This window comes from Lepidochelys kempii, chromosome 1 (genome assembly GCF_965140265.1).
Source record: "Lepidochelys kempii isolate rLepKem1 chromosome 1, rLepKem1.hap2, whole genome shotgun sequence".
Taxonomy (NCBI): domain Eukaryota; kingdom Metazoa; phylum Chordata; order Testudines; family Cheloniidae; genus Lepidochelys; species Lepidochelys kempii.
In genome coordinates this window covers 209,063,086-209,203,688 of record NC_133256.1, presented here as the reverse complement: position 1 = coordinate 209,203,688, position 140,603 = coordinate 209,063,086, and the positions used below count along the sequence as shown (strand labels likewise).

At 48.5% G+C, this 140,603-nt stretch overlaps 5 protein-coding genes and 1 non-coding gene across 17 annotated transcripts; 5 read left to right on the top strand and 1 right to left on the bottom strand.

Moving 5' to 3' along the window:
• Nucleotides 1-15,604: 15,604 nt before the first annotated feature.
• Nucleotides 15,605-19,892, bottom strand: LOC140897986 (protein Wnt-4-like). Its single transcript, XM_073311344.1, has 5 exons — nucleotides 19,828-19,892; nucleotides 19,271-19,509; nucleotides 17,408-17,539; nucleotides 16,946-17,088; nucleotides 15,605-16,072 (listed from the first exon to the last, which is right to left on the bottom strand). Exons 1-5 carry the CDS (start codon nucleotides 19,890-19,892, stop codon nucleotides 15,605-15,607), a joined length of 1,047 nt encoding a protein of 348 aa, XP_073167445.1.
• A 15,231-nt stretch (nucleotides 19,893-35,123) lies between these two features.
• Nucleotides 35,124-36,393, top strand: LPAR5 (lysophosphatidic acid receptor 5). The gene has a single exon (XM_073329100.1). The coding sequence runs from the start codon at nucleotides 35,124-35,126 to the stop codon at nucleotides 36,243-36,245; it is 1,122 nt and encodes a 373-aa protein (XP_073185201.1). The 3' UTR covers nucleotides 36,246-36,393.
• A 43,215-nt stretch (nucleotides 36,394-79,608) lies between these two features.
• On the top strand, nucleotides 79,609-105,273 carry CHD4 (chromodomain helicase DNA binding protein 4). Of its 6 annotated transcripts, none has more exons than XM_073311329.1 (40): nucleotides 79,612-79,715; nucleotides 81,075-81,226; nucleotides 84,306-84,433; nucleotides 84,645-84,836; nucleotides 85,156-85,274; nucleotides 85,683-85,924; nucleotides 85,999-86,126; nucleotides 86,302-86,437; nucleotides 86,969-87,150; nucleotides 87,315-87,554; nucleotides 88,757-88,960; nucleotides 89,061-89,266; nucleotides 89,699-89,830; nucleotides 90,105-90,201; nucleotides 90,715-90,906; nucleotides 91,006-91,206; nucleotides 92,474-92,611; nucleotides 95,467-95,588; nucleotides 95,718-95,891; nucleotides 96,178-96,319; nucleotides 96,677-96,808; nucleotides 96,910-97,027; nucleotides 97,270-97,394; nucleotides 97,735-97,972; nucleotides 98,813-98,985; nucleotides 99,163-99,346; nucleotides 99,450-99,536; nucleotides 99,702-99,790; nucleotides 99,875-100,008; nucleotides 100,322-100,466; nucleotides 100,711-100,876; nucleotides 101,271-101,380; nucleotides 101,756-101,870; nucleotides 102,106-102,183; nucleotides 102,296-102,433; nucleotides 102,529-102,637; nucleotides 102,926-103,058; nucleotides 104,074-104,269; nucleotides 104,407-104,582; nucleotides 104,751-105,273. In XM_073311329.1, exons 2-40 carry the CDS (start codon nucleotides 81,130-81,132, stop codon nucleotides 104,766-104,768), a joined length of 5,736 nt encoding a protein of 1,911 aa, XP_073167430.1. In that variant the 5' UTR covers nucleotides 79,612-79,715; nucleotides 81,075-81,129; the 3' UTR covers nucleotides 104,769-105,273. The 6 variants fall into 6 exon arrangements, with proteins under 6 accessions (XP_073167440.1, XP_073167430.1, XP_073167420.1 ...); XM_073311319.1 differs by having other exon boundaries at nucleotides 79,613-79,715; nucleotides 101,747-101,870; XM_073311310.1 differs by having other exon boundaries at nucleotides 79,614-79,715; nucleotides 99,166-99,346; nucleotides 101,744-101,870.
• LOC140905648 (small Cajal body-specific RNA 11) lies at nucleotides 100,904-101,046 on the top strand. Its single transcript, XR_012156894.1, has one exon.
• A 1,552-nt stretch (nucleotides 105,274-106,825) lies between the features above and the next one.
• NOP2 (NOP2 nucleolar protein) lies at nucleotides 106,826-117,287 on the top strand. Of its 4 annotated transcripts, none has more exons than XM_073311278.1 (17): nucleotides 106,826-106,900; nucleotides 107,474-107,592; nucleotides 107,752-107,797; nucleotides 108,316-108,419; nucleotides 110,016-110,290; nucleotides 110,619-110,662; nucleotides 111,361-111,515; nucleotides 111,902-112,101; nucleotides 114,134-114,223; nucleotides 114,303-114,390; nucleotides 114,492-114,632; nucleotides 114,886-115,025; nucleotides 115,255-115,344; nucleotides 116,038-116,160; nucleotides 116,262-116,359; nucleotides 116,469-116,599; nucleotides 116,749-117,287. In XM_073311278.1, exons 2-17 carry the CDS (start codon nucleotides 107,487-107,489, stop codon nucleotides 116,982-116,984), a joined length of 2,067 nt encoding a protein of 688 aa, XP_073167379.1. In that variant the 5' UTR covers nucleotides 106,826-106,900; nucleotides 107,474-107,486; the 3' UTR covers nucleotides 116,985-117,287. The 4 variants fall into 4 exon arrangements, with proteins under 4 accessions (XP_073167379.1, XP_073167368.1, XP_073167359.1 ...); XM_073311267.1 differs by having other exon boundaries at nucleotides 106,869-107,005; XM_073311258.1 differs by having other exon boundaries at nucleotides 106,875-106,981.
• A 5,375-nt stretch (nucleotides 117,288-122,662) lies between these two features.
• On the top strand, nucleotides 122,663-139,108 carry IFFO1 (intermediate filament family orphan 1). 4 transcript variants are annotated; one of them, XM_073311246.1, is made up of 9 exons: nucleotides 122,663-123,633; nucleotides 131,242-131,302; nucleotides 131,388-131,483; nucleotides 131,848-131,988; nucleotides 132,921-133,081; nucleotides 134,139-134,259; nucleotides 135,229-135,321; nucleotides 135,584-135,714; nucleotides 138,317-139,108. In XM_073311246.1, exons 1-9 carry the CDS (start codon nucleotides 122,903-122,905, stop codon nucleotides 138,417-138,419), a joined length of 1,638 nt encoding a protein of 545 aa, XP_073167347.1. In that variant the 5' UTR covers nucleotides 122,663-122,902; the 3' UTR covers nucleotides 138,420-139,108. The 4 variants fall into 4 exon arrangements, with proteins under 4 accessions (XP_073167347.1, XP_073167333.1, XP_073167330.1 ...); XM_073311232.1 differs by having other exon boundaries at nucleotides 132,897-133,081; XM_073311229.1 differs by having other exon boundaries at nucleotides 132,897-133,081; nucleotides 135,226-135,321.
• The last annotated feature ends 1,495 nt before the right edge of the window (nucleotides 139,109-140,603 follow it).

Here is a 140,603-nt window from a genome sequence, read left to right as displayed (position 1 = left end):
AACACCTGATGAAGAAAGCCCCCATTTGATGTCTTTCTGGACCCTTCTGGTCAGATCTAGATGGCTGTGAATGCCATGTGACTTTTCTCTGGTGCTAGAAGCATACCAGAGACGTCTACATAAAGTGCTAGAGAGACTCGAGGGGGTTCATGTAATTGCAGATGACACCTTAGTGTTTGGTTGTGGAGACTCCCTTGAAGAGATTAATGATGATCATGTACTGCTTTATAGTATGTGTGATAGACCCAGGCCAGTTGGGTACAGCAGAGTAGCCTTATTGGGATCCAGGAAGTGGATTCACCCGCCCACTGCTAAAGGATCCCCCCCAGCCTAAGGGTGGGGGGGTGTCACAGGACCTGGAAAACCAAATAATTACGGGGGGACAACTAATGAACAACAGGGACAGGAATGTGGTCAAATGGTCAAACGAAGGGAACCGGACAGGGACACCGAGCAGAGGACCCCAGACAGCGCCCACCGCTCCTCAAAGGCGTCAAGGGAGTCAGTGGACGCCGCCCAGAGGAACTCTGCCCGGAGGCGTGAACGGATGGAGGATCAGAAATAGGCCCCACAGTCACAGGAGACTCCATCAGCCAACCTCCTCACCCTGGTTTTATAGATGGCCACTTTAGCCAGGGCCAGGAGGAGGTTGACCAGGAGGTCCTGCGACTTAGTGGGGCCATGGACAGGGAGTGCATAGATAAGGAAGTGAGGGGAAAAGTGCAACCAAAATCTTAACAAAATATTCGTGAGGAGCCAGAATAAGGGCTGCAGCCTGGCGCAGCAGAAGGCAGATATATTGGCCACTGGATTAACAGTTTTCTGTCCCCTGACTGACCAGAGCAGGGGCTGCTCCACGCTAATGAGAACACCTGACTCCAATTAATCTGCAAAGAGTCAGGTGAGGCCATTAAGCTAATGTGACCACCTGACTTTAATTAAGGCCCCTCTGATACTATAAATGGGGAAGAGAGGGCCAGCCCTCTGTGGAGATAGAGGTGGTTAGGGACTATTTAGAAAAGCTGGACGTGCACAAGTCCATGGGGCCGGACGAGTTGCATCCGAGAGTGCTGAAGGAATTGGCGGCTGTGATTGCAGAGCCATTGGCCATTATCTTTGAAAACTCGTGGCGAACGGGGGAAGTCCCGGATGACTGGAAAAAGGCTAATGTAGTGCCTATCTTTAAAAAAGGGAAGAAGGAGGATCCTGGGAACTACAGGCCAGTCAGCCTCACCTCAGTCCCTGGAAAAATCATGGAGCAGGTCCTCAAAGAATCAATCCTGAAGCACTTGCATGAGAGGAAAGTGATCAGGAACAGCCAGCATGGATTCACCAAGGGTAGGTCATGCCTGACTAATCTAATCGCCTTTTATGATGAGATTACTGGTTCTGTGGATGAAGGGAAAGAAGTGGATGTATTGTTTCTTGACTTTAGCAAAGCTTTTGACACAGTCTCCCACAGTATTCTTGTCAGCAAGTTAAGGAAGTATGGGCTGGATGAATGCACTATAAGGTGGGTAGAAAGCTGGCTAGATTGTCGGGCTCAACGGGTAGTGATCAATGGCTCCATGTCTAGTTGGCAGCCGGTATCAAGTGGAGTGCCCCAAGGGTCGGTCCTGGGGCCGGTTTTGTTCAATATCTTCATAAATGATCTGGAGGATGGTGTGGATTGCACTCTCAGCAAATTTGCGGATGATACTAAACTGGGAGGAGTGGTAGATATGCTGGAGGGGAGGGATAGGATACAGAAGGACCTAGACAAATTGGAGGATTGGGCCAAAAGAAATCTGATGAGGTTCAATAAGGATAAGTGCAGGGTCCTGCACTTAGGACGGAAGAACCCAATGCACAGCTACAGACTAGGGACCGAATGGCTAGGCAGCAGTTCTGCGGAAAAGGACCTAGGGGTGACAGTGGACGAGAAGCTGGATATAAGTCAGCAGTGTGCCCTTGTTGCCAAAAAGGCCAATGGCATTTTGGGATGTATAAGTAGGGGCATAGCGAGCAGATCGAGGGACGTGATCGTTCCCCTCTATTCGACATTGGTGAGGCCTCATCTGGAGTACTGTGTCCAGTTTTGGGCCCCACACTTCAAGAAGGATGTGGATAAATTGGAGAGAGTCCAGCGAAGGGCAACAAAAATGATTAGGGGACTGGAACACATGAGTTATGAGGAGAGGCTGAGGGAGCTGGGATTGTTTAGCCTGCAGAAGAGAAGAATGAGGGGGGATTTGATGGCTGCTTTCAACTACCTGAAAGGGGGTTCCAAAGAGGATGGCTCTAGACTGTTCTCAATGGTAGCAGATGACAGAACGAGGAGTAATGGTCTCAAGTTGCAGTGGGGGAGGTTTAGACTGGATATTAGGAAAAACTTTTTCACTAAGAGGGTGGTGAAACACTGGAATGCGTTACCTAGGGAGGTGGTAGAATCTCCTTCCTTAGAGGTTTTTAAGGTCAGGCTTGACAAAGCCCTGGCTGGGATGATTTAACTGGGAATTGGTCCTGCTTCGAGCAGGGGGTTGGACTAGATGACCTTCTGGGGTCCCTTCCAACCCTGATATTCTATGATTCTATGATTCTATAAAAGGGCTCACTCCAGTCAGGCAGAAGAGAGCTTGGGAGCCAGAGGAGAGGAAGTGCGGCTGAAGGGCTGGTTAATGAAGACACCCTCAAGTCATTGTAAGGGAGCCCTTATTAGGGTCCCTGGGCCGGAACCCGGAGTAGAGGGCGGGCCTGGGTTCCCCCCAACAGGGACACCTCCTGGGAGGGGAAGACAGGCCCCTGCGTGACTGGAGGCTAAACTGTTCGGGAATAAGCCCATAGGGACAACAGAGACTGTGGGAATTCTCTCACCAACCTCCTCGCTGGCTTATGATGAAAAGTGCTCAGTAGACTGTAATCCTGGCCCTAGAGAGAGAAGGGCTACGTGGAGGGTCACAGTGAGCCTCTGAGGCTAGCATAAACTGCCTAGAAGCACGGGACCCACGGGGACAAGGACAGAGCTCTGCCACATATGTCAGTGAATCTCAGACTGAGTGAGGAAAAAAATAAGATCATACCTGTCAGCTATGTTGTATATCAGACACCTTCTAACAGCACAGGGATTAAGCTCAAGCCCTGAGAAGGTCCAAGCCATGTGGGGCATTCCTTCTCCACAAATGTGCAAGACATACAGCAATTTGTAGGATTTGTTAATTCATAAATGCATAGAGAGTTTAAGGTCAAAAGGGACCATTAGTTCATCCAGTCTGACATTCTGTCACAAAAGTCATAGAAATGCGGGATTGGAAGGGCCCCAAAGAGACCATCTAGTCCCTCCAATTCTCCCCTCCCCCAACCAAAGCAGGATTAGGTACACCTAGATCACTCCTGACAGGTGTTAATGTGTCACAGGTCAGAAAATTTCACCCAGTAACCCCTTTATTGAGCCCTATAACTTGTATTTGATTAAAGTCTATCTTCCAGAAAAGCATCCAGCCCTGATCTGAAAACAATAAGAGATGGAGAATCCACCATTGCTCTTGATAGTTTGTTCCAGTGGTTAATCAACCTCACTGTTAAAAAACGGTGCCTTATTTCTCATTTGAAATTGTGGCTTCAATTGCCAGCCATTGGTTCTTGTCCTGCTTTTCTCTGCTAGATTTAAGAGCTCTACAGTACCAGGTATTTTCTTCCCATAAAGGTACTGGACTTATACACTGTAATCAAGTCCTCTCTTAATCTTCTTTTGGCTCAACTAAACAGATTAAGCTCTTTAAATTTCTCACTCTAAGGCATTTTCTTAAGCCCTTGAGTCAGTTTTGTGGCTCTTCTCTGCACACCCTCCAGTTTTTCAACAACCTTTTTAAAATTTTGGCATCAGAACTGGATGCACTGTTCCAGAATCGGTCTCACCAATGCTGTATATGGAGGTCAAATCATATACGTCCAAGGATTGCATTAGCCTTTTCTACCACAGCATCACAATGGGAGCTTGTCTGAGTTCTTTGTTGCTACTGTCCAGGCTACAGTCCCTCATTCCGTAGGTATGGCCTGCATTCATTATTCCTACGTGTCTGAACACACTGTTTTGTTTGAAAGGGCACCCAGTTTACCTAAAATATTATGTAAAATTGTGAAGGAACTTGTAACTATTCTATGTGATGCTAGCGAGTGAGCATTGGAAGCAATTTTATGATAAGATGATCAGCCTGGAGCATTTGTATAGTGGGAAATCAAGCCTACCTTTTGACGGTTGATGAGTATTTGGATTACTGGGAAATAAATTCCCTTATATACAACAGCAGCCTCTGTCATTGAATGCTGCAAAGCTCAGTTTGCCTGGCATGGAATTTCAGGGCTCTTGTAATAGATAATGGACCTCAGTTTGCATGTTGGGAATTTGAACATTTCCCATCCTCTCCCTATGACAGCCAGTCTAATGGCAAAGCAGAAGCATCTGTCAAGATTTCCAAGAAACTACTAGAAAAGACAAACTGGGATAGTGAAGATCCATGGACAACTCTACTGGGCTGGAGAAATACAGCAACAGAAAGCATGGGTGCATGGACAGCAGCCCATTATAGCATCTCATATCCTGCAGACCCCGGACTCCACTGCTCACAGCAAATAAGCTTTTGAAGCCAGTAGTGGTGGAAAAGGTGACAGACCAAGTTAAAGAGCAGTGACAACAAGCCAAATACTACTATAGCTAAAAGACAAAGAGCTCCCTGAGCTCCATATACAACAGCTAGTCAGAGTATAATGAGTTCCTAATCAGAGAGACAAGAGGTGGAGGACTGGGACATGTATGCAAAGAGTAGCAAACATCATACATGATGATAGTATAAAAACAATTCCACCATTGCAGCTGTTGTTTCCTGAGATCAGCCAAGGAGCAGCTGATCTCTTGGAATGACTTAAGTGAGTCCACATGGACGCAGCTACAAGCAACCCTCATGATTTGTCATTATGGTGATGCCAGAAAATCTAACAGCACAGAATTTTCCTGCAAGCAAACAGAAAGAGAGGGAAAGAGACTCAAAATATCATCACTTAGAATGGAAGAACAATAAAGTTGCCGAATAAATTCAAAGACTAATTTAAATGAGTGTTTCTTTTATGGGAAGAGAGATGTTACAAGTGTGCTATATGTCTGTATATCTGGAAATAGTTAATAAAAATGTGCCAGTAGATGGTGCTTAAAAATCTGTACTATTGGTGAGGCCCATGGGCTGTTGAACGGCTGGATCACCTCTAAAGCCAGCATGTCCTTGACCTCTTTCTCCAGATTCTGAGCAGTTTTCCCAGTGACTCTGATTGGGGACACCTGATGGGAGGATTCGCTCCCATCTCAGGGAAGAGATCCACCAAGGGGTCTTCCCCTTCTCCTCCCAGCCATCCCTTACCAGGTCCAGGGACTCTCTTCCCAAACAGCAGCTTGAAAAGGAAGAACACTGTGGATTCCTGGGGCACTTCCCTGTACCGCAGGTGGGGCAGGTACTTGTCCCAGTCCTGCGGATGCTGATTCATAAAAGTCCTCCGCATCATCCTCAGGGTCCCATAAAATCTCTCCACCAGCCTGTTGGACTGAGGGTGATCTGCAGAGGCCCAGGTGGGCCAGACCCCACATTTCTCCCACAAGCCCCAGAGCAGGGCTGACATGAAACTGGACTCCTCGTCTGTAAGGACCTTGCTGGGGACCCCCACTCTGCTGAAGATGGTCAGCAGCGCATCTGCCATGGTGTCTGCCTCGGCAGAGGACAGAGCTGCCACCTCTGGGTAGCAGGTGGTGAAATCCATCACCACCAGGATGTATTTCTTCCCCGACCGGGTCGCCTTGCTGAGGGGCACTTGTCCATAGCCACCTTCTGGAAAGTTTCCTTTATGATAGGCAGGGGTCTCAAGGGAGCTTCACCCTTATCCCGGGCCTTCCCCACCCTCTGGCAGGGGTCGCAGACTCTGGGCCAGTAAAAGCTCTGCAGCAGCTGCTGCCAGGGGCGCTGGATCCCCTGGTGTCCCGAGAGAGGGACATCGTGGGCCAGGGACGACAGCCTGCGGCGATACTTCTGGGGCACCACCAGCTGCCTCCTGATTCCCCACAGTTCTACTTCCCCTTGGGGAGCCCATTCCCAGTCCAGGAATCCCTTCTCCCACAGGAATCTTTCCCTGCAGCCTTTCCCAAGGCTGTCTGCAGCGCTGTGACCAGCAAGTTCCCTCAGCTACTCCAAGGAGGGATCCTTCTGCAGCTCGGTCTGGAATTCAGCTTCTGGGGAAGGGAGTGGGACCTGTTCCCTCTCGCTGGCTGGGCCTGGGGTCACAGCCCCGCTGAGCCCTGTCCCTGGTAGCTCCCTCCCTGCTGTGGGATCACTTCCCAGCAGCACGTCTGGACAAGGCAAACCTGGTTGGCAGCTGACCTGCCCTGCCTGTGTCCCCCCTCACTCAGCTGGGGTCTCAGCTCCCACCATGCTCAGCGCTGCCCTTGCTGTCCCAGTGGGGGCAGGCAGCGAGCTCACTGCTTTAGTCACAGCATCAGAGCCAGCATGAGCCCCCTCTCTGGTGTGCAGGGGGGCAGGGAGCATCTCTCCCTCCCACTCAGCCCAAGGGGTCTGGTTACAGGCAGGCAGGTATCCTGAGCCTAGAAGCTCCTCCCCACTGCCAGCCAGGTCATTTGCATTTCCACTGACAATTTCAGTCTCCCCTGATTGGTTCCCTGGATTCAAATTCAAATCCTTGGCCATTACAGGAGCAGGGCCTGGATCCTGTCCCAAATAGACACAGTCATTCCCTAACAGGACCTCACAGCCGATATCTTGGAGAACCCCAACTACCAGCCAGCCTGACTCCTCCTGTGTCTGCACAGGGATCTGGGCCATAGGCAGGGCAAAAGGCTGCATACCTGGGACCTTCACCCAGGTCACACAGCCCTGCAGCATCTGGTGGGGCTGCACCACCTGAGGCCTGACAAGGGTTCTCTCTGTCACAGAATCTTGCCACCCCAGGAATGTCTCCCCATTGCCCATCACCTTCCGCTCCCACTGTGGGTCCGAGGGGCCTGAGCCCAGGAGAGTCCATGCAGACATATAAGGCTGGATGGGGTGGTGGAAGCCTGTCCACCACCCCACCCATCTGGCTGATGGCATTTATGGCCTTGGGACCCAGCCAAGGGAGCTAGATACCAGGCTTTTCTGCAGGGTCCCCTTTGTTCAAATCGCCAGCCTGCTCAAAGGCAGTGAGGTGGGCATCCACATCCCTCACCTTATTAACCAGGGGCAGCAATTTAGTATCAAAGTTCCCTGCAGAACTGGCACCCCAGGGTATATCCCCACTCACCCCAAGAAGTCTCCTATGTCTCTTCACTCCACCATCACCAGTTCATGTTGCTGCTGCTTCCCTTGCAGCTCTCTCTTGGGCTCTCGTTGTCTCTCATGGTCCTCTCGCTCCTTCTCACTGTCCTCCAGCTCTCTCAGACTCAGCTCCAATCCCATCGTGAAGATCCCCATCGGGTTGGGGACAGGAGTCTTGGGATGCCTGGCTACCACTCCAGCTGCTCCCATATCCTCTTGTAGCCCCATTTGGGTTAGGAATCTGCTCCTTAGAGTGGTCATTGTCCTCCAGCTGCACAATTAACTGTGCTTTGGTGAACTTTCCAAAGCGTAACCCTCTCTTTTTGCACAGGTTTACAATGTCCTTCTTAAGGAGATGGTGATAGGCCATCACTTCGCTGTTCCCAATTTGTTGTGGACTCACAGGCCTGCATGCTCTCAGCTCCCCACGGTTTCCAGGAAGAACCCCTACCGTGCCAGCCCTTCTCCAAGTCACCACTTCTCTCCCAGAGTTAAGCCGCAGACTCCTCCGCCCCTGGGACCACTCACTGCAGTCCCCAGGGGGACTCTGTTACTGCAACAGTCCTTCTCACTGGTCACACACTCCTAGGGGTTAAGCATAGCTCCTCCACCCCCCGAAACCGCTCCTCTCTGAGTCTTCAGCACACCAGTTCCTCATTAATCTCCCTTCGTTTTACTGCTCCCCAGTCATTTACTGCAGGAAGCGCCATCCACGGGGTGCAGTACGTCCCACTGCTACCACCAGTTGTCACAGAGTGTGGGGGAGTCAGGGCCCTGCACCCCCCACTTCCTGCGATTCACTGTGACTCTCAACCAGCCAATAAAACAGAAGGTTTATTAGACGACAGGAACACAGTCTAAAACAGAGCTTATAGGTACAGAAGACAGGACCCCTCAGTCAGATCCATCTTGGGGAGTAGAGAGCCCAGAACCCAGTGTTGGGCCTCCCTCCGTTTCCCCAACCAGCTCCAAACTGCAACCCCCTCCAGCCCTGACTCTGGCCTTTGTCTCTCCCCCGCCCCGGGCAAGGAGACCACCTGATGTCTTTGTTCTCCAACACCTTCAGTTGGCACCTTGCAGGGGAGGGGCCCAGACCATCAGTTGCCAGGAGACAAGGTGTCGGCCATTCTCCATGCAGACCCCTGCACATCCCTGCCCTCTAGGGCTCTGCAACAATCACACACCCTTATCCAACCACCTAAATACTTAAGAAATGCATAGGGGAAACTGAGTATTCAGAGAAAACATTAAGAAGATTCCCACTTCATCACACAAGGTCAAGCTAACCAGCCTCTTGTTACCTCAGTCATCTCATTTACCCTTTATTGATACTTCACATTTTTCCTGTCCTCTGACACTTCCCTAATATTCTAGATTTGTTAAATACCATTATCAATGGCAGAATGAACACCTCAATACTTCAAAATTCTTTTAAAACTCTTGGGTGAAAATTATCAAGTCCTGCAGTTAAAATTATTTATATTTATCTGCTGCTTTCCTCATACTTACTGTCAGAATATAAAGTATTTTGTTATCACTGCAAGCTATGAATGTCATCCAGCTTCTTTCCAAAAACAGAAGTATTTATTGAACATTTCAGCTTTTTCTGCATCATTGACCATTTAGACCACCCCTTTCTAGTAATAGGTCTATACCATTGCTAGGATTTCTTTTCTTCGTGATATATGTTCTTCATTGTCTTTAATCCTACTGGCCATAGATTTTTCACTGGTATGTTTAGCTTCCATAAGAACAGCCATCCTGGGTCAGACCAAAGGTCCATCTAGCCCAGTATTTTGTCTTCCAACAGTGGCCAGTGCCAGGTGACTGAGAGGGAATGGAACAGAAAATCAACAAGTGATCTATCCCCTGTCGCCCATTCCCAGCTTCTGGCAAACAGAGGCTAGGGACACCATCCCTGCCCATCCTGGCTAATTGCCATTGCTGGACCTATCCTCCATGAATTTATCTAGTTCTTTTTTGAACCCTGTTATAGTCTTGGCCTTTACAACATCCTCTGGCAAGGAGTTCCACAGGTTGACTGTGTGCTGTGTTGTGTGTCACCACAGCTGACAATAAGCAGTTCTCCAAGATCTAATTCCTGTATCTTCAAATAAACAAAACTAGCAAGAACTGCAGTAGTGCCACCTGATAATGCTCTTCATTGTAGAAATTCCCCTTCACATGTTGATAAATATACACTAAACAAACCCCCACATACATATTACACATACAAACACTGCACACATGCCTGCAACTTGTACAAACACGCAGAACTTCTGGACTATGAGCCAGTGCAGCACTCTCCACTTATCCCTTAAAGAACCAGCAGGAAACTACAGATCCCAGAAATTGATTTGCTGTTCCTTTCTCTGTTTCTTTCTCTGCAATAGCCTCTTAGCTCTGGAAAGGGATGAGGCTCTGGTGATTCTCTGCTATGCAATGCTGGAGGGCATCTGCCTATCATCAGCCATTACCCAGGCTTGGAAGCGAATGGAGGCAAGGACCCTTGGTTTTGGGGATTCGGTAAGAATCACTATCTAGCCTCTGTGGCAACATTCCCTAATCCCTCTTGGCAGTTCTTCCTGACTGTAGCATCTGGTACAGGAGTATATGAGAACTCCACAAATAGACAGTGCTCTGGCTCTGCTCTCTACAGTCCCTCTTGGTGGAAGAGGCTGGGGCTGGAGTGGCTAGATTATAAATTAGTTGGGACCTACACACAGAGTCTGGTCCAAGAGCATAGGATGCCCTTGAGACCAGCTCTCTGTCTCCCCATGCCCTCCCTCCCTGCCCCACTCAGTCCACCACAGCCCCTTCACCTTGCAGTTGTCTTCCTCTCTAGGTGTGTGATAGTCTTGGAAGGCACCACATGGATCTGTGCCCTGACTGTGCCTTCTGCTCACTGAAGAGGGAGCAGTGCCATGGGGCGTCAGATTTGAGACGTGTTCACTGTGATGCTGGCACCTTCACTACCTACATCAACCCTGAGATCTCTGCCCAGTATCAAGCTGTGGGCAATAAGGTACAGACCTGGCTCTGCGGCAGGCTTTTGGATTAAGCACAACTGGGGCATTGCAGTAGGGAAGCTCACCTATCTCTAATCCTCCCCTCTGTTTTCAGGTTGGTTCCCTGGAGGCAATGGGGTATTATGGGATGGAGGTGTACGGAGGGCTGCGTGCACATTATTGGTGTGGCCGCCTGGCCACACATGGCTGTGATGACCCCCGTGTGATCCTTTGGCTGCAAGTGGAATATGCTTTCTTCCAAGGAGGAGACTTCCCAAACAAAGTAAGTGCTGAACTCCACTGTCCCCTCATCCCTCCTCCTCACCTCTATTTTCTCTCTAATGTTTCACTCCTCTCTCCCCAGATCTGTGACTCAGACAGAGTTCAGCACCCTAATTACTGTGCATTCAAGAGCCACCAATGCCTACAGCGCAGCCTCAGCAGCCAGAAGGTGAGGACCAGCCCCACTCCCCAGGGATCTGCCCCGCTCCACACTGACCATTCACTGTCCAGAATGGCAGCCCTCCCAACTCCAGTTTCCCCATCTCCTGGCTCTTTCCTGCCCCAGGATTTTCCCCTCCTGCAGGACTTGAATTGGGGGTATGTGTGGTGGTACTCTCCTAAGCTTTACCCACTTGGGTTTCCAAAAGGAGATGCCACTTGCAGTAGACAGTGCAGATGTTCAAAACATGATCAGACATCCTCTGCTGAACTCTTCAGGCTTGACTCCTCAATGGGATTTGGTTATACCTAGAACCAGGCACATACCATGTGCCTTGGACTCATGTGATAAAATTAAAATTTAAATGTCTATCAAAAAGTTTTTCTATTCTTTATGATTTTGACGAAAAATCTGAGTGTAATCGATGCAATGGTGCCAGTGGGGAGAAAGCAGCAGAGGAAAGTGCACCAACCACTAAGGCCAAGGAGAAATCCACCTGACCCCATGTCAAGACTGAATCCCCACTCTGTCACTCCAAGTACAGAAGGAGGGAACCTGCAAGGATTCTAAAAAATAATACTGGCCACTCCAGGCTTGTATTAATCTCCCAAGATTACATCTTTTCTCTGATATTGGCTTAGTAAAATTGGCTTGGTCAGGAAAATGCCACATCTGGTTTCCACCTTAGGGCTCTGAACAGCCGATGGGCATACTCGGGTGTTAGCCCCATCCTAATTCTGGCCTTTTGTTTAAAAAGTTCATACTTGTTCATGTGTTCTTTAGGCATTTTAGCTGCTACCTCTGCTAAGGGTCCACTGAGCTGCGGCCTCAGTTCCACCATATACTGGTCTATAGGGGTGTTGTATCCAAGGCAGGCCCTTTTGAAATTTTCTAAGAAGGCCTCTGTATCATCGCCTACCTTGTGTGTGGGGAATTTTTTGGAATGGGGAGCAGCACCTGGAGAAGGACTGTTAGGGTTACTTGGTGGATCCAGCTTAGTCTTTTCCAACTCTCAGCGCTTCAGCTCCATTTCCGCCTCCGAGTGCTTCATTTCCAAGCGCTTCTCCTCTCTCCTCTCCTCCACTTCCAAGCACTTTGCCTCCGCTTCCACCTCCAAACACTTGTCCTCCTCTTCCAAGCGCTTCATCTCTAGGAAGAAATTCCTTTCTGCCTCAGTTAGAACTCAGCCTGAGTTAAAGGCATCCCTCCATCCTGGCACCTGGATCTTGGGTTGGGGAGGGCTGACCCTTCCCTCCTGGGAAGTTCCTGGTCCCCCATCCTTTCCCTGCATTTCTGTCATGGAGCTGGATGTCTGGGCTTGATTTGGGTCTTTCTTCTCCGTGGCGTGCCGCTTTGGGGAGACTAGTTTCTCTAGGGTTTCAGTGCCTGACCTCAACCTCATGCACAGGCTGCCCTACTCTAGCCTAACTATTTTGTTGCCACAAAGCTAGAAAAGAAAAAAAACAACTGCTTGTTGGACTCCCTGGCTCCTTTGGTGTGCCTGTTCCCCCTCAGGCAGCAAAGAAAAGAAAAGAAGCGGAGGGGAGAGGGGGCGGGAGGAGATTCCCTGGCTTTCAAACAGCCAAAAGGAAAAATGTGTCCTTTTAAAATCCTGAGGTCTGTGCTTCTGGTTCAGAATGATCCCACTGCTCTACCACCATGTCAAGGCTGAATCCCCACTCTGTCACTCTGAGTGCAGAAGGCGGGGGCCTGCAAGGATTCTAAAAATCAATACTTGCCACTCCAGGCTTGTATTAAACTCCCACGGTTACAGCTTTTCTCTGACCTTAGCTTGGTAAACGCTGCCACCACCCAAATGCAAAAAAAACCCTTTGAACCCAGGAAGGAGCATTTGGGAATTCCTCCCTGTGGGGTACCCTCAAGCCCTTTTACCACTCCCCTCTGGGGAAGAGCTGAGAAAGAAAACAAAGGAAATTAGCTGTGGTTACCAGCTAATTAAACAACATGTGCACAAACCTCTCAGGACACCAAAAATCCAATCCTGTTCTTAAAAAAGGTAAATTTTATTAAAAACAAAAAGAAAGAAAATACATCTGGAACTTAGGCTTTTGCTCGCTTTTAAAAGAGCAATTCCAAAAATCAAGCACCCAAAATAGCTTTCTTGGGGGTTCAGTTTAAAGGTTACGAGTAAACAAAAGCATCTGAGGTTAGCACAGAGGAGATCCACAATCCAAAATAAAGAATAAACCTGATCGAATTTATCTAAACGTTCCCTATCCAAATGATTCCTTCTAGGTATGGAAGATAGTTTTGAACCAGGCATGAAAAATTTACACAGCATTGCTGCTCTGTCCCTGCAGCCCAGAGAACAGACAAAGGGGAAGTTTCTTTTCCCATTTTAAAAAGTTCTAGCCTTCCCATGGGCTCTTTTGGTCATTTGCCCACTTTTTTTTTCTTTACCTGTAGGACTTTTTAACCCTTTATAGGTAAAGCAATTAAAGAACAGCTACCAAGAGGGATTTTACAGCTAACAGGCTGGCTGGATGTCCATCAAAGGGAGCTATCCCACCACTTTATTATCTCACCCCATATCCACCACCACAGTTGACTAGCCCCTCCCCCGCAGGCTCCACTCCTTCTCTAAGACCTTTGGCTTCACAGACTTGGGGCAGAAAAGTTGGGTCTCTTCCAAGCACCGTGCACTAGGGGCACAAACTGAAAGGTCAAATTTTGCACAGTAGATTATGCAAAATTCCATAAATTGATCCTCCTCCTTTCTTCTTCACAGCTGTAATTAGATGTAAAACAGATACCTTGTCACACTAATATCCTGGGACTGACATTGCTAACAGATATTACCTCACCCACCTTGTCTCTCAGATAGCAGTGCTGACATTTTAAATCGGCATAATTGGACATGTGAGTTAGCACCCACTGAAATAAACATGGCAGGTTAAGCCTCTCAGAGCCCTTGTTTCAAGCTGTCTGCAGATTCAGGCAGATGTCATGAGTTCATATTTTGAAGGTTTTCTTCACAACCATCAGGACTAGAAACTTCTGTCATAAATTTGTAGAGTTTAAGGCAGAAGGGACCATTAGACCATCTAGTCTGACCTCGTGTATATCTCAGGCCCTTAACCTTCAAAAAGTTATTTTTAATGAAATCTGAAATTATGGAGAACAAAATGGGAGCAAAATAAATAACTCCTAGGTCACCAACCTAGTGCAGCCCAGCCACATCTTCCATCGCCCCTCGGCCACCTTTGACTGGTTCTCCCCAACCAGGATCTCCGCCTTGCAGTGACCTAGGGACAGGACCCTCTCTTCCAGGCCCTCCATTGGCCAAGGGACAGGCTCTCATACTTGCAGGGCTCATGTTACCGGGAGGCAGCGCCTTTCACTCCCAGGACTCCCTTTGGCTGGCGCTTGGGTCCCTTGACTCTAGAGTGGGGGAGAGAGGGGTCTGCACCAGTCTCTGGGGATAAGGTTGTCTCTCTCTCTCTCTCTGTCTGCTCAGGTGCTTCGTCACGGTTGCCGCAGGAATGAGACATATCAAGTGCTGAGTGAAGAGAAAGGCGAGGAGGAGGTGCTGCTCTGGAGCCAGAAATTCTTCCGCTTGACTGAGGGATGAGTGGAGGAGAGAGGACAGAGGGAGACCCCAGGGAGGAAGGCAAAAGGGGGCATAGGGCACTGAATGGACCCTGTGGAGGCAGAGAGATGAGGAGAAACTTGATAGGACCTGAAGCAACTTTTCTCAACCTCTGTCTGTCTCTCTGGTGCCCACCCCTGCTTTCATCCAAGAGCCACAGTCTCCTCTCTGCTCCATACAGCAGTGTGAATGACAGCACCCCAGAATTCACTGGGGAATCCCTGGCTTTGGCGTTTCATTTGACACCAACCCCGGCACTGTACAGTTTCACCTGTCCCCCAGGTGCCTCCAAGGCTCAGCAGCTGGGAAAAGAGACTCCAGCAACAGAAGCAGCATCAGCCCTGGGGTGATCCATTTGGAGTCTCCGCCAGTTTCCAGGTTCCTGTCTGATGGCCCTTGCCCAAAGCCCACAATGTCTTTTACCCTCAGGCCTCCTGCCATGGGCACCACCAGTGGGTTGTTTCCTATATATTATGTTTTGTTTTATAAAGAGCCTGTTCAGCCCACGCACTTCACTTTCTCTGTTCTTTTAGCTGCTGTTCTTTTCTGAACCACATGGATCCTTTCCCTAGTACTCCTTCCTCCACAGTAGCTTTGTCAGCAGTGTCTCTTGCACTCTCACTGGTTCCCCTTGCGCATTCACACATTCACCAATGACCCTCATTTAACTGCATACAAAGGGCACTGGAGCCTGGAGCCTTCAGAATGGACTCTGAGCGCAGTCTCCCCCACCCCAGTGCACAGAAGTTCCCACCTGAAGGGCCGCTGGGTGCAGCGCCCAGGGTTTCACACATACAGTAGCTAACACTCACATCTTTTGCTAATACAATAATTTTATTCCTAATATTTTAAGGGTTTATTTGACTCTGTGTTCAACCCCATGTCCCCCCTCTCCCCACACACAAAAAATACAGAGAATGCCATCACAGGCAAGTAAACCCAAATCCCTTGAGTCACATCCCAGACAAACCGCTCTGTAACAGGGGAACAACCTCTGTGCAGCCCCACCAGAGATACCTCCTCTGGAGCAATCAGCTCCTTCTTCATCAGGGTGGTAAAGGGTGTTCCTTCCCCACACACGCTTTGTATATTCCTCTCTGGAGCTCTCAGTCCCTCTCTCAGAGTCATCCCCTCCCCGTGTCTTCCCCAAGGTTCCCCTGCCTCTGGCTGCTAGCACACGTGCCCACCACTTGCTCCCTGCCCCCGGCTCAGCTCCCCGTCACCGGCAGGTGTGCACCTCCACAAAGTGGCGGCACTGCTTGCACTTGACTGAGCAGCACCAGCGGAATTTGCAGCTGCATCTCTCCACCACCTCGGCCTGGGCCGTGCGGAAGCCTCGCCCGCAGCACAGCAGCTCGCAGCCATCCACAGCCTGGGACGTCCGGTTGCACTGGCGTCCAGAGGTGCCAAAGACCCCACTGTGGGGGTCCCAGTCACAGAAGTCTGGGCTGGCCACTAAGTAGACCAGGTCGTGGGCTGTGTAGGGTTTGAAGCGGGAGCTCTTGGGGACCAGGAGCTTACGGGACCCAACCCGTTTGGGATGCACCTCTGTGGCCCCCTCAAATTTCTCTTTCAGGACATTTCCCACCTTGCGGAATGGGGGCATCACCTTCCAGCAGGTGCGGACCTCGCAGGAACCTGACACTCCATGACACTTGCACTCTACCGTCATGTGGGACAGGATGGCCTGGCAAGCAGAAAGTGTGTCAGCAGGAGATGGAGGGCCTCACGCAGCCCACCAGAGGGAGCCAGGGAGAAGTAGACCTAAGCCTGCAGTGGAGCTTCTCCTTACCACCCAGGGGTGCTGCATGTGGGGAGCGTGACCCAGAGAGTCAGGGAAAAGGAGGTCTGGGGAACAGGGATCTCTCTAAGGTGTGTGACAGGGAACAGAGAATGAACCAAGGCTGCTCACTGGAATATGAAATACAAGTAACTGATCCACTCATCAACTGAAGGGATCCACTATGGGGGGAAAGAACTGCCCAGAACTACAGTGATCCCTTTGCAGAGGGATATGAGCAGGCCTTCTCAAAAATGAGAAAGGGATCCACTCTGAGGTAGTAGGAGAAGAGATCTACTCCACCACAAAGGAAAGGAACAAGATCCACTGTGAGCCAGAGGGAGGGTCAGGGACCAACTCAGGAGGCAGTGGCTGGGGAAACTGATCCATTCATTCAAAAGAGGTGAAGGGATGGGGAATCCCCTGAAGGCAGAGTGAGGGAAATGGATTCACTTTAAGAAAGAGGCAGAGGAAGGGGAATCCACTTCTAGACTGTAACAGGGAAAGAAAGCTGCTCTGAGAGAAGTGGAGCTGAGGAGTTGGGATCTACTCCAAGGTATATAAGGAACAGGCTCTGCTCTGAGGCCGAGCAATGATAGACTCTGAAGGAAAGGCAGGGAATTGGATCCAATCAGAAGGGAAGGGCTCTCCTCAGAGGTAATCAGTTTGCGGGTGCCACTCTAATCTGCACGAAGGGAGTGGGGGATGGGTCAGGCTCTGGCCCCCAATGAGGGGCCCAGACATCTGGGTATGTTCCCCAGCACATGGTACCAACCTTACCTTCCTACCAGCCTCATTGTTGTGCAGGTTCATGAGTGCTCGGCTGGAGGAGATACCACGGCTCCGCTCAGGGTTATCCACAAAGGCTTGAGAAAAGGCAATACCATAGGACAGGTTGTCAGAGCAGCCTGACCACTGGAATCCTGGGGAAGAGAGAGAGTCCATGAGGCAGAGAGGCTGCTGCAGGTGTGGGGGCAGATCCAGAGGTGTTCAGGCTTCCCAAGCAGAGAAAAGAAGAGCACTCCGCTGATCTCTCCCTGGCCCCACCCTCCCTATACTCTTTTCATCCCAGGGGCATGCAGGGGCAGCACTCTCCATCCCCATTTATTTCTCCGTTCTCCTCTGCACCGTCCCCTACCCAGGGATATGTAGCTAGCTTTGTTGTCTGCTCCCGTTCATCCTTCCAGTTCTTCCCATGCCAATGGGGGGCTTCTTTCTCCAGCATTAACCACCTTCTGTTACCTTCTGGGCTGACTCCACGGATCTTGCGATCACATCCACACTTCTCCAGCTCCCCACGGCTGCAGGCCCGGGTCACAGCAAATGCCACTCCCGCTGATGAGATGGCATGAATGAAAGCAGACTCTCGTGTACCTGCAGAAGAGACAGAAGCAGCCTTTGGAAGAAACAATTTCTTCAAGATTTGTCTAAGGAATTTCTCCTTCAGTTCATTTGTGGAGAGAGGCAACATTGCAGTTTCATCTGCATTAGACACAGGGAGGCAGCCTGACATGCAAGGGCTATGTGATAATGCTGTGTCACTCACAGAAAGGAGTTGTTCAAACAGAGATCCTGCTGGGTAAATCATTAAGGGGAGTTTTGCTACATCCTCAGAGGTCTTGGATCCCATAGCAGGGAGAGGATAGCCCCTCCTGGGAGCGCACCAGGGAGATCCCACATGGCATGCATGCAGCTATCTCATGTCTCCAACAGGGAGGAAAGGGGATGGAAGTCTCAGAAGGAATTTTGGGGGGGGGAGAACCAGAGAGCATGCAGTGAGATTGAGGGGGTCAGTGAGCCTGGAGAGTCATCCCTCCAAGTGAAGGGCCTGAAGCCTCATTTCTCAGGACTAAAGAAGGGCAGATAACTAATTTTTTGGTTTGCTGGCAGTTCTGAAGAAAAAATAAATAAAAAGGTTTGGGTCAAACTGAAACAGTAACATATTTTTGGAGAATCAAATTAGGGAAAAATCATTTTGGGTCAAACAAAACATTTTGTTTCATTTTTGGAAATTTTAAACCTTTTTAAAAAAGCAAAGAAAATGAAGGGCTCTGTTCACAAACAAGGAGTAGGCGGTGCCCCCCCTGATAACCTTTAGCTCAGCAGTTGGGGCACTTATCTGTGGGAGGGAGAAAGGAAGGCTCCCAGGTGCGTGCTCAAACTATTCTGGGGTGGAGCTGTCTGAGATCTCCTACTAGAGCTGTTCCACTGTGTATAAAATACTTAAATATTCATTGAGCCACAGTGAGAGACAATGAGAATGACTCTTTCACCCAGTGGTTAGGCCCCCCAACCTGAGAAGTAGGACATCTGCTTCCAGTCCCTGTGCTAATAAATTTTTTATTTGCAATTATATAATTTATATTTTAATAATTATTATAATTATCCACAGTAGAACACCTTCAACAGGAAAGATTGAGCGAGCCCCACATCAGAATACCCTGGTGATTAGGATACTTTTGTGGTAAGGACAGCTGGGGTCAAGTCCCTGCTCCTGAGCAGGCTTTTGAACCTGGGTCTTCTACATTCCAGGTGACTACCCTCACCACTGGGTGAAAAGGTTGGGGGGGAGAGGGAACACCTCCTCCTCCTGTTTTGTGAAGGGTACCTAAATCCCCTTGTAAAGCTAGCCCAGAATAGTGAAGTATTTTCTTTTCCTTTTTTGTTTCAGCTGAAACAATTCACCAAAATCAATACAAAATCACTATATCTTTCAGTTGACCTGAATCTACTTTCCAAACACAAGCACATTCCCCTTGGGTTTGGTGAGCATTAGGTTTAATAGTATGCATGACCATTAGGATGCATAGTCTAGGTGAACATTAGGAGCAGTGTCTGATTGACCATTAGGGGTAGACTTAGGGAGAGGTTTAGCCAGAATACTAGTGTTAGTTATAGCATGTGTATATAGTTTAGTGTTCTACTTACTCTTAGAATTAAGATAAGCATGGTAAGGTTAGGGTTTGGTTTGGGGCTAGGGTGAAGTTTTAAAAGTTAGGTTTACTGTGAGCATTAGGGTGGCGTTTGGACATGAGCCAAGAAGTTGGGCACTGATGGCAAATGTTCCATGCACTGCCCAGATCTGCCTAACTCTTGACCTCTGACCTTGTATGGCAACCTTGCCAAAGACCTGTAGCCCCTGCAGAGTGGAGCAATTCCATCGGCGGTTGTGAAACTGGTGCTGACACTCCTCTATGGCCAGCTCTGCTCCATGCTTCACTGAGTCCATGGCTTCCGCTTGCCGCTGGCAGATCCGCACCTGCTCCTCCGCCAGGCCCTTCAAGCCCTCACAGGCACTGGAATCTTGCAGAGTCCCTCGCAGGGAAGGCTGCTTTGCCAAGTACCTGCGGAGAGGGGTAGAGGGAGTTAGCCACACTCAGAGATGAGCTATGGACACACTAATCGCTCAAAGGGAGAAATACCCCTTCATAGCCTCACTCTTAGAAGAGCCCATAAGGATACTCTCAGACTCCCTCTCCCCGTGTGATCACACTTCCATCCACCCCAGGGGATCCCCCAGCCTCTCTCTTTGGGGTGCTGAGGTCTCCCACAGCTCCCCTTTCCTGTGAGATCTGCCTATCATCTCTTTTGTGGGGATTAGGGTCCTTCACCCTCCCTAGGGACCGTTAGGTAAGGCAAACTCCAGCCCACACCATACTTACAGCCAGGTCACAGCAAGGATGTGCTGCACTGAAATCAGCACAACATACAGCTGGACAATCTCCATCTTCTTCCTGGAGAGATCTTAGCCACAGCCCCTCTGCCTTAGCTGCACAAACGCCTTTCCCTCCTCCCCAGCGCCTGGTGCCACAGAGTCACTCCCAGGGCAGTCCCAGGCCAGCACTGTGGAGAGCAAGTACCCCCACCCTCCACAACAAGCACAAGCTGTCTCAGGGTGCCTGTCAGCACAGGAGCCCTGGGGGACGAAGAAATCTCCCAGGTTAGCACTGTAGGGGCATTTACAGCACCACTGTCCTCTAGGGACTGTGAGACATAACTGGAGGGTCAGGGACAGGGGCTCCACGACAGCTCTCCCAGAAAGGGGGCTCACATGGTGGAGTCCAACGTGAACAGCAAGCAGCCCCTGCACCCACAATTCCACATGCAGAGTCTTTAAGTCCACTCCTCGGATGAATGCTTTATACTCTCGCCCTCTTTCCCCTGCAAATCACGCTGCCCAGAAGCCAGCAGGGGAGCAGAGTGAGACCCTATTGGTAACTAATAGGCTCCTCTATGCAGTGAAGTCCCAGTGGCACCAATTTGCTGTTACGTGGTGATTCAGTTCTCCGGCATCTTTTTCTGCCACCAGTCCCTTTGGGAAGCCGGGGCGAGTCCCAGTGCTAGTTCCCAAGAGTGGCACACAAAGAGAGCTGGTGCGGGTCTGGGCCTCCTTCACCTCCCAGCTGCCTTTCTTGGTGACTTTCTCTTGTCTGGCTCCTCCGGGCTAGAGATTCCTCTTTTCTGTCCTGCAACCCTCATGGCTACAGCAAACACACACAGCTCAGGCTGCTGCTTTCTGGCTCTCTTAACTCTTTCCCTGGCAGCTCTCCTCCCCGCCTTCCCTCCGCCAGACTGAGGTAAAGGGACAGCCCTGGAAATGGGGTGGGGGGTAATACCTCTCCCTGGGTGGGCTATTTGTGAAAACTGACATGGTCTAGGTTGGTAAATATACCCCCCCCCCAAAAAAAAAACAAAAACCCTGCACTGTGGAACCTCTGAGGGATTAGGCATATTTAACCTTTGTGAGCTGGGAGCAGGAACATCCCGAGAGAAAGTTTTTTCCCCTAAACAGGACTGGGAAACGTCCACCCTCCTGTAGGCTAAGGAAGGTTTAATTCCTCATGTAGTTAGTTACAACTGGCTACACCTCTGGCTGTGGCTCAGGACTCATGTCACACATATGAGGTAGTCTTTGCATAGTCTTTACTGAAATTGCCTGCCATACAAACAGGGCTGGATACTGCTCTGTACTATGGGTCCCTCTTTCAGCCCCCCCCCCCCCCTCAACTTTCACGTCTCCATCTCTCTGTCTCTTCTTCCCTCCTCCCAATCTTGGTTTTATCTGTTCTGAGACTGAACTCCAAGGCCAAAGGCATGTTGGGATCTGCAGCTCCAGGGTGTAACCTCCAGCACTCCCCCAGCAAGCTGGTCTTACCTGCTGCCGACTCAGCCAGGGGGCGGGGAGATGAAGAAATGCAGGTGGTTATGCTGCTTTCCCTAGTGAGCTGAGGGTCCATGATACAGCTCAGAGGTATAGCTTGGTGCTTCCTGACCCTGCCTGGGACAGCACACGAATGGAAGCTCATGGGCTGAAGTGTCAGAAAATCAGAGAGGTGGGTAAAACTTTCCAACAGGGACAGCAGAGAACTATATGCCAAAATTAGGGACCCACAAAGATCCCACAACCTGGAATGCACATGGTGGGGCATGGGCTGCTATGCTCAGCTAGGACAACTGTGTGGGGAGGGTTGTTCCCACAGAGGGGTTAAAGACTCTGACTGCCCTGTAATGGGGGAAGTGCAGATTCCTCCCCAGTTTGTCTCTCTCTCTCTCTCTCTCCAAGCCTTTAGTGGGGCTGGATTCTCGATGGTAATTCAAAAGACACTAAAAGTAGTAAGAACAAAGATCCCAGCAACAAGGAAGCAGGAAAGGGGGTTTGGCTCAAAAAGGCAAGCACTAAAATGAAATTGGGTGAGATCAGTGGCTGGGCGGCCATTGTATCCTTGCAGGATTTATGAGCAGCAGAGACATATATCCCCGGAGTGTCACCCACTGAATCAGGAGGCAGTGACAGCCAAACAAGGGCCATACAGAATGAGAAAAACAAACACAAGAAAGAACATGCAACAGGCAGAGGAGCTGGGCAGAACAGCAGAGAAAGGGTCCAGGCAGTGATGAGCCCGCAGGGGCTTGGAATAGCTTCACAGTCCCAGAAGGGGTGCTCTCACTAAAGCAGGAGGCAGTGACAGACTCGTTGGGGAGAAAGCATAGGGCTCAGAGTGTGGCAAAGAGGAGTGTCTCCGTGGTCCCAACAGCCTCCCCAAGGTGAAGGGCTCAGATACAACAGGAAATGAGACCACAGTGTTAAAAGGCACCAGAGATATTACAGAGGCTATGGAAAGAGGCAGAAAGCTCTCCTACTCTCCTTTGAATCCACCATTCTCAGGCTTCCTGCTACCCCTGAATTTTCACCCTCCAAGCATTGCACAGAGTCTCACATCCTGCAACTGATTCAGCCTAGTGCCGGTTTGGTGTGCAATTAGTGACAAACAGACCCATGCTGTGGGGTTAGTGGGACGGATGCCAGCTGTTCTTTCCTCCTCTTCAGTCCCAATCCTCACACTGTCTGCATCGCTCCCTCTGGCCCTTCTCCCGCTGCAACAGTTCCATTCCAGGGATACACAGCTGGCTTTGCTCTCCAGGGGTTTCATTCTTTAGTGCCATGATTAGTGGGAGCCCAGTGCACTGACAGGAGTCTCTGAGCCCTTGTGCAGCAATTGCTGGGTAATGATTAATTTCTTCTCCATCTCACTTCCTACTCATTTGTCACTCTCATCTGCTGTAGCTGGGAATATCCAAGGACAGGTGACTTTTTTTTTCCCATTGACCATGAATGACTTGGGGTGGGGGGAGTGAGGAGAAGCAATGGGTCAAAAGTGAATGTGTCCTTATGTTTCCAGAGTCCCCACGTTTCAGGGAATCTGCTGCTGCAATCTGAGGGAGTTACTTACATTTCACAACTGTTTTCGCTTCTGCTTTCATAGAAGTGTGGCTCGGCAGGCATATCACCTGCAGACAGCAAAGTCCATTTGCTGAGGCCAACCCAGCAGGGCAACAGGAAGAAGATAGAATGAGAAGGGGAAATGAAGGAGAGAGGGAGAGAAAAACAGCAAGTAATGAAGAGAGCGTTAAGCAGCCACATGCAGAGAGTTAGGGGGAAGTAGTGCCTCTGTGTGCAGTTCTGGTCACCGGTGTTCACTAAAGAGCTATTCACTCTGGAACAGGTGCAGCAAAGAGCTACCAGAATGATCAGGGAAACGAAGCACCTAATCTTATGAGAGAAGACTGGCAGAGCTTGGCTTGTTTCAGACTTCATTTTGTTAGTCTAGAGGAGATAAGATTTCTCTCTGTAAATACATATTAGGGGTGTAAAGGAAGGGAGAAAAGCTATGTAAGCTAAACAGACAACGCTAGCACAAGAACAAGTGGGTATAAAGTGGCCTTGAATACATTCAGGTTGGAAATCAGAAGAAGGTTTCTAACCACCAGAGGAGTGAGGTTTTGGAAAAGCCTCTCAATAGGAAGAAAGGGGGAAGAAACCTAACTGGTTTTAAAATGGATCTTGATACATTTAGGAATGGGATTATATGACAGATTTGCCTGTAACAGCAGAGTACTGGACTCAGTGACCCAGCAGGTCCCTTCTAGTCCTACACTGGATGGGAGGTGCAGGGACTAGTTTCCTATCTGCCTTTCTACATCCGCTTTGTTTCTGCTCTGCTTTCAGTTTTGATTGCTTAATTGAAGTCTCCACAGTGGCTGTGGTCATCAGGACAAGGGCATTCACCTGCTTCCAGCTCTGCTCGGAGAAAGGTAAGGAGACAGGAAGCGAATTTTTGGGTAACAGACACAAGCAATCCTCTGAACATGTGACCAAAACCTGCCCTTTGGGCCTATAAATACGGTGTGCTTCCCTCTGGTGCTTTAGGGCAATGATTCTTAACCAGGGGGTGTGTGTCATCTCACCGAGATATTTGCCTAGTTTTACAACAGGCTACATAAAAAGCACTAGCCAAGTCAGTACAAACTAAATTTTCATACAGATAATGACTTGTTTATACTGTTCTATAGACTGAACTGTAAGTACAATATTCTATATTCTAATGGATTTATTTTATAATTATATGGTAAAAATGAGAGAGTCAGCAATTTTTCAGTACTAGTGTGCTGTGACTCTTTTGTATTTTTATGCCTGATTTTGTAAGCAAGGAGGTTTTTTTTAAGTGAGGTGAAACTTGGGGGTACGCAAAACAAATCAGATTCCTGAAAGGGTATAGTAGTCTGGAAAGGTTGAGAGCCACTGATTTAGAGAATTAGAAATGAAAATGGGAATCTCGGCTTTCATGTCAAATACAGATGTTGAGGCCTTTGAGTTACAAAAAACATTGATAATGGGGGTGTCAAGGCTGAAGTTCATCAAATAACCTAAAGACTCAGAAACCAGGTGGCCTGTGCTGTACATTCGGTCAGGCAAGATGATCTGGTGGTCCATTCTGAATTTAAACTCTATGACTCTAAAAAGTCTAAATCCACAATTTATTTGACTTTAAAATAATGAGATAATTTAAAATAATCTCATGGGTCTTTTGGAGGCTGATTCAGGGTCTTTTAACTCCTGGGTTTGGAAATATTAGATCAGCCTTGGTGAAAAACCACATACACAGCTCACTGCACAAGGCATTCTCAGGGACAGCGTGGTATAAAGAGACCTTATTGAAACTGAGTGTGGGAGCATGGATTGCTGCACCTTTTGCGGTGGGGAGATACTGCATTTTCTCCAAGAGACTTTACTTTTTTCCTTTCATTTGTTTTCCTTCCTCTAAGATAAAAGTAGCTTGTTTTGTTCCTGGCACTGTGTGTTGGTGGACATGAGTGTGTCAGAAGGTGCATGCAGTGTGTATAGACAGATAACTCCTCTGTAAGCCCTATTTTCACAAGCGAAGCGGGGTTGGTGTGGTCAGAGTTTTGATAGACCATTCTGCAGGGATAGCTGTGGGTGAATCAGAAGGGTGTATGCTCCTCCAAGAGTCAGTACTGATCCCAGTGTCTCACTATGAGGCCAGAGATTACTAGGCAGTTGAAAATGTCTGTCAAGCTAAAACAGATACCTTCACCCTTTGTGGTCCTTAAATACCCTCTGCTAGCCTGGTCAAATACAGGCTTAGGTTGATTCCATTTTGCCTTCCTGTGCTTTGAATGGGTTATGGGATGCTCCTTCACTCCCTGTTTTAGACTTGTGCTGTGTTGCTGTTAAACAGCTACTTTGTCATACCCCAGAGACACCGGCATGTCAGGGGTGGGCAAGGTGATTCTGGATTACTCTTTGTCTTTTTTCACTGGTGGTGGTAGCGTAAGGCTCTGTTAATTAAATGTTAAGTGCTTTGGGATCCTCAAGTGAAAGCAGCCACTTACATTATTGATGATCACCATCTTTCTTTGTCATGTGGCCTCTGCACATTCACACTTAGAAATCCACTCAAAGTGAATAGACCAGTGGTACCTTCTGGAACTCTTGTCCATTGGGGAGCCTGTTCACCCCTTCCCGCACGGCTCTGCGCAGGCAAGGGTATAAAATGGGGCTGCATGCTCCATATGCTGCCATTCCTTTCAACTGCAGACCTGGAGCCTCTGCCCCATTCTGTCATTGACTTTGTTGATTATTCTGCTGATTTTTGTTGAAAATGTCTTTGAAATGAGTTACTACATATTTGAGGTTAGCGTATAGTTATTAAGTAAAATTTTAGACAGCTGCAGGGAATACATGAAATTCTCTTTGAGCCCATACCTGTGACTTAATTTCCAGCAGGATACATAATAACAGACCCCATAGTGAAGTGATCCAAGTTCCAATGCTATGCATCTCATCCATGGGTCTTTCCTACTAAAGATACACGTTTGGTGCCCAGCATGCTTTGGTGAGGCAAACACCCCATCTCAGTGGTCTGCATATCAGTCCTCTTCTCCAAGGGCAAGTAGGTGAGACAGAGCCAGCAACAGGAGGTACTAGCAGCTAAGTTGATTCACAATGGGGAATTTCCAGCATTGCAGTTCCTTGCCCCCTAATGGAATTCCCAGGCCCAATCTAGACATCCAGGCTTGCTTTACAATGATGGGGAGAGTTAGGTACCTAAGAACTGGATTCACAAAAGCCAGAAAGCTGAGCAGGGAGCAGCCTAGCCAATAGGAAATGCCAAGGGTGGAGCCACAGGCACCTACCTGTGGGCTGAAGGGAGGGGCCTATCTCTGCATGGGATTCACAGCCATGAGCCCTATCCTGGAATTAAGCCCCTAAGCCAGGTCAGTCCTCTTTCAAGAAGAAACTGAGGTGGCAATCACAGTGGTAGAGCCCCACTATGTAACTTTAGGCTGGTGGTTAGGGCACTCAGCCAGGAGATGGGAAACACAGAATGAATTCCTCCTTCTGCCTGGGCTGGAGCACAGGGATGCTGGAACAATTTGTGTAGTGGGGGTGCTGAGAGCCATTGAACCAAACTGTAAACCCTGTATATAGTGGAAACCACTTCAAGCCAGGGGGTGCTGCAGCGGTGGGCAAACTATGGCCCGTGGGCCAGATCCAGCCTGTGAGCCATTTTAAGAGGGCCCACCAGCTCCAGCCAGGGTGCCGGGTCAGGGTCCGCACCATGCAGCTCCCAAAGCAGCCTCATGGGCCCACTCCAGCACTAGCAGGGTTGAGGGATGCTCCAGGCATAGAAGCCAGAGAAGGAACATGCCACTGCTTCTGGGAGCCGCTTGAGATAAGCATTGCTCAGAGCCTGCACCCCGAGCCTCTCCCCAGCCCTGATCTCCCACATGCTCTCCAAACACCTCGATCCCAGCCCAAAGCACCCTCCTGCACCCCAAACCTCTCATCCCCAGCCCCACCCCAGAGCCCACACCCCCACCCCAGAGCCCTTGCCCCAATTTTGTGAGTGTTCATGGCCCGCCATATAATTTCCATTGCCCAGTGTGGCCCTCAGGCCAAAAAGTCTGCCCACCCATGCCCTAAACACTAGGCTAAAGGTTATAATGGAGGGCACCCCTACCTCCTCCTCTGTCCATTTTGTGTGGTTTAGATGTGATCAGACTATGATTACGGGATTGGGCCCCAAAGGCCAGATAGACAGGGCAGTGCCTAGTTTGTGAATCCTGCTAGGGTTTAGACATGTGTTAGATGCTGAGCTGCTGGGTAGTGGCAGGACGTAGGTACCTGTGTACGTGCCCAGATGCAGAAATTTTAGATGTCTTGGGGACTTCAGGGATCTGTAAGAGACCATCTTCTGCGCAGGGTTCCTTTCAGGATCTAAGAAACCAGGCCTGGGATCCCTGTCAACCCCTAACTCTGGATATAAGGCAAAAAAAAAAGCTGGTTCAGAACTAGTGACCATGTCCTGTCTGTGGTTCCAAAGGTCCTTCTGCTGAGAGAGGCACTCTGCTCCTCCCCCAGTTCCATCCCTTCCTCAGGGTTCAGCCCCAAAAACTCCTTCTAATCAGAATGAGCTGCATTCTATGAAACCGAGCTGAAACCTTCATGACCAAACATGAGTTGTCTCTAAAACAGTCTGTAGCAGACTGGATATTTCATAAACATGGGTGGCAAGGTTACAATACCAAATCCAAGAGATTCTAATGGACAGAAAACCTGGACAGTCAGTAATGGATAATTTCCTCCTGGACTGGGGAACAGGCCTCTTAATGCCTTTCACTAATTCCTCTAATACAGTAGTTTTCAATCTGTGGTCCATGGACCCCACAATTGTCCACAGACTAGGTCTAAGATTTCCAAAGAGGTTCACACCTCCATTTGAAATTGTTTAGGGATCCACAAATGAAATAAAAGTTTGAAAACCTCTGCTTTAATACCCAAGGGAGCTATGGAGAATCAGACAGGACAACCCATTGCACCGGCATGGACCAGACAATGGTGGTATTCTGACTTGCTGCAGGTCTACCATGGGAATCCTCTGTTCCTCCCAGTTTTGCTGGATTTACTAATTCAGAGGGAGAGACAGATTCAACATCCTTAGAGTCTCTCTGTCTTGCAGCTTGAGCTATGGGACTTCGTTGCTCAGCCCAAGTTCAGGAGATCCTGCTGAATTCCAAAAAATGTCTCACTGCCGAGAAGGTTTTGCTGTGGATGACCAATACTAACCTCTCTCCAACAGCAGGCCCAATGTTAGCAATCCTGTAATACATATTACATCTCAAATCACTGGAACTATCCATATCTTCAGCAAAGGTTCATCTTGCAATTATTTCAGCCCATCATCTAGACATGGACAACAAGAGTGTATTTAGTCACCCTATAGCATAGTACTTGCTAAACTTCCAATAGTAGGAAAGTTCTTGTCTGCAACTTCATTTTCTTATGACAGTAGAAGCCCTATTCCTAGATTATTTTTTTTCTCTCCCTATTCTCCTGGGGTGGCTCATGAAATAGACCTTGAAAAGAGTCAAGAACAGGAACTGAGAGGCAGAGCAAAGGGTCAGAGCTGGAGCAAGGAACCAGGAGTCAAGTCAAGGGTCAGAGCCAGAGTTAAAAATCAGGAGATAAGCCAAGGGTAAGTCAGGAACTGGAGGTCAGAGACAGAGTTGGGAGTCAAGCCAAGAGTCAGAGTCAGGAATTGATCCAAGGGTCGGAGCCAGGGCTAGTAGCCAGGGGTGGGGAGTAGAAGCAGGGATCTGGAACAAGGCAGGAGTGCAGAAACAGGACAGAAATCAGGAGGGAAGGCAGAGTCTGATTTAGCAGCCAGCCAAGGATACACCTAGTGGCTCAAACAACTTTTTTTGCCTCCTTCTGACTTAAATAGCGAGTCTGAGCCAATAGGAGAGGTCGGACAGCTTCTCCAATTGAGATCTTCATGGGTGGTGCTTATGGTGAGCTAGGGTCCACCAGCCCACATTCCCTACTGGTACTAGTGAGCTGCCAGGTCATAGCTGTGGTTTGAGGCCTGCCTGAAGACCCACAGACCTGGGTTTGAGACTCACGATCCCTCATAACACTCACCACTTAGGGTGCCCTCCAGTTGTCAGTGGGCTGGGTTTTCCAGGATGGTTCTTGTGGAAGGCCTTTACTAGGTCAGGGCATGGACATTTTCTGTGGGTTACCAGGAGCATTCCTCGGGACTGTAACCCTCCCAATCAAATAGTAGAGTTTACCCCATTTCATTCTTGCATCAAGGATATAATGGATGACGTATTTGTCATGGCCTTAAACACGTATTGATGGGGTTAGTGGGGACGGGCAGTTGAGAATGGTGAGAAAACGTGTCCTGTATATGGAGCTTTAGAAGCGATGTGAGAAACACTGGGTGGATTTGTAGGGATCAGGGCAGGAGGAGTTCAAAGGTAAGTGGATTGATTTGGCAGCAAATTCAGTCAGCGGTCAGGAAGTAGTAATCCAGTTTACAAGATGGCCTGTCTGCATACAGATGTTTGGCCAAAAGCCACACCATCTGACCTATGGAAAAAGTGGGCCGTCCTTGTCATTGACAGGCTGCATATTGCTTGTAGCTTCTTCTGGCCTCTAAGTGGGTTTTCAGATCATCTTGGTCCAATGGATCTGTTGCACCCAATCAAAAGCTGCAGGGTTGTGGGTAGTTCTTTGATAGAAACTAGTGTGGAACCCATAGTTTGGGGTGGAAAAAGGAGGGGGGCCTTTGTCTTGTAGATCCGCGTTTCTCAAACTGGGGTCTGCAGACCCCTGTGGGTCCGTGAGGGTAGTCTATGGGGTCTGTGGTCCCTGCTGATCAACTCTTCCCCCTCCCTCCCAGCGCTTCCTGCATGCTGGGGAACAGCTGTTGAGTGGTGTGCTGGGAGGGAGGGGGAGGAGCGGGGATGGGGTGCATTCGGAGGAGAGTGTGGAAAGAGGCAGGGAGGGGTGAGGCCTTGGGGGAAGGGTGGAGTGTGGGTGGGACTTGGGACTGAGTGGGGGGCTCGGAGAACTGCAAAAAATCTTAAAATCAAAATGGGGGGTCCTCAGGTTGCTAATGTTTGAGAACCGCTGTTGTAGACAATTGTTCCACGTTATAGTATGCAAACTCCACGTGGGATAGTAGTGAGTACCAGTCATCCTGGTGGTGGTTTATATAGCGCTGTAAGTACTGTTTCAAACTTTGGTTTGTTCTTTCTGTCTGACTGTTTGACTGGGGAGAAGTGGAGGAGAGAAAAGCAAGAATACCCAACATCCAGAGAACTTCATGCCAGAAGCAGGAGATAAATCGTGCACCATGATCAGAGATGATGCCCTCTGGGAGGCCATGGAGGCAGAAAACTTGATCCATCTAGAGCTGGGTGGTTTCCTGGGAGGAGGGCCGGCCAGTGCAGGGGATGAAGGGCAGTGAGGGGGGTGATGTGCTCTGAGTACATTGGGATGAATCGCCAATAGAAATTCATGAATCCCAGGAAGTGCCACAGTTCTCAGATGTTCTGTGTAGCTGCCTAGTCGAGGACTGCTTTCACCTGATGAGACTCCGTCTCGATACCCTCGGGGATAAGATGAACCCTAAAAATTCTATGGATGCCTGACCAAAACTACATTTCTTAAACTAAGGGTAGAGGTGATATTGGCATAGCCTTCCAAGGACAGAACAGACATGCATGGTATGTTGCTCAGCACTGTCTGGAAGTATGTTATCCAGATGTACCACCACATACTGGTCCAGAATATCCTAGAACACACTGTTAATAAAATGTTTGAAATCTGGCAGGGACATTGATTAAACCAAAAGGCACCACAAGGTATACAAAATGTCCATAGCATTTTTGAAAGACTATCTTCCACTCCTCCCCAGGTTATGTGCCCAGCAAAGGTCCAATTTTGTGTATATTCAGGCATCCCCCACGTGGTCCAATAATTTGGGAATTAGAGATGGGGTACCAGTTCCTAACAGTGACCTGATTCAATGCTTGGTAGTCCATGCAAAGTTGGAGGCTACTATCTTTCTTTTTAACAAAGAGGATTGGTGCCCAGTAGGTGAGGTAGACTTGCGAATAAAGCCCTTGGCGCAGTTCTCCTGCAGGCAGGTTCACAGGGCAGCCAATTCAAGTTCAGATATGGCATAAATGTAACCAACAGAGTGAACAGATTTTTTGCTCCTGGCTGCAGTTCACCTGGGCAGTCATCATCCCTATGCAGAAGTAGGGTGTCTTTATGTGTCTTTTTTTTTTTTTTTAAATAAATACAGTGGCAAAGTCACTGTACTAGAAAGATCAGTAGGTGAGTCTGTCAGACACCAGCTACTTCCGCTTGTGACCATCAGGGCTCTACTATGCGTGCTCTACTTCTTAGAGTCAAGCAGTGCTGCCAGCAGTGTTCTGAAGAGAAGCTGGCCTTTCATTCACTAGCATGAACTAGAAGATTATGGAGGGTCAGCCAAGAAATTCCCAGGATCGGGGAAAATGTGCGGGGGGTGAATGGAACTGAACTGCAGCATCTCTTGGTGCACTTGCACAGTGACCTCTACTAGGTCTGGAACAGGCTTGAGCCTTAAGAAAATCTGTAGGGTCTGGACTGCATCCAGATCAATAGTCATCCACTGGACCCAAGTTAATGAGAGCCTGCTGCAGAGAGATTGGAAGGGAGCACTCTAGAACACACAGCTCATCTGGTACTTGCAAACATGGTGTTGGTTGGTGGAATGCATGCTGAATGCTAGCTATGGCAAAGGCTTGACACTCAAGCACATTTTGTCAAGATGCTCGGGCCAGCACCCTTTACCAAGCCTGGGCTGGCTCATTTTCCTAGTTCTCTCTGATCTGGGATCCTCAAGGAGCAATCAGTGTTGCATGACCCGGTTCACTGCAGAAGACACACAGGTTAAAATGTTGCCGACACTCTCTTTACTTGGTGGTGAGTAGTCGGTAGGCCACATCAACTGGCATGGGCTCAACTTGCAGAGCAGGACCCAATAGCAGTGGGCATGGCTCCGATGCCACCTATCTTTCTTCCCGCTGTTCATGCAGCCAACTGTCAAGATTGATAAAGGCACCGGATCTGTCAGGGTCCCAACTTTAGCCTCCTTTAACCTGTCCAGCAGGCCCCTCTGGAAAAGCAACCACGCCTCATTCCACCACATGTCCAATGTGAGATGGCAGAAGTGTGCCGCACAGGAGGCGGCTGTGCCTAACCCCCTGTCAGAGCTTCTGCTCTGCAGATAGAGAGCACAATGTGGGTCCCCAAAGATGGTTGATAGTGCCTGCTGGATGAGTACATTTGTGGGCAAAGCAAGACCGATAGGCAGCACTAGTTCATGAAGCCTCAAAATTGGGAACAATCCCCACTGAAGTACTCTGGGAGGGGCATAACAGGTCCTGACTCAGGTCAGGATGTGGCCCATAGCGGGCCCAGGGTGCAATGTTCTCTGCACAGAGTTGATGGACTTGCCCCTGCAGTGCCTGATTCTCAGTGACCAGCTGTGCCATTTGCATCTGCATAGCTTGGTTGCCTATCTGGAGGCGGGACACCTATTCATAGAGCACCAGCACTCCTTGGGGAAGGGGGTGCTCTGCTGGGTCCATATCTGGCTGGGCCCAACTCGGAGGGGTTGGTGGGCTGAGCAAACTGTTGTAGACTAGAACATAGGCAATCAGGCCTCATGGTTTGAGCAATGGTGGTCATGCCTAGTGGCCAAAGCAGGAGTCAGAAGCCAGGAACTGGAGGTCAGTGATGGAGACAGATTTGGGAGTCAAGCCAAGTGTCAGAGCTGTAGTCAGAGTCCAGCATCGAGCCAAGGGTTGGAGCCGGAATCAGAGCCAGGAATCAAGCCACCGGTCAGAGCTGTGGTCAGTAGACAGCAGTTGGGGCTAAGAAGCAGGGATCTGGAACAAGGCAGGAGTGCAGGTACCAGGAACAGGACAGAAAGGCAGGAATCGGGAACAAGGCAGGGCTTGGGAGTCAGGTGAGAAGACAGTGTCCAATGTAGCAGCCAGCCAGGGATGTACATAGTTGCTCAGACAAATTTCTGTGCCTCCTTCTGGCTTAAATTGTGAGGCTGAGTCAGAGAGGCCCGGACATCCCCTCCAATTGGGAGCTATGTGGGCAATGCCTAAGGTGAACTAGAGTCCACCAGGCGACACTCCTTGCCAGTACCAGTGAGCTGCCTGGTGATAGCTGCAGGCTGAGGACTGGCTGGGGACCCATGTTTGAGACTTGTGATTCCCCACTACCTATGGTGGGATCTGTATAGACAAATGTTGAAGAAGAAAGAGAGGCTATTTACCTCACAATAATTGGATGCAGTTGTCCACATGGATCCCATGACCTGCCCTCCTTTCCCACTGATATGGAGTCCTTTAGTGAGATGTTCTGTAGGAACTGAGTGGTAGCAGGGGCTGCTGCACACTTTCCACCTTTGGGAGTGGGAACATATGCAAACTCAGCAGCTGCTGCTGGCCAAAAATATTCTGAGCTCATGAAAATGCAGCCCTTCAGTGGGATCTGTGTGGACAAAGCATCTTGAAGAATTCCCATTATTGTAAGGTGGAGAACCTGTGTTTATTTACCAATAAATGAATTTCCTTGATAGGAGCCTTTGCACATTCACATTAGCTGACCGCTTCCCCTCTTCCTGAGAGCCCTGTTGCTCCACCAGGATCTGAGGTTCAGGTGGGAAAGAACTGAGATGTTTGGGTCCCCTGTCCCTCTTATATTCTCATTTCCTGAATGTTGGAACCCCCAGGGGAAAGCGCACAGATGCCACAATAGGGATTGCTTGCAGAAGGTGCCATTGGTCTGCTGCACATGCACAACTGAGTTGTCTCATTTTGACCTGAGTGGTTAGCTGTTATTCAAGATCTTGTGGGCCATTCTGTTAGGAGGAGAAATTTGAAGATAGTCAGGTACTTTTTTGATAAAATCCTGTTAATTTACCGAGAACGTACAAAGTCCTGTTTTCCCTGACCACAGTAGGAATCAAACAGTAGGAGACCGTCTCTTTGCTCACAATTCCAAGCCTCTTTTTAGCTGGTGCTCTACCCAAAAGCGCGCTCTCATAGCTTTTTCTCATGTGCACGCTACAAGTACTTCTCTGTCTCTGAGGCTTCCTTGACACCTTTGTGTGCTTCTCTTGTGGTTTTTCTCCTCCTTCTCTCTCTCTCTCTCTCTCTCTCTCTCTCTCTCTGCTGCAATCAAAATAATCCCGCAAAATAATCTGTGTTCCAGACCTCTGGGGACCCCCTTGGCCTGCACAGGCTTTCAGGCAGTCTAGTCCTTGGTCAGTGGTTTTCATTGTTCCAGCTATCACCAGACAAAGGGGATATTAAATTGTTCCCTCATTTAGTCTGAATGGCAGGCGGCTAGCACACCCAACAGCTCCAGTGAGATGGTGTGTCTGCCAGGTCTCCTGCATAACAGTGTACAGGCTCATCTCGAAGAAATATAGTCTCTTCATGTCTGCATGCGGGGAGGATATGTGCATCAGTTTTTACCTTGTGGGTTTGTCTAGACTAGGGTAAACTGATAAATTTGTGTCTGGAACAAATGTTGATGGAGCACCTAGAATAGCATTTACAGTTGTGTTGATTAAAGTTAAAACAGGAGCACAAATTCTAATCTGGACAAACTTTTATCATTCTCTGAAGCTCAGGCTTGTTTTCACAGACATTCACTCAGAAATTGTTTATCATTCAACCTTACCTTAGACTTTGCCCTCCCTGCCTCCCCCGACCACCCTGCCCCATCCCCTTCTATTATCTTTCTGCTCCTTCTCTTACTTCCTCCATCCCTCTTTCTCCTCTCTTCTGTCTTCTGGAATACTTATTTCTCAGTCTATTTTATTTTTCTGTGTGTACTAAGGGCAGAAGCCAACACCCTGGAGCTTTTTCTCCCTTATAAATTAGACTCATCCTTCTTGATTTTTCACTCTGATCAGGAACTGTTGTCGTCCCACATCTGGCAAGAACCCGGCATTGCATCCACATCACCACAACTGCTGGAAAGAATCTGTGAAATGTAACCAGTGATTGACCTCCAAACCACCGATTCCAGGAGACGCATTGAAGAGCTGGTGACGGAATCTGCACAGAGAGAGACACCCATCCACTTCCAAGGGGTGGGGGGGGGGATGACCTGACCCCTGCTCCCCTGAGGGTAATGATCTTCCTCCACGCCCCTTAATGTGCCCCATTTGTCTATCAGTGGCCTGAACTACATCACTGAGACCCTTTACAGGTTCTGCCGGGCATGTCAAATGCCAGCATCTCTCAAAGTCTGGACCAATGCAAAGATTACAGCTCCAACCACCGGCTGCACCTGGTTGGGTACAGCCTGATCTTTGTGGCAGGTTTGATGCTCAATGCTGTGGCACTCTGGGTCTTCCTGCGCTACCTGCACCTCAAGTCTGTGGTGAGCATCTATATGTTCAACCTAGCAGTAAGTGACCTGCTCTTCACACTCTCGCTACCACTACGGCTCTCTTACTACTCCAGCCAGCACTGGCCATTTGGCAATTTCCTTTGCCAGGTGTCAGGTTCCCTCTTCCAGATCAACATGTATGGCAGCTGCCTCTTCCTCATGTGCATCAACCTGGACCGCTACATTGCCATTGTCCACCCACTCCGCTGGCGCCACCTTCGGCGGCCCAAGTTGGCCCGGCTGCTCTGCCTGGTGGTGTGGGTGCTTATCCTGGTGGGCTCTGTTCCAGCTGCTGGTGTCCACAGGTCAAGTTCCTGCATCAAAGGGAACCAGACCATCGCTCTGTGTTTTGAAAGCTTCAGTGATGGCCTGTGGCAGAAGCGCATCTTCCCACTGGTCATTCTGGCTGAAATCCTGGGCTTCCTCTTGCCACTGACCTCTGTGATGTACTGCTCAATTAGAATCTTCCAGAAGCTATGCCAGGCCAGTGGGACACAGAGCCTGCACCAGCAGAAGACTATCCGTCTGCTTGTGGTCAATCTGGTAATCTTCATCATCTGCTTTGTGCCCTACAACACAACTCTGGCAGTGTATGGGATGATAAAGGCCCACGTGATTCAGGCTGAGCCACCAGTTCGGGACTCCGTGCGCCAGGTGCTTATTGTCACAGTGCTGTTGGCCAGCATGAACTGCTCTCTGGACCCCCTAATTTACTACTTTAGCACTGAAGGTTTCCGGAACACCTTCAAGAAGCTCCGTCATGGCCAGGCATGGGACCCTGACACAGGGATGGCCAAGACTCAGGTCACAGAGGAGAAACCCTATAGAGCACACTCTAGTCTAGAAGTAAAGCGGTACCCAGTTCAAAACTTCATCCTCCCCAATGAGGACTTGCCACTGGCTCCCATCAAAATATTTTTGAATGGCCCAATTGAGGACTCTGAAATATAATCCTGGAAGGCATGGGGTTGCTGAGTTATAGGGTAGCCATAAGATGCCAGGAAGATTGTGGAAGTTGGCTAGAGTGTACCCTGATCAAACTGGAGAAGCTCAGTAGGGTGGTAAAGAAATGTGAGAAGCCATGTGAGGATGGTAAACTTGGTGATGCAAAAATAAATTATGAAAAATCTTTTACAACAAAATGAGAAATGGTGGATAGACGTTTCTAAAACACTATATTCTGCTATGGGAAACATACAGTGGGAAATATGTACCTAGAACAAACACGAACACACACACACACTCACTCACTCTCTGCTATTTTATTTTGTTCTTTTCTACATAGGTTCTTATACCATGCTCATCATTGCAGAATCTGAGTGCACACTTTGTTGTAGAGGTCTCTAGAACACCAGATAAGTTTTTGTAGTTTAGTGCTGATGTACCTAAAATACACATACTCCTAGGATGTATGCTTGATAAAGATGTGCTGAGGGTAAGATTTTTTTCAAAACTGGGAGCTAGATGCACAAAGGGACTTAGATCCTCTCTCTCTCCTCTCCCCCCCTCCCCCCGCCCCAACACAGTTGGAGGAGGGTGAGGGTGGTGGCGTCCCCTCTTATACAGTATAGCCCAGTGGTTAGAGCGCTTACCCAAAATGGGGGAGACCTGGATGTGGAGTAGGGACTTGAACATGTTTCCCAACTCCCAAGTAAGTGCCCTCATGGCTACAGTGAGTCCTTCTGAATCTACCCTGTTGAAGTTGTTCCACTAAAATATTAATGAGACCAGAGATAGCGTAAGACTGACTGACTCTATTGCTTAATGGTTAGCACACTCACCTGGGAGTCCTGGGTTCCAATCCCAGCTCCAGTGAATATTTAAATATTTGAGTGACATAGCCTAGTGTTTAGAGCACTCAGCTGGGAGGTGGGAACCCTGTATTCGAGTCCCCATTCCATATCAGACAAAGTACGAATTTGAACTCATGTCCCTGTATTTTGGATGAGTGCTCTAACCACTGGGCCATGGAGTATAAAATGACCACAGTTCATTAATGCACTTTGATTTAGTCCTCTTTGAAAAAGGAGTAAATCAAAGTACATTAACCTACTTTTAATGCGAGTCAGCACGGTCCACACAGATAGTTAGTCTGTGGCAGTCTAATGTGGGCTAGCTTCACCTCCCAGTTTGCTGTGAACTGAATAATTGTGTAGAGAAGCCCTTCATGAAAGAACATGCAGTCATTGCATATGTACATAGTGCATATAATGTGTGCACACACTCAGTATGTGCAATAGTTATACATTTACTCAGAACATACTTGAACCATTAATGGTTGTAAATGTATGCAGATGCCCGAGAGAGTGTGTGCTGGTTGTAGGTATACATAAAACCTAGTCAAAATGAGAACCAGGTTTGTTAAGTGTATGTATGTCTCCTCTTTTGAGGAGGTGATGTAAATACCAGCATGAAGAGACATACCCAGACTTGCTCTGATGGAGCTAGTATGCTGAAAGTTGAGAGTAGCCATAGCAGCATGATGGGCTAGCTGCCCCAAGATGTGCCTAGCAGCTCAGATGGGATTAGAATCATAGAATATCAGGTTTGGAAGGGACCTCAGGAGGTCATCTAGTCCAACCCCCTGCTCAAAGCAGGACCAATCCCCAATTTTTGCCCCAGATCCCTAAATGGCCCCCTCAAGGATTGAACTCACAACCCTGGGTTTAGCAGGCCAATGCTCAAACCACTGAGCTATCCCTCCCCCGATTGTACTCAGACAGCTAGCCCCTCCCACCACTTATGCCACCATGTCTATCTACACTTTGACTTTAGCACTCTAGCTCAACTAGAGCTAGTCTAGGTATGTTTCCTCAAGCTGGAATTTACACCCCCAGCTCAAAGTGTAGACATACCTGTAGGCCTCCGTACAGTACTCTGGCAGTGTAAAAGGCCCTTAATATTGTGTAACTATAATTTACACCCCACTTTAAGGTCCTTTTACACTGCCTGAGTGATGCAAAGTGGCCTTAGCGTAAATCAGAATCCGTCTGAGTGTAATGCATGCAAAAGTGTGTACTTATTCTAGGTCTACGTAAGACTCACTTACCAGAAGAATAGGTACTGGAATATACTGTGTGTGTGTAATGGTCATGGATGAATACTCACTGTACAATAGTTATTGATATATATGGAAACACAGAACGCATAATGGTCCTAGAAGTCCTTGGAACACAGAGGACATCAAATATTATCTCCCTATGAAGAATGACCTTAATGTTTTACATTGTATTGCTGCTCAACCCATTTAGCTAAATGATGATTGATTTTGATGCCTTGCAACAGGCAGAGCCCCGCTGTGGGGAGAAAGTGATGTCACGGAATCCTGTTATGGTGTAATATGTTTACTTGTACTATGACCATATTCTTATTTACAAGACCCCTGTAAACCTCAAACTGAGACAGACCTAGCTACACACAGGCAATGCCAGAAACTCCTGCTTAATCACTAGTGCCAGCCACCAGGAACAGCTACTGTCCTTGCACTACCACCAGTTTTCCTACCATCCCTTTCCCCTGTGGAAGAAGTCAGAAGAAGAGCAGAAGTAGGTCCACGCTTAGCAGATTCATGACACTGCTCTCTGCTGACCTACGGCTGCTCAGTAGAGTCATTACAGTATCTAGAATTTTTAAGAATGTTAAGATTGGGAATGTCCAAAGAGGGAGCTCAGAACAAACCCTAAACCCTTGAGCTGCTTCTAAACTAGCAAAGAAGCTCTTTTTACCTAAAACCAGACATGTAGCCACTGCCTTTGGGAACTCTGGGACAAAGCTGTTGTGAAGCAGGGGCATTGTATTGAATGGTTACAGAACTTGAGGCATCCTAACTCACCTCTCCGCTGACACCCCCCCAGGGAGCAGCTGCTCTTATTACAGCAGATTGTAGTTGCTGGGATGTGGATGCTGAACTTCTCCATGAAGAGAGACCTCTGTGCACCATGCCCAGAAGATACAGGCAGTTCCAGAGGGCATGTGTCCTTAGGACGCCATATACATCCTTCTCCTCCCAGCACGCACATCTGCAACAAACCCATCCTGGTCTAAGAAACATCTGCATCTGGAGAAGGTTTACTAGCGTTTGAAAGACACACTGACGGAGAAAAGGGCTAAGGGGAGATTAGGGTCTCCTCTGCTGTGTAATAGCCACCCTCCTCATAGGCTAGCTGGAGGCACGGCGGGAACACACACACACACACACACACTCTCTCTCTCTCTCTCTCGTTCGTTCGTTCGTTCGAAAGGGCATTACTCTTTTGTTCTGGATGTTATTGCAAACCCCAGTAATTCTGTAGTAGTTTGGATTGAGAGTGTCTCTGCCCTTGTATGTTGGTGTAATTAGCCCACCTGACCATTTCAGAGAAGTGGCTATTTTGGAGGGTTAAGTTAAATAACCTTGAAAGGGCTTTATGGGTGGGTTCAGTGCTGTGTTTAAGTACCATATAAAATATATTACTTCCCCTACATAAAGTCAGGAAATGCCAGTATCAAGGTTGCCTGTGCAACCTTAATTCAGCCCTCTTTTGCATATGCATTATGATACAGTCTTTTATTACATGATCACATAGATTTGTCCCCCGAACTCCCTGCCCCATTCAATGCACAGGGTGGAGAGTGCTTACTGAATGGGTAGCTATTCACTGTTTAATTTTATTCTTGTCATTCAGCGTGTGGCCCCATGTGTTCTGTACTGCCCAGGGCCCACCATCCAAACACTGCACTGAATGCAGACTTATTCATTTTCTCAGAGGCTTTTCTGTGTTGCTTTCACTAGTATTCTAGTGCTTCACAAATATTACTGTATTTGTCTTCTCAATTCCTCCAGAAAGTTTTCCACATAAGGAGATTTTAATTTAGGTTTTCTCCACTCCTTTTTTTAAATGAACTTACAGCTGCTAATTTAAAAATAAAAGTGACCAAATTTTAAAATTGTGCTAATTCCAAAAGCTGTGATTTGAAGAATTTACTAACATTTGTCAAAATGTATAATACTGCCTGCAAAGTGGGAAATTATCCCCATGTTGCATGGAACTGAAGCACAGAGAGAGTAAGGCTAAAACTGTCAAAAATATCAACTAATTTTGAGCGCACAATTTGAGACACCTAGGTCCTGATTTTTCAGAGTTCTTTTCTCTCATCTTTCAGTCAGCCAGCATCGCTGTAGCCAACTTTTCCCCTCTACTAATTTTCATCCCACCACCCCCCGTCCCCAGTCTCTTTTCTTTTAAGGACCTCAGAAGGGAGTGATGGGTGGAATAGTCCATCCCCTCATTATTTTGGCCACAAACTAGATCTAATTTCCAAAACCAGTTTTGGTTAATTTATTATCACTCCTGTATTACTCTTGTTTACCAGTAGTACCAGTAAAGCCCTTTTTGTTTAAATTAATTCAATCTTTCTATCTTCTTCTTACATATTTCTTAAACAATTTTATATTGTGATGGGTTAGGCCACCTGATGTACTGAGATTTCACCGAGCCTGCCTGCTCCATTAGCCTGGACTCCCTCTCCCTGTTTTGCTGAATCAGGCTTTCCAGCCTCTGGCAGCACACACACGCAGGGAGGGATGCACCAGCAGTAGAATCACACAGAGTCTGCAAACAGCTCTCTATGAGAAGACTCAGCTAGGAAATCACCCAGCACTCAAGTGCAGCCTCCCTCTGGAAAGTACACCCAAAATAATATTGTCTTGCACTGTAAAGAAATCTATACAACGTAAGCTCATAAATTTGGCCCCTCCCTCAACGTGGAGGAAGATATGCACAACTTCTCCCCCCCACCCCGCCCAGTTAAAAATTGTACAAACTGGGTTTAATAATAAACAAAACAAGTTTATTAACTATAGACAGCAGATTTGAAGTGATTATAAGGGATAGCAAACAGAACAAAGCAGATTACCAAGCAAATAAAACAAAACACACATCCTAAACTAAAGGTCTTAAAGAGACTGATTTCAAGAAGTAATTTCTCACCTTAAATGTTGACTTAGGCAGGATGCAGAATTTCTGAAGTTTAGAGTTCCAGTTATTTCTCTTTACAGATTAGACTCCTCTGTCTCAGTATGGACTCAGCCCTTACCTTGCCCACTGCTCAGTTCCTTTGTCTCTTCGGGTACTTTCAGCAGTCTTTCTTCTTGGACAGGAAGGCAATGGAGAAGAGTCCTGTTTGCCTTACTCCCCAGCCTTAAATAAGATTTACATAAGGTGAGAATCTTTTGTTTCCCAGTCTTGACCTCCCCCTCCTTTTAGTGGAAAATTACTAGAAGTCCAAGATGGTGTTTAGTACCAGGTGACACGACCACCTGACTTAGTAGTGTCACAGCTACATCTCAAGACGCCTCTCAGGAAGGAGAGAGATTAGTATCTTCAAAGTCTTATTGTTTCTTCCTAATGGCCTATCAAAGCTGATGGCCCATTTTGTTGCCCTTCTCTGTACTTTTTCCGGTTCTAATATATATATTTCAAGATATGATAAGAACTGCATGCAGTATTCAAGGTGTGGGTGTATCATGGATTCATATAGTGGCATTATGACATTTTCTGTATTTTTTAATGTATCCCTTTCCTAATGGTTCCTGACTTTCTGTTCGCTTTTTTGACTGCCACTGCACGCTGAACAGATGTTTTCAGAGAACTATCCACAATGACTCTGAGATCTTTCTTGAGTGGTAACAGCTAATTTAGTACTAGTCACTTTGTATGTATAGTTGAGTTTATTTTTCCAATGAGCATTACTTTGCATTTATCAACACTAAATTTTGTCTGCCATTTTCTTGCCCAGTAACCCAGTTGTGTGAGATCCCTTTGTAACTCTTTGCAGTCTGCTTTGGATTTAGCTCTCTTGAGCAGTTTTGTATCATCGGCAAACTTTGCCACATCACTGTTTATCCCTTTTTCCAGATCATTTATAAATATGTTGAACAGCAGTGGTCCCCAGTACAGATCCTCTCTCTACTGTGAAAACTGATGGTTTATTCCTACCCTTTGTTTCCTATCTATTAACCCAGGGGTGGCCAACCTGTGGCTCCGGAGCCACATGCGGCTCTTCAGAAGTTAATACGCGGCTCCTTGTACAGGCACCCACTCCGGGGCTGGAGCTACAGGCGCCAACTTTCCAATGTGTCAGGGGGTGCTCGCTGCTCAGCCCCTGGCTCTGCCCCTTCCCACCCCCTACCCTGAGCCTGCCATGCCCTCGGTCCTCCCCCAAGCCTCCTGTATGCCATGAAACAGCTGATCGAGAGGTGCGGGGAGGGAGGGGGAGGTGCTGATTGGTGGTGCTGCCGGTGGGTGAGAGGCGTTGGGAGCGGGGGGGAGTTGGGGGAGGGCTGCTGACATATTACTGTGGCTCTTTGGCAATGTACATTGGTAAATTCTGGCTCCTTCTCAGGCTCAGCTTGGCCAACCCTGTATTAACCAGTTACTGATTCGTGAAAGGACCTTCCCTATTATCCCATGACTCCTTACTTTGCATAAGAGCTTTTGGTGAGAAACCTCTTCAAAGGCTTTTTGAAAGTCCAAGTACACTGCATCCCCTGGATCACCTTTGTCCACATTTTTTGGCCCTCACAAAGAATTCTAGTAGATTATGTGGCATGATTTATTTCCTTTTACAAAAACCTGTTTTGACTTCCCCAGCATATTGTGTTCATCTATGTCCGATAATTCTGTGAATGTAAAGTGATACTGTTCTGATGTGCGAAGTGCATGTAAAACACTATCACAGGCATAAATGACTGTGCAAGGTGCATGGTAATGATGAATTAGGCCCCAGATGCCTACTCTATCCTGGGCAAAATTTTCAAAAGCACCTAAGTGAATTAGGAGCCTAAGTCCCCTTGACTTGCACTGAGTCTAAGGCTCCTGTTGCTTAAGTCACTTTAAGTGATTTCAGGGCTAAAATAAAGTCAGATTCAGAAAGGTACTTAGGAGCCTATCTGTCTCTTTAGACACTGAAGTCCAATATTTAGCCCCCATTAACACTCTCCAAACCACGGCTCAACTTCCATTTCACCCTGTAAGTATCTACATTTCCGTTGGTGGGTGTGTGCAAAGCTGCCTAAGTCCTAATGCCACTATACAGGTAATCATCTTCTTGGTGCTCTTACCCATGCTTAAGCCCCAGCAGAATTCTCAGACTAGGCGTTTTCCCCGTCTCTCCCCAGAGGGGCCTGAGCTAGTAGCCATGCTCTGCTCTCACCTAACCAACACAAAAGACAGCTGAGGCAAGCAGGACACATCTGTGTCCCCAGTAGTCCAGTGGTTAGGACACATCTGGGAGATGTAAGTTCAAATCATAGCTCTGCATGATTTGGAGCAAGGACTTGAACTCTAGTCTCCACATCCCAAGTGAGAGCAACCTCCAGGTTATTGGGTATTCTGGTTATGGCTTTCTCTCCTGCTGGAGCTGGTGCATTTCATACAAATAAATATTTATTGGCTCCAGGGTCTGAACCTGGGCTATCAAGTCAATTTCTTACTTTTTTCTCTCTATTTGGAAATGTGGTCCAATTACTTATTTACACAAAGTGAGAACAGCTCTAGAAGGAGAGACTGAGAAAACCCTCCACCTCCACCCCCACCACAGGATACCCAATAGCCCAATGGTTTGGGCATTCATCGCAGAGGTGGGTTCACATCCCTCCTACTCCAAATCAGGCAGCCCAGAGATGTGGTCTTGAGTCTCCTGCATTCTGGGGGAGTGCCCTAACTAATAGGCTACTGGCGCTAAATGGGACTCTCTCTTTGAGAAAGGGCTGCCTTGGCTTAGGTATCAAATTGGAGAATTGGGCCAAAAGAAATCTGATGAGGTTCAACAAGGACAAGTGTAGAGTCCTGCACTTAGGACGGAAGAATCGCATGCACTGCTGCAGACTAGGGACCGAATGGCTAAGTGGCAGTTCTGCAGAAAAGGACCTGGGGATTACAATGGACGAGAAGCTGGATATGAGTCAGCAGTGTGCCCTTGTTGCCCAGAAGGCTAATGGAATATTGGCCTGCACTAGTAGGAGCATTGCCAGCAGATCAAGGGAAGTGATTATTCCCCTCTATTTGGCACTGCTGAGTCCGCATCTGGAGTACTGTGTCCAGTTTTGGTTCCCCGACTACAGAAGGGATGTGGACAAATTGGAGAAAGTCCAGCAGAGGGCAACAAAAATGATCAGGGAGCTGGGGCACATGATTTATGAGGAGAGGCTGAGGAAACTGGGCTTATTTAGTCTGCAGAAGAGAAGAGTGAGGGAGGATTTGATAGTAGCCTTCAACTACCTGAAGGGGGTTCCAAAGAGGATGGAGCTAGGCTGTTCTCAGTGGTGGCAGATGACAGAACAAGAAGCAATGGTCTCAAGTTGCAGTGGGGGAGGTCTAGGTTGGATATTAGGAAACACTATATCGCTAGGAGGGTGGTGAAACACTGGAATGGGTTACCCAGGGAGGTGATGGAATCTCCATCCTTAGAGATTTTTAAGGCCCAGCTTGACAAATCCCTGGCTGGGATGGTTTAGTTCAGGGGTCTCAAACACGTGGCCCGCAGGCTGCATGTGGCCCACGGGGCTATTTCCTGCGGCCCACCAAGCAGCCCGCCCCCAGCCTACCTCCAGGCCGGGGGGGGCAAACTACAGCCCGCGGGCCGCATCCGGCCAGAGGGATTGCCCCCCGTGAGCCCCGCACCGCTCCCAGAAGCAGCTGGCACAACGGCCCTGCAGCCTGGGGAGTTGGGGGGGCAGAGGGCTCTGTGTGTTGCCATAGCTTCCAGGCACTGCCTCCCACATTTCCCATTGGCTGGGAAAGGGGAACCTGGAGGAGCGGCAAGGCAGCGCATGGAGCCCTGTGCCCTCTGCCCTCACCCCCCCTTCCCCTCCGGGCCACAGGGACATGGTTCCGGCTGCTTCCCGGAGCGGAGCGGCGGAGCAGCGCAGGGGCCAGGGCAGGCAGGCAGGCAGGGAGCCTGCCCTGGACCTGGTGTGTGCCGCTGCCACCCCAGATCCCTCACCCCTCCTGCACCCCAACCCCATGCTCTGAGCCCCCTGCCACACCCTGCACCCTGACCCCCTGCTGCACCCCGAACCTCTCCTGCACCCTTCACCCCAACCCCCTGCCCTGAGCCCCCTCCTGCACCCCGTTGGGGTGGGGACTTTGGGGAAGGGGTTGGAATGGAGGCAGGGAAGGGGTGGGAAGAGGTGGCGCAGGGGCGGGGCCTCATGGAAGGGGTGGAGTGGGGGCGGGGCCGGGGGCAGTGAGGCGGGGGGATGTCAGTGAGGCGGGGGGATGTCAGTGATGCGGCCCTCAGGACAAAGCACTCATCCTCATGTGGCCCTCGTGGTCATTTGAGTTTGAGACCCCTGGTTTAGTTGGTGTTGGTCCTGCTTTGAGCAGTGGTTTGGACTAGATGACCTCCTGATCTTCTATGATACTAATCTTCTATGATCTAACTCCAGGGGAGGGCTGACAGCTGAGAATCCTGAGCAGAGGGCGGTGCTGTCATGCACCCAACTGATGGGCTGGTGAAGGCCCAGATCAATGGGAGTTACGTGCCTAAGGACCTTTGTGAATCTGGGCCCAACATTCCCACCCCTTTCCTCTGCATTGCACTCCTAGCTATTTTAAGCAGCTCCCCGCTCAGCTTGCTGGCTTCTGAGAATCCCTTTCTTAGGTCCCTTACTCTCCCACACATGGTATGAGGGTCCCGGGGCCTGACTCAAGGCTGAGGATGAGGCAGGTGCCTACAGACTTTATGCATTGCAATGCCCAACTCCTTTGTGAATCAAACCCTTAGGTGCTTTTGAAAATGTTACCTTTTATCACCAATGGGGATGATCTCAATAGAAACTTACGCCCCCTATAAACCTACTGCAATACATGGGTCCTACACATTAACCTGGAAGAAAAAAAATCACAGTTTCAGAAAAAGCCCCAAATAAACTGAAATCTCAGTCCTGCAACTTGTTTTACGTAGGCAGACCCCTAAATTTGGCTCCCCAGAGGCAAAGGGATTCATCTGCATGGAACAAGCTGCAGCACTGGGGCTTAAAATTTTATTACAGAGATGTAGAATTTGGAAGCATCTTAACTGATGCATAGAATCCTGCATGGATACAAAATTTGTATCTGCATCTGATCTGCGAACAGGGTCCACGGATATAAAGCAGATATCCACAGATTTGCAGGGCTCTACTGATGCATGCTCAGACCTCATAAAACACGTCCGGGAACTTCATATTGGCAACAAGGATCATCCAGCCAACTTGACATTTTCATGTTGCCCACATAGTATTTTCAGACTCTGCAAAGTCACTTACTTAAAAAAATAAAAAGTAAGTTTCTAACCCTCATGGTTGTGGATTAACTTTCCAAATGTGAAGTGACTGTAAACTATGCTGTATTGTCTTCCTGAATGGGCAGGCAGCCTGAAACAATGAGAGGTGTGAACTCCCCATTCTTGCATTATTACTTTCATAAGAAGGTGAGTGCTAATTATGACCCTTTCTATGTCAGCATTAGGTATATTTAATTGATCATTTTAGCAAGCTGGGTTGTGGGAGAGATGGACAATGGAGACAAAGGAGAATGGGGAAGGAAGTAAAAGTGTGTGAGGAATCAGTAGTGATCCTAAAGGTGAGCTTATTTAAAATAAAGCTCACTGTTTTTGCTATATGCAATACATAAAAGTGTTCTTAATAGTAACTAAAGTCATATTCTACCCTTGATCTTTATACATGTCTTTCACTGACTGCAGTGGGAGATCACCTGTGGATTTGAGGAGAGTATGTGGTCCTAAAATTACACCCTGGTCCGTTGATCATGATTAAATATGGAATTGAATCCTCCTCACAGCATAAGTGTGACACCCTTGCACTATATACCCTCCAATAAAACTATTCAGCCATACAAACCAACCTATTCTACCATATGAGAGTGAAGTGTAGGGCCAATTATACTTATTATAATTATACTTATACCCAATAGAAACCCTACACCTGTAGTACTTCAAACAATTACTCCGGTACCCAGGAACCTCAACAAGAACAGAACAGAACTGGGTAGAGTCCTCCTGCTAATAAATATAGAAGACTCATCTTGGTGTCAACTCAGCCAAAGCAACTAACATGCCTCCACCCCAAAACGTTAGAGGATCCAAAATTATATTCAAGTGAAAGCATGATCCACTACAATGTATCATCTCTCCCCAGGCTCAACAACTCTAATCTCCTATAACAAACAACACAATACAAAACTGAAAAGTCCTCAGGATAGCAGACTAGCACCTAAAACACCAATATGAGTCATTGGGAAGAAAAAGATCAATAACAAAAACAAAATCGACCCTGCACAGAACTATCATGATAGCAGATACTTCACTACATTGCAATGTGCAAAGCTAAGGAAGATTTTCACCAACTACAGAATCAGTGACTATATGCTAGAAGTGGAAACTGGGAAATAACATAGCCCAAATCCAGAGGGGAACAACTGCAACCACCAGGTGACAGAAGTGAGTAAGACATACACTTTTTTGATCCCTCATATTTCAGAAAAAAGAACAGGAGTACTTGTGGCATCTTAGAGACTAACAAATGCATTAGAGCATAAGCTTTGGTGGGCTACAGCCCACTTCATCGGATGCATAGAAGTGGGCTGTAGCCCACGAAAGCTTATGCTCTAATAAATTTGTTAGTCTCTAAGATGCCACAAGTACTCCTGTTCTTTTTGCGGATACAGACTAACACGGCTGCTACTCTGAAACCTGTCATATTTCAGAGACTGGAGTGGAAAGTGACATAGCCAGATTCTCAGAAACAATCAGACTTAATTTCAAAGGGATGAGGTTCTTGAACCTGGGAGACAGACAGAAATGGTAGAGACAGCATCACTCTATAGAACAATCAGCCACTGTATCAGGAATGGATACTGATAACAAATGGGGACACAGGATCAAACCTGAAGAATAGTATGAGGCCTGGAACAGACAGTTCCCATCTTTGACAGACAACTGAGTGATCTGTCTATTACACTTTGTCAACACTACTTTATTGGCATGACAATAAAATATACCTAGAGCTACCTGAAAGTTTTCATTTAGACTTTATTTCAATGAAAAATTAATCTTGACCAAAATGAACTTTTTGAATAAAATGCAAATATTCCTCAAATTTCCATGTATTTATTTTTTTGGTGAAAATCTTGAACCCCAAAACTGAATATTTTTATTTAAAAAAAATGGCTTTGGTTTTAAAAAGAAGTGGAGAAACATTTTCATGGGAAACTTTGAAAAAGGTGGGGAAAAAAAGCTAAATTTCCTGTGGAAAACTAATGGGCATTTTTGACCATGTCCTCCATAGCCACACAGACAACACCCACAATTGCAAGAGAAAACAGACATTGATATCCCAGGAAATGAAGTGGGGGGGAGAAATGTTTTAAGGTTAATGTTTGTCTGTTTCTCCTTTTTCTGTCCTTCCCTGAAGAAGCTGTATGACGGGGACTACAACAGAGACAAAGGCAGACAGAGCAAGAAAGAGGTTTCCTGCATACAAACCTTCCTCATAAAGGGGCAGATCTTTGGCCTCTGTTCCCGATGCTGATGTAGGGGACTCCTCAAATTGTGAAAAACAAAGTGCAGTCAGCTCTAAATTACTGTCTTCCCACTTCCATATAGGGGCGTGTAATGAGGGAGAGGTCATCTCAGGACAGGAGGGGTTGGAATTGAAGTTTTCTGTGTTCTGGCCAATCTGGAGCCATTAGTAAGGGCTGCTGTAGGTTACATCAGGGTGTGTTTCAGCCCCTAGTATCTCCAAATTCAGGAAAGTAGTAAGGTAGCATAAGGCCACTTCTTCTCTTACCCTCTTCAAAAGTGACTTACAGCTCAGCAGACTGAGTATATAGCCCAGGTTTCAGAGTAGCAGCCATGTTAGTCTGTATTTGCAAAAAGAAAAGGAGTACTTGTGGCACCTTACAAACTAACCAATTTATTTGAGCATAAGCTTTCGTGAGCTACAGCTCACTTCATCGGGTGCATCCGATGAAGTGAGCTGTAGCTCATGAAAGCTTATGCTCAAATAAATTGGTTAGTCGCTAAGGTGCCACAAGTACTCCTTTTTTTTGAGTATAAAGCCCAGAATCCCTCACCTCCTTTATTCATAATGCCAAATCTTTTGTTGTTTATATCCTAAATTGAACAAATCTAGGGGAGTAGTGGTCTTCTCCTCCTCACCCTACCACCCCACACTGCAGTAGGATTTGGGGAACCCAAGCAGTTGCTTGGCTTTTGCATATTTGTGTGTGTCAATTCTGAGCTTTACAGGAGCAAAATGACCTCTAGTGGCCAAACGTGAACATAACCTGTTAAATGCTATTCTATTGCAGCACAGCCTTTCCTCCGGGCGTTGAATTGAGCCACGTTGCGATTGGTTGGCCACCAGTTTTTTGTTTTAAAGGCTTCCACCTTGTTCTCCATAATTTCAATTTGCATTAAAAGCAATTAAGTTTCTATCCCGTACGGGTGTGAAGAAACCTTCAAAGTGAACTAGCGCAACTGACGCAGTGATGGCTGTCTGGGTCTGCCATCTCAGTCCTGTCTCTTCTGCTCGCCTCAGCCTTCATCACAACCACCCTTGGTGATGAAAAACAGGCTCTTCATCCCAGTCTATGTATACACACACAGCTTCTCATCCTAGTCTCCACACCCAGCCAATACCAGTCTCTACTCCTCAGGCTTCTTGCCCAGCAAGAGCTAGTCTCCTCCTCTGAGTTTGTCTACCCTCCCCCACAACACAGCTGTCAATCCCAGACTCCTCATCCAGTCTGTCACCTACAGCTTTGTCTCAGTCTCCTTGCCTAGCTAGTCCCAGTTCCCCTTGAATTCCTTGTCTGATGTGTCTTCTCCATCTCACTAGCTCCTAGTTCCTCATTCACTCCTGTTCCCTCTCCAGCTCCTGGTCTCCATGCCCAGTCAGTCCAAGTCTTTGTCCACCCCTCAGCACCCAGTCCCCGTTTCTCCAGCTCCTTGTCCTCCCCCAGTAGTGTGACCAGATGTCCCATTTTATAGGTCCCCCATTTTGGGGGACTTTTTCTTATATAGGCGCCTATTTCCCCCCACCCCCTGTCCCGCTTTTTCACAGTAGCTATCTGGTCACCCTATCCCCCAGCCCAAACAGGTGGTTTTCAACTTCTCACTGCCTAGCAGGAGGAGTATTGAAAGCTCAATCACCCTGCCCAGTACCACAGCAGCCCTCCGGCAGCTGGGAGAAGCAACTCTAGAATAAGTCACAGAATTTAAGGCCAGAAGGGGCCACCAGATTATTTAGTCTGACTTGCTGTATATTACAAGACACCAACACCACCCAGCACCTTCACATTAAATCCACTATCCCTGGACTGCAGTATAGACAAAATCTTTGGAGATTTTATCTTGCAAATTCTAAGAAGTCCCTATGGAGCACATGTGATCTGGAATTCCAAGTGCTTAGAACCTGGCCAAAATTGGGTGCCTTTTCACAGGAACAGCAAACAACACATCCCTGACACCAGGGCAACCTCCCTGACAAACTTCAAGTCCCTAGGTGCTAGAGCTTCTCAACACAATAGTTGTAAGAATTTAACATGGCAAAATAGCACTTCCCTTAACCACCTTCTGAGACGCAACTAAACCATTTTTTTTTCTCAACCTTTTCACAAAAATTCAGCCCGAGGCACACAACTGGCATGGGAAATTTCAGCCAGAATGGTTTTAGTTTAATAAAGTTACAAGCAATTGAAACCAGGTTCTTATCACTGGAAATGTCAGGGAACCTTAATTATAGGTGGCACTACTGGCTCTGCCTATAAGAAGCATTGCCCCTGACGCACCCTGTGCTGGGCACCATGGACGTTTGAGCATCATCACTGTCAGGGGCGGCTCTACCAATTTTGCCGCCCCAAGCAGTCACCGCCGAATTGCCACCACCACAAGAGTGGCAGAGCATGCTGCCGCACCAGGAAGAGTGGCAGAGCTGCCACCGAATTGCCGCCATGGGACACGGACTGCCGCCCCATTCTGAATGCCGCCCCAACCATCTGCTTGGAAAGCTGGTGCCTGGAGCAGGCCCTGAGCACTGTCATGAACCTTGGGCAAATCTGGTAGCCTTTGGCGAGCTAATGTATGTTGACCATGGTCTGGACTCTCCAGTGTCAGTTATACGCTTCAGCACCAACTCAGAGCTTGGTGTATTGAGGACTGTATCAGAATTGCACACTGTCGCTTTAAGAGTATGTGGGTTGGTGAGGGCAGTCTTGGTGCTTAGATCTGCTTGCAGGCTAGGGGGTTCTGTAGCAAAGCATGCCATCACGTCAGAGTCACTCTGGAAAGATACAGTTTAAAAGCAGGTGGGGTGAGCTGTGCCTCGCTGCCTCATGGAGCAGTCTATTTTGGGGCTCTTGTGTGTTATTTTCTGAATTCTATCCTTCCAGTGAGAGTATTTATGTTTTTATCTAACTCGCCTGTGTGTATGCTGTGAACATGACACAGAGCTGACCAACAAGGGGGCTTTTGGCTTTGGACCACACAATCCAGAACTCCCTGGAGGACAATGGACTAGCGTGCCCTTACAAAACTATGCTGGCTGCAGCCACTGAGTCACTGATGCCAAATTGCACCCTCTATCCCCATAGGTTACTTTGGTTCAGATGGAATGGGAGGGCAGAAGGCTGGAAAGACAGTGTCAGAAATCCAACAGCAATACAAGGCATCTCATCTAAACCTCTCTAAATTGAGGTTCTAAGAGACCTAATCACTGCAGACAATATGCATTGCTCCCCTATGCCTCCTGCTGGGAAGACCTGCCGTCTGGGGTAATTCATCTAGCTCCACTGAAGTAGATCCCTTCCCCCATCAGCACTTAGTTCAAGTCATGTGCAAAAGCACAGATTCTGGAAGCCTCAAGGAGGAAATCTGTCCCCTTAAGACTCATGGCCCTGGGGGAATAGTGAATGCCAGTAAGGAAAACCTGGGACTTTTACTGCCAAAGCAAAGCCTTCTCCTGGGAGAGCAACTTCCCAAGTACCCTAAAACATGGTATGAAGCAGACCATTCCTTCAGATTTCACCAGTTGATCCCTACTCTTCCTTCCTAGGTTCCATTATCCTGAGTGGGGTGGCCTCCATATCATCTCAGTTCCCTTCTCAGACTGGGCTTGGCATGAAGACAGTGTCAGAGGTGCTGATAAACAGCCTCCTAAGAGCCTCTGGTGTAGATGTACTACCCTCCTGCTTATGCGACTGAGCAGGGCTAGATTGATGGGAAACTGCTCTTTCTACCCAGGGATTCCCCTTGTCTGCTGAGTCCTGCAAGGCTCAGTCTGGTTACTTTTCCTGTTTACCACGTCAGACTGCTGAGGTCAATGGTGAGATGTCAGACTACAGTGCCATCAACGTGCTGGTGGTGCTGTACTCTACATCTACTTCTCAGCGGGGGCTGAACATTGACATAGTTATTCAGGCTAAGTTCTCTTCCATCCTAGTACCTGAGGAAAATAGACTCAAGATCCTAGGCAAACTAGAGAGGATGCTGCTCAGCTGGGTTGAACAGTCAGAGAAGCCAGCAGGAATTGTGACCCTCCAAAGAAGACAGGATCAGACATGCCAAACCCATGAAAAAAAACGCAGAAATTGGGCTTGTTTTTGGCTTAATTGGCTTGTGAGTTGCTTGTTGGTTAGTTTTTTGGCCTGTAGCTTGTTGCTTGTTGCTTCTTTTTTTTTTGATCGGCTCCTGGCAAGCAGCGGCAAGGGGCTGGGGGAGAATCCAGAGTGCACAGCAGGCCCATCACAGTCCCAGACTGCACACCAGGGGGATCTAGTCACATAGAGTACTGGGGGGTCTTAGGGGCTGGCTTGTTTTGGCCTTGTTTTGAAATGGGATTAGCTTGATTTTTGTCTTATCATGAAAGTCAGGGTGCTTATTTACCGCATGAAAGTTGGCAACTGTGGACAGGATTGTTCTGGACTCGTCTCTGTTCAGGGACAGCTGGTTGGGGACAATGGCCAGAAACGCAAGAAGCCCTTGCCCTGGCTGCATGGGTACGCATCTAGTCAGAATGATCCAAATGTTCGGAATCTGAAATTAGATTTGCTTTTGTCCAAATCTGAAGGCCGTTTGGAAACTACCTGCCTTAGGTAGACAGACAGAAGCTTATCATACTTTCTGCAGCAGTCCAGTACCAAATACACCTGAAGTTCCTGACCTGGATATGCTAGAAGAGTGATACAGCTGGTTGGTCAGATGGAGATGGCATTTCTTATTGTTTCCAGCTGCTTCCATGGGCATCCAGGCTCCTCATTGCCAAGAAGAGTCGGAGCACTCATCAAAGCAGCTGGGAAGCACAGAGGAGCTAGTCTACCTGCCTCTACAAGAGGCCACTGGTGTACAAGTGCAAAGGAATTAGCTTGGAGGGGTCGGAGCTAATAGCAAGGCTGAAGCCAGCTTTGTGTGTATGCTTGAAGTTCCCTGGGGATGTTTTGTTTAATTTTATTTTAATTTTCAACTGTGAAGATATTGTAAAGAAGATGGAGGGACCAACCATAAAATTGTTCACAGCTGCTGCTCCCATGACATCACCGTCTCTGCCACAAGCAATGATCTGACAAACCCTCTACGGTTCATGAGACTGAGAACGTTAGCAAAATAACCTAGACATGGTTTGCCAACTGGGGCTGTTACCGGGGGAGTGCAGTTAGCTGAGTGTGGCACTGGTAGCTGAGCCATCAGCTACTCCTCTCCCACTGCTTATTCTAGGGCTGTGTGATGTTTGGAGGGATAGGCAAAATGAAGGGTGGGGGTGGGAAATGACCTCAGAAGTGAGTGTGAAGAGCAAAGCTGCCAGTTGTGTTCCTCTGACAACAGCCCTAACCAGTGACCTGTCTGTGGGTTGCTGGCTAAGACACTAGGTCTGACAAATCTAGATGATCCATTGGGCCCAGACTTGTGGCAGGGTGAGGGCCTGGGCATAAGCAGGAGCATTTATGGAGCTATAGTTACCCTGACTAGGGCTCATGGGGACAGGGGGAGCAGGGATGGGAGGGAGAGAGAGTAAAGAATGAGGGACAAGGTGGCAAGCCAGATGGCATTTCTATTCCCACAGGGATGATTCCCCAGTAATTCCCCTACCATATATGATTGGGTTTGGGAGACGAGTCCTATTTGGCAGTAACTACCTGATGCTCCCCCTCTTTGAAAGAGGGAGGATCAGTCTCAGCAGCTGAGCTTTCAGCCTCAGAATCTTTATATGTCTTCCAGGACTTTGGCTCTCTGCAACAGCTGTATGGCCAGTCACAAGAGTTGAAAATTCATGATGGAGCCATTTAAACATGAGATTGGCTTAAAAATCATATGATTTTTTTTTTAGGAAAGATTAAATCATACTTTTTGATTTTGTCTTCTGATTTTTAAACTCCCCCTGCCCACACCCTGTGAGAACAAATTTATGAGTAAGGCAATTTTGGCCCCAGCTGAAGGGACTCTGTCTAGAAAATCCAACCAAGATCAGGGCCCCATTACACTAGAGATGGTAAAAACATAGTAAGAAAAGTCCTTGCACCAAAGAGTGTGCAGTTTAGAGCAAAGCATGGTGGTTGTGCGAGCTGGAACTAGGACCCATCAAACTCTCATATTAGGACCACCAAGCATCCATTAGGTGGGAACAGCTTTTAATCTCTATTGGGCTGTACTCAATTGACTTACACCAAATTGGTGATCTACTGGTGTAAGTCATTAGCAATGTCCTGAAGCAGCCAGTCTTAAAAAATCAGTAATGTTACAGCTTCAGGAATTAGGCCTGCTTTCTGGAAAGAAGTTTATTAAATGAAATTCTGACCTTTTTTGGAGCTTACACAGGCAGGGTCTTCTGGTCTCTGGACGCAGAGTTAAAATCTCTCTCACACTACTCTGTCTTCCCCAAACACACTTTACAATTACATGTTCCTTCAATCATGTGTCTTAAAGGAGCTGCTCCCATTAATCAAAATGCAAACAGTAAAAATACAACAATAAAACAAATCTTAATGCAATATCAAGAATAACTTTTAATTTACAGTATAAAATAACTTCAACAATGATTCCAGGGTCCTCAACCTACCTTTAATGACAGGTTTCAGAGTAGCAGCCGTCAGCAGAATAGTCTGTATTCGCAAAAAGAAAAGGAGTACTTGTGGCACCTTAGAGACTAACCAATTTATTTGAGCATAACCTACCTTTATGAGCCTTATGTCCATCCTGTGCACTGAATGAGGCAGGGATCAGATGGAAAAAATAGCATGTGATCATGTAATTAAAGACTGTATCATAATGCATATGTATAAAGGGACCCACACAACCTTTATTCTGGCATTTCCTAACTGAGAATGCTTGACTTTGCAATTTCTATGTTCTTTTAACATAGTTTTTTGTATGTAATTTCCTAGATATCTTTTTAAGCAAACTGAAAAATGGAATTTCTGTCACGTGGCATCATATTGACACCCACATGATTCACTGGCAAGGTCAGAACCTTTAGATCCACCACACAAACCTCTGCCACATGAGTTAATGGAGCAACTGATAGTGGTAGGTTGTCGCCCTCTATATGGACCACACTAGAGAGGGATCAGACACACACTTTACTGGTGGGTTTCACAGATATTTGCTGACAGCAGAGGAATGGTGAGACTCAGGAATTTTCCAGGCTTAGGAGTGGAATGTGTGCTTGTGATCACAGACACTTCTGCCTGTCCTACCAAATCTTGGACCTTTCTGCCTTGTCCCCTTTAACCTGTCCCTGTCTCTTCCTTATCCCAGTCCCAGTTCCTTGCCTACCCAGTCCCAGTCTCCAGGCTTCTCCTTGAATCCCAGTTTCCCCCCTTGCAGCTCCTAGTGGGTGCCACTACTCTCTCCCTTCTCTGTTGCCCCAGTAGTCTCCTCTCATGCCCCCACTTCCCCATTCCACAGCATCTTCTACCAGTCTCCTTCCTGCCCCACTCCTTGTCACAGTCTTTGTCCAGCTCATCCCAGTTCTCCACTGAACCCTAGCTCCTCACTAAATCTGTCTGCCCTCTACACCCTGTTACCCCTCTTGCTGGTTTCTAGTCCCAGTCTCTCAGGGAGGTAGAGTACCCACGCCCATGGGAGAGGCTCTCCCGTCGGTGTAGATAGCATCGTTACTAAGCGCTAAAGTGGGTGCCACTACAGTGCTGTAAGTGTAGACATGCCCTTAGACTCACAGACTTTAAGGCCATGTCTACACTACAAAATTAAGTTGACCTAACTTACTTTGACATACAGCCACCGTAGTAATTATATTGCTTGTGCGTGTCCACACTACGCTCCTTGTGTCTGTGATGCATGTCCTCACTAAGAGTGCTTGTGTCAATGTAAAGTGCAGTGCACCATGGATAGCTATCCCACTGTGCAACTCGTCCCCATCCAGTGCAGGGTGTTTGACTGGGAGTATGGGTTCAACTTCCCATAATGCAGTTTTCTGCACCCCATAATTGCATCTGCACCCCACAATATTTCACACCTCTTTTCAAAATCGTTCTCACTGTCCGCCATCTCTAACAGAAGCATGGAGTCCACAGAGTTCTGCACCTTTGTGATGAGCATTACAAGCATGGGCAGCCTGATCCTGCAGTATTTGTAGAGCTGCAAGAAGAGACGTGGGGACATGATGATTCCTTGGAGTCTTAGATTGCTGTGGCGCATAGAAAGAAACAATTCAAGGTTGTTGGCAGCATTCATGGAGCAGCAACAGATGGTGAAGCACCAGTTCGAGGCACAAGAAGCAAGCACTGACTGGGGAGACCATATTGTCATGCAGGTTTGGGATGATGAGCAGTTGCTGCAGAACTCTTGGATGCTCACGGCCACATTCTTGGTTCTGTGTGCAGAGCTCACCCCAGTCCTCCAGCACAGACACACCAAAATGCAATCCACATGGACAATGGAGAAGCAAGTGGCAATCACTCTGTGGAAACTTGCAATGACCGATTGCTACCGATCAGTCAGGAATCAATTTGGAGTTGGGAAATCCACTGCAGGGACTGTTGTAATTCCTGTGTACAGGGCCATTAATCACCTCCTGCTGTGCAGTACTGTGACTCTGGGAAATGTGCAGGACATAGCAGATGGTTTTGCAGCAATGGGGTTCCCAAACTGGAGTGGGGTAAAAAACGGGACGCATATCCCCATTTTGGCACCAGACCACCTTGCCAGAGACAGGGCAAGTGCTGGTGGACCACCAAGGGCAGGGCCGGCTCCAGGCACCAGCGAAGGAAGCAGGTGACTGGGGTGGCCAAGAGAAAGGGGTGGCACTCCGTCCGTGATTGGGGCGGCACGTCCGAGTCTTTGGCAGCAATTCGGCAGTGAGCCCTACATTCCCTCCCTTCCTCTTTGGCGACACTTTAGCGGCAGCTCAATCGGGTGTTTCTTTTTTTTTTCTTCGCCGCTTGGGGCAGCAAAAAAGCTGGAGCCAGCCCTGACCAAGGGACACTTTACTGACATCGGTGTGGGCTGGTCAGGGAAGGTGAATGACGAGCGCATCTTTAAGAACACAGGACTGTACAGAAAGCTGCAACCAGTGATTTTCTTTCCCAACCAGCGGAGTATTTGGCTCAGGGAGGCTGTGAAAGATCATTTTTATAGTGAGTCAGAGTAGTGTATGTTGCTGTAGTGTGCTCTATCTGGCCTCGCTCTTTTGCTGCCCTGCATGAACCCTTTGGTGAGTGCTCTGTGTGTGTGCAGTAATATAACATTGCCAATGCACATATTAATACTGTTTGTGAACAATGTCATCACCACCCAGCATATGTTGTGATCTAATAAAGATGAATTATGTTTCCAAAACCAGACCTTTATTCCATAACAATGCAAACGATTAAAAACTTAATACAACTTAATAAATTAAGGGAAAAGAACTTACAAAGGGGAAAGAACAGTCATTTCCATTTCAGATACACATATACCTTTCAGGTCTTTCAGGTCAGTGTATGTGTGTCTGTGAATGTTTTTAATGTCCCTAGTGGTAGGGGTAGTGCAGTGGCCTCTGATGCCACATGAAATGTTGATGGCAGGAGGTAAGGAGATCCTGATACACAGTTCTCAATGGGCTTCAGAGGGAGGTGAGCATGGGATTGTTGAACCTGCAGGTCTACCAGAATCTGCAGCATGTCTGTCTGTTTCCTTGTCCTGCGCCTTTCTCCTCTCCGCTCTATCTCCGTCCATGTTGTCTGCCAGAGTGATCCTCCAGGGCCTGTGCCCATTATTTGAAGCACTGAAGCCTTGCAGGATCTCTAGGAACATGTCATCCTCAGTCCTCTTCCTTCTTCTCCTTATCTGGCTCAGTTGTTCCAATGGTGTGGATGGAGAGACCCTCAAGGCCACATTTGCAGCTGCTGAAGATACAATACACAGAGGTGCCATTGTCAGTGTATTATTGAGATAAATTGAAACGTAAGGATACTGAACTAACGCCCCTTGATCCACGCAAGTTGTAAGCATGACATTCTCACTTCTCCTTGGGATCTACACAGAATGGCAGCAGTCATAGCACTAGCCATGGTGTGTATGGCCCTAGGTTGGGGGAAAATTGGGTAAAATGAGGGGTGATAGTTTATGGGCATGAGTATATGTGCCTAGGGCAACTGAACTGAACACTGGCACCATTTTCTAGAGGCCGTGGTGATTTTAGCCGATATCTCACTTCTGAGGTTAACAGCAACTGAAAGGGAACAGCTCCTGCAGGCGTCTGGCTGATGCCCGGAATCATATGTTGCTAGGCTGTGTGCTGCAATGGTTCCCGCTGAAGTAATCGCTGAGTGGCGTGGAAAACTGTCCTACACCATAGGCACTGACTCCGTGGGTGCTCCAGGGCTGGAAAAAACATAATGGTTGCTTAGCACCCATCGGCAGCCCCCCTGACCCCCAGTCAGTGCCTCCTTCTCCCCCACAGCGCCTCCCGCCTGCTGACAGCCCTGCCAATCAGCTCCTCCCCCTTCCTCTCAGCACTTCCCACCTGCCGCAATCAGCTGTTCTGCAGCGTGCGGGAGGAGTGAGGGCAGGGTGCACTCAGGTGAGGGGGCGGGAAGAGGCAGGGCAGGGGTGGAGCAGGGATGGGAAGAGGTAGGGCAGTGGTGGGGACTTGGGGGAAGGGGCAGAGTGGGAGCAGGGCCTGGGGCTGAGCAGGGGTCGATCACCCCCTAGCAACTAAGAAAGACGGCACCTATGCCTAGCACAGCCGAAGACATAAGGAACCCTCCCCAGACACCTTCGGCAGAGGGCTGCAGACTACCTGCAGGAAAGTTTCATCGATATTTCTACAAAGGATTCATGGGACATCCTGGTGCATGTAAACAGAGTATTCTGCGGGGACCTGAGTTGCGAACCGTGTGAGCTGCAAACAGAGGAGAAGCAAAAAGAGGGAGTTTGAGGAGCTACCGTGAATGCTGCATTAGCAGGGCTGTGCTGTGAGCTGGTGGGGTGAATATCTGAGTGTCTGTCTGCTGCGACCATTTGTTTGACTGGTGCTAGTTGCAGGGACTGTTTGTTTGTTTGTTTGTTTGAAAAGTGCGAATTGGGAGTGCTTTGTTCCAGGTGGGTCTTGAGTGGTTGATTGGATGGAAAGCTTTGAGAAGGGGCAACTGCTTCGAACCAGCAGCCTTATAAAAAACCAGCCAGTTGGGAAGTGCGTGCTCTGCGAACAGAGGAGAAGCAAACAGAGGGCATTTGCCTGAGGGGAGTTCCCACAGAGTTTTTGCCTTTCAGGCTTCTGTGAGCAGTAAATACAACATCTGAAGAGGCTCTTAGAAGGAAGACAATATAGAGAGTGAGCGACCAGCTGTTGTGACTTGCACAGGATGTGCCGTGTTTGTCTTTCTCCTAGAGGATAAAAGCGACTTTGTCTGTACAAAGTGCAAGCTGGTCTCCATATTGGAAGAGAAGGTTATAGGACTAGAGACCCAAGTATCAAACCTGCATTGCATTAGAGAAAATGAAGACTTTCTGGATAGAAGTCAGCATTTGGTACTGAAGGCACAGCATGCTGAAGAACCAGAGAGGACAGTGCAGAATGGGGAAGAAAATTGGCAGCATATGACCTCCAGAAGAAGAAACAGGAGAACCTATGTACCCCCAGTACAGATAGAGGTAAGAAACTGTTTTCAGGCTCTCTGCACATAGAATCATAGAATATCAGGGTTGGAAGGGACCCCAGAAGGTCATCTAGTCCAACCCCCTGCTCAAAGCAGGACCAATTCCCAATTAAATCATCCCAGCCAGGGCTTTGTCAAGCCTGACCTTAAAAACTTCTAAGGAAGGAGATTCTACCACCTCCCTAGGTAACACATTCCAGTGTTTCACCACCCTCTTAGTGAAAAAGTTTTTCCTAAAATCCAATCTAAACCTCCCCCACTGCAACTTGAGACCATTACTCCTCGTTCTGTCATCTGCTACCATTGAGAACAGTCTAGAGCCATCCTCTTTGGAACCCCCTTCAGGTAGTTGAAAGCAGCTATCAAATCCCCCCTCATTCTTCTCTTCTGCAGGCTAAACAATCCCAGCTCCCTCAGCCTCTCCTCATAACTCATGTGTTCCAGTCCCCTAATCATTTTTGTTGCCCTTCGCTGGACTCTCTCCAATTTATCCACATCCTTCTTGAAGTGTGGGGCCCAAAACTGGACACAGTACTCCAGATGAGGCCTCACCAATGTCGAATAGAGAGGAACGATCACGTCCCTCGATCTGCTCGCTATGCCCCTACTTATACATCCCAAAATGCCATTGGCCTTCTTGGCAACAAGGGCACACTGCTGACTCATATCCAGCTTCTCGTCCACTGTCACCCCTAGGTCCTTTTCCGCAGAACTGCTGCCTAGCCATTCGGTCCCTAGTCTGTAGCTGTGCATTGGATTCTTCCGTCCTAAGTGCAGGACCCTGCACTTATCCTTGTTGAACCTCATCAGATTTCTTTTGGCCCAATCCTCCAATTTGTCTAGGTCCTTCTGTATCCTATCCCTCCCCTCCAGCATATCTACCACTCCTCCCAGTTTAGTATCATCCGCAAATTTGCTGAGAGTGCAATCCACACCATCCTCCAGATCATTTATGAAGATATTGAACAAAACCGGCCCCAGGACCGACCCTTGGGGTACTCCACTTGATACCGGCTGCCAACTAGACATGGAGCCATTGATCACTACCCGTTGAGCCCGACAATCTAGCCAGCTTTCTACCCACCTTATAGTGCATTCATCCAGCCCATACTTCCTTAACTTGCTGACAAGAATACTGTGGGAGACCGTGTCAAAAGCTTTGCTAAAGTCAAGAAACAGTACATCCACTGCTTTCCCTTCATCCACAGAACCAGTAATCTCATCATAAAAGGCGATTAGATTAGTCAGGCATGACCTTCCCTTGGTGAATCCATGCTGGCTGTTCCTGATCACTTTCCTCTCATGCAAGTGCTTCAGGATTGATTCTTTGAGGACCTGCTCCATGATTTTTCCAGGGACTGAGGTGAGGTGAGGTACTATGTACTATGACAGAGAATGGTTTGGAAGAGTCACCTGAGGGAAGGGATCAGAAGGAGACCTCATCAACCGGAAGGCATGGGATGCATTGTCCTGCGTGGGGAGGTCTATGACCACCACTCCCAAGAGGAGGAGATGGGAGGTGGTGGTTGGGGACTCCCTCCTAAGGGGGACAGAGTGATCCATCTGCCATTCAGACCAGGAAACTTGAGGAGTGTGCTGCTTGCCTGGAGCTAGAATTCAGGATGTGATGGAGTGTCTGCCGAGACTGATCAAGCCCTCGGACCACCCCCTTCCTACTTCTCCATGTAGGCAGCAATGAATTGCCAAGAATGACCTTGAGCAGGTCACTGCAGACTATGTGGCTCTGGGAAGAAGGATAAAGGAGTCTGAGACACAAGTCGTGTTCTCATCCATCCTTTCTGTTGAAGGAAAAGGCCCAGGTAGGCACAGGTGCCCACTCCATGGTGCTCCCGGGCTGGAGCACCCACGGGGAAAACTTAGCAGGTGCGCCGCACCCACTGGCAGCCAAGCTCCCCCTCCTTGCCTCCTTCTCCCGCAACAAGCGTGCCACGTCCCCACTCCTTCCCCTCCCTCTCAGGGCTTCCCGCCCCTCCTCCTACCACCTAACAGTTGTTTGGCGGGGCTTAGGACTTTCTGAGGGGGACGGGGGAGGAGCAGGGACACGGCATGCTCAGGGGAGGAGGCGGAGAAGAGGCAGGGCAGGGCCTGGGACTTGGGGGAAAGGGGTGAAATGGGGGTGGGGTGAGGGTGGTGCGGGGGTGGGGGGGTCAAGCATCCACCGGGCAGAGGGGAAGTTGGCGCCTGTGCAGGTAGAGATCATCAAATGGTGGAATTAAAGGCATGGTTAGCAGGTGATGTCGGAGAGAGGGCTTTGGATTCTTCGACCATGGGATGTTGTTCCAGGAAGAAGGATTGCTAGGAAGAGATGGGATCCATCTAATGAAGAGAGGGAAGATCATCTTTGCAGGCATGCTTGCAAATCGAGTGAGGAGGGCTTTAAACTAGGTTTGCTGGGGGATGGAGACCTAAGCCCCAGCCAGCAACAGCAGGGACAGGGGAGCTGCTTGCGGGGAGGCTCACCTTGGGTGAGCAAGCAGCTCCACCTCCCTGCTGTCACTGGCAGAGGGGCAGTCAGGCAGTTCTGCAGGCACGCTGCCTCCATCTGCAGATGCTGTCCCCCGCAGCTCCCATTTGCCACAGTTCCCAGCCAATGGACTGGGAGCCATGAGTCAGCGCTCAGAGAGGGAGAGGGGATGGAGGCAGCAGGCAGAGCTGCCTGGCTGCGCCTCCACCAGCAACAGCAGATACAGGGAGCAGCTTGCAGGGAGCCACCATGGACCTCAAAATTTTTACTGTAGACACTTGTGTCTGTGTATGGACATGTTGCCGACCCCTGGGGAGGGGTATAAAATATTGCTCGAGCAGGCAGGGATGCGATCAGGAAGGCCAAAGCACAATTGGAGTTGCAGCTAGCAAGGGATGGGAAGGGTAACAAGAAGGGTTTCTACAGATATGTTAGCAACAAGAAGGAGGTCAGGGAAAGCGGGACCCTTACTGAATGGGAGAGGCAGCCTAGTGACAGACGATGTGGAAAAAGCTGAAGTACTCAATGCTTTTTTTGCCTCAGTCTTCACAGGCAAGGTCACTTCCCAGACTGCTGAACTGGGCAGCATGGTATGGGGAGGAGGTGAGCAGCCCTCAAAGAACAGGTTAAGACTATTTAGAAAAGTTGGACATGCACAAGTCCATGGGACCGGATGCAATGCATCCGAGGGTGCTGAGGGAGTTGGCTGATGTGATTGCAGAGTCACTGGCCATTATCTTTGAAAACTCGTGGCGATCAGGGAGGTCCCAGACGATTGGGAAAAGGCAAATATAGTGCCCATCTTTAAAAAAGGGAAGAAGGAGAATCTGGGGAACTACAGACTGGTCAGCCTTACCTCTGTCCCCAGAAAAATCATGGAGCAGGTCCTCAAGGAAACCATTTTGAAGCACTTGGAGGAGATGAAGGTGATCAGGAACAGTCAACATGGATTCACCAAGGGCAAGTCATGCCTGACCAACCTGATTGCCTTCTATGGTGAAATAACTGGCTCTGTGGATATGGGGAAAGCGGTGGACATGATATACCTTGACTTTAGCAAAGTTTTTGATGCGGTCTTCCACAGTATTCTTGCCAGCAAATTAAAGAAGTATGGATTGAATGAATGGACTATAAGGTGGACAGAAAGTTGTCTAGATCTTTGGGCTCAATGGATAGTAATCAACGGCTCCATGTCTAGTTGGCAGCAGGTATCAAGTGGAGTGCCCCAGGGGTCGGTCCTGGGGCCTGTTTTGTTCAACATCTTCATTAATGATCTGGATGATGGGATGGATTGCACCTTCAGCAAGTTCGCGGGTGACACTAAGCTGGGGGGAGAGGTAGATATGCTGAAGGGTAGGGACAGGGTCCAGAGTGACCTAGACAAATTGGAGGATTGGGCCAAAAGAAATCTGATGAGGTTCAACAAGGACAAGTGCAGAGTCCTGCACTTAGGATGGAAGAATCTCATGCACTGCTACAGGCTGGGGGCTAAGTGGCAGTTCTGCAGAAAAGGACCTGGGGATTACAGTGGATGAGAAGCTGGATATGAGACAACAGTGTCCTTGTTGCTAAGAAGGCTAACAACATAGTGGGCTGCATTAGTAGGAGCATTGTCAGCAGATCGAGGGAAGTGATTATTCCCCTCTATTTGGCACTGGTGAGGCCACATCTGGAGTATTGCGTCCAGTTTTGCCCTCCCCTTCCCCCCCCAAAAGGATGTGGACAAATGGGAGAGAGTCCAGGGGAGGGTAACGAACATGATTAGGGGGCTGGGGCACATGACTTGTGAGGAGACGCTGAGGAAACTGGGCTTATTTAGTCTTCAGAAGAGAAGAGTGAGAGGGGATTTGATAGCAGCCTTCAACTATCTGAAGGGGGTTCCAAAGAGGATGGAGCTCGGCTGTTCTCAGTAGTGGCAGATGACAGAACAAGGAGCAATGGTCTCAAGTTGCAGTGGGGGAGGTCTAGGTTGGATATTAGGAAACACTATTTCACTAGGAGGGTGGTGAAGCACTGGAATGGGTTACTTAGGGAGATGGTGGAATCGCCATCCTTAGAGGTGTTTAAGGCTCAGCTTGACAAAGCCCTGGCTGGGATGATTTAGTTGGTGTTGGTCCTGCTTTGAGCAGGGGTTGGACTAGATGACCTCCTGAGGTCTCTTCCAACCCTAATCTTTTACAATTCTATGACCTCTGCCTAACTCTAGTGGGCGATGAGAAACAGATAGCAACTCCACCTCTGTTGGTTGTTTCACTACCTCTTCTAGCATAAGTAAAAAAGAGTAAATCAATAGATATGTCCTGCTACTTTGGTGGTTCCATCCCTGTAATTTCAAAGCAAACAGCGTACTTACCGGACGTTCCTTCCCCAGCATCAGGCTCGCCCATGCTGGACTGTAGGGATTGGTTGCACTGCCCTGGAGTCAAAAACATGTCCTGGCTTGCTGCACAGCTGGATCCCATGGTCACCAGTCCCCAATACTCCTCCTTCTCCTCTTCCTCAGCCTACACCTTCTCTTGGCTTTTCACAGCAGAGGCCTCCAACTCGGGATCCTCCAAAGTATCCATGGGGCTCTTGAGAGCGGATCTCGGCCGAGGATGGCATGCAGCCCTTTGTAAATGCAGCGTGTCTGGGGATCCACACCAGATTGTTAGCGTTCCTTACCTTCTGATACGTCTACTGCAGCTCCTTGGCTTTCACGCGGCGCTGCTGCTGGTTTCTCTTGTAGTCCTTCTCCTCCATGTCGTGAGCAATCTGCTCGTAGATAACAAAGGGTATGTCTACACTACAAAATTAGGTTGATATTATAGAAATCGATTTTTAGAAATCGATTTTATACAGTCGATTGCGTATGTCCACACTGAGCGTATTAAGTCGGCGGAGTGCGTCCTCACTACCATCAACTTACGGTGTGGTGCACTGTGAGTAGCTATCCCACAGTCTCTGCCGCCCATTGGAATTCTGGGTTAAGCTCCCAATGCCTGATGGGGCAAAAACATTGTCGCGGGTGGTTTTGGGTACAGGTCGTCAGTTGCCCCTCCCTCTGTGAAAGCAATGGCAGACAATTGTTTCACACCTTTTTTCCGTGCGGTTGCCGTACTGCTTTCAGCAGACGGTGCAATAGGACTGCTAACTGTCGTCATCCACTGCTTCTGCTGCAACATTGCTCTGCTGCTATTGTCTCAATAGGGAATTTCTCCATGTTGTCTGCCATGGGCTCCTGGGTACGTGTGTTCTTCCTTGGGAAATGTGCGCAGTGCTAACTATCGTCCTCCACCACTTCCGCTGCAACTCTGCTCTCCTGCTCTCATGAATCCACCTCACAGGTCCTCTCGTCGTTCTCTATAAATATTTATTCTTGTGGCATCCGTCGTCAGCCACCGCTTCCGCTGCAACTCTGCTCTCCTGCAGACGCCATACCATGGCAAGCATGGAGCCCGCTCAGATCAGCACAGCAGTTATGAGCATTGTAAACACCTTGCGCATTATCCTGCAGTATGTGCAGAACCAGAACCTGCAAAAGCAGGCGAGGAGGTGACAGCAGCGTGGTGACAAGAGTGATGAGGACATGGACACAGACTTCTCTCAAAGTACGGGTCCCAGCAATTTGGACATCCTGGTGGCAATGGGGCAGGCTCATGCCGTGGAACGCCAATTCTGGGCTCAGGAAAAAAGCACTGGTGGGACCACATAGTGTTGCAGGTCTGGGATGATTCCCAGTGGCTGCAAAACTTTCGCATGCGTAAGGGCACTTTCATGGAACTTTGTGACTTGCTTTCCCATGCCCAGAAGTGCAAGAATACCAAGATGAGAGCAGCCCTCACAGTTCACAAGAGAGTGGCGATAGCCCTCTGGAAGCTTGCAACTCCAGACAGCTAACGGTCAGTCGGGAATCAATTTGGAGTGGGCTAATCTACTGTGGGAGCTGCTGTGATCCAAGTAGCCAACGCAATCACTATCAAGGGTAGTGACTCTGATTTGTGCAGGTCATAGTGGATGGCGTTGCTGCAGTGGGATTCCCTAACTGTGGTGGGGCAATAGATGGAACACATATCCCTATCTTGGGACCGGACCACCTTGGCAGCCAGTACATAAACCGTAAGGGGTACTTTTCAATGATGCTGCAAGATGTGGTGGATCACAAGAGATGTTTCACCGACATCAACGTGGGATGGCCAGGAAAGGTACATGACGCTCGCATCTTCAGGAACTCTGGTCTGTTTGAACACCTGCAGGAAGGGACTTACTTCCCAGACCAGAAAATAGCTGTTGGGGATGTTGAAATGCCTATAGTTATCCTTGGGGACCCAGCCTACACCTTAATGCCATGGCTCATGAAGCCATACACAGGCACCCTGGACAGTAGTAAGGAGCTGTTCATTTTTACGCTGAGCAAATGCAGAATGGTGGTAGAATGTGCCTTTGGACATTTAAAAGTGCGCTGGCGCAGTTTACTGACTTGGTTAGACCTCAGCGAAACCAATATTCCCATTATTATTACTGCTTGCTTTGCGCTCTACAAGAGTAAGGGGGAGACATTTGCAGCAGGGTGGGAGGTTGAGGCAAATTGCCTGGCCACTGATTATGTGCAGCCAGACACTAGGGCGATTAGAAGAGTACAGCAGGGCACGCTGTGCATCAGAGAAGCTTTGAAAACAAGTTTCATGACTGGCTAGGCTACAGTGTGACAGTTCTGTTTGTTTCTCCTTGATGAAAACCCACCCCCTTAGTTCACTCTACTTCCCTGTAAGACAACCGCCCTCCCCCCTTTGATCACCACTTGCAGAGGCAATAAAGTTATTGTTGTTTCAAAATCATGCATTCTTTATTAATTCATCACACAAGGAGGGGGATAACTGCCAAGTAGCCCGGGGGGGTGGGAGAGGAGGGAAGCATCGGGTGCAGTGGTGGATGAGGGGAGGAGGGAAGGACAAGGCCACACTGCACTTCAGAATGTATTGAATGCCAGCCTTCTGTTGCTTGGGCAGTCCTCTGGAGTAGAATGGTTGGGTGCCCAGAGCACTCCCTCCCCCCCCCCACGTTCTTGGGTGTCTGGGTGAGGAGGCTATGGAACTTGGGGAGGAGGACGGGCAGTTATGCAGGGGCTGTGCTTCTGCTGCCTTTCTTGCAGCTCCACCGGACGCCGGAACTTATCAGTTTGATCCCCCAGTAGCCTCAGCATTGCCTCCTGCCTCCTCTCATCATGCTGTCACCACCTCTCCTCTTGCTCCCGCAACCTCTCATTTTGCTCATCCCTCCTGTCCTCGCGTTCATTTTCTGCTTTCCTGGACTCTGCCATTGTTTGCCTCCACGCATTCTGCTGAGCGCTTTCAGTGAGGGAGGACTGCATGAGCTCAGAGAACATTTCATCACGAGTGCATTTTTTTCACCTTCTTATCTGCGCTATTATATTTACAAAGGTACACTCACCAGAGGTGCCTTCTCCAGCTTCATGGTCTGGGAGCCCGCCTTGGAAGGGTATTGGCTCCAAGGTGATAAACAATTCCTGGCTGTCGGGGAGAACAGTTTCTCCACTTGCCTCTTGTGCGCTATCCTCCTCCTCCTCCTCCTCCTCATCCCCCAAATCCTCATTCCTGTTGCGTGAGACTCCCCCCTTGCATGTGTCCATGGACCGGGGTGGGATAGTGGTAGGGGCACCCCCAAGAATTGCATGCAGCTCATCATAGAAGCGGCACGTCTGGGGCTCTGACCTGGAGCGGCCATTTGCCTCTGTGGTTTTTTCGTAGGCTTGCCTGAGCTATTTAATTTTCACGTGGCACTGCTGCAGTCCCTGTTATAGCCTCTGTCCATCATACCCTTGGAGATTTTTTCAAATATTTTGGCATTTTGTCTTTTGGAATGGAGTTCTGATAGCACAGATTCGTCTCCCCAAACAGCGATAAGATCCAGTACCTCGGTCCATGCTGGAGCTCTTTTACGATTCTGGGACTGCATGGTCACCTCTGCTGATGAGCTTGCCACAATGGACAAACAGGAAATGAAATTCAAAAGGTTCCCATGCTTTTCCTGTGTCCCTGGCTAGTGCATCTGAATTAAAAGTGCTGTCCAGAGCGGTCACAATGGAGCACTGTGGGATAGTTCCTGGAGGCCAATACTGTAGAATTGCATCCACACTACCCCAAATTCGACCCGGCGATGTCGATTTCAGCACTAATCCCCTCATCGGGGAGGAGTACAGAAATTTATTTTAAGAGCCCTTTAATTAGACAAAAATGGCTTCGTTGTGTGGACGGGTGCAGGGTTAAATCGATCGAACACTGCTAAATTCGACCTAAACTCGTAGTGTAGACCAGGGCAAAGTTTCTACAGCTGGATTGGAACTGAGCCTGCACAGCCTTTTCTCCCTACAGGCCCAAGCGATCCATCACCTCCTGTGTATTTCAGGCAGGAGCACATCTGCAGTGTGTAGCTGTTGTGGTCAGCTGGACAGCTGAGTGTGCTCTCGAGTTCCTAGGTGTGCTCTCCAAGCCAAGCAACCAAGAAATGGAATTTCAAAAATTGGTAGGGCTTTAAAGGGGAGGGACGGTTCCCTGCCCAGATGGCTGCTGTGCAGCAGAGTTCACGATGGTGACCAGAACGGTCAGGGTGGGGCATTGTGAGACATCTCCTAGAGGCCAATAACAGTTGATGTAAGAAACACAATGTCTACACTGACACTGCGCTGACCTTCTCTCTACACTGCTCATGGAGGTGGAGTTATTAAGTCATCATAGCAGGGCAGTTATGTCAAGGGGAATGCAATTTTGGGTTATGTCTACACTACGAAATTAGGTCAAATTTATAGAAGTAGTTTTTTTAGTAATCGGTTTTATATATTCGAGTGTGTGTGTCCCCACAGAAAATGCTCTAAGTGCATTAACTCGGCGGAGTGCTTCCACAGTACCGAGGCAAGCGTCGACTTCCGGAGTGTTGCACTGTGGGTAGCTATCCCACAGTTCTTGCAATCTCTGGAAATGAGATTCAAAAGTTCGCGGTTCTTTTCCTGTCTACCGGGCCAGTGCATCTGAGTTGAGAGTGCTATCCAGAGCGGTCACAATAGAGCACTCTGGGATAGCTCCTGGAGACCAATACCATCGAATTGTGTTCACAGTACCCCAAATTCGACCCGGCAAGGCCGATTTAAGCGCTAATCCACTTGTCAGGGGTGGAGTAAGGAAATCGATTTTAAGAGCCCTTTAAGTCGAAAAAAAGGGCTTCCTTGTGTGGACGGATGCAGGTTTACATCGATTTAATGCTGCTAAATTTGACCTAAAGTCCTAGAGTAGACCAGGGCTAATTGTGTCCACACTGCCATAGTTAGGTTGACATAAGCTGCCTTGCATCAACCTAACTCTGTAGTGTAGACCAGGTATAAGGCCAAAGGGCACCATCAAGATCATCGAGTCTGACCTGCACATCCAAGCCACCGAACCTAAGGAAAGAAGGAAACAAAATGTTTAGAAGCAGAGACATACTGACATGAACGGATAGTAAAGCTATATAGAAGCCAAGAAAGCAGATAGCAAGCATCTGAAAGGACTACAGTAACCCTGTAAAGAAGCACAAAAGCAATGACATGAGCAGAGACTAAATCTAAAGCAAAATTCCTATACAGAAATACAAGAATACTTATGTGAGCAGATAGTAAGACTGGAGTAATCTTTTCTAGCAGAAGCACAATAATAAAGATGTGAGCAGATAGTAAACTTCTAGTAAAGCTATAGTGACCCAGCAGACAGTACTTTCAACTATGCTGATGTGAGAAGACAAAATACTACAAGTAATAGCTAAATATAAGGGTTGCAGACCTTTTATAAGAAGGCAGGGGTGCTGAGCAAGTTATCGATGTATTGCAGTCAGAACAAAGTGCACCCATTGATCAGTGGTAAGAAATGGGGTCTGTGTCACACCTATGCAGGAGGAGTGTATGGAATTTATAGAAGATAAGCATATGATAAAGTGCTAGTAAGTCTAAACTATAACTTAGAGCTATCTAGAGCTTTTTTTTGTGAAGAACTTCACAATAAATTGAAATAAATTAATTAATCTATCCCAAAATCTAAGTGCCTTATAGAACGGATAAGGTTGAAATGTTATGGAGAAGGTGTGTATCAAATAAGCCATATCCCATCACTAAAAGGACAGAACCAAAAGGAAAGTCAGAGAGAAAGAAAAGGAGACAGAGAGTACAGAAAAAGAGAGACAAAGAGTGTGAAAGGGAGAGAGAGAGAGGACAGGCAGAAAGAGAAGATATGAAGACAGAGGGAAAAAGGGATATAAACAGATGGATGATGAACAGTGATGTAGCCTGGCCAGTATCGGAGGGTTTAGTGCTTGGAGTCAGACTCAGCCACTTAGGAAATATCTGAGCTAAGCTGACAAGGGTTCGGCCCACGGGGTCAGGCCTCTGCTGCTGTTATTATGGGATAGCAAGACCTTCTGGGGGGAGGGGAAGGAGAGAAGTATTATGGGATGGTGAGGCCTTCTGTGATGGGGGGAGGGACAGCAATAACTATTATGGGATAGCAAGGCCTTATGTGACCAGACGGGGGCAGGTGGGTGGCAGGGAGTATTATGGGATGGCAAGTCCTTCTGCAGCGGGGAGAGTATTATGGGATAATGATGCCCCGTAAGAAGGGGAAGTATTATGGGATGGCAAGGCCTTCTGCAGCTAGTGAGGTATATGTGTGCGAGAGGGAGTAATATTATGGGATGGCACAATTCTCAATGCATATGACACATGGGAGATTATTATGGGATGTCTCTCTGTACCTACTGCGGGTTGCCTCCCTTTGAAATATTATGGGATGTTGTGGACCGGAGGAGGGAAAGAATTATTATGGGATGTCAATGCAGATGGGCAGGCTATAGCCAGAGCCATGCTCCCTGGCTGTGCGTGTTGGGACCCTCTCTGAGCTGCTGCTGCCTGTCTCTCTCTTCCTGGTTTCATCCTTTCCCTGCCTCACCACTGTCCCTTTATTACAGCTGCCTGCTCCCATCCACCACAGGGCCCCTCTCCCCTGCTCTCCCTCCCGTTTCTCAACAGTCATAACCAATACAGCAGGCATGATATTACGGGATGGCTGCTCCACAGTGTGGGGGTGGGGGTGGTTGCTAAGGAACGTTTCCTGTGGGTGGCTATTATGGGATGGACTTGCCTTTGTGGACTATTATGGGATGTGCCTGGCTCTGCAGGGTGGAACTGCCCAGGAGAGTTGTTCAGGGACCTTAACAGTGCTTCTGGTAAGGGGGAGGGGAGAGAAATGGGAAAGAGAGGGAGACGTACATGCAAACACACTGACATATATTTGAGACACACACAGACAAGCAGATAGGCATAGAGAAAGAGACAGACAGTGTTGCCAGCTCAGCTGTTCAAAAATCATGGGTCAGGCCCCCAAAAGTCAGGAAACTAAAAAAAAAAGATAATTTTTGAGAGGGGAGAGGGGTATTTGTCTTTTGTTTTTGAGGCTTTAGGATGAACTGGGGTTGTGTTTTCAAGCTTTTCTCCACAACCATGAAGGCTAGAAACTTACCTAACCAAAAAAAACCCAAACAAACAAAAAACTGAGATTCTCACAATTTGTACCTATTTAGATTATTCCAGAAGCTGAGGCCTTAAGAAAAATGTCAAATATCACAAGACTTGCAATAAAATTGAGAGATCTGGAAACACCGAAAGGCAGAACTCTGTGTGTGTGTGTGTGTATGTGTGTATATATATATATATATATATATATACAAAGAGAGAGAGAGAAATATACACCCAAGGAGACACACAGGCAGGCTGTCTTTCCCCAAGTCTCATTTAGCAGCAGGACATGTTCAGTTGCTTCAGTTTATGCCATGGAGCATGAGAGCTTTTTGATAGTAGCCAGTTCCTTATGTTTCAGTGAAGGGTGTTACCCCACCATGCACCTGGTTTGTTATCACCAAAGGTGGGGCATGAGAAAAAACCCTCCAGACACCACTGTCTGTTGGAATCACTTACAAAACTCTGGCAGTTAGTGCCCTGACCTGTGAGCTGGGGCTGGCTCATCAGGAACAGCAGAAATCACTCAGAGTGGGAATGTGTAACCAGCATCCTGGGATTAACCAAAATGACAGGGGACCTTTAGTGCCCATGAGAGGTTAGAACTTCAGATTTACATCTCATCTAACAGACAGCACAGAGAAGTACTGGGGTCTGCAGCTCTGACTCCAATGGGAGCACATCCCCTACTGAGTCATCCATACCACTCCCTGCAACAAACTGTCCCTATAGTTCAAGCTGGATGTAGATTTCTTCATTTCTTGTCTTAATTTGTTGTGTATTGTTATCGATTATTTGTATTATTGTAGCACCTAGTAGATCCAGTAATGAACCGGGATCCTATTGTGCTAGGCACTGTACAATCACAAACTAAAAGACAGTGTCACTGTTAATCAGCTGTAAGAGGGGCTGCATTTCAATGTATGTCCTCAGTTTAGTATAGGACACAGAGGCAGGTAACACAGAGGCACCATCCTAGTGGTTCAGACAAACAGCCAGACTCTCTGACTCTGAGGTCACACTGCCTATACCACAACCAGATCCAACTGGTTCACGTCCTGGTGTGCATAACTGCTAGGTCTGCTAATGACATATTTCAGTATTTGAAAATAGGACCTTATAATGGAAAGTGTTAAACAACCTTCACTATTGGTCTTGCTGGCAGCTTTGCTGATGATTACATACAATAAATTATGATAAAAGACTGTTAAGGTTGCAAAGTCGAGCATTTGAAAGTTAGGAAAACACAGAATTAAGCTTGCCTGTACAACTTTAATTCAGCCCCCTTGTGTATATACATTATGATGTAGTCTTAATTACATGATCAGGTACTATTTTTTCCACAGGACCCCCAGCCTCATTCAATGCAGAATGGATAATGCTCACTGAACGGGTAGCTATGTGACATATCCATATCATTCAATGTATGGCCTCTGCGTTATTTATTGCCTACCATCCAAAACCTGCACTGAATACAGAATTAATTTCCTCAGTGGCTTTTTTATGGTGCTTATCACCGTAGTTTGAGAGTTCTTTACAAAATTAATGAATTTCTCTTCATAGCACCTATGTGAGGTAAAGTAGTAGTATAATTTCCATTTTACAGCTGAGGGAACAGGTACAGAGAGATTAAGGCCAAAATGATCAAAAGTTTCTGTCAATGTTGGGTGTGGGAAATAAGATATAGGGCTACATATTTGTCTGGATTTTCACAAGGATGGCAAAAGATACCTCTGTGACCCCAAGGCAAGCCCCTTGCCAAATTTCAAATCTCTGGTTGCTAAAGCTTCTCAATGAAATTGTTGTAAGAATTTTTTAACATTGGCAAAAAAAAACATACTTTTCCTTAATCACATTTTCTGAAATGGCTGAATGGTGTTTGCTGAACTTTTCATATATACAAAAAGCTTAGCCTGAGGTAGACACCAGGCATACAAAATTTTAGCCCACGTGGTCAAAGTTTGGCAGTTATAAGCAAATGAAAAGAGTCTTATAAAGGAAAGTGTCTACCAATCTTAACTACAGGAGTTGCTGCCAGCCATGCCTGTAATAAATATTTTATAATGATCAGTTAAACATATAACTCAACAAATAATGCATATGGAGTTAGAGGTTACCACTTCATTACCTGCCAATGGGGTACAGTCTTTACCACTGTCCTTTTACTGCATATTAGACCCATAGTCGTGCTGGCAAATAGTTTCACAGGGGATATTGTTTGAGTCACAGGATTCTCTGCCTCAGCTAGCACATTCTTCCCAGCAATCTCTCCCTCCAAGGCACTCTCTGGTCCACAAGGTGGTTGTTGATTGCACCCTTCTATATTATAAAAAGAAAAGGAGTACTAGTGGCACCTTAGAGACTAACCAATTTATTTGGTTAGTCTCTAAGGTGCCACTAGTACTCCTTTTCTTTTTGCGAATACAGACTAACACGGCTGCTACTCTGAAACCTTCTATATTATGTACATGCCTCACTAGAGGTCTTCAAGTATCTCTTGTTCTAGTGGCATCAGTTTCCTGCAGGAATAACCACTTGATATGACCTGAGGTGTTCACATCTTTTCTCCACAAGAGTAGGCAACTGTATTAGTTGCCTCCATGCCCAATGCGAAACAAGGACATTACAAAATGTCAGAAATGCCTCCCTGAGAAAAGAAAGGGGGAGGGAGGAGAAGGGACAGGAAGACAGCAACAGAGAAACAAAGAAAATGGGTAATTTCAAATCCCTAGAACCCCTAGCCTAAGGTGGAAACATTGCAGAAAAACAGAAGTGGTGGTAGTAACACTTCAAACTCTACTTGGCAGCATCTGGAGCAGAGGCAAAGCCCCAGAAAAAGCAAGTAGCAATCCTTTTGCATAGTATTAGAGAAGGTGCCTTTGAGATATTTGGTATTTTTGTTTTCACTAGTGGTGAGGCCCTAGAGAGCATAGCAAAGTTTATAGAATACTGTAAAAATGTAGCAATGTTGTGTTCAAGACACCTAAATTCTGAGATTATAAACAAACAAAGGGAAAATTATAGAACATTTTCTTATTGGTTTTAAAGTAAAAGCAAGTATCTGTGAGTTTGGCCCATAATGAGTTAAATGATCTAGGACAAAATTATCTTCTGTGTTACAAATGAAAGATGAAAAAAGACTCTGACCTCACATTTCAAAAAGAGGTGCTGCACAGTAGAAGCAACAAGCGTTTAACTCTAGGTCATGACAAGAGCCAGTACAATACAGAAGGAATTGCATGGTTACTGAGAATATGCTCTGCAAAGGATCAGCCCAAGAAAGTTAGAAATCAAAACAGGCTTAGAGAGATTAAATGGGCTTGTGCAAATTTGTTCTATGGTGTGTCTGTGTGGACATCCCAGGAAGCTGCCCGGCATATTAAAAGGTTTTTCACAAGCATGGTGGTAAAAACCACTATGCCAGATTAAGTGTAGGTTGAACCCAGGTGCTAACAAAGGGGACAGAAAATTCCTAGCATGTGAACTGGATATGAGCAGTTTATTCACAGGGATGGAGACCTGTTCCAACTCCAAGCAGGCCTGAACCTACCATGATGGATGATTTGTTAACTAATAATAAAGGATCTTCCTCTCAAGTCAAAATGGACACAGGAGCACAGGCCAATTAGTCCATTTACGGAAATACCAGGGAACAAACAATTTGCTAAACCAAAGTATGGGTTTTGCATGGTGTCACTACAGGCCAGAGTTAAGGTTTCTGCTGAATGAGAAACTTTGATTTATGAAGAATAATGAGGGGAGAGAGAGAGGATTACCATTAATCATGAAAAATATATTCAAACAATGTCTGTGACAGAGCCTCCCTATCTGTTGCATAACTGTTTGGCCTGTGTTATACCATGGCGGTATATAGCCCTCCCGAGATCATAATCCTAAATGGGAAAGTAGAATATGGTACACAGAGACAGAACTTTGGTAATTGGCCTTCTAGAGATTCTGCCTGTGTTACCTTTAATCACTTGACCACATCTGTAAAGATAAGATTTTTATGGGATATATCTAGAATTTATACAGTAATAACAAACTGTATGTACGGTTTCAGAGTAGCAGCTGTGTTAGTCTGTATCCACAAAAAGAACAGGAGTACTTGTGGCACCTTAGAGACTAACTGTATGTAGATAGTTGACCTGTCTGTTTACCATAGAGCTTCACAGTTCTCCCCAACCAACCACAACCCTAACAGCATTATGGGATGTCAGTGTGTAAAGAGGGAATGGAAAACTTTCTGGGATGTTTACATGTATAGTGTGTGGGAGAGGGAGATTGGATGTACATGTCTAGAATGGGTGATAGAGAGTATTACAATATATTCATGGATAGAATGTGGGCTGGATAGTATTAGTAGTAATACTAAACATCACTTACTTCTTATGCAGCATTTTTAATCTATAAATCTCAGATAAAGGAAAGACATAAGCCCCACTTTACAGAGGGAAAACTGAAGCAATGAGGTGAAGAGATATATTGTGAGTGTGTGTACAGGTGGTTGGAAAGTGATGGTGAGTAGTAAAATAGTATTTTAGGGTGGACAGTCTGGTTTGTATAGTAATGTAAATATGTGCATTGAATGTGGAGTATGGATAGAGTGTGTTGTGTAGATGGATAGTATTTCGGAATGCTGATGTGTACAATGAGAGAGTGAGTAGTATTATGGGATGTCCTCTCATATAGTGGAGAGAAATGGATAGCATTATGGGATGACTGTATTTAACAGGAGGAGGGGGAGTAGTCAGTATTATAGGATGACTGTATAACAAAGACAAGATCATATTATGGGGTGGCTGTGTGTAATAAAGAGGCCTCAGTAGTATCATGAGATATCTGTTTGTAACAAGGGATGGATACTGTTGTGGGACGTTTGTGTATGTAACGAGAGGGGATGGATAACATTATAGGATGTCTATAAATAATGGAAAATTGGTAGTATTATGTGATGTCCATGTGTCTAATGGGAGGGATGGACAGTATAGGATGTCTGTCTTTATAACAGTGTGTTATAAAGTGATAGCGTTATGGAATGTCATGGTAAATTGGGATAGATGATATTATGAGCTGTCAATTAGTATGAGGATTGGAATATGTTATGGGATGTCACTATGTATAACGTGAGACTAAGTATTATTGGATGTGCGTATTATAATTGTGAATATGTATAATTGGGGTGTTTGTATTTTTATGAAATGCCCATGGTCAGTATAAAATGATGATGAGTATCACAAGATGCGTGTGGTCATAATGAGGGATGTATAGTGCTATAAGATGACGATGTCTATAATGAAAAGAATGGATAGTAAGATGGGGAGTCTCTGTATAATTGGGGTATGGATAGTTTTATGGGTGCCTGTAATGGAAGGGTGGATTCTGTTATGGTCTGTGTTTGCATATATGGGATAGATACTATTTTGGGATTTACATGTTTATAGTAAGGGATTATTAGTTATTGTATTATGGGATGTCTGTATGTACAACAAAGGGGAAGGACAATAATATGGGATGTCCATGTGTATAAAGGGAGGGGTTAGATACTATACTAATATGTGTAATGGGATAGTACTGATATTATTATGGCATGCCCCTGTGCATAATAGAGGAGGAAGGATTGTAATATGGGATGTCTGTATATATAATGGTGTGAATAGTATTATGGGATGTCCACATATACATACACACACAATGAGAAGGACATAATTATAGAATATCTGTGTGTATAAGGAAGGATAAATACTATTGAGGGAAGTCCATGCATATAATGGAGGGGAAATAGATACTATTAAATTTATATCATGAAGATGTATAGCATTAAGGGATGGTCATGTCTATGATCTGGGTGAGGGGGTGGATAATATGTTTGACCTTGATAGGGATGTTTGAGTATCCAGAGTTGTTCACATTGATTGCTCTTCTGTATTGTAGGATGCCATTCCTTAATGGGGTGTATCTGTATTATTGGATGCTTGATTCTCTTTTAAAAGCGGGGTGAGCATGGTTATTTATGGGATGTCTGTCTAGAGGTAGATTCTAGTGAATATTATGGGCTAACTGCCCGAGTGTGTGTTTGGGGGTGTGTTGATTTTTATGGGATACGTTGAATCTGTATCATCTGGAGGAACAAAGAATCCTGGCAGTCTGTGCCAGAGTATTATGGGATGTGTCGCTGGCCCTGTGCCCCCAGTGATTATTATGGTCTGTGTAGATGGGATGTGGGGGTGGGGTGAATGGTGAGTGTGGCTCATGAGTATTATTATGAGATTTTCTTAGGAGTGATTGGTAGGTAGTACTACAGGATGCTTGTCTCCATGCTTCAGTATTGTGGGCTATTCAGATGGCACCCTGTTCCTTCTGGTCTGTCTGGGTGGAGGGGGGGAAATCCATGAATGTGATTATTATGGGCTGCCTGGCTGGAGTGGGGGAGCAGGCAGTCAGTGCAAGTATTGTGGGTTGTGGCTAAGAATTGCTGAGAGTATTATGGGATGCCTGACTGGACAGTGGCTCCTGGCAACTATTATGGGATGCCTGGCTGAGAGGGGAGGATGAGAAGGGTGACTATTATTATGGGATATATGTCTGGGGTATGACTATTATGGGATATTATGGGGGCTGTTATGGAATGTCTCAGTGGGGGAGTTGAAGAGGGAGTAGTGCTTATTATGGGATACCAGATTGGGCAGTGAGTGTGTGGTATTATGGGATATTTTAACAAGGAAGGGGGATTATTGTAGGATGTCTGGGTGAGGGAGGGGGAATGGGGTGGGGAGGAGGAAGTATTATGGGATGCTTGGGGCTGAGAGTGGATGTCAGTGTGTGTGGGAGAATGCAATTATGGGATGTCTCATTGAGGGAGGGTGATGGTGAGGGACTATTATGGCATGTTTTAGCAAAGGATTAGTATTATGGGATGTTTGAGTGAGGGGTGAGTGTGTGGGGAATATTATGGGATGTTTCTCAGAGGGAAGATTGTATTATGGGATGTTCCTGATGGGAGGGGTGATTATTATGGGATGCTGGGCCGGCCAGTGAGTAGGGAGTTCTGAAGGGAGGGCAAGTATTATGGGATGTCTCAGTTGGGGGGTTGCCAGGGTAATGGGGGCGGACCCATTGCCGAGGTGTCGGGCATATTATGGGCTGGAAGCGGGAGTGGGGAGGGGCCTGGCCGGGCTTTTTCCCCTTTAAGAGGTGGTGCCGGAGCCGGGGCCATTTTCCCTTCAGCGGCGGCAGCGAGAGCGAGGAGCCGGGGGACGAGCTGGGTGAGGAGAGGGGCAGGGACCGGACACGACCCGCAAATTGCTTCAAAGGGCAGGACGCGGGGGCTGCAACCACTCATGGGGCCGACTCCCGCCCCCGTCCTGTCGCCGCCGAGCCGACCCCGACCCCGGGAGCTGTCCTGTCCCGGGGGCGCCGACCTCGGCCTGGGCGCCGTGTGTCCCCGCTGGGCACGGGGCAGCCGCGGTGCTCGGGACCCTCCTGCCTTGGGGCCGCCTCGCACCAGCGAGCGAGGGGCTCGCGTCCCTTCCCCCCCGCCCTGCCGCCGCCGCCACCACCGCCCCCAGGGAACGGCCCCGCTCATGGGGCCGCCCCGCCCGCCGGGACTGGCCGCGCGCCCCGAGCCGCAGCTGCGCCCGCCCCCAGCGAGGGGCACGGGTGGCCGCGTGCTGCTGCTTGGCTCCCCCCGCGCGCGCGCGCGCGCGTGTGTGTGTGTGTGTGTGCGGGGGGGGTGGCAGGCTCGCCGGGAGCCCGCGCGGTGCCTGCCACGGGCTCGCCGTGCCTTTGTTTTCTCTGCGTGAAATCGGGGGGCCTCTGTCAGCCTCCCGGGGGCGTGGTGGGGCTCCTTGAACGGGCATCTCTGTACATTGTCCCGTCCTGCTCTGCTGGCTCCGTGAGGGGGGTGGGACGTGAATCCCCCGGGTACTGAAAAGGCTTTTTTTTTGTGGTGGTGGTGGTCCTAAAAGCACGTCTTGACGATGGGAAATGTTGGGGGGGCTGCGATGCGGGTCCCTCGCACCGCTAGGGGCTTGTCTTCGCTGGAGTTTTTACCTCATGAATTGATCGGCAGCTTAAGGCAGCGAACACTTTCTTTGTAAAGGCGAGTTTGGCTGTTCCCCAAACACTTGTTCCATGCTGCACCCGCTTGTCGCTCAGCCGCGGCTGGCTCCCTGGAGATGTAAACCACCAAAGTTTGGGGACCATCAAGAGTAGCTTTGACAAGAGTGTTAACTATCTCGAATTAAATTGCGACCAATTGGCTAAAAGTCACAAAACTCCACTTAGCCTTACCCTACAGCACTGGTACCAGTCTGGCATCATATTGCAAGGGTTTGGACGCTGTTACCATCAGACTGCCATTTGATGGCCCTTTGCATGAAATGAATTCATGATACAGTTTAATTCCCAGTAGCTACAAAACCACCTTCATCAGGACCCTGAACTAGTGCTCAGTCTCAGCGTTTCCACGCTTCTCTACTCAGCCCTTATGTTGTAGGCTGCACATTTCCAAGCTCACTACAGATGTACATTGGGCAGGATTATTGCATGGGGATGTGGGTTCATGCTGATTATCATAGCTAATTTTTTTTGCGTTTTTATTAACCTACTGGCCTGACTGGCAGGAAGGAGACAAGGCTGCAGAAGCTGTCTGAGCCCAAGTACCCTAATTCAGAGGACATGGCATCGGGCATTGGATCCCCATCACCTTGTTCTGCTGGCAGTGATGATGAGGAGATGGAAATCCTGCTGAATAACAGCATCCCTCAGCACCCAGGTATAGATGGCATTATAGGATGTAAAAGGGAGTAGTAGTGGGTCTGTTCTACCCATTTTATTGAATGGGTGATGCACGTAAAATATGATGTGCAGGGAGGAGTTTTGTTTAGGAGCACAGGTGATTAGAATATTTGGGTCTCTTTACTGTTTCCTTTTTAAAAGGTGTGGTCTGCACACTATAGTGAGGTAGAACTTGTTTTATTCCAAGCTAGTGCAGGCTGTTGGAGGTCCCTAGGGCAGGGAGTCTGGTTTTAATGGGGCATCTGAGTGCCTGCAAGGTATATGTACCATGGCTGGGAGCAGGAAAAGTATGTGAGAGGGCAACCTCTCATCCATCTGGGAGCTCAGACCTGCTGACAGTCCAGAGGAAACTGCCTTGGGCTATTGCATGACCCACTTTCTGTCTTCACCACACCCTACTCTCCAGGCTTCCCATGGATCATTCTACACTGTTCACCTTAGTCCTATTCTCAACCAGGAGTCTGAAGCCCCTGGGGGACTGTGAGCAGGTTTCAGGGGGTCTGCCAAGCAAGGCTGGCATTAGACTTGCCAGGGCAGAAAGTCCTAGCCCTGCTGTGAGGGGCAGGAGCCCTGGGGCGCTCAGCCCCATCATCCATGGCTGAAGCCAAAGCCTGACTAACTTAACTTTGCAGGGCCCCTTGTGGCATGGGGCCCCAGCAATTACCCTGCTTGCTACCCCCCTAGTGCTGGCCCTGACTTTTATATGCAGACAAATGGTGGTTGTGGCATGGGTGGGCCATGGAGTTTTTATAGCATGTTCGGGGGGGGGGGGGAACTCAGAGAGAAAAAGGTTGAGAATCCCTGCCTTAGTATTTGCTTCTTCAGGCCGCATACCTGGTTTTCACTATAACTGCAGTCTGTGTGGAGAATGGGGATGAAGTTACAGCTCTGGAGACTAAGCCCTGGGCTACACTGGTGGGGCGGGGGGGGGAGGGGAGGGAGAGAGTTGATGTAAGGTACACAGCTTCAGCTATGAATATAGCGTAGCTGAAGTTGATGTACCTAGACTGACTTACTGCAGCGTCTTCACAGCAGTGAGTCGACTCCTCTTGCGGCACTGGAGTTCTGGAGTCGATGGGAGAGTGCTCAGGGATCGATTTATCGCATCTAGACTAGACACGATAAAACTACCCCTGATATATCGATTGCTACCCGCAGATCCAGTGGGTAGTGTAGACCTACCCTGAGAGTCAGCTCTCAGGTTCTATTCCCAGTTCTATTGCTGACTTGTATGGATGTACAACTCATTTTACCACTCTGTAAAATAGGAGTTCTAGAAAGGAGCTCTAGAATCATCCCCCCACACTTAGCCATTTGTGAGTCTGGGGCAGGGAGTCTTTCCAAGGGAGGTCACTTAAGTCAGTGGTTCTCACCCCATGGAAGACCTCTGTGTACCCCTAGGGGTACACATACCCATGATTATGTCAGCTCACCTAGGTATTTGCCTAGTTTTACAGCAGGCTACATAAAAAGCACAAGCAAAATCAGTTATGAACTAAAATTTCATACAGACAAAGACTTGTTTGTGCTGCTGTATATACTATACACTGAAATGTAAGTACAATATTTATGTCAGCTGATTTATTTTATAGGTATGTGGTAAAATGAGAGAGTCAGGAATTTTTCAGTACTAGTGTGCTATGACATTTTTGTATGTTCATGTCTGATTTTGTAAGCATGTAGTTTTTCAAGTGAGGTGAAACTTAAGGGTCTGATTTGTCTTGTGTACCCCTGAAAGGGGTACAGTAGTCTGGAAAGGTTGAGAGCCACTTACTTAAGTCACTGGGAATTTAAGAGGTTCAGGGAATGTACTGGGTGAAATCGGTGGGGGGGGGGGGGGGCTGACAAAGCCCTAAATCAGAACTGGTTGGAAGGGAAGGATAGGGTGCCTGTCCTGGTAGATAAAATACAGGCAAATATTGCTTGAAGGGGATATATTTGTGTCCATTGTGAATATGGACCCCATCCTGAGCACATTCCTCTGTGCCCCTTATTCTCCGGTGGCTGCATCTGCTGTGAGCTGTGGCTTCTCCCATCCTGCCTTGCTTCTGTGGTCAGGAGGCCATTTTCCCTTGGAGGCAGAATGAGTAACTTTCACTCTGTAATGGGTGGGGTGGCTGAGGAGGGAGAGAGGATGAGTGGTTGGGCTGCTGTGGATCCGGTCACAAAGGAAAGGACTGTCTGGCTGTCCATTGCTCTCTGGGCTTTGTGTGGGAAGGAGGGGGAGAGAACACAGATGGGAGTGTGTTTTTGTGGGTGGGGGAGAGTTGGCATGCATTACAACAGTGAAGGACTGAGCGTGCTGGCTGTGGTGCTTGGAAAGCACTGCTTGTGGGCTGGCTGCTGAGGCAGGGATCTGGTGAGTGAGTTGCCCTGAACAGAAGCTGCCCAGGTGGGAGTGGAAGAACCAGTTGCAGTTGACTGTTTTGTTCCTTGCTTGCCATTGTAGGGCCCCTGTCCTGTAGGAGTTTCTTCTGGGGACTCTGGGATAGAGCCCATGCCCTCATCCCTGATCAGCTGGTTCTCTTGAGCTTTCTGTTACGCTCATGCTGCCTATTCCAAAGATCAGCTGGGGGCTTCCCGTCTTGCTTTTTTCCTCCCTTACCAATTGGGGCTGCTCACATCTGACTGCTGAGTCCTCTGCATGTGGCCAGTATCTCCTAACTCCATTTTTGCTATGCTTGCTGGGCTAAGGAAATTCCTAACCTGTTAAATAACATGTGTGGCTTTGCTTGGAGAAGGAGCAGTGTGCTAACTGGGGTAAATAATGATGTGGGCACTATGAGGGTCTAAAGGCTTTTGATTTCGCCCGCTTCAGTACAGTATGATCAGTCTGTTACTGGACACTGTTAGACAGGGCTAAGACAAATGTGTGGATTTGCACATGTGCACCAAGGAGTTAAAGAAGCAGTTGAGCTGTATGGGGAGTGGGGTATGCTGTGATGCAGCACTCTTGGATTGTGTAGTGTGGCCCAAAGGGCATGATGGTGGGGCTTGGATATATATCCATGCTTCCTAATTTTTCTGCTCTCCCCTACCTACACATCCCCTTCCAGAGCCTGAAGAAGAGCCAGAGGAAGAGTTGCTATCAGAGGCTGAAACTCCCAAAATCAAGAAGAAAAAGAAGCCCAAGAAGCTGAAGGAACCAAAAGTGCCCAAACTTAGCAAGCGTCAGAAAAAGGAGGTGAGGAATGGAGGGCTGAGTGTGAGGGGAGATTCTCCCATGGAACAGGCCCTGAAGACTGGGCACATAGGCAGTCATTCCTGTTGCTGCACAGCCTGAGGCAGTGACCCCTGGTTTGAACCCCCTGGAGTGTGCGGGAGGGTGTAGTGAGTACTCCTCTTGGATCTCTTCTCACAGCTGCCTGATCTTCTCTCTTCCCAATTTCCCCCAGCTAGGGGACAGCTCTGGTGAAGGGAATGAGTTTGTGGAGGAAGAAGAAGAGGTGCTGCACTCAGACAGTGAGGGCAGTGACTACACCCCTGGGAGGAAGAAAAAGAAGAAATTAGGGCCCAAGAAGGAAAAGAAAAACAAAGCCAAGCGCAAGGAGGAGGAGGAGGAAGAAGAGGAAGATGATGACTCAAAGGTGAGAGAGTGGGGCGATAGGGCAGCCTATCTCCTAGATCTGACCTGGCGAGACCATCACATTGCCCCCTTACAATGGCACACGGGGGCTGTCCTGCTTGTTCTTCCCTCAGTTCTCTAGACTTGGCCCATATGAGCCATATTCCCAAATTACTTTCCCCTCACCCTTAGATCTTGAGGGGGAATCCCCTGACCCAGAGTTGTCATTTCTCCCCCACACACCCCCAGACTGATGGGCTTGCCTGCAGTATATAGAGGCTAAATCCCTTTCCATTGTATCTGGTCACCCTGGGACTTGCTGCCTGTCACCTTTTACACAGGAACCCAAATCATCTGCTCAGCTCCTGGAAGACTGGGGTATGGAGGACATTGATCATATCTTCACAGAGGAGGATTACCGCACTCTCACCAACTACAAGGCTTTCAGCCAGTTTGTCAGGTAAGCTTTGAGCCGATGGGGCTTTTGGGCCTCTGGAGCAGAAGGGAAACAGGACAAAATATCCTTGTTCCCAGGACCTCAAAGCATTTTAGACATTAAATGCCCACCTTTTGGTGACAGTTACCACCAGGGAAGGGGGAATGGAGACAGCAGTAAAGTGATTGGTCCCATGGTTTTGCTGTCAGTTGTAAAGCAGGGACACAAGTCCATATTTTCAGGCCCCCTTCTGCTCTAATGTAGACATCATTCTTCTCCCAGAGCTAGAAATATTTCCTCCTCAGGAGGGTGGCAGCAGCTAGTATCCCTGGGGTTAGGCTGGATTGTAGTTCCTGTGATGGGCGGGGGGGGGGGGGGGGGAATCCAGTATCCATGTCCTTTCGGTAACACTCCCTCTTTGCCCCCACACAGGCCACTCATAGCTGCCAAGAACCCTAAGATAGCTGTCTCAAAGATGATGATGGTGCTGGGGGCCAAGTGGCGAGAGTTCAGCACTAACAACCCCTTCAAAGGCAGTTCAGGGGCCTCTGTGGCGGCTGCAGCGGCTGCGGCTGTGGCTGTGGTAGAGAGCATGGTGGCCAATGTGGATGCTGTCCTGCCCCAGCCCCCTGCTGATGTGCCACTACGTAAGGCCAAGACCAAGGAGGGCAAAGGTGAGATGAAAAACCAGGATGAGAGGTGGAATTTGGTAGCTAGAGATGTGTCTCACAATCTCTTTCACTCATAGGGCCTAATGCCCGACGGAAGCCCAAGGCCAGTCCTCGTGTTCCTGATATCAAGAAACCCAAAACCAAGAAGGTGGCTCCTCTGAAAATCAAACTGGGAGGATTTAGCTCCAAGCGTAAGAGATCATCAGTAAGTGACTCTTCTTCCCTTTTCTCCCCATTAGGGGGTACTGATGATGGCAGGAACTTGCAGCTGACCAGCTCCACGCTTCCCAACATGCAATGCATGAGGATGGTCCAAGGATGTAGGAGGCTGATAAACCATAGCTGCTTGACTCTCCATTCTTTCTTCCTGCATTCCCCAGAGTGAAGATGAGGATCTGGATGTGGAATCAGACTTTGATGATGCTAGCATCAATAGCTACTCTGTTTCAGATGGATCCACTAGCCGCAGCAGCCGCAGCCGCAAGAAACTCAAGGCTGGGAAAAGGAAAAAGAAAGGTATCCAAGTACAGTGCTCCTCTGGGGATGGAGCACAGCTAAGGAGATGAGCGGGGAGATACGAGAATTGTCTGCTGTTGGTGTATAAGGACTCTAAAGCCCTGGACAGGAGAATTGTTTAGAGAGCTCGGGGTGGATGAACTACTGGAATGGGGTAAGACTGCTGAAAGGGAAGGGAACTTGAGTCTCCCCCACAGTTAGCACTGAAGAGTTTAATTCCTGAGGAAGGGACCGTGAGAAGCAATCCTGCCTTGGGTCCCAAAGGTAGTATAAGACATGAAGGGACCTATGCAATTATTGCAGTTGGCAACAGCTGCTTTGCTGCCCTATCCTGGGTTTCTGTTTCCACTCACCTTGGCTATTGTGGAGCAAGAGCTGCCTGCTCCTGCCTTTTTTCTCTGGATCTGGAGCAATGTCTCTCCCCCTATGTAGCCTTCTGGTGTGGCGGGGTATCCCCACTGCTGCAGGAAGGAATTCTACCAGTGCCAATGACTTCCAATGATGTGTAACTGCAACCACCACCCTCTCCAGGTGAGGATGACTCCACAGTTCCTGTGGATGGCTATGAGACAGATCACCAGGACTATTGTGAGGTGTGTCAGCAGGGAGGAGAAATCATCCTATGTGACACCTGTCCCCGTGCCTACCACATGGTCTGCCTGGACCCAGACATGGAGAAAGCCCCAGAGGGCAAATGGAGCTGCCCACACTGTGTGAGTACCAGATTTTATACACCCAAGGGAAGAACCATGGAGGAAGGGGGTTCCGTACTCCCTGTTTCTGCAGAAGGCTAAGTTGAAGAGATGGTGGGAGGCTGGGGGCACCAGGAGGGTGGGAGGTTTTCTATACCCTGGGCTAATTTTCTTCTCTGCTGTAGGAGAAGGAGGGGATCCAGTGGGAGGCAAAGGAGGATAACTCTGAAGGCGAGGAGATCCTGGAGGATGTTGTGGGAGACCCTGAGGAGGAGGATGATCACCACATGGAGTTCTGCCGGGTCTGCAAGGATGGAGGGGAGCTGCTCTGCTGTGATGCCTGTCCCTCTTCCTACCACATTCACTGTCTAAATCCCCCACTGCCAGAGATTCCTAATGGGGAATGGCTGTGCCCTCGCTGCACTGTGAGTCTCTGCTACCCCCATTTGCCCCACCTCCACAGGGTGTGGTATCCCTCTCTGTCTCAGGGCTGTGTAGTTCCCTCAGGGATGTAACTGCTCTTCTAGCTTGCCCATTTCTTTCTGTCTTTATTTGTTTGGGGCCTCTCTCCTCCAGCCTTACAGTGCCTCATAGCTTGGTTACCTTATTTAGACTTCAGAAAGGGGCTCTATGGTCGTGGATCCCAGTGCTGGGCAGACTTGTGCCACCATGTGCAAAATGGTTCCATCGACATGGCTCCAGGGACCTGAGGCTCCAACTTTCCTGGACCCCTGAACACATCTGAGAACAAAGGCCATGGTTAAAACTCTTCAATCCTAAAGTGTTGTTCATTTAGCTGAGTTCATTATCAATAGGGCACAGGTACTGGAACTAGGGGTGCTGGGGGTGCTACAGCACCCCCTGGCTTGAAGTAGTTTCCATTATATACAGGGTTTACAGTTTGGTTCAATGGTTCTCAGCACCCCCACTATACAAATTGTTCCAGCATCCCTGCAGTGGGGTGTGAATTACCTATGTGGGCTGCAGATTTGGTGTCATATGCAGAGGCCTCACATCCCAGAACAGAGCAGGCATAGATGCTTACTGCACAAGATATCACTAAGAAAAGAATTTAAAATGGTGTTGAATGTATATGTGGCTATTGAGGAGATCCACAGTGAGAAGTATACAAGTTCTCCTGCTTCAGTGCATATTCCAACCTCTGACCAATTAGGAAGAAACTTCCTTTATGGGTAGGTTTTTCCATAATTGTCCTCTAGCCATCAAGCAGGATACTGGACTAAGTGGACCCTGGGCTGATCCAGTCTAGTAGCTTCTTTTCCGTATAGAATCTATATGGGTTTACATGGCTCTAAGACGACATCTGCAAGGATCAGCAGGAGGGCCAGACCTGTCCCCTGCCACCTGCCCCAGGAAGATTGCACTCCTAAGGGCTCCTCCATCCTGGAAGAATGACAAACTAGCAAAAGTTCAGAGACAAGCCACAGATACTCAAGCACCAGAGGCTTTGAGGAGTTTGAGAGCAAAATCCATCTGGCTCAGTGAAGCCATGACTTAGGGGGATGTGTAAATTATTGGTATGTGTCTCAAGGGCACAAATGCTGGTGGGGAGTGGGGGTTGTTTGTATTAAATTCTGACATAACCACCTCTGTCTCCCTTCTCCAGTGCCCATCGCTGAAGGGGAAGGTGCAGAAGATCTTGATCTGGAAGTGGGGCCAGCCCCCGCTGCCCACACCAGTACCCCGACCAACTGATGCAGACCCTAACACTCCCTCCCCCAAGCCCTTAGAGGGCCGGCCTGAGCGGCAGTTCTTCGTCAAATGGCAGGGCATGTCCTATTGGCACTGTTCGTGGGTGTCTGAGCTGCAGGTTAGTGGGCTCTTGGCTTGCCCAAGGGATGGACCGCTACCTTTGTGTGGTGGGAGGGATGCGTGATGCCACTCTAACCATATGTCTGTCCTGGCTGCAGCTGGAGCTGCACTGCCAAGTGATGTTCCGAAATTACCAACGCAAGAATGATATGGATGAGCCACCCTCAGGAGACTTTGGGGGTGAGGAGGAGAAGAGCCGCAAGCGAAAGAACAAGGACCCCAAGTTCGCTGAGATGGAGGAGCGCTTCTATCGCTATGGGATCAAGCCTGAGTGGATGATGATCCACCGGATCCTCAACCACAGGTGAGGGAGGGAGCAAGGATTTGTCACAGCAAGATCCAGTGGATTCCAGCCTACAGAGATAGTGGGGAGGCTTTCTCAAGAGTGTCAAGCATGACTACAGGAATGGAATAGGATCCACTGAATTCAGTCATGGGAGGGGAAGACCCATTGTGATAAGATCCATTGAGACCCTAACCATAGATATCAGTCGCACTTGGCAGAAAGAAGGTTGATCATGCACTACAGGTAAAGACAGGGGTTCCTATTATGATAGGATCAACTGGATCCCCTTCTGTGGGAAAGGGGATTTGATTTCAATTATGCTGGAGATTATGGACATGGCTGCTTTCTTACTCCGTCCCCTTCTGTTTCCTACCTTCCTTCCCCTCTGTGCAAGGGGTGGGCTGGCTGAAGGCTGGTTCCCACGCTTGAGATTTATTGTTCTCTCTGCAGTGTGGATAAGAAGGGGAATGTCCACTATCTGATTAAATGGAGGGACCTTCCCTATGACCAGGCTTCCTGGGAGAGTGAGGATGTGGAGGTGCAGGACTATGACCTCTACAAACAGGCCTACTGGAATCACAGGTAAAAGGGTGGCAGGGGGATCTACCTGACCTTCAGGATTGGTAGGATGAAGGGGATCAAGGAATCATTCTGCCCCTACTGACTCTTTTTTTTCCATAAAGCAGAGACCCTGTGCCTGCCTTGCAGTGTGTTTCGGGGTTGGCTTGTGTCTTGGACACTCTGGATGATTTCCTTGTCCTCCTTGCTATTTGCAGCCCCTCCCCATTTGGTGTCTCCTGCAAATTCCATTAAACTCACATAGCCCCACCCACACCCAGAGAATATTTTTGTACAGGGAGCTGATGAGAGGTGAAGAAGGTCGGCCTGGCAAGAAGATAAAGAAGGTGAAGATGCGGAAGCTGGAAAGGCCCCCAGACACACCCACAGTGGATGTAAGTTACTACTCCCTGTTAGGGGGGGCAGGTGGTTTCTGGGATGTGTGGGATACCTGCATCTTAAGGGGTAGAGTGTGAAGCATGTTTCTTTCTCTCCCACTAGTGATGCCAGCTGGTGCATCTGACTCGTACACATCAGTAAATTACTAAGCTGAAGGCAGAAGGATATTGTCTCCGGAGAGCCCCCCCATTGGGTTAAAGAGGATACAGAACCTTTAAATTCAGTTTTACCTTGCCATTTGGGGAGGGGACTAGCTGGCTTGTCATAGGAAGGGTTCGGTTTCCAAAGTTGAGCTCTTGAGATGGGATGCCATTCAGGCACAGTTGAGACACGTGGCATGGGGGATTGAGAGCTTGTTCAGGCACAGTTGAGACAGTGGCAGGACTATGGAGGCACAAGCTGGAGTCTGATGCATAGGAAACAGAAGTCTTGGTGGCTGTGTGGTTTTGTTTTTGTTTTGTTGTCTGATTGGTGCAAAGGGACTCAACATTTTTCTCCTCCTACTATAGCCAACGGTGAAATATGACCGGCAGCCAGAGTACCTTGATGTAACAGGAGGGACGCTGCACCCCTATCAGCTGGAGGGGCTGAACTGGTTGCGCTTCTCCTGGGCACAGGGCACAGACACTATCTTGGCTGATGAAATGGGGCTGGGCAAGACAGTGCAGACAGCTGTGTTCCTGTACTCTCTGTACAAAGAGGTGAGGAGCAAAAGTGGCTGATACCCACATATCTATGGGAATGCTCTCCTGCGCTGGTGGGATGCAGTTCTGTAACACTCCTGATGACTCTGTCCCCAGGGCCACTCAAAGGGACCCTTTCTGGTGAGTGCCCCACTCTCCACAATTATCAACTGGGAGCGGGAGTTTGAGATGTGGGCTCCAGACATGTATGTGGTGACCTACGTTGGGGACAAGGACAGCCGGGCCATCATCCGGGAGAATGAGTTCTCCTTCGAGGACAATGCCATACGTGGGGGAAAGAAGGCATCCAGGATGAAGGTAAAGAGCCTTAAATTGACTCCAGTTAAGCCCCAGTTACAGCACATTGGCTCACTTCTAAGAGTTGAGAATTTAGGGATATGAGGACTTCAGTCTCTAGAAACCTGGTTCTGATCTGGGCCTTACTAAGTGAAAGTGGTTGCTAATTAAGGGCTGGTGGGCAATCCTCTGTGAAATAAATTCTCTGTCAGATTCCTGGTAGGACAGGTGCAGCTCATGTTGTAGACGTTTCCACTCCAAGTTCAGTAACAAATAAGGGAGGCTGCGACTAGGGCTTCCTGGATCTGTCACTGGCTCACTGTGTGACCTTAAGCAAGTCCCTTCTCTTTGCCTCCATTTCCCCATCTGTAAAGTGGATGACACTGACCTTACTTTGTAAAGGAATTTGAGATCTATAGCACTAGATAAGAGCAAAGTAGTAAACTCACAGAGACTGCAGCTCTGATTCCATGTGGAGCCTTGAAAGGCCCAGTTCCTCATAGTTCCTCTTGATATTCGTTTCACCTGACTAGGGGGCTGAAAATTTCCCCCCTCCCCCACTTGCTTCCTTTCACTGATAGATAAATAACCTTCCTTACCACAGCTGTTAGTTTCTGTAGCATTCCAGCTTTCCCAGTAAATAACTTTTTTGAACATTCTAATTGAAAAGAGCCTTTAAACCGACTGCTTGCTTTGCCAAACCTACAGACAGGCAGCCTGGTCGGGGTGATGTTGCTGCTCAAAGCTTCCACGGCAGTATAGGGAAGCTTGGATTCCTCTGCTTTCACAGAGTGGCAGTGAAATGGGAACCATGTTGACAACTCCTTCTACTCCTTGAAGCTCCAGGCAGCACTAAAACAATTTCAACTAACTAGAGTTGTATGGCGTGGATTTAGTTCTCTGGCCGTACCATTCTCACCCCCGCCCCGCCAAGTTGTTCTTCAGTAATTGTCCATTTCTCTAGCATTCTCCTTCCCTCTCTTCATCCATTTCTAAACAGTGGACTCTTCTAGAATGAGGCTTGGCAAGTATTCAGCAGCCTCCTTAAACAGTAACTTGTGGAATCCTAAATCTAACTGAACATGGTTGCTAAGGAGGTAAAATCTATTTGTCCAAGTTGGAACTACCTCAGTGCTGATATTAACACCTTGACTCTTGAAGCCTTGAATGATAGTGAATGGCCAGGGCAGCCTGATGCAAGGGCAGGACCTGCCCTTGCTGCTTAGGCCTGGGGCTGTACCTATACTTCCCTGTTCCCTTATGACTGATCTCTCATTTTTCCTTGCAGAAGGAAGCATCTGTGAAGTTCCATGTGCTGCTCACCTCCTATGAGCTGATCACAATTGACATGGCCATTCTGGGTTCCATTGACTGGGCCTGTCTTATTGTGGATGAAGCTCACCGGCTCAAGAACAATCAATCTAAGGTACAGAAGGAGTTCTGGAGTGATGGCAGGAGGTTGAAGGTGGTGCAATTTATAGGGGTTTTTTAAAGGCCAGATCGGTGTTTTACCCTAATCTGCATAATACAAGCCAGAGAATGTCACCCAGTAATTCCTGATCAAGCCCATAATTCTCAGATGAGCTCCATAATGTCTTAAAAATCCAATCTTGATTTTAAGGACTTCATGTGATAAAAGAATCTAACACTGGGTGGGCAAACTATGGCCTGTGGGCCAAGCAGTTTTAAGCCAGCTCTCAAGCTGCACCACATGGCTCAGCCCCGCTCTGGTCGGGGCTGCACTACGTGACTCTGCCCCGCTCCAGCCAGGGCGCTGGGTCAGGGCCGCACCAGGCGGCTCAGTCCTGCCGAAGTCATAGCATGGCCCCGCTCTGGCTCCTACGCGCTCCAATGGGAGCTGCAGGGGCAGTGCCTGCGGATGGGGCAGCATGCAGAACTGCCTAGCCATGCCTTCTTGTAGAATCATAGAATATCAGGGTTGGAAGGGACCTCAGGAGGTCATCTAGTCCAACCCCCTCCTCAAAGCAGGACCAATCCCCAATTAAATCATCCCAGCCAGGGCTTTGTCAAGCCTGACCTTAAAAACTTCTAAGGAAGGAGATTCTACCACCTCCCTAGGTAACGCATTCCAGTGTTTCACCACCCTCCTAGTGAAAAAGTTTTTCCTAATGTCCACCCTAAACCTCTCCCTCTGCAACTTGAGACCATTACTCCTTGTCCTGTCCTCTTCTACCACTGAGAATAGTCTAGAACCATCCTCTCTGGAACCCCCTTTCAGGTAGTTGAAAGCAGCTATCAAATCCCCCCTCATTCTTCTCTTCTGCAGGCTAAACAATCCCAGCTCCTTCAGCCTCTCCTCATAAGTCATGTATTCCAGACCCCTAATCATTTTTGTTGCCCTTCGCTGGACTCTCTCCAATTTATCCACATCCTTCTTGTAGTGTGTGGCCCAAAACTGGACACAGTACTCCAGATGAGGCCTCACCAATGTCGAATAGAGGGGAACGATCATGTCCCTCAATCTGCTGGCAGTGCCCCGACTTATACATCCTAAAATGCCATTGGCCTTCTTGGCAACAAGGGCACACTGCTGACTCATATCCAGCTTCTCGTCCACTGTCACCCCAGGTCCTTTTCCGCAGAACTGCTGCCTAGCCATTCGGTCCCTAGTCTGTAGCTCTGCATTGGGTTCTTCCTTCCTAAGTGCACTTATCCTTATTGAACCTAATCAGATTTCTTTTGGCCCAATCCTCCAATTTGTCTAGGTCTCTCTGTATCCTATCCCTGCCCTCCAGCGTATCTACCACTCCTCCCAGTTTAGTATCATCCGCAAATTTGCTGAGTGCAATCCACACTGTCCTCCAGATCATTTATGAAGATATTGAACAAAATCGGCCCCAGGACCGACCCCTGGGGCACTCCACTTGAGACCAGCTGCCAACTAGATATGGAGCCATTGATCCCTACCCGTTGAGCCTGACAATCTAGCCAACTTTCTACCCACCTTATAGTGCATTCATCCAGCCCATACTTCTTTAACTTGCTGACAAGAAGCCAGAGAAGGGACATGCCACTGCTTCCGGGAGCCACTTCAAGTAAGCGCCGCTCAGAACCTGCACCCCCAGCCTCCACCCCAGCCCTGATCCCCCTCCTGCCTTCCGAACCCCTTGGTTCCAGACCAGAGCCCACACCCCAACCCCAATTTTGTGAGCATTCGTGGCCTGCCATACAATTTCTATTCCCCGATGTGGCCCTTGAGACAAAATTCTTGCCCACCCTTGATCTAACACATCCCTTGTAAGTATTCTTATGGGCTCATTGTTTAAAAACAAGCAAGCTAGGTTGTTCTGTATGAATGACGTTCCCATGATTTCCACCCCACCAAACTCATCTACAAACTTAATCAGCGATTTCATGTTTTCTCCCAGATAATAAAGCTATTAAATAATTCAAAAGAAATCCCCATCAGAATGACACCCTACTAACTACATCTAGAGATCTATTTTAGACCATTTCTGATCCATTTCAGGTGGACTACATTGACTTGTTATACTTCTAACATTTTAATCAGTGCTATGTAGTACTAAGTGGAAGTATGTTGTGTCAACAGTAACCTTTATCAGCTAAACTTAATTTCAAAGTATCAAGTCTGTCTGACAACTTTATTTTTCGTAGAACCATGTTGACTGGCATAAATACCTGTTTAATTTGGAGTACCATTTCAGCATTCCCATGTTTTTGCCTGGGACTGCTTGTTGGGTTAACCAGCCTCGTTTACTGCTTATACATACTGGCACAACCTTGACTTTTTTTCCCCCAGTTCTCTGGAACTTCCCTAGTATTCACAATTCATTAAAAATTGCCAATAATAGTTAGATCTACTTGGCCAGGGTCTCTTAAACTCTTTGAGAGGGAGGGAGCCTGAAGGAATGTAGGACTCCAGTTCAGGAGGAGGTAGAGTGGACAATATGTCAGTCTGGACAATGTCAGTCTTGAGAAGGCTGGTTGTCTGGAAGAGTCTGCAGTTCAGATACTGCACGTTTCCTTTATGCCTCTTGATCTGTGGGAATTTGCTACAGCAGGGTCTCACCCAGGCGGGTCTGAGGAGTGAGTATTAGGCAATGTGTGAATGAGATCAGCTTCTGTAAAGACACTAGCCAGGAGGTGCAGTATGTAGCTGTCCCTGTAATCTAAGATGAACCCTGGCTTGAAGGGTTGATTCTGGAAGGAGTATTCGTCTATGGCACAGTATCTTGTGTTGGAAAGGGGGACCTGCAGACTACCTGGATGAGTCCATTGACTCCCTTCCTTTCTTCTCAGTTTTTCCGGGTGCTGAATGGATATTCCCTGCAGCACAAGCTACTGCTCACAGGGACCCCTCTGCAGAACAACCTGGAGGAACTGTTCCACCTACTCAACTTCCTGACACCGGAGAGATTCCAGTATGTCTTGTAATGCAGGCCCAGACTGAGTCTGCTTCCTTGCCCCCCTCCCCCACCCTATTTGTCTCCCTATGGACCTGCATCTCCTTCCCTTGCGGCTCCTGCCCTGAGTGCTTGTTTTTCCTGCAGTAACTTGGAAGGCTTCCTGGAAGAGTTTGCAGACATTGCCAAGGAGGATCAGATCAAGAAGCTGCATGACATGTTGGGCCCACATATGCTGAGGCGCCTCAAGGCTGATGTTTTCAAGAACATGCCCTCCAAGACTGAACTCATTGTCCGGGTGGAGCTGAGCCCCATGCAGAAGTGAGCATGGGAGGGTGGAGGAGCTACTTGAGACCAACTTATGCCTTATCTAGGTCCATATGCTTTGGACATATTGGGTGGGATCCAGAATTCTTGCTGCCACTGGCAGGGAGGAATAATCTTACACACTCACGTAATAATGACTGACTGTTGGCAGAGTATAGGTAGCACTAGCAGGGAAGAATTGCCTAGGTAGTGCCAGGAGCTGGACTGATGCTAGCTGGGGTGTGCGTGTTATCAGCCCTTTTGTGATGGGGGCTTAGTGACTCAGATTCTCTCTTCACAGGAAATACTATAAATACATCTTGACAAGGAACTTTGAGGCACTGAATGCACGAGGTGGTGGCAACCAGGTCTCCCTGCTCAATGTGGTCATGGATCTGAAGAAATGTTGTAACCACCCTTACCTCTTTCCCGTTGCTGCTATGGTATGTTCTAGTCCTTCAGTCCTCCTCTGAGCAAGGCCCCTTACCATTCACATGGGGTGAGCCTGAACTTCCTGCCCCTTAATTTGGGCTTGAGATGTTTGTAGGCCCTTCCTTTATTTCCCTCTGCAGCCCCTGCCAAGTGACAAGCAGAGGGAGTCTCTCTGAAGGGGCCACAAGAGGTAGGGAGGGGAAGATTCAATAAGAGAAAGGAGTGGGAAGAAAGAGAAATGTAATGGGAGTGTAGGAGCCAAACTGCAAGATACCAGTTGAACAAAGGATGATAGTGCTGAGCACCATCGTGGTGCGAGAGTCAGAAATTTAAGAGAAAATGTACCTCCTCTTCAATTCCTCCCCCAGGAAGCTCCAAAGATGCCAAATGGGATGTATGATGGTAGTGCCCTGATCCGGGCATCTGGGAAACTGCTGCTGCTCCAGAAGATGTTGAAGAACCTCAAGGAAGGAGGCCACAGGGTGCTCATCTTCTCACAGGTAATGGGGCAGTGCCTCCCAGAGGCTGGGGACCCTGTGTGTGAGAGGGGCAGCAATCCAGTTTGGTATCTTCCTGCTCAGCTTTATCTCCTTGTTCCCAGATGACTAAAATGTTGGATCTTTTGGAGGATTTTCTGGAACATGAAGGGTACAAATATGAGCGGATTGATGGTGGGATCACAGGGAACATGCGCCAGGAGGCCATTGATCGCTTCAATGGTATGGAACCCTATACACCCCACAGAAAATGAGAACCCTTCCTCACCTCACAAATGCTTGAGGCCCCACATCTGCTGCTAACCCTTAGTGCTGATCTGCAGCACATCCTCTATGCCATTTTTAGGCCTTTGGGTTGACACTGCCCCCATGCATAAGGGGCTGGATGTGATGAGTCTGTGGAGTTGAATCTAATGCGCATGCTCTCCCCCATCCCCTTCGCTCTCCTCCCTCTCCCCCTGAAGCTCCTGGTGCTCAGCAGTTCTGCTTCCTGCTTTCCACTCGAGCTGGGGGGCTCGGTATCAACCTGGCCACAGCAGACACAGTGATTATCTATGATTCAGACTGGAACCCACACAATGACATCCAGGTAAGGTTGTAGGATGGTACTAGAGTCACTAATGGTAATAGGTGACCCTTAAGAATGAGAGGTGGTGAAAGAGAAAGTGGAGGGAGGGGAGAGAAGGAAGTATATATGTAGTCCGGCAGGGGAGGGGGAGACTCCACTGTGAAGAAACAAAGCACTAAGTGGGGAGGGGGCGGCTGGAAGGGATTTGGCAGGGAAGGCTGCTCCCAAAGGGTAATCTGCAGGAAATGGAAGGGGAGAGTGAAAGAGCCCAGGAAGGTCAGGGTTATGTAGACAAGGTCAGATGGGTGAAGCAGTGTAGTATTTGGTTTTGGGGTTGATTTGAATAAATCTTTCCCCTCAGGCTTTCAGCCGTGCACACAGGATCGGACAGAACAAGAAAGTGATGATTTACCGTTTTGTGACACGGGCTTCAGTAGAAGAGCGTATCACTCAGGTGGCCAAGAAGAAGATGATGCTAACACATCTGGTGGTGAGGCCAGGGTTGGGCTCCAAGACAGGCTCCATGTCCAAGCAGGAGCTTGATGACATCTTGAAGTTCGGGACTGAGGAGCTCTTCAAGGATGAGGCCACTGAGGGTGGTGAGTGCCTGGGTGTTGTCTAGGGCAGTGATTTTCAAACTTTTTTTTTCCCCCCAGGGACCCAGTTGGAGAAAATTGTTGATGCATAACTGGGGATGAGCAGTTTGGGAGGTGCTCGGGGTGGGGCCAGGAATGAGGGGTTCAGGAGGTGGGAGGGGGCTGGGGGTGCAGGCTCTGGGCTGGGGCTAGGGATGAGGATGAGGGGTTTGGGGTGCAAGAAGGACTCTGGGTTTTGGGGGGGCTCAGGGCTGGGGCAGGGGGTTGGGGTGTGGACTTATTTCTGGTGGTTCCTGATCAGCAGTGCAGCCACCAGAAGTGGCCAGCAGCAGGTCCAGCTCCTAGGCAGAGGCATGCAAGCAGCTCCATGCGGCTCTTGCCTGCAGGCACCACCCTCCCTCCTCCTCCCCTCCAGCTCCCATTGGCTGGTGCTCGGGGCCAGGGCAGTGTGCAGCACCCCGTGGCCTCCTTGCCTAGAAGCTGGACCTGCTGCTGCCCACTTCCAGGGCACAGTGCAGTGTCAGAACAGGTAGGCACTAGCCTGCCTTTGCTGGGCAGCACCGCTGACACAACGTTTAACATGCTGGTGCTGACCAGAGCTGCTAGGGTCCCTGGGTGCTGAGCAAGGTGACCCAGTGCCTTACATGCTGCAACACAATACTGGGTCATGACCCGAACTTTGATAAGTACTGGTCGTGGGGATGCTGCCCAACGGGTGGGGATGCTTTGTCCTCCACTGAATGGCAAGAGGGCTGAATGCTGCCTCATGGAGAGGCCTTCTGTGGCACACTCCCAAAAGGCTCTTGAGTCTCAACACCAACTGACTGTGCTCCTCTCCTTCAGGTGATAGCAAAGAGGGTGAGGACAGCAGTGTCATCCACTACGATGACAAGGCAATTGAGCGACTACTGGATCGAAATCAGGATGAGACTGAAGACACAGAGCTGCAGGGCATGAATGAGTATCTCAGCTCCTTCAAGGTGGCCCAGTATGTGGTACGGGAAGAAGAGATGGGGGTGAGTGTCTTGCCCCTCCTGTTCCAGGGTGCAGGAGTTAAACAGGAACAGATGTGACTAGGATGTGGACATGCGTAGGGTTCCTCTGGAAAGTGGTGGGGAGGGGTAAGCAGCAGGTATCTGCCCCGGTGGGGGTTTTGAATGCATGGCTATTATCGTATCCCTCTCTCCCTGGAGCAGGAGGAGGAGGAGGTGGAACGGGAGATCATCAAGCAAGAAGAGTCAGTGGACCCCGATTACTGGGAGAAGTTGCTGCGTCACCACTATGAACAGCAGCAGGAGGACCTGGCTAGGAACCTGGGCAAGGGTAAACGTATCCGCAAGCAGGTCAACTACAATGACGGCTCCCAGGAGGACAGAGGTACAAGAGGGACACCCACAGGGATTTTTTTTTTTTGTGGGGGCTGGGGAGAACAGGACCTGCAAGGATAGGGTCTGTCAGGCTCACTTTTTTTCTCCTCCAGATTGGCAGGATGACCAGTCAGATAACCAGTCGGATTATTCAGTGGCTTCTGAGGAAGGAGATGAGGATTTTGATGAGAGATCTGAAGGTAGGTGCCCTAGGAGCCTGGGCAGTATATCTGGGAGGTGGCAATCAGCACACCTTGGCTTGGGAGCTTGGTGCTCCAGTCTATCTCCATGTAGCATAGGATGCCATGAATGAATGTTCTCACTGTGGTAGGTTGTGTACCTCTTACTGCTTGTCTGTCTTCCAGCTGCTCGCCGGCCCAGTCGCAAAGGCCTGAGAAACGACAAAGACAAGCCCCTGCCTCCTCTTCTTGCCCGTGTGGGAGGGAACATTGAAGTAAGTGGTACCCTGGAAAAGGCCTTTCAGTCCATGTGTTTGTGTGCCTGGGGCTCTCACTATACCTGTCCTTCCTTTTTCCAGGTGCTGGGCTTCAATGCCCGCCAGCGCAAGGCCTTCCTTAATGCCATCATGCGCTATGGGATGCCACCCCAGGATGCCTTCACCACCCAGTGGCTTGTCCGGGACCTGCGTGGCAAGTCTGAGAAGGAGTTCAAGTGAGTCTCTGCATTGGGCAAGGGAAGGGAGGAGGCAGCATCTGTGAACCCACTGGGAAAGGGTGAGAATGGTAGCAGAGGGCTCAAGGGGTAAAGGGGGCTGCATGCTGCAGGGGCAAGAAGTCTGTTTGGGGAGGCTGAGGAGGAATAACCAAAGGGGAAACTGAACCAAGGGAAGGGAGCTCAGGAACTGTCTTGGAGTACTTACAGGTCTGAGCCAGGAGCCTATTGCTTGGGTCACTGGGGACTAGGAGCCGCAAGGCAACTTTTCCCCTATATGTTGGACCTTCAGGCTGATCTAATACTGCTACAGGGCCTACGTCTCGCTGTTCATGCGTCACCTATGTGAGCCGGGAGCAGATGGTGCGGAGACCTTCGCAGATGGGGTTCCACGGGAGGGGCTGTCCCGCCAGCATGTCCTCACCCGCATTGGGGTCATGTCACTCATACGCAAAAAGGTGGGTGCTTAGTGGAGCAATGCTGAACTCTCCCTCCACCCCACATCATCCCTTTATCCTCTTATCACAGAAGCCCTGAGCTCTTGTATGCAGTGGACAAACAAGTGGCTGCTCTCTTCCTCTCCCACCCATCTTTGGGGACTCCCCAGCCTGTGGTGTCTTGAGCGATCCCCATCTACCCTGCTTAGAGAGGCAACTTAGTGTGATCTCTCCCATGATGTGTCTTTCTCTGCTTTCCCACCAGGTGCAAGAATTCGAGCATGTGAATGGGCGCTGGAGTATGCCAGAACTGGCAGAGATAGAGGAGAACAAGAAGCTTTTGCAGCCAGGCTCGCCCTCCCCCAAAACCCCCACACCCTCCACACCAGGGGACACACAGCCTAACACACCTGCCCCTGCCCTTCCACCTGGTGAGACCCTTCCCCTTGCAAAGCCCCGCGTCCTACCCCTACCAGTGCTGTTCCCCTCACCTGAGCTGTGGTGGGGAGGACCTTAGGGTGGACGCAGATCAACCTGCCTCTCAGGTTAGGAGGGCTGCCCCCAAGAGATGCGCATGCCCTTAAAGGCACGAGAGAACATTGCCTTTCCCTGGGTGGGCTGTGGCCAACAGGCAACTCCTGCATCTGTCCTGTGGGGTCTGAGGGCTTTGGTGCCATTGTGGTTCAAGTTAGGGTGGAGGTCCATTTTGTGGGAGCTAAGGGAAAGGTGCACCAAGTTGCAATGAGGGTCAGCTTACTGATGGTCTTTTTTTTTTTTTTTTTTTTTTTCATAAAAATATGCTGGTCTTGGGTGGGGGAGGCACAGAAGAGGGTGTGAAGGTGGAAGAAGGAGCCAGTACTAGGGAGCAAGGGGAGCCCATGGAGTCTGAGAAGGAATCCAACCTACCTGCTGCTGAAGCAGAGATCCCAATGGAGGTGAGTTAGTAGCTGTTTTTGTTGTCATACTTTTATAGGTATCTCTTCTTCTGTTGTGCCCATTGTTGTTGCCCTGTCCCCTTCTCTCCTTTCTCCACACTCCCACCCCACCCCACCCCCCCGTGCCTGGGACAGAGCTAGACTCTGGGGATTCCTAGGAAGAATGCATCTTCTTGTTAACACTCTGTAGAGGTATGAAGCAGCCCTATTTTGTTCTCTCCAGCACTCTGTTCTCCCACAGCTACCCTCTGTGGCACACTCAGATGTCTTTCACCGTGCCTTCAGCTTCCGGTGATGGGTGGGGTTTCATAGGCTTTGTCCATACACTGCTCCTCCTTGAGTGAACAGGCTTTCTCTCATCAGCAGTGTGCCCAGCCTGTGGAGACACCCCCACAAGAGGCAAAGTCCCCAGTGAACCCCCCAGAAGCAGAGGAGAAAAAGCCAGAGGAAACAGAGGTGAAGGAGGAGCCAATGGAAATGGAAAGCAAAGGTATTAGTTGCAGGTTGTTAGAAGCCCAGAACTATGTGCAGGACCCCAGTTGTCTGTACAGCTCTGGAAACGTGCTACTATCCTCTTTTGGTCAGGGTGAGGCTTGAAACATAAATGTGAATGGGGATCACATGGCTGTGATTGCGGAAACAGACCAGGTTTTAGACTGAACAGTTAAACCCTCTGTAGCTACCAGACTTGATCTCATGGCTTCTATTACTCTTTTCTCATGCAGCTGATGTGGAGAAGATTGAAGATAGAGTGTCTACTGAGCCCTCTGCTGAACCTCCAACCATCAACCTGGATGAGAAGGGTGAGTGTGGCAGGGTACTGCCAGCCCTCTTAATTCTCCACCTTCTAGAGGGGTACTTCATGAGTGCACTGTGGTACTCTATTTTCTCTCTAATGGGTCCTTGTTTCTGCAGAGGAGAAGAAGGAAGATGACAAGAGAGATGTGGTGATGCTGCAGAATGGGGAGATGCTGAAGGACTCTCTTGATGAGAGGCACAAGAAGGCAGTGAAGCAGCGCTTCATGTTCAACATAGCTGATGGTGGCTTCACTGGTATGAGGGGCCTGAGTGCAGCTACACTTACTCTGCCTCTGCTCATCTTAGTGAAATCCCTTTTGACTTTTTTTTTCTTTTTTTCCCATTCTCAGAGTTGCATTCTCTATGGCAAAATGAAGAACGAGCAGCAACTGTCACCAAGAAAACCTACGAGATCTGGCACCGGCGCCATGACTACTGGCTTCTGGCTGGGATCATCAAGTATCCTTCCTCTGACAAAATACCCTTTTTTCCTTTCTGGGAATCTGACCCATCCCCATAAAGGGATCTTATCAAGTGGTGGCTGGAATATAGTTAATGGGATAGCCTCATATTTACCCACCCCAACCAAGATCACAGCTCCATCTGGGGATCTTGCTACAATATAGTGAGTAAGATAGTCTCGTCTCTTGTATCACATTGGGTGTGAGGGAGATGGAATCCTCTTTGCCTGGAATATGTGTTCCCTTGTTTTCATTACCTTTGTTTGCCTGAGCTCCTCTATCTCAGTCATGGCTATGCCCGCTGGCAGGACATTCAGAATGATCCACGTTATGCCATCCTCAATGAACCCTTCAAGGGTGAGATGAACAGGGGCAACTTCCTGGAGATCAAGAATAAGTTCCTGGCCAGGAGGTTCAAGGTAGGAGCTGCAGAAAGAAAATTGAGGGCGTCTGCTTATCTGAGACTATTTCTGATGGATAAAGAGAGCATTGCTATCTTTCATGCTTGCCCACTGTTAGGTTCTCCTGCAATCTATGAAGAGGATTGGGAGTGCTTTGGCATCAAAGGGGTGGTGTTTGGTTTTTTTCCCTCTTCTTTCTCCACCCTCAAGCTCCTTGGTGTTACAGCCCTCTTAGGGTATGTCTAGACTAGGTTAAAATAATTTTAAAGCATGTTTGACATATAGAATCCTAGTGTAGATAGTGCATGTTGTATTCACACTGCTATAGTAAAGTTCTAAAACAAGTTAACCCATGCTTCAATAAAACCATTTTTCTTCTAGTCTAGCCATGCCCTTGGAGACTACACAAGAACTGGTTTTTTTTGTTACTGTTTTATTTTGGTTTTGTTAGCATGTTTGTTTTTCTGATTGAATTACTATGAAAATTGTCCCAGACTGCTCTGCCTACCAAAAAGAGAATAGTGGCCATTTGCCTGCTTAAGAGCACTTGTTCCTGGGGTTTAGGGGGGAAGAGGGAAGGAAGAAGTGGCCTGAAGGTCCTTCAAGAAACACCTACTGTGAATGTGTTTGTGTGGTCTGTTTGCTCCTTCAAGGGATAAAGAGGATAAAACCATGAAGGTACCTGAGGGAACAGTCCCTGAAAAAGTGAGCTATAGTTGCATGGAGAAGAGGATGCTTAGGAGATGATTTTGTTCTGGGACAGGACTAGTTCTTTTGTGCATAGTGTCTAGCACAGTGGGGACCTGATCCTTGACTGGCATTTCTAGACACTACCCCAATATAAATAAGAGCCTGGGAAATGGAGCTAAGGGAAGGAGCTGCAGTAGCTCAAGCCTGAGAAGATGGGGTGGGGATGTTGGCAGAAGGTAAGTCTTAGAATCTGGGGGAGTAGGAAGGTGTGTTTGATAGGCTGCTCTGCAGGAAATAACTGGAGGTGGTGTGGCAAGGCTCTCATATATCCTTTCTCTCTCAGCTGCTGGAGCAGGCTCTGGTGATTGAGGAGCAGCTGCGGCGAGCTGCCTATCTGAACATGTCAGAAGATCCATCGCACCCGTCTATGGCCCTCAATACACGTTTTGCTGAGGTGGAGTGTCTGGCGGAGAGCCACCAGCACCTGTCCAAGGAGTCAATGGCTGGGAACAAGCCAGCCAATGCTGTTCTTCACAAAGGTGAGGCAGTAGATCGTGCTGAGCAAAGGTGGACTTGTCTTATGCTGCTATTTCCTCTTCCCCGCCCCCCCCCCCCCCCGTTTCCCCCTGTGCAGGTGCCCCTTCCCCCTCTAAATACACACCCCTTTCTCTTCCAGTTTTGAAGCAGCTGGAGGAGCTTCTGAGTGACATGAAGGCAGATGTGACTCGGCTGCCTGCCACTATTGCCCGCATCCCACCTGTGGCTGTGCGCCTCCAGATGTCTGAGCGTAACATCCTCAGTCGATTGGCTAACCGCAGCAGTGAACCTCCTCCCCCACCGCCTCCCCAACAGGTAAGCATCCTCCCCTCCCCTGGCCAGTAGAGATCCCCATCCCTCTTGGCGCTTAATTCACCCCACTCCAATCCGGTTGTTTATCGGGAGGGAGTGGGACCCATGGGGAGTGTCCCAGCTGGACGGGTGCTGTCAGTAAGAGCTCCTAATGCATGTTTTCACCCACAGGTGGCCCAGCAGCAATGAGTCCTTGGCTTGGTACTGTTGACTTCTCGACCAAGCTGAAAAGATCCTTCTTCTCACGCTACCCTTCCTCTGCCTGACGTTCCTGATCGGGTGCTGTTCCCCTTGTTGGACGTTGCTGCACGGGCCTCCCTGGGGGCGAGGAGACTCCTCCCTCTGCCGCCAGCCTGCACAAGCAAGGAGTGTGCCAGGGCTAGAGGGGGACATGATGGACTCTGTACATAGTGACTGGAGGCCACAGCGCCATGTCCTGTTACACAGAATCTAGGCTGCACTGCTCGCTGCCTCAGCCTGGAGTTCCACGTTTTTTGTTTTAATCTTATTTTGAGTTTGTTTACTGAGACGAGTGTACAGATGAGACCAAGCAAAAGTCAGGACAGAGACACAGCTACCTCCATCAAGATCGTTTTTAATACAAAAACTGACTGGACTTGTCCACTAATAAACAGCTAAAAAAGATGAAAAAAATCTTGATAAAACTGAAAAATAAAGGTTTCCTTGTATTTTATTCTGCTGTCTTTCGTAGCTGTGCTGAGAAGCTGTAGGGCGGAAATAGCAGGAGCTAAACAAGCAATCTCTGGTGGAGTGCTGCTGCTGCTTTGCCCTTCTGGGGCATGGCGCAGGGTGGGTCCCTGGTATCCTGTGGCATGAGCTGCCTTCTGTGCTCCACAAAGACAGAAATATTGTCAGATCCTCATTTGCATGCTGCGATGCTACCTCCTTTCCAGCCCAATCTGTGATCAGTGCAGATCTGTCATTTATATTACTGCTCAGGTAATGAGCTGTCAAAGGCTTGTTGCCGGCTTAGGGCCCTCATGTCCCTGATTTCTGTACCTTTACAAATGCTAAGTAGTGTATATCTACGCTATAGTTAAAAACCTGCAGCTGTCCTGTGTCAGCTGACTCAGGTTAAGGGGCTGTTGACTTCCCGACCAAGCTCAAATGATCCTTCTTCACACTTGACCCTTCCTCTGCCTGCCATTCCTGATTGGGTGCTGTTTCCCTTGTAGATGATTTGGGCTCAAGGATGCCTTGAGCCCCAGGAGCCTGAGTCAGGTGTCTTATCATAGTGTAGATATACTCAAGGTGCTAGTAAGCTATGCCCAGTTTCTGATCTCTATGGCTACAGTCTTCTCCCCCATAACTGAGTCAGTGCTGCTAGGGCTGCTGCTGTCAGTACACACCTGGCCAGAGCTGCCTGCTTGCTTCTGCTTTTAGCAGGGCCAGACTTTTGGGCTTGATAGCTCCCCACCTTGCCATTTTTGGAGCAGAGGGTGGTAATTGCTCTGATCTGGCAAATACATAAGTGCACATTTACCCTCCTCTCCCCCAAAATTCTAGAGCCGCTGTTGGGACAAATCCAGTGTTGCTATCTCTAACTCTTGGTTATTAATTTCATTGTATGTGATATTTGGACAGAAGTGAATTCAGCATAATCTCTACTGTCTAATATTAAACATTTTAGTTCTACAGCCTGTGAGGGAAAAATCTGAGTTGTACCCCTTGAAGTTTCAGAAGGCAAATAAGTTCCTTTACATTTACAATTTGATAGTCTCCTGCAGTAGCAGCCTAAGGCATGTTTGAACAAACACAGGGTAAATCTATGCTATAGAACCTCTACCAGCATAGCCAGAGTATTTTAGCTGTGTCATGTAACTGTAGGTTATGCTGCCATAGCTGTCCCTATAAGCACATCACCTCCCCAAACACGTGGCTAGGTCAATAAACCCTCTGCCCTTGACACTGCTGGGGTTAGCCTAGCTAGGTCAGCAGTAGGGGCTCTCTAGAGCCCTGCCTGACACCTTAACTGCAGGGTAGACCAAGCCTGCAGCTTTTACGGCTGTCTGGCTCGAGGCATTATTCTGGAATCGCTGTTGCCCTCTAGATTCACACCTACCTTACTCCGAAACAACCCCCACTGCGCCGAGGGGCTTTGCTTGAGCCTCCCTCCTCGGCGGGGGGAAGTCTTCCCAATCATTGGGTAGGGGAGACAAATCTAGCCAATGGCGGGGTGGCAGGAGGAGCAGCTTCTGGCCAATCCCAGGGCGAGGGAGGAGCCAGGCTGAGCCTGCGTAGAGAGGCAGCTTCGCAGGGACCTCCCCAGGAAGTAGCCGCTGCGCACGTGGGTCCGGAAGGTAGGTGGTGGGGTTGCGGCTGCTGCTCTCGCCCGGGCCCGGTGCTGGTGCTCTGCCCGTGTCCACACTCCTGGAGCCGGGGTTCGTGCAGGCCTCCCGGGCGTGGTAACTTGGGGTGAAAGCTCTAGCGGAGCTGGGGCCTTTGGGGGGTGAAGTGGGGGAGCCAGCCACAGGCTCCTTGTGCCTGAACTGGGAAAAACTCTGAGGCTGGTCGGGAGGGGTGAGGGTTTGGGGAAGACTCTGAGTTAAGTGGTTTCTGGAAAAGGAGATTTGAGATCCCAGACACGGGGGATGGGGTTTAACCAGAGACACCTTAGAACGGGGAGTGTGTTAGATCAGAGGTTCTCAACCTTCACCGACTACCCTGTCAGGAGGTTGATTTGTCTTGCATACCCCCAAGTTTCACCCCTGGTTGAGAACCACCATGTTAGAGAGACAGAGACCAGCAGTTGGAATAACTGCTGTCCTAAAAGAATCACCCCTGAGGTTGCCATGCCATATGACTAAATATGTGTGCGTGGCATCTGTTCTGTTTTCTTTCATCTCATTCTCCTTCCTTCTCTTACCCTACAGGGTGAACAGTACTATGGGGCGCAAACTTGATGTACTTAGGAAGGAGAAACGTGGCCCAGGGCGCAAAGCCCGCAAACAGAAGGGAGCAGAGGTAGAATTAGCCAAATTTCTTCCCCCAGGTAAGCATCTTTGTTTCTGTATCCTTTTCTATGTTTTCTGCACACCCTCCCCACACACAATCATATCTGTAAGGGTTTCTAAATAAGGACATCTTCCTGTTGTTTGTCCTCCTCTTGTTACCAGTTTCTTAATTTTCTGTCATCTTTGTTTGTTTCTAGCTACCGATAACAGTGGAAACAAATTATCCAGCCATGCACGAAAAAGGTGAGTGTACAAATACACAGAAAGAAAAGAAGTACTTGTGGCACCTTAGAGACTAACCAATTTATTTGAGCATGAGCTTTCGTGAGCTACAGCTCACTTCATCGGATGCATGCCGTGGAAACTGCAGAAGACATTATATACACAGAGACCATGAAACAATACCTCCTCCCACCCCACGAGGTATTGTTTCATGGTCTCTGTGTATATAATGTCTTCTGCAGTTTCCACAGTATGCATCCGATGAAGTGAGCTGTAGCTCACGAAAGCTCATGCTCAAATAAATTGGTTAGTCTCTAAGGTGCCACAAGTACTCCTTTTCTTTTTGCGAATACAGACTAACACGGCTGTTACTCTGAAACCTGTCAAATACACAGATTAATTTCTCCTCTAGAGAGGGCAGAATCCAAGGCACTAGTTGCAATCTGGCACACCCAAGTCAGAGTGAGTTGTTAGGCCCTCTGATGTAAGAGGGTTTATATGTTCATTCATTCTTTGTTCGCTTTTCCATGTATTTTTAGAGCTGCAAAGAGGCGAATGGGGTCAGGAAAAACCCAAGCTAGGAAAAATCTGCTTCAGCTAAAGAAGCAAACAGATGAGGGGAGGATGGATGGCACCAGCGCAGGTATGTGTTTAATGAGTTGACTTCAGTCATTTAAAAGCATTTTCCTAATGAAGAGTTCTGGATGTAAGTTCTTAGCTCTGATTTTTGCCAGTATGTTTTAATGCCATTCTCCTCACTTTCATCCCCAGTTGTGAGCAGAGTAGAGTTTGGCATAGCTTAAGTCCTTTCAAGGAGTGGACATCTCTTTCTGCTGCCCCCAGCTGACCTCCAGGGCGTTGTGGGCATCTTTAGTAGCTAGGGTTTTAAACACACGAATTACACAGGACTAAGAAGCGCCTTGTAATCACCTCAACTTAATTTTGGCTCAAATTAAATTTTGTAAAACCTGGATTTTTAAAACTGCATCTCCTCAGTAACACTGGGAGCACATCAGACTTGTTTTCTGCTTTCTATGCTGGTTCCCCGTAAAATACAGCTTCAAATGCAAAGGTCTCAGTCCTTGACCTCAGGGTGCACTATAACCTGGGATATGCTGAAGGATTTGGGAATTTTTGGGGACTAATCCAAAAGTGTAGAGAGAGATTTTCACAGAATCCAAGAACCACGTAATAATGAGGAGAATGAAGAGTTTGTATTTACGGCAGTGCCTAAGAGTATGTCTACGCCGCAGCTGCTGGCGAGCCTCCCAGCCCAGGCAGACAGAGTAGTGCTAGCTCTGCTCACTCTTGCTTGCTAAAAATAGCAGTGTAAACATTGCAGCACAGGTGGTGGCTCAGGTTAGCCCCCCAAGTCGGAGCCTGCCCGCCCTCCTGGGTCCGAGCTTGGGTGGTGGGTCTGAGTCATTCTCCTCCGTGCTGCAGTGTGTACGCTGCTATTTTTACTTGGGCCTAGGCTGGCAGGCACACTCCCAGCTGAAGTGTAGACATACCCTAAAGGTTCCAACCAAGATCACAACCTCATGGTGCTAAATGCCGTGCAGATATAGAGAAAGGCACTCCCCGATTCAGAGATTACAACCTAAACAGATGAGATGAACAAAAAAATACTGTGACCCCCATTTTACATCTTGGAAATTGAGACTGGTTAAGAGACAGACCGTCTATGGTGATGTCAGGAACTGAATCCAGACCTGCAGAGTCCCAATTCAGTGCTGCCTTCTACAAGACCATCCTTTCTTTAACCACTGTAAACCTCCCTATTTTTCACTACAAGTATAGGACCCGCTTCTGTGACCTTCCTTCCCTAATACAAACTCATACCACAACATGCATTTAAAAAAAAAAAAAAATTCCCTTGGGAGGGAGGAAGGAAGGGTTACTACATGTAACCAATGTTAGCTGCTCCACATAATGCATTGTGAAAGGTGCTCTGGTGTTATGCTGGGAGGTGTAGCATAAGAATCTAACTTGGAAATAAGCAAGAGAAATATCATAACAAATAGAATTTTTAAAAAATTCTGTATTAGACCTGCGAAAAAGGAGTGGGTATCATAAATCCCCATTGACTGTATATGAGGAAACTCAAGTACAGAGAATTAACTGGCCCTTCTAGCTAGAAGTTAGAATGCAGAATTCCCAGCCCTCTTATTCTGCATTGAACAGGACAAGATGGTTTTGGGGGTTTTTACAAATCATTAACCTTTTCTTCTGCCTGTAGCTGCAGAGCAGCCATCACTACAGAAGGGAGGAAAACACAGGGGGCCAGGGGAAGGAGCCTCTCGGCACCCTCAGCTTGGGTGCAGTGATAGCCGCTCAGTTTCACTAACTCCAGCCAAGAGATCGCAGCCTGCTGGGGATAATGAAGAGGAGCGTTTGGAGTTCAGTGAAAGTGAGGGAGATGGGGATGAAGATGCCTGGGAGAGACTGGAGGATGACGAGAGCAATGAGGAGATGATGGATGATTATGGAGCCTCGTCTTCTGAGGAAGAGGAGGTAGGAACTCCTGACTTTCATGTCACAGTAAACACTTGAGACTTCCCCAGCTGTGGGTATTGTGGGGTTCAGACACCAGGACCTTATCCCTGCAGATGGAGGAGGCCTGGGGTGGGTGGGGGGAGTTGAAAGGCTTTATCCCCATGCGAGAGAAACCTCAAGAGTGGAGATGGGTCCAGGCATAGAATACTTTCTCCTGCCTTCACCTGCTGCTGGTCTGTATGTACTCTTGCATACAGTGAGTGGGTTTTACAGGGTCAGGAATGGGAGTGGCAGGGAGTTGCCATCTGATGCCATAGTCTCACTAACTCTCCCATGACTCTCTTAGCTACTGCCCATTGAACAAGCCGCCCGGAAGCAGAAGTCTGGCAGGTGAGCGTTTCAGGAGCTGGAAGCCAGCAGGTTCTCTCCTGGGCTGGGGTGAGGCTATGCCTTCTATCCCCCCACATTTCTAGCATGCCTAGATTCCAAAGCCAGAAGGGACCACTGTGGTCATCTAGTCTGACCCCCTGAGTTAACACAGGCCATAAAACTTCTCCAAAATAATTCCGAGTGCATGTTCCTTAGACAAACATCCAATCTTAATTTAAAAATTGCAAGTGGTGGAGAATCCACCATAACCCTTACTAAATTGTTCCAGTGACTAATTATTCTCACCATTAAAATGTACTCCTTATTTCCAATCTAGATTTGTCTAGCTTCAATTTCTGGCCATTGGATTGTGTTGTGCCTTTCTCTGCTGGGTTGAAGAGCCCATTATTACATATTTGTTCCCCCTGTAGGTATTTATAGACTGTAATCAAGTCACCCCTTAACTGTCTCTTTGAGCCTATGTATTTAGCTTTAACAATCACTAGAAGGCAGGTTTTCTAATCCTTGCATCATCCTCATGGCTCTTCTCCGAACCCTCTCCAATTTATCACCATCCTTCTGGAAACGTGGGCACCAGAACTGGACACTTCTCTGTGGCACTTCTCACCTTACGTGGAGGGAGGGAGAGGATGGGAGGTTCCCGAGAGGATGGGAGGTTCCTATGCTTAAATGCAAGCCCTTCCCTCTCTTGTGCTCAGGGAGGGTCTCAGTGAGGATGACAGTGAAGAAGAGGAGGAGCGGGTGAGTGGCCGAAGCAAGGAGCAGGAGGACGAGGAGGACACAGACCTGCAGCTCAATATGGAGATAGATGAGCAATTTGTGTTACCCAGTGGTGAGGAGATCGAGAGAGAAAATATCCTTTCCTCTAACGTGTGTGTGGCCCACATAAGCTGTGTACACGGCACAGATGAGCATCCACACTCTTGCACAGAACCATGTTGGGTTGTTCATGTGTGTTGCATAGCAGAGGTGTATTGGTTATGATAGGCTGCACTAGTGTATCATGGGAGCCATACCACCTGCATGTGTTAGATCATGCTTGTGTGTTTGGGGGAGGGGGGAATCTAGCACACTCCAGCATAACAGCAGAGGCATTTGTGACACCATATGTGTAGCCTAAAACTCATGCACTAGAGGCACCTGTGCATTGCATGTCATGGTATGCACACAGTATTCACATTTGAGCAATGCCCAGGGTCATGTGACTCTCTTTTCTTGATTCCTTAACTGCCTCATTACCTGCTGAGCCACCTGACCTGCAGCTCATTCATCAGCGTATCAAGGACAACGTGGAGGTGCTGCAGGACTTCAGGGTGAAGCGGGAGGCGGGGCGTGCCAGGCAGGAGTACCTCGCATTGCTACGCCAGGACCTTGCTGCCTACTATTCCTACAGTGACTTCTTGCTTAAGAAGCTCATGGAGCTCTTCCCTCTCCCTGAGGTATGAACCCCGCCCAGGTCCAGGTATGCTTCTGGATTCACCCAGCCTACATCCACACTGACTGGTGTTCATCCGTCTGCCCACCCCGTTCCCAGATATGGGCCTGAGTTCCTTGCCGCCTTCCCCTGTTCTTTCTCATTTTCTTTCTCTCCTTCCTCCCCTGGAGAATAGCTGTGATACCTGTATTTAAGAAAGGGGGAAGAAAGTGACCTGTGCGATTACAGACCTTGTAGTCTGACCTCAGAAGCATGCAGGGCTTTAGAGCAAATTGTGAAGAAAAGAATAATTAAACTTATGGTGGTAAATGGTCAAAAGTATATAATGCAACATGGGTTTAGCAAAGGCCAGACTAACCCGATTTTCCTTCTTTGAAAAGGTAACTGATTGCTTCCTTTTTTAAGATAAGGAAAGTGCAGTAGATCTAATATACCTGGGTTTCAGTAATGCATTTGACATGGGACGTTGTTAATTAAATTAGGAAAGATGGGGATCAGTCCAAGCATTGTCAGGCGGATAAGGAACTGGCTAAAGCGGAGAAGGCAACAAGTTGTGCTGAAAGGTGAACTATCAGACTGAAGGGGGGTTTCTGGTGGAGTTCCTCAAGGATTGGTTTTGGGACCTCTCATATTTAATATTTTTATTAATGACTTTGACGCAAAAAACAGAGTAATGAAATTTGCTTCTGATAAAGTTGGGAGACGTGGTCAATATGGAGGCGGTTCAGAATATTATACAGGAACAGGATGATCTTAAAAACCGGAGCAACAGAAATGGGATGAAATTTAATAGTACAAAGTGTAAGTTCATGCACTTAGGGTCCAATAAGAAGTTTTGCTATAAACTTGTTGCTCATGAGTTGGAAGCAACAGAGGAGAGAGACTAGGTGTGTGGGTCGATCACAGGTGACTGAGCCACCAACATGATGCGGCTGTGAAAAAGGCTAGGATGTGAGGCGAGGCATTTCCAGTAAAGATAGAGAAGTATTAATGCCATTATACAAGGCACTAGTGAGACCTCATTTGGAATGTTGTGTACAGTTCTGGTCACCCATGTTCAAAAAAGATGAATTTAAACAGGGAATGGAGGGCCTATCTTATGAGAGGAAACTGGAAGAGTTTGGCTTTTTAGCAAAACAAAGGCTGAGGGGATGTGATTGTGCTATACACATACATAGAGGGTAGACACCAGGGAGGGTGAAGAGCTATTTAAGTTAAAGGACAACATTGGAACAAAAACAAGTGAATATAAACTGGCTATGAACAAATCTAAACTGGAGATTAGAAGGTGGTTTCTAACTATCAACGGAGTGAGGTTCTGAAACAGATTCTAGAAGTTATGGGGGAACACGAGTTTGACAAATTTATCAATGGAATTATATAGGTCTCAGCAGTCCTGGGGGTTCCTTCTGGTTCATGTCAGATGTTTCTAAAATCTCATGCTTCAGGATTTCAGCTGGTCACCTGCAGGGGTCAGGAAGTGACACCCTCCCTGGCAACGTATTCTGTTTGTTTTTTTTCCTCCTTCCTCTGAAGCATCAGAGATGGCCACAGCTGGAGAAGGGGCAGTGGACAGGGTGGGCCAAGGCTCAGAAGTGGCATTGATCATTGTCTCTCTGGTGCTTGGCTGACTGGTTCTTGCTACATTCTTAGGGTCTAACTGATCACCTTATGTGAGTTTGGGAAGGAATTTTCCCCCAGCTCAGATTAGCAGTGACTTGGGGAGAGGGAGGGTAGGTTTGTCTTCCTCTGCAGCATGTGAATGCGGGTCATTTGCCAGGATTATCTGGGTATATCTCCTTTAATTGCTTCTCTGCCACTGCACAGGCCTCAGGCAGTGGTGCATCTTGGTTCCTCCTGTTCTCTGCCTGTAGCACACAACAGTCTAGTCTCCTGACAGTTGTAATACGTTGCTCTAATTTTGGTTGTTGGGCGTAGCGTGCAAGTACTGGGAGGGATTGCCCTGTGATGTACAGAAAGACAGACTAGGTGATCTGGTGGTGCCTTCTGGCCCTAAACTCTGACTCTATCTCCAGCTGGTTAACTTCTTAGAATCTAATGAGGTTCCTCGCCCCATGACGCTTCGTACCAATACACTGAAAACACGGCGACGAGACCTGGCACAGGTGAGCAAAGCATCATGGTCCCTCAACTTCTGTCTCAGTTATGGAGCAAAGATCTCACCCCTCTGTCTTCTTCCTTCAGGCTCTAATTAATCGTGGTGTGAATCTAGACCCCCTGGGGAAGTGGTCAAAAACTGGGCTTGTTGTCTACGACTCCTCTGTGCCCATCGGTGAGAAACTGACCCTCCCTTCACAGGGCTGAGCTGACTGACTCATTTTTTTGGCTGCTTCTCCTATTCTCATGTCTCTGTTCTTCAACCCCCACCCCAAGGTGCCACCCCTGAGTACCTGGCTGGACACTACATGCTACAAGGAGCTTCCAGCCTTCTCCCTGTCATGGCTCTGGCCCCTCAAGAGAATGAACGTATCCTGGACATGTGCTGTGCCCCAGGAGGCAAGACCAGCTACATAGGTACCTGACTGGAAGGGTGCGGGGGATAAAGGAGAGACCAAGGCTGTGAAGTTTGGGAGGAGAGCCTGGGGGAAAGAGGTCTGTGGGGACACCTGGGGGCAGGGAAATAGGGGGAGCTGGGGGATGGGTTGCTGGTAGGAGGGAGAGACAGTGTGGGATCCACTGGGGAAGGAGGGGATTTTATTCCTGCTGCTGATTGGGAGGGGCAGGGGCTGCACGTTGGGTCTGGGTCTTGATCTTCATCCCCTGGCAGCTCAGCTGATGAAGAACACAGGCGTGATCCTGGCCAATGACAGCAGTGCTGAGCGGCTGCGCAGTGTGGTGGGGAACCTGCACCGTCTGGGAGTCACCAATGCTGTCTTGAGCCACTGCGATGGACGCCAGTTCCCCAAGGTATGTAGCTGCTGCGTAGTTTCATGCTTGCTGTGTCCGTCACAAGGCTTCATGGAATCCAGCTGTGCTCTCCTTGACTCTGTGCAGCGGGTGGGTGACTCACAAGAAAGGAATGCACATGGGGTGGGGGAGAAGGCAATGGGGCATCTCTCTGCCCCCGTTTTCTGTTGTCTTGTTGTCCTGTCAATGGAATTGAGGCCAAGACCTCTGTCTTTCCACCCACCTCTAGGTGCTGGGTGGGTTTGACCGTGTCCTCCTTGATGCTCCCTGCAGTGGCACAGGTGTCATCTCCAAGGACCCTGCTGTCAAAACCAACAAGGTGAGCAGCCTGGGCACGGGCAGCTCAGGAAAAGGTGGGAAGGAGCTTGGGTGATTTGTGGTGCAGTACAGGGGTTCTCAACCTTCTTCCTTCTGAGGCCCCCCGCAACATGCTATAAAAACTCCATTGCCCACCTGTGCCACAACAATTCTGTCAGTAGATTAAAAGCCAGAACCAGGCTGGGGTTAGGGGGTAGCAAGGAGAGTGATTGCCCAGAGCCCCACGCCACAAGGGATCCCCCACCAAACTAAGTTGGTTGGGCTTTTGCTTCTTCCCTGGGCCCCAGTGAATTTAACACTGGCCATGATCTCTGGTTTATTTTGGCGGACCTCCTGAAACCTGCTTGTGCCCCCGCCCGAGGGCTCCTGGTTGAGAACAGCTAGTGTAGGGTACAGAGTGAGATGTGAACTTGCCTGCAGACCATGGAAGAGCAGGGCTTCTGGACTCTTGTCCTTGCACCAAGATGCCTGGACCAGAGAAACCTGAAGAAATTGACCTGTCTCCCTCACACACACTGTCCTGGGACCAGATTTAGGGGTAGAAGCCCAGCTGAGTCCTGCTACCTCACAGCCAGTGGCTCTTGCTCTCATCACATCTCCATTCACAGCAGGCACAGAGGGTGCAGTGTGCTAGACCAGGGGAAGGAGTGGATCAGCATAGCTCAAGTGTTCTAACCCCCTCTGTGTCTCTCAGGATGAGAGGGATGTCCTGCGTTGTGCTCATCTGCAGAAGGAGCTGATTCTCAGTGCTATTGACTCAGTCAATGCTGCCTCAGAGACGGGGGGCTACATAGTGTACTGTACATGCTCCATCATGGTGAGTTCCCTTTGGGTGCCAGGCAGCTGGCCCATGTGCTGGGGGAGCTCTCATTTGAAGAGTCTCCACAGAGTCTGTCTCTAATGCTTGGTCTCTGGCAGGTGGAAGAGAATGAGTGGGTTGTGGATTATGCCCTGAAGAAACGCAATGTTCGCTTGGTGCCCACAGGGCTGGACTTTGGCAAGGAAGGATTCACCAGGTGTGTGTTAAGTCTCTGGGGACTGTGGGGAGGAGGGAAGCTTGCTCTGTTTTTAACCCTCAGACTTCAATACAGAAACTAATATTTCCTCTCTTCTCTCTCCCCTCAGGTTCAAGGACCGTCGCTTCCACCCATCCGTCAAATCCACGCGGCGTTTCTACCCTCACACCCACAACATGGATGGGTTCTTCATCGCCAAGCTCAAGAAATTTTCCAATGCCATCCCCAAAATGCAGAAAGGTAACTGAACTCCAGAGCTGCCCTATGCTACCTTGCTCATGTACCGTGCTGGCTGGTTTGGAGCAGCAGAGAGCTCACCATCCAGACAGCACTGTTTGCTCACCACAGCATCTTCTGCACTTTCCTTTCTGACTCATTTCCTCTTCTAGATGAGGAGTCTACTGTGGAAACAGCAAGTCCAGCGTCTGCTCCAGAAGTAGCTGCAGAGCCACAGCTTAAAAGGAAGAAACTTGAGAGGTTGAAAGTCACCACAGGGCAGAAGAAGCAGCAGCAGCCCCCTTCAAAGGGAGGTTCTGTGCAAAGGCATAAGAGGCCCTCTCCCCAGCGTCTAGGAGCTCGGCCACCTGCTAGGAAGCAGCACAGAGTGCACCGGAATGGACAATAAGAGGGACTGCCTCTCTGGGCTTTGGTGTCTGATTCCATGAGAGTTGCAGGGATGAGGCATTCTCCTTGAAGGCTGAAGGTCAGGGACTCTCCAAATTCCACCCATGTAGGGTTGTTTTTCGTCATCTTGTGCAGATGATTGCTTTAGCAGTGAGTGTCTGGGACAACTATTGCCCCTATAGAGGGAGCATTTTTTGGACTGTCTTCCCTTTATTCTTGAAGTCCAGTGTACTTCCCCCAGCATGGGGTTGGGGTGCTGGATTGATAGATCCTGATTCATTAAAGATTGTATACTTTGATCAAATTCTCTCTCTCTCCCCCTACATGTCTAAGGCAGGAATTTATTTTAGTGCAGTGTAACTGGACCCTGCAGTAAATGTTTAGCTGTAGCCACTTGTTCTTGTGCTGCACTGTGGCCTCTCCCTCTGAACTTGGCTTCCATTGTTCTGTCCTCCCATCACTCTTCCTCACTGCCTCTTTGCTTTCTGTCCTGCCCTTATTCTGACCTTCCTGTTTCCCAATCTTCTGTTGCCCACTCCAGTCACTTCACCCCTCCTTCCCAAACCCTTTCCTTGTGCCCCTTTCTTTCTCTCCTGGGCTAGTGATGGGGACTGCCGTACAGCTTGGTTCATTTGCCTCTTCACCCACCCTCCAGCTGTTGCGGCTCAGTAAGCGGGGCTAGTAAAGGATGGAAGGGAATTGCTTCTGCTGGAAGGCTACTAACCTTCGTACAAACCCCGGCAACTGCCGTATGCCTAGTACATGTCAGCCCAGCTCCCTGAGCTCTGGAAGCCCTTTCTGCGAGTAGACCTGCAAATAAGCTCATGCCTGAAGAGGGGAAAGTAGCTAGTTTTTCCCAGTCACAGCAGTGAGCAGGCCTCGTGTTGGAGGCAGTTTTACTAGTAAACTTTCTTCCTCTGCATAGATAAGGCTGCCCAGCCCCCTCTCCTAGATATCTGATGTAAGGTATTCTTCCTGCATGAGCCTGGTGTACAGGAGCCCTAAACTTAATTCTCATTGCTGCTGTTGCCTTGCTGTACAGCTTTCGGTGAGTTCCTGCCCTGATTCTCCTTCTCTAACCTTTGGACAGTCCCTCCACTAGCCTAACAGTGGGTGATGAAATCAAATTGATCCATGTCTGAAGTGTCCCCCTCCCATTCCCCACATACTGAGCTTTAAACAAATCAGTCTTCCTTTAGTGCCCTGTGGGATCATCCTCTAGGGCTCCTAGTCCCTAGTGCCTTAAGCCGGGGGGGGGGTGGTTTCCAGGACTTTCCTGGGGGGAGATGACCCAGTCCCCAACATAATACACCCCCATCAACACTGGTAATTGGGTCATGAGTTCCAGCTTGAGCTCTCCTGGGTTAGGTCCTAGCTGCAGTCAGGCCTGTGTGGATAGCAGATTTCTGCTGAAGTAGAACAAGATTTTTAGCTTAAACCTTGGCTCTCACCTTTTGGTTCCTGAATCTCTTTCTACATCATACTGAATCCCCCAGGGCAACTCTGCCACTGCAGTGAGGATTTCATCTTAAATGTCTTAAATCCTGGTCTACACTACACACTCACGTTGGTTTAACTGTCACGAGGGGAGGTGAAAAATCCACATCCCTGAGTGATGCAGTTACACCCTCCTGGCGTAGGGGACCTAACTCCCAGTTTCTCCTATCAACATAGGTACTGCCTCTTCAGGAGGTGGAGTCCTATGCCAAAGGGAGAAGCTCTCCCTCCCATGTGGGTAGCGTCTTCACTAAGCACTACACTTGTGCACCTGCAGTGCTGTATGTGTAGACAAGTCTGCAGCACCAGGGCCTGTGAATCTTCTGCACCTAGACCAGGTGAGGCATCTTCTCCAGGATACTCTTTATCCTTTATGGGGCTGGGAAATGCCCACCTGAAGGTCTGAGACCTCCTGGTTACAAGTGATTCTAAGCCTTTGCCTGCTTGTGTCCTTTTCATGTGTGAGGCTCCTAAAGAATCTTCTGTGCACTGATGGAGCCTCAGACTCTCCTGGCAAGATTAGAGAGGGGGGGATGGTCTTGCCCAGGGTCACAGTTCAGTATAGGATCCAACATTTCTAAGGCCCAGCCTGCTCTGAATTAACCCAGTAGAACTCTATTCCCTTAAAGAGCTCGGAATAAAATGCAGATGTCCTGAGTCCACCATGTAACTGAGCTTCTGCCTGCCCAGCTAATTACTGAATTATCTCCCCTCCCAGACTCAAATGTGTACATGCATTTGCCAGCAGTTCCTGTGCTATTGTCACACATATGATTAAACCTGACAGTTACGAATCCCTTGGCTGTGACTCCGGTTCCTCTTAGAATGCTGAACAACGGAATGAGGTGAGACTGAGCGAAGGGAAAAGGAGCTGAGGAGACCAAAATAGCCACTAAATCTAGTAGAGGATGACTTCTAGATCTCTTGTATAAACTGCTCAAAGGCCAAGATTGGTTTAGAGAAGCAATTTCTTGACACCTTAATTATTTCTTGGAACAGCTAGTGCTCGAACATTGAAGGGATGAGGCAGTTAAAATTTAAGTGACATACAGGGGTTTGTTCAAGGAGTAGCTGTAGTTGAACCATTAAGTAATAGTGACCGCATTATCAATGAGGTTTAACATCCCCAGGGGAGGAAAGATCCCAAAGTGAGGCATGGTGATATAGCACTGTAGAAAGGGAGATATTAATAAAATGAAGCTAGTCAAAAAGGCTCTACCATCAAATGTACAAATGAAATCCTTAGGTTAATCAGGGAGGCTACCTAAGCAGCTACCATAAATAGCAGGGTAACCCCTAAATAAGGCAGGATGGCTAAAGGGCAAGGATCAAAGGTTTATTGAGCCAACCAGGCATCCTTCCAAAAATGGAAATCCAAGCCCTGGAACCCAGCAGAAAGGAGCTGGAACTGCAGCAGGTACAAGGAAAGTACAAATAGCTCAACCCATCACCAGTGGAGAACATTTTTCAGTGTACGTTAAGCAGGGAGGCAGCCAGGGAATGGGGGGATATGCTGGCCTATCAAGAAATACACAGATTAAGGAATGTCAGGATGGCCCTGCCTGGAATACCCTCCTGCAGTAGGCCACAGCACTCTGTTTGCTTCCTTCAGAGTCCCCAGGAATAGTCCAAACATTCTTTCTGCATACAAATAGTCTTGAGGAGTTATTACAACAGCCACCCCCACGCATGTAAACCATAGCCCAAGTCTCATAGCTGTAGTTCAGAGAGCACATTGCATAGAGTCTCAGCATGCCCCAGTTCTCTAGTGCAGCTTATGTCCCTCCCTACACCTCAGCCCTCTTTGGCTCAAATAGCCTGCAAGCATGTCCCCCTGCTGCTCTTCACCTTTAGCCATCTCACACATTCTCTGGCCATGACTCTCTAGCTGAGGAAGGCCAGCCAGCCCTTTCACTAGCTTCCTAAGCTTCAGCCCTTTTCAGCCTCCCGCCACTGACTTTCACTCTTGAAAGTCAGCAGGCTAGCCCCTCTCCTGGCTTTCTGAGAAATCCCCCCTTTCCCCAGGAGGGCTTGTAGAGAACTCTGCAGCTTTCCACAGAGACTGCCAGCCCTAGTTCACCAGGTCTCCCTCCTCCTAGGTTCTCACTGGTCCTTTATTGCCCTGCTCTTTTAATTGTACCTGTTCTGCCTGGCATAGGAGTGGTGGACCTGCGTAATTTACAGGGGCCAGCCATGCTGTGATGAGGACATTGTGGAGATGCATATCATTTCTTTGGCTCAGTCTTTACTGCAGAGGATGTTGCGAGATACTTGTTGTTTTGTGGTAATAACGCTGAGGCTCTGTCAAAAATTAAAGCTGCAAAAGAAAAGATGCTGGAGCAAACTGAAAAATTAACAAGCAACTGGTTAACTGGAGAGGATGATAGGTTAAAAGAATATTGTTCAGGCTGCAAAGTCAAGAATACATAAATTAGGAAGTGCCATAATTAAGGTTGCCTGCTTGACTTTAATTCGCATGCCCCCTCCTGCCCCCCCCCCCACTTAGGCAAATGCATTATGGTGCATTAATTATGTGATCACATACTATTATTTCTATAGGATCCCTGGCCTCATTCAGTGCACACAATGGACCTGTTCTGTGTGGTGAAGGAGACTACTGTCTGTAGGACCCCATGTCTTATTTGTTGCAGAAATTAGGTGTGTGAAGAAGGCAAAGGATTGCAGGAAGAGAAAGGATGGTCTCATGGCAGCTGAATACTGCCCTGGAGAATTCTATTCTTGCCTCTGTGTGATGCTGGGCAAGTCACAGCAACCAGACTTTTCACAGCTGGTTACTAATTGTGTGCTCCTCACTTTCTGGGTCTCATTTGCAGAAGTGCTGGACTTTGAGCAGTGTAGCTCTAAGTACTCTGAAAAATCAGGTCCTAGGTGTCTCAAATGGGGTACCTAAAATTAGTGGGCATTTCTGATCTTAAACTCTGTGCCTTAGTCTCCTGTCTGTAAAAGGGGGATAAAACCCCTTCATCTCACAGGGCTGTTGTAAAGTTTGTGAAGCATTTGGATATTATAGTGATGAGAGCTGCAGAAAAGCCCAAGAGGAAATAAATAATTTTTGTCTTCAGAGCAGGGTTTGAACAGTGTGCAGTGAATGAGGCCTGGGCCTGTACACGGAGTAAATAAAATATACAATAGCTGCTCATTTAGTGAGCACCCTCCATGCTGTGCATTGAATGAGACAGGGGTCCTGTGGGGGGGGGGGAAGCATGTGATCATGTCACTGAAGACTGAATCTCCAGTTTGCAGGGGGAAACTGAGGCACAGGGATTAAGTGACTTGCCCAAGGTCACCCAGCAAGTCAGTGGCAGAGCTGGGTATAGACCCCCCACCGCCCCCCAGTTCCTCTGAATCCCAGTATAGTAAAGGTAATACTCAGAGCATAGTCATAAAGGCAAGACTCAACAGGTGAGTTAAACAGCCATTTTGGGGTGGGAGGTGAAAAGCTGCGGTAACAGCACATCTCATGGGCTAGAACCCACTTCATCAAAGCTTATGCCCAAATAAATGTTAGTCTCTAAGGTGCCACAAGGACTCCTCCTTGGTTTTGCTGATACAGACTAACACAGCTGCCACTCTGGAACCCAGCACCAGCATGTCATTGCATAGACAAAATCTCAGCTAATCATCTGCCTAGCCATCATCAGCTGGCGACTCTCTCTAGGCACCATGGGGATGGTCTAGATGGAGCTGAAAGTGGATAAGCTTGGAGAGGGAGGTTCCCCTAGATTTCAGTGTAGCAGAGGAGAAAGCACCCAGGGCTTGTAGGAGAATCAAGGCTTTTGTTGGCGAGAAGGCAGGGGCTGGATGTCTCAATAATTCATAGGACTGTGGAGAGCCTTGGAGGCAAAGGCAGATTATCCAGCTCATCGCTGCCTCCTGCAGGGCCTCTTGCATCTGCCGCTGGCCACTGCCAGGGACAGGATACGAGGCTGGACGGACGAGCGCTCGGCTGCCCCAGTCTGAAAAGCGGGGAGTGCCCATGATTCCGCCCCAGCCCTGCGCGGGCGGTAGAACCCCTCGCCCCAGGGAAAAGCCTGGACCGCTCGCAGGCGGGGCACGTGAATCCCGCGCTCCGGCTCTGGGCCTTGCTCCGACACTCTCCCCGCCCCCCCTCCTCCCCGCGCAGGCCCCCGCCTACCCCATCAGCGCTTCTGCTGCATTCCCGGACCCCTCCCCTCTGCAGCGGAAGCTGCCGCCCTGTCGCCTCCCCGCCTCGGCAGCCGGCTCCCTCCGTCTCTCCTCCCTCGCTCTGCCTGGGATTGCTCCCCGCGCAGCCCCCTCCCCCTAGCCCGCCTCTGCCTGACAGCGGCCCTGCAGCAGCCAGGGTCCTGATTGGCCCCTCGGCCCCCCCGCTCCCCTCCCTCGGCCCGCTCCCCTCGCCGCCCGCTCCGACCAGCCGCAGCCATGAACCCGTTATTCGGCCCCAACCTCTTCCTCCTGCAGCAAGAGCAGCAGGGCCTGGCTGAGCCAGAGCCGCTTCCACCAGCGCCCCTGGGGGACTTTTTCGGCGGAGAGCTGGGCCCCGCTTCAGCAGTGCCCCCTTTCCCGGCCCCCCCTGCTGCCATGGCCCTCCGCAATGACCTGGGCTCCAACATCAACGTGCTGAAGACCCTGAACCTGCGCTTCCGCTGCTTCCTGGCCAAGGTGCACGAGCTGGAGCGCAGGAACCGGCAGCTGGAAAAACAGCTGCAGCAGGCGCTGGAGGAGGGGGGCAGCCGTCTGCGGGCTGTCCAGCGCCGGGATCAGGCTGTGCAGACCAGCTTCAGCAGCCCCATTCGCCCACTGGGGCTTGCCCTGGGCAGCCCCCGGCCAGCTGGGCTCTGTGCCCCCTCTAGGGTTTTGGGCTCTCCCAGCTGCCACCTTGGGGTGCCATTCACGTCTTCTTCCCAGCCTCCTCCCTTGTCTGGCAGCCCCTTTTCATCCTCATCCTGCTTCATGCCAGGCACCATCTGGTCCTTCTCGCAGGCCCGTCGGCTGGGCCCAGGACCTGAGACCACCCTGGTTCAGGGGCCGGGGGTCTCGTGGGTTCACCCTGACGGGGTTGGCGTGCAGATCGACACCATCACCCCTGAGATCCGGGCCCTCTACAATGTGTTGGCCAAGGTGAAGAGGGAGCGCGACGAGTACAAACGCAGGTGAGAAAGGGAGCAGGGTGAGTCCAGCACAGGCAGGAGACTAAAGGGAGAATGGGGGCAGGGAGTGAGTGGCAGCCCCAGGGCAACTGGAGATGTGTCAGTGCAGACAAGAGAAGGGTGCAGAGAATGGAGTGGTAGGGAGCAGTGGGGTGAATACAGCTAAATGTGAAAAAGTGGAGGGGCTGCAGGGGAGTGTAAGGTAGGGAGGAGGGTGGTGAGTAGGTGACTACTAGCACAGGTGAGAGAGCAGAGGCAGAGGGGTGGGGCAAAGGGACATGGGTGAATGCAGACTGCAAACTCCAAGCACTCAAAATCATGACTCGTTCCAAAAAATCACGAGATCAGGATACAAATCACAAAAACTTTAAAAATGGTAAATGCTGAGCTCTTTTCATGTATCTTGAAAAGGAGTACTAGTGGCACCTTAGAGACTAACCAATTTATTTGCACATAAGCTTTCGTGAGCTACAGCTCACTTCATCGGATGCATTCAGTGGAAAATACAGTGAGGAGATTTATATACACACAGAACATGAAAAAATGGGTGTTATCATACACACTGTTAGGAGAGTGATCACGTAAGATGAGCTATTACCAGCAGGAGAGCGGGGGGGAGGGGGGGGGAGAAACCTTTTGTAGTGATAATAATTTATTTATCTTCTGGTTTTTGAGCATTCATGGTGCATTTAGGTCACATTCTCCAGGTTTTCACCCCAACCATGAGGGCCTGAAACTTTTTTAATGAAAGTTGAGATTCTTCTGAACTAACATGACTCCAGGAGCTGGGACTTTAAGAAAAAAATTGAGAGTTAGCAACAGTGAGTAAGATGATACAGCATGTAAGGAGATTGGGCTTGCAAGGGAAATAGGGACCAGGGAGGGGGGCTGAGTTGGAGACAGGGAGTAGATGAAGTCTGGAGGTGAGGGCAAAGAGAGAGAGTCTCCAAGACTGTGGTAGTTCAGTGTCAAAGACCAAGGGACCTTGCTGTGTAGTGGGAATGCTCTGGAGAAATTCTTGATAGGACTATCTGTTGGCCACCCTTTCTCCCTGTCCTTCCTCTCCAAACCTCATATAAGAACATAGTCCTGTAGCATATCTAGTCCAGTATCCTAGCACCAGCTGTTTCAGAGGCAGGTGCAGGAAACCCTGTAGGGGGCAGTGATGGGATAACCTGTCCCAGAGAAAGTTTCCATGTGACCCCCTGGAGCTAGTGGTTGGCTTGTGCCAAAAGTTCTTGGGTAGTCTTTCGATATCACTGGGAATTCCTTATTTTATTATAGTTAAGAGGACAACCACACTTCTGTTTAATGTCAAGTTTTAAACTGCTCTAAAATTCACATGTTTAATAAGATCAGCCTGAAAACAAGTAGGTTCCAGTTCAGGGCCTAGGGTGGAGTTGGGTGCAAATTTGGGGTAACTTGGCTAAGGGATCCTGGAAACATTAAGTTCTTTCCCCACCTCTCCCACAGCCAAATGACATGTAAATTTAAAAAAAAAACAATGTTCTTGTGTTGCTTTTGGAGGATGTTTTAAGCAATGAAAGGGGCAAAACTATGGGCAGTATCCACATAAAACATATAAAGAAAAGGAGGACTTGTGGCACCTTAGAGACTAACCAATTTATTTGAGCATGAACTTTCGTGAGCTACAGCTCATTTCATCGGATGCGTACCGTGGAAACTGCAGAAGACATTATATATATATATATATATATATATATATATATATAGAAGACAGCAGGACAGTGGGGTGGGAGGAGGTATTGGTTCATGATCTCTGTGTGTATATAACGTCTTCTGCAGTTTCCACGGTATGCATCCGATGAAGTGAGCTGTAGCTCACGAAAGCTCATGCTCAAATAAATTGGTTAGTCTCTAAGGTGCCACAAGTCCTCCTTTTCTTTTTGCGAATACAGACTAACACGGCTGTTACTCTGAAATAAAACATATAGTTCTGTTAACCCCTAGCTGTCAGGTGCCAAGATCCAAATAATTCAAAAATAATCAGGCTTTCTTTTTGTCTCTGTGGAGGGGGAAGCTGAAGTGCTGTGAGCTACATATGGAAGGAACAGGAAGGGGTTGGGGGGACCAGACTGTTCTATGAAATACCTGATACTCAGAGGAAGGTGCACTTGACTAGGAAACAGAAGCTCAAGAGTTCGTCTTCTCTTCTATGGACTGCTAATGTTACTCTTCTGTGTGCGTCATACGTGTTATTATTATTATTATGAAGTGTATGCTTAGAGCCCTTTCCTAGGGGCAGGCAGCCACCATTACCCCTTTTTTGCAGATCAGTGTCACTGCTATCGGAGCTAGGAATAGAACCCAGGTCTCTAATATGGAAAACTCAAGTATCATCCATTCAGCCCTTTGCCTTTTGAAATTAGCATGCTAAAACTGAATTCCCCGGGGCTGTAGTCACACAAGCTGGAATGTCAGTGTAATAGGTGTGGTAATGAAGGACAGATTGTAGGAAGAAACAAGATGGTCTTGTGGTTAAGGCAATGAAGAGTAGGACCCAGGAGAACTGGTTTCTGTTCTTGAAGCCCCTCCACAGACTGGCTATGTGGTGGTTAGCAGTCACTTAAATTGTACATCTGGAGCTGGCCATCCTTCTGAGGTATTTTGGAGAACTAGCCCACCCCTGAGGCACTAATGGGGACTCAGGAGACCCAATGTTCAATTCTGAACTTTGCTACAGACTTCCTGAGTTTCCCTAGCCAAGTCACTTTGGCCCAGATCCTCAAAGATACTTAGGGGCCAGTGATTTCAATAGGCGTTAGGTGTATCAAAACCTTTGAGGATCTGGGCTTTAATTTCTGTCTGGTGGTTTCCAAATCTGTAAACTATTTGGGCTCTTCAGGAGTATGACCAGCCTGTTTTGGCTTGTTCACAGTTCAAGAGTTCGTTTTAGCTGGTTTGATGCTGAAAAACTTCAAAGGCTTTGGAGGGGTCCCATATTCACCCCAGCACTGGGAGGGGCATTGTGTAGGTGATTCTGCGGATACATTGGGAGGACACAGGGGGGTGGTTAGAGATGCTGCAGGTCTGGGGGCTAGTGATGTGCTTGGTGTAACATTTTTCATTGTTTTGCCAGGAATAGCAGGAACGGGAGAAAGAGAAGCCCCACAACCCCTTCCCCACATCGAGAACCTTCTGAGATGCGCAGCTGCAGCTGTGAACCTCCTGTGGTCCTGACTGGGAGTAGGAGGCTGTGGGGCTCCCCTTTTCCCGCATCAATGGAAGGGCTTCTGAGATTCCCCATCTCGCATTTCTGGGGGCAAGGGGAGTGCAGAGACCCTTCCCGCTACATGGGCCACAGTTTGAGGCCTGGATACTGGGGATCCCCATCCCCCAGGCAGTCTCTAGCTTTCTCAAGGTATCTCCACTACCTGCTTCCTTCCTCTCACTGGGCTTCTAACCCTGCTGGAGGCTAGGAGGAGGTGGGAGCTAATGCCTGAGAGGTGACAACATGTGCCCAAGAAACCTTCCTCATTCCCTGCTGCAAAATTTCCCTTCAGTCATGGCCCCTCACTTTCTCAAAAACAGGGGAAGTTCATATGCAAAAATGTAATGCCATGGAATTAAGGTTGCAGGAGCTCAACACGGCCCTGGGTTCCTCATGTCCTCCTGCGATAAGAGTTGAATTCCCTAAACTTCAGTGCTGCAGACCCAGGAAATTCCTGGTTCCCATTGCCATCCCAATAGGGACACAGCGACGGTTGTGTTTTGTAGGAAGAGTCACATTAACTTAGTATTTCCTGGTTTTTGAATAGTTTGAGTTTTGGGAATTAAACTCTTGCATTCTGGAAGGGCATAGGGCAGTGCTGAGTGTCTGCACCTTGGCCAAAGGAGCCCCAAAGACTGCTGATCCCCAACGGTGTGATGAGGAAAGTTTCTCTTCAAATGTACAGGACTTTGGAGCAGACCACAGCTTGCAGGGGATCGGGAATATGAAGGGAGGAGAAGCAGCGACAAGAGACTGGGTGGGGAAAAAACCTGTGTACAGACTGCCAAGGATCATGCAACTGGGAGCCCAGTCATGTCTGCTCTCTCCCTTTCTCCCACATACATATACGTATTCCCAGACACAAATGATAAGATGTGGTTAAGATGGAGACTCCATATCAGTAATTCAGGATAAACTACATCGCAGTGATGGCGTGATTATCCCCAAATCTTTGTATTACAAACCCAGGAAATCCACAGTTAAGGTTAAACATGTGTCACCCAAACATGTTAAAGTTGGAAATATACAATTTAAAGCCCCCAAACAACCTTAACTCTGCCCACTAATGGCACCATACAATAACCACATGATGATAATTAAGGCATTTTAGTGTTCGTGGTCCCAGATTGGCTGATACTGATTTTTAAAGAAAGATTTTATTTTTTTATGCTGTTTTCCTCATGGTGTCATGAGGCTTGGATGGGGAGGGCAGGGTGTTGTCCTTGGTCTGGGAGGGGATGGGTTGGAAATGCTGGCCTAGTGTTGCCTGGTAGGTGGCCGGGTCTATATGGGGCAGAGGATCTCTCAGGTTTTCTGTCTTCCTTCCCTCACATTTTCTGGTCCTCGAGCAGGTTACTGGGATATTGCAGTGCTGGAGTGATGTGTGTGTTACATTGGATACAAGGGAAGGATCTGTGGCTCCCCGTGAGGACTTGGGATGATGAGAAGGGGTTACATGAGGGAGCTTTGCTCACAGTCCGCAGGAACATCCAGGATGCTGGCTGGAGCCTCTTGGCTGGTCTGGTCTGCGTGGGGGAAGTGGTTCAGGGAGGTTATTATTAGGAATGGTGCATTGCAGATGGGAATGATAAAGTATCTGAGAGGAGGAGAGAAACAGAGAGCCAGGGAAAGAGTAAGCAGGGGGTGAAGGATGTAGAGGGCATACAGAAGTGTTGCTTCCACAAAGTATCACTGTCATTTTCTGACCCAGTGTTGAAATCCCTGTCTGTTCTACGCCATAATGATTCAGGGGAATCACTACTTAAAAGCAGTTTCAGTAATGGGTCACTTTCCTAGTGTAGACAGAGCTAGAGAGAGAGGTTGAGTGATGGGAAGAGAGGCAGAAAGCACTGCAAGCCAGATCTGGAGAGAGAAGGAGGGAGAGGAAGAGACACTGAAGTATTTTGTGACAGAGAAACACATTTTCTCCTCAGAGATGGAAACCTTGTTTGATCAGTTCCCATGGAAGGTACATCCTGCTTGTATCTCTGTCCTTCCCTCTGTTGTGTATCTCTTTCTTCTTCCCTCTTTCCTGTTCTTTCCTATCAAGGTAAGAGGAACCCCTATGGACTGTTTTCCTGCAGATGGAGGATGGGCTGCCTGCTTGTTCAGGGCAGTGATCTGGGGTACATAAAAAAGCCCAGCATGCAGCTTTAGGGTGGGACATTTTCTAAGAGTGAGCAATATTGCCAATCCCAGGTATTCCAAAGTCATGAGCCAGATGCCAGAAATCAGGAGCCTGGCTTAAAAATCATGAGATAATAAATGTGGGGTTCTTTCTATTTGCCTTCTGGTTTCTGAGCTTTTAGGATTCACGTTTTCAAACTTTTCTGCCCAGCCACGAGCACTAGAAATGTGCTACGATAAAAATGAAAGCTGAGACTTTCATGTTATTATACAACTCCAGGGGCTGGGGCTTTAAGAAAAACACCAACTATTGCAAGAATCATGATAAAATTGCAAGAGTTGGCAACTCATAATGAGTGCCCAGCCCAATGAGAAAATTCCACTCGCCCAAAGGAAATGGAAGTGGAATAGCAACAACCTTGTGCTGCACTGTTCAACACAATAGAGCAGGGGCCAATACAGTGCACCACCAACCAATATGAACTAAAGATGGGAGAGGATACCGTTAATTAGCAAAGTGAAATACAACCCAGCACAACATAACCAAACATGGATCAACACACTGCAATACAGCACAATGTAAAACTGTACCACACAAGCTAATATAGCACAGAATGGCACAACACATGGTGATGAAATATAGCTTAGAGTATTGTAGCCCATTGCAGCACAACACAACCCGCATAAAACTGCCAGTCATCTTGCAATAATTGCAGCATAGCCAGCATGCTGCAGAGAAATATAGCTTAATATAGCAGTCTTTTGCAACATAATACAGCCTAAGTATAGTGCAACCAATCGAAACCCAACATAACCGGGGCAGAACAGCTCTTTGCAGCCCAGCTGCAGTGCAGTACAACCTGGTGTAACATAATGCCTGAATAACCAATACAACCTAACATAAAATAGGCCAGTTCAGCACAGCCTATCGCAGTGCAATACACAGGATGATAGCATAGGGGGTGGGCAAAGTTTTTGGCACAAGGGCCATGAATGATCATGAAATTGGGGGTTGGAGGGTGGGAGGGCTCCCACTGGGGGGGCTGGCAAGGGGTTGGAGGTGTTGGAGGGTGCTCCAGGCTGGGACCGAGGGGTTCGGAGGGCAGGAGGGGGATCAGGGTTGGGGCAGGGGGTTGAGGTGTGGGAAGGGTTGAGGGGGGCAGGCTCAGGGCAGTGCTTACCTCATGCAGCTCCCAGAAACAGCAGCATGTCCCCCCTCTGGCTCCTACGCGAAGGTGTGGCCAGACGGTTCTGCATGCTGCCCTGTCCACAGGCGCTGCCCCTGCAGCTCCCATTATTTGCGGTTCCCGGCCAATGGGAGCTGCGAGGGCAGCGCTTGGGGCGGGGGCAGCAGGTGGAGCCCTCTGGCTGCCCCTTCATGTAGGAGCCGGAGAGGGGACATGCTGCTGCTTCCAGGAGACATGCAGAGTGGGGCAAGACCTCGACCCCACTCCCCAGCTGGAGCACCACAGCAGGGCAAGCCCCAGACCCCACTTCCTGGCAGGAGCTCAAGGGCCAGATTAAAACATCTGGAGGGCCGGATGTGGCCCCCGGGCTGTAGTTTGCCCACCACTGGCATAGCCAGTTATACCACACGCCATAGCCCATCACAACACAGTACAGCCCTGTATAGTGGAGCCCTTTGCAGAGCTCTACTATCCACTGTCCCAGTACAGCCCCATTTAATAACACAGCATATCTCTATATAAATATAACACAAGCACAGCACAGATTGTGGCAGCCCCTCAGTGCCCAATACAGCCCAACGCCTGTTACTGCCTGTACAGCAAAACCCAGTATAGCCCAGGCTGGAGGCCACTCGCCTGAACTGGCATGGTGGGGAGGGGCAGAGAGGACAATGGGCTAGATCTGCCAATTGATCTAATCTGGTCCTGGGGAGTGTGTTTCAGCTGCTAAATACAGCTTGTGGTTGGTGTCCTGAGGGCCCCGTACTGTGACGTGAAAGACAGTTGGTGAATTCTGAGTGAGATCAGTAGAGTCTGTGGCAGGGACCAGCTCATGGTTGGAAGGCGTGACATGCATCCAACAGCTGTAGCTGTTTGGAAAGGAAGGGCAGCAAATTCCAGAGCAAATTCTCTCCCCCACTTCCAATACTCCTTGTATGACTAGAGTGGATCCCGTAGTGTGCAGTTCAGCAGTGAGGAAGGCAACCTGTAGCTGCCGGCTCTGCCCTCCCCAGCAGAGGGTGCTGTGCGGTAGGCAGGGTGTAAATGGCACATTTGTCTCACTAGGTGGGAAGAGGAGTATACTGTGCGTGTCCAGCTGCAGGACCAAGTGACTGAGCTGCATGAGGTGAGGGGCCCATCCCCACTCCCCCTGCACCCTAGCCTCATTTCCCTGGCACTGATTCCAGTGTTTCCCTTTCCCCCCTGAGCAGGAGGCCCAGGAGGCTGAAGCATGCCAGGAGGAGCTAGCCCTGAAGGTGGAGCAGCTCAAGGCAGAGCTGGTTGTCTTCAAGGGACTGATGAGCAATGTGAGTGCCCCTGTCCACCGAGCATACACACTCAGCCATTAGCCAAGACATTGTGAACCCATCCCATGGCTCGGCAGGCTGATGTGCGTTTTCTCATAGTAATGCCAAACAAGGAATGTCTGTAGAGTGACACAGCAGTGCCCAACCTGAGTGCATGGGGAAAGCCTCCAGCGTGAGCTCCCTCAGCAATGCCCTGACAGTGCCTGGCCTTGATTATAATGCCTCCAGCATGATGATCTCCCTCACCATGCCCAGGAGAATTCTCTGTCAGGACTCTGTGTTAGAGGGTTCCGTGTGCCTTGTCTAACTATCCTTTTCCTCTGTCCCCTTGCACCATGTGCTGGGCTGGTTCTCACTGGGTCAGAATCTCACAGAGCTGGATACCAAGATCCAAGAGAAGGCCATGAAAGTGGACATGGATATCTGTCGGCGCATTGACATCACAGCCAAGCTGTGTGACGTGGCACAGCAGCGTAACTGTGAGGACATGATCAAAATGTTTCAGGTGAGATGCACCTGCTGCTGTCCCAAGCGAAACAGCTACCACTGGGGGAAGGAGCTTCTAGCCAAGGGGGAGAGACAAAAGCACTTACATGCCTCTTGCAGAGGAGGGGATCAGTCACTATAAGCCTTGTTCCATGAGTTCACCTGCTCTCCATATTGGGTTACATGTGTTGGGGTGGGGAGCAACAGGCAGAGAGGCAAGAGGAGGAGGCTGAGAGCTGCAGACTTTACTCGAGGCATTAGGAGTACCCACCCAACTCATTATTCAGAGATATTGGGCACTGGGACTCCTGAGTAATAGGGGAGCAGCTGCAGAAGAGGGAGACATGGTGCAAAGTGTCTGTCTCTAACCCCTTCTCTCTCCACCCCCTCTTCTCTCTGTCTCTGCCTTTCTCTCTGTCCCTGTCCCTATCTCTCTCTCTTTCTCTCTTTCTCGCTCGCTTGCTCTGTCCCTGTCTCACTCTCTCTCCCTTCCCCCTACAGAGGCAGCTGGTTAGTTTCATTCAGTTAAGAATATGTACAATTTAGACACTTTCTGTAAACTAAGGTTTGACTGTAAATATTGACATATTTCACTTAGACTGTCTCTTCTTCCTCTCTCTGCCTTTCCCTTTCCCTCTGTCTCTGGATCTGGGGGCGGGGAGAGTTGAGTTCTTCAATTAAACCACATTCTTCTCATCAGGTTCACAGATTCCATCTTTAGTTGCATAATTTTTAATTTTAAAATATTCTAAAATCACATTTTAGCCATTGCACCATCTTTAACCTGATCATAATAAGCCCCTCTCTCTCGCTCTCTCTTCTTCCTTCTTTCTTTCTTACTTTCCCTATCTTCCTACCCCTATGCCATTCCTTTCCCCTTCATCTCCTCTCAACAACCCGACCTTGGACCCGGCCTTGTTTCTGTAGTCTCTGCACTTGTCTCCCATTAAGGTCCCAGCCACGGCGGGGCGGAAGCGGGAGCGGAAGCTGATCAGTGACGAGGACACTTCACTGTCTGAGAACGATGCCTCCAAAAAGCCTGAAGAGGAGGAAGATGAAGAGACCACAGCCATGAGCATCAATGAGGAGATGCAGAGGATGCTGAACCAGCTGTGAGTGTAACCCAGCCTTTACTTATGCCCCACACCTGCTGCTGAGACAGGCTGGGACTGGAGTCGCTGTGAGTTCTGTCATAGCCAGCTCTCCTGCCCTGTTCCCTACAGCTCTTCCCCATGCTGGGAGAGGCTGGGACTGGTGTAGCTGAAAGCTCCCCCACAGCCAATGGCTCTTCCGAATTCATTACAGCAGTGGTTTTCAAACTTTTTTTCTGGCAACCCAGTTGAAGAAAATTGTTGATGCCCATGACCCAACGGACCTGGGGATGAGTGGTTTAGGGTGTGGGAGGGGCTCTGGGCTGGGGCAGAGGGTTGGGGTGCAGGAGGAGGTCAGGGCTTTGGGCTGGGGGTGCAGGCTCTGGGATGAGGCCAGGAATGAGGGGTTTGGAGTGTAGGACGGGGCTCCGGGTTTGGGGGTGAGGGGAGGCTCAGGGCTGGGGCAGGGAGTTGGGGCACCTGCTTACCTCTGGCAGTTCCCAGTCAGCGGCGCAGCCGGGGTACAGAGGCAGGCTTCCTGCCTACCCTGGCACCGCGTACTGCACTGTGCCCCAGAAGTGGCCAGCAGCAGGTCTGGCTCCTAGGCGGAGGCACGCAAGCGGCTCCACAGAGCTCTCACCCTCAGGCACACCCCCCCCCATCTCTCATTGGCCGGGAACTGGCCAATGGTAGTGCAGAACTGGTGCTTGAGGTGGGGGCAGCGCGCAGAGTCCTGTGGTCCCCCCACCTAGAAGCCGGACCTGCTTCTGGCCACTTCCAGGGTGTAGCGCAGTGTCAGAACAGGTTGGAATTAGCCTGCCTTAGCCAGGCAACACCGCCGATGGGACTTTTAATGGCCCAGTCGGCGATGCTGACCAGAGCTGCCGTGACCCAGTACCTTCTATTCCGCAACCCAGGACTGGGTCACAACCCACAGTTTCAAAAACAGCACCTTCCTTTGGGGAAAGGCCAGGATTGGGAATTCCACCACAATTAGTATTGAAGCCTCACACTTTGTAGCTCTTCCTACTGGGAGAGTTCCCCTCTCTTTGCTGACATGCGGTTTCCTTGTCCCCAGGAGAGAGTATGATTTTGAGGATGACTGTGACAGTCTCACATGGGAGGAGACAGAGGAAACGCTGCTGCTCTGGGAGGATTTCTCCGGATACGCCATAGCAGCTGCGGAGGTGCAGGGGGAGGTAACACCAGCTTCATGCTCCAGTCATACCCCATCTCCAGCTACCCTTCTCTCTCTCTCTGGTACAGTGTGGATCCCTCATTCCTGTTTATGCTAATTCCTACACAAATACTCACCCATTTCTAATGGATTGGATAGTTCTCCGCTGCCGTGCAGTCTTGAATGTTTGTTACCCCGAAGCTCTCATTCAAATACAGAATATTCAAACACCCCTGTCTAGGCCCTACATGGCCTTCCCCCAACCAGTTATCTACACCACCCTGCCCCTGTAAAATGTGCCCAGATCTCTTTTTCAGACTGGCCTAAGGCCTCTTGTCAGAGGTGCTTGCCAAAACCAGCAAGCATAGAAAAAATCCTACCCAGCTGGGAAGGTGCCATCTTTAGCTGCTCTCATTCTGTCCCTTAAACCCGCCATTGAGACTATCAGCCCCTTGAGTGAGAAGAAAACTTATTCTGCACCGCCTAAGATGAGGCCTGAAAGTCCAATTGGCCAAGGCCCCTGCATAGCCAGCACTCCAGCTGCTCCCCTTGACCCTAGTGGGTTCACAGTTGTGGGGTCTTGGGGGGGCTGTTGGCGATGGGGGGCTGTCTCTTTGCCACAATCCTCAATGTCTCAGGGCAATGCTGTGCTTTTTCAGGACAAAACTTCCCACTGCCAGTGGTCCCAGGCTGTCTGTCCCATCCCTGCTGCTAGACGGGAGAGCCCTGGCTGATCAAGTGTCTACAGATGTAGCTGTACCAGTGAATGCAAACATGGAGACAGGCTGTAGTTGTGGCCTGTTAAATGTGATTTATGTGAACTGGGAACACACCCACCCTTATCCTGTGTCACTGTCTGTCTCTGTTCTCTACCCTTTCCTTGCTCCCTCTGGTGCTGCCCGGTCTTTCTCTGATCTCTCACGCTGTGCTTTCTGATGTCTGGCAACTGCCCTGTCTCCAAACGTCATGGCACCCTCTTCTCCCCCAGCAGCAGGATGACTGTCTGGAGAAGGTGATTAAGGACACAGAGTCGCTCTTCAAGAGCCGTGAAAAGGAATATCAGGAAACCATCGACCAAATAGAGGTAGGAGAAGGACATAGTGGGGAAGATGGGGGCGGGCAAGGAGATGGGAGATGTAGGGATAGACCCCAGGCGGGACAAGAAAGTTGGTAATTGTGGATGTTGCCCTATGACTGGCTAGTGAAGCTGGGCAGTGTCCCCTGATTGGAGGAGAAGGTAGGCAGTGTCCTCTGGCGGGCTGGCTGGGACAGTATGCAGTGTTCCCATGTGGCACAGATAGTGCCACACCGGCAGGTTCAGCTCCTCATTGCTCCCCCTTGTGCAGCTGGAGCTTGCAACAGCAAAGAATGACATGAATCGGCACCTGCATGAATACATGGAAATGTGCAGCATGAAGCGTGGGCTGGATGTGCAGATGGAGACCTGCCGCCGGCTCATCACCCAGTCTGGAGACAGGTGAGCTCCAGGATAGGGAGGGCCAGGATTCCTGGGTTCCAATCCCAGCTCTGGGAGGGGCATTGGATCTAGTGGCTCAGAGTCAGGGGATGGAGTTAGGACTCTTGGGTTCAATTCAGTTCTGTGCTTTATAGATTTGTGTACTGCACTCCTCACTGTAGTATCTGAATGCCTTCCAGATTAAGCATCCTGACCACGTGTTTGTCACGTGTTGTTTGTTCACTCATCCTCTCCCGAGGGAGCAAAGTGTGCACAGTGCAGTGCTTTGGGGGAGGAGGGGGCGGCATTGTTTGTTCTGAATTTACATGTTGCTCTATATCTTATGTTAGAGAAGGTAAAGTCAAAGAAATGCGCCTCGTACTTGGAGAGGAAGGCACTGAGGTTTGTTCCATCTCCCACACAGACAAGGTTCTACTCCCAGCGCTGGGAGAAGAGTGGGAGCTACTAGGGGGACTGGAAATTGAGGCTCCTGGGGTCTGTTCCCAGTTCTCACAGGGGAGCTAGTGCATTGATGGGTGAGGGGCTGGGCTGGCTGTCACAACTGGATTGGACTCTGAATGATCAGCTGTAACCGCCTTGCAGACTCCTCACAGGAGTTGAATTTGGTGCCAGGTGCCTATGGCAGATGAATCATGTTCAGCTGTCAGCTTTGACAGATGATGTCACTGTCTAAAGAGAACCTGGAATAGAGCATCACTGATCTGCTGGGACATTCTGCTGGCCTGTGGGAGTATGAAGTCAGTGCAGCTCTGGGCTGGGCCCTGCTGGAATGAGTTCACAGTGTCACTTCCCTCCTCCATATCCCCCTCCTCTGGGTGCTGCCAGGATATTGTTCTGAGCAAAGCTCCCCATCATTGGCACCAGCATTTATTTAGGCTCCATATAAACCCCTTGCCCTCTAGTGGTGCTCTACGGGACCCATCTAATGTCACGTATTTACTTCCCAGTGTTAACTGCACCCCTTCTACTACCTGATGAATCCATCTGGTTATACAGCACCTCCTAGGTATCAGTTATAATTAGGGCTATCAAGCAATTAAAAAAGTTAATCGCAATTAATTGCACTGTTAAACAATAACAGAATACCATTTATTTAAATATTTTTGGATGTTTTCTACCTTTTCAAATATACTGATTTCAATTACAACACACAATTCAGAGTGTACAGTGCTCATTTTATTTTTTATTACAATTATTTGCACTGTAAAAAAACAAAAGAAATAGTATTTTTCAATTCACCTAATACAAGTACTGTGCTGCAATTTCTTATCATGCAAGTTGAACTTACAAATGTAGATTTTTTTTTTACATAACTGCACTCAAAAATAAAACAATTTAAAACTTTAGAGCCTACAAGTCCACTCAGTCTTACTTCTCGTTCAGCCAATGCTGAACAAGATAATGCTATCCGCTTCTTGTTTACAATGTCACCTGAAAGTGAGAACAGGCATTCTCATGGTACTGTTGTAGCAGGCTTTGCAAGATATTTACATGCCATATGCACTAAAGATTCATATGTCCCTTCATGCTTCAACCACCATTCCAGGTGACATGCGTCCATGCTGATGACGGGTTCTGCTCGATAACTATCCAAAGCAGTGCGGACCGACACATGTTCATTTTCATTATCTGTCAGATGCCACCAGCAGAAGGTTGATTTTCTTTTTTGGTGGTTCGGGTTCTGTACTTTTCGCATCTATCTTTAGAAATCTCACATTGATACCTTCTTTGCCTTTTGTGAATTCTGCGGTGAAAGTGTTCTTAAAATGAACAACGTGCTGGGTCATCATCCGAGACTGCTATACTGTGAAATATATGGCAGAATGCAGGTAAAACAGAGCAGGAAACATACAATGCTCCCCCAAGGAGTTCGATCACAAATTTAATTAACGCATTATTTTTTTTTACAAGCGTCATCAGCATGGAAGCATGTCCTCTGGAGTGGTGGCCGAAGCATGAAGGGGCATATAAATGTTTAGCATATCTGGCATGTAAATACCTTGCAATGCTGGCTACAAAAGTCCCATGCAAATGCCTGTTCTCACTTTCTGGTGACGTTGTAAATAAGAAGAGGGCAGCATTTTCTCTCATAAATGTAAACAAACTTGTTTGTCTTAGCAATTGGCTGAACAAGAAGTAAGACTGAGTGGACTTGCATGCTCTGAAGATTTACGTTGTTTTGTTTTTGAGTGCAGTTATGTGACAAAAAAAAATCTACATTTTTAAGTTGCATTTTCACGACAAAGAGATTTCACTATGGTATTTGTATGAGGTGAATTGAAATACTATTTCTTTTATCATTTTTACAGTGCAAATATTTGTAATAAATAATATACACTTTGATTTCAGTTACAACACAGAGTACAAAATATATATGAAAATATAGAAAAAAATCCAAAATGTTTAATACATTTTAATTGGTATTCTATTGTTTAACAGTACAATTAAAACTGCGATTAATCGAGATTAATTTTTTTAGTTAATCACATGAGTTAACTGTGATTAATCAACAGCCCTAGTTATAATAGCTCTGCTTCTCTCCCTCCTCCTTCCTCCCCCAAATCTGGTGCCCACGTGACCCCTGCCCTTTGTTCTCTTTCAGAAAGTCTCCTGCTTTCACACCACTCTCTAACAGTGAACCGGCCCTGAATGAGGATACCGAGGAGTCCAATCACAACCTCCCAACGGATGCCTCTATCAGATAATTTGAGAGGCCCTGCCCCCTCCTGGCAAGGCAGAGAGCAGGGGTGTCTGAACTGTGGCTGGGAGAGACTGACAGGGACAGGGAGCCACCATCAGAACTCTGTTATCAAATCTCTCCTCATTTGGGGCAGGGGTGGGGAACCAAAAAGGACATGTTGTAAATGAGAACAGCTAGCTGGAGCTGAGGGCCCTCACACAGGGTCCCCTTCCCTCTCCCCACCTCTGTCTTCTCCTCCCCCACGTGGATCTTACTGGGGTTTAGACAGGGAGGAGCCAACTTTATTATAGCAGCATCCCCTGGGACCTGTCTCCTGGGGACCTCCCAGACCCACCGCATCCGTCCCTTGTCCTGGTATACTTGACCTATCTCCCTCTGCACCCCTTGTGCTGCTCAGAAGTAGAGCTTCAGAAGTGGAGCTGTGCCCATCTGCAAACATTGGTGCCAACTGGGCCAAGTGCTGGGCTCTCTCTGTCCTCTGTGCTCAGTGAACACTCACATGGTCCCTGTGCCACAGCACACAAGGTACCGAGAGCCTCGTCTCTCCTTGGGGATGGGGAAAGGGCTGTTGGCTCCTGCCCCCTGCCACCTCCATGCACTTTGCTTTGCTGCGCATCTCTGGTGTGATGACACGTGTATGTGTTTGTGATGGAAATGAGGACTCATTAAATGGGACAATAATGCCCTTTTCTACAGCTGTGTGGGGTTTTATTTATCTGGTGTGGGAGTTGGAGAGCACTGCTGACAGGAAGCTTCCTGTAGGCAGTCCAGATTGGGCACTGCCTGGGCACTGCTGCAGGGAAGAGTCTGTTGTTGCAGCTTCTGCTAGAACATGGTGGGGAAGAGAAGAGGGCTCCATTGTTGCGGTCACACTGCCCTCCAGGAACTGCACTTAGTATTTTGATTGTGGTAGCACTCAAATGTGCTAGGTTCTGTTTTAAAAACAACCAAAAAGTAGACATGGTCCCTGCTCTGCTGAGCTTCGTTCTAAGCAAGGACAGGGCTTATGCTGCTCTGACCCTTGCTCAAGGACCCTACTGGAACCTGAGTTACCCTCCCATTTGTCACCCTTCCCCACGCTCTCAGCCTGTACTGATCCACTGTTGGCAAAGGGAGTTCCTGTAACACTACGCACAGGGACGCTGTCTGCTCTCATCACATACCTGGAATTAACCTGTATGTCCAGTACACTTTAACTGAGAATTCACTCCCTATCTCCTTGCCAACAAACACAAAGTGGCATTTGACAGTCAGCAGGACTGATAACTGGCTACAGGATAATGGAAAATTCTCTCTCACCTGATGGGATGGTAGGACTCTTCCAGAGGAAGTAAGACTGGTCTCTCAAATTCACTGTAAGTTGCAGAACATTCTCATTTTGGCTGAATGAGGCTGCACTGAATGATTCACCAATTCAAATCATGATTTAAATTGGCAAGCAGGAAACCTTCATTTCAATCATCCATTTTAATCTTGTTTGTTGTTTAGTTATTTTCCTAAAAAAAGATTGATTCTCATTGATTGGTAACCATTAAAACATTGATTTGCAACTAATTATAGCCTTTACACTAAATTTGGTGCTTCTGTTTGCTAACCAGGAGGACACACTATATCTATATTTATTTAAGCAATTATATGGATTAACAAATTATAAAAATTAAGAATCTGAATAACTATATGTTATGCTAGAAAATGGTGAATGACTTATTTCTTGTTTACTAGAAGATAGTTAATTTTATTACTCATGATTGGAATTCAAAAAAAATAAACAAAAATAGCATTTTTTATTAGTCTGATTTTTTACATTTGAAAAATAATTGATTTTTCCCCCACCCTCTTTTTAGAAAATGGAACTGGGTGAGGTTGTGCGTTTGGTCCATTTGTTTGTCTCTGTGAGGACCATGTGACTGGGACACTTGGGTTTTTGTTCAGCCCCAATGTTTGAAATCTCCAAGTGGTTAATCCCTCCCTATCAGTGAAGGGTAGAGCTGAGTATAACGGGTATGTCAATTTTCTGCAGTGTTCTGGATAAACGTTATTGAATTATTTTTAAGCATTTTAGGAGTTAATTATATTAAAAAAATATTTGTGTTATTGTGGATTGTGTATAGGTGGCAAACATGCCTAATATAAACCTTGGGAAGTGTTATGCGTGTCAGAGGACTATCTGAAACTATGTCCTTCCTTT

Coding starts and splice junctions, on each gene's coding strand:
- LPAR5 (XM_073329100.1), top strand. CDS start 35,124: ATGTCAAATGCCAGCATCTCTCAAAGTCTGGACCAATGCAAAGATTAC.
- LOC140897986 (XM_073311344.1), bottom strand. CDS start 19,892: ATGGAGATTGTCCAGCTGTATGTTGTGCTGATTTCAGTGCAGCACATC. Junction 17,089..17,407: donor CCGTGGAGTCAGCCCAGAAG/GTAACAGAAGGT, acceptor TCTCTTCCCCAG/GATTCCAGTGGTCAGGCTGC. Junction 16,073..16,945: donor ACAATGAGGCTGGTAGGAAG/GTAAGGTTGGTA, acceptor TCTGCTTGCCAG/GCCATCCTGTCCCACATGAC.
- IFFO1 (XM_073311229.1), top strand. CDS start 122,903: ATGAACCCGTTATTCGGCCCCAACCTCTTCCTCCTGCAGCAAGAGCAG. Junction 131,989..132,896: donor ACATGATCAAAATGTTTCAG/GTGAGATGCACC, acceptor TTGTTTCTGTAG/TCTCTGCACTTGTCTCCCAT. Junction 135,715..138,316: donor ATCACCCAGTCTGGAGACAG/GTGAGCTCCAGG, acceptor GTTCTCTTTCAG/AAAGTCTCCTGCTTTCACAC.
- CHD4 (XM_073311301.1), top strand. CDS start 81,130: ATGGCATCGGGCATTGGATCCCCATCACCTTGTTCTGCTGGCAGTGAT. Junction 96,809..96,909: donor GGGTGCTCATCTTCTCACAG/GTAATGGGGCAG, acceptor CCTTGTTCCCAG/ATGACTAAAATGTTGGATCT. Junction 102,434..102,528: donor AGCTGATGGTGGCTTCACTG/GTATGAGGGGCC, acceptor TCCCATTCTCAG/AGTTGCATTCTCTATGGCAA.
- NOP2 (XM_073311278.1), top strand. CDS start 107,487: ATGGGGCGCAAACTTGATGTACTTAGGAAGGAGAAACGTGGCCCAGGG. Junction 107,593..107,751: donor AGCCAAATTTCTTCCCCCAG/GTAAGCATCTTT, acceptor GTTTGTTTCTAG/CTACCGATAACAGTGGAAAC. Junction 110,291..110,618: donor CGTCTTCTGAGGAAGAGGAG/GTAGGAACTCCT, acceptor TGACTCTCTTAG/CTACTGCCCATTGAACAAGC.